This window comes from Panthera pardus, unplaced genomic scaffold (genome assembly GCF_024362965.1).
Source record: "Panthera pardus isolate Hobbes unplaced genomic scaffold, ASM2436296v1 HiC_scaffold_10, whole genome shotgun sequence".
Taxonomy (NCBI): Eukaryota; Metazoa; Chordata; class Mammalia; order Carnivora; family Felidae; genus Panthera; species Panthera pardus.
This window is the reverse complement of record NW_026526655.1, coordinates 6,329,021-6,471,314: the sequence shown is the minus strand read 5'-3', so window position 1 is coordinate 6,471,314 and position 142,294 is coordinate 6,329,021. Positions and strand designations below refer to the sequence as shown.

General features: G+C 48.3%; 3 protein-coding genes across 3 annotated transcripts in view; 2 read left to right on the top strand and 1 right to left on the bottom strand.

Moving 5' to 3' along the window:
* Window positions 1-9,812, bottom strand: part of HJURP (Holliday junction recognition protein) — a 16,225-nt gene extending 6,413 nt beyond the window's left edge. The window contains exons 1-7 of the mRNA XM_019445241.2: window positions 9,660-9,812; window positions 9,252-9,318; window positions 6,358-6,413; window positions 4,993-5,110; window positions 2,508-2,569; window positions 1,091-1,183; window positions 195-273 (exon numbers count right to left, since the gene is read on the bottom strand). Of these exons, the coding sequence (XP_019300786.2) occupies window positions 195-273; window positions 1,091-1,183; window positions 2,508-2,569; window positions 4,993-5,110; window positions 6,358-6,413; window positions 9,252-9,318; window positions 9,660-9,755 (571 nt within the window). The 5' untranslated portion in view covers window positions 9,756-9,812. The remainder of the gene's footprint in view (window positions 1-194; window positions 274-1,090; window positions 1,184-2,507; window positions 2,570-4,992; window positions 5,111-6,357; window positions 6,414-9,251; window positions 9,319-9,659) is intronic.
* A 34,564-nt stretch (window positions 9,813-44,376) lies between these two features.
* LOC128772529 (transient receptor potential cation channel subfamily M member 8-like) lies at window positions 44,377-83,427 on the top strand. Its single transcript, XM_053888558.1, has 10 exons — window positions 44,377-44,439; window positions 57,009-57,130; window positions 62,183-62,256; window positions 68,226-68,382; window positions 69,357-69,534; window positions 72,944-73,116; window positions 78,927-79,101; window positions 80,456-80,523; window positions 82,777-82,974; window positions 83,419-83,427. Exons 2-10 carry the CDS (start codon window positions 57,014-57,016, stop codon window positions 83,425-83,427), a joined length of 1,149 nt encoding a protein of 382 aa, XP_053744533.1. The 5' UTR covers window positions 44,377-44,439; window positions 57,009-57,013.
* TRPM8 (transient receptor potential cation channel subfamily M member 8) lies at window positions 80,460-139,420 on the top strand. The gene is made up of 19 exons (XM_019445498.2): window positions 80,460-80,523; window positions 82,777-82,974; window positions 87,699-87,801; window positions 88,896-89,014; window positions 93,428-93,718; window positions 95,727-95,822; window positions 96,653-96,782; window positions 98,569-98,714; window positions 101,427-101,539; window positions 101,950-102,166; window positions 107,929-108,020; window positions 109,457-109,598; window positions 110,655-110,826; window positions 111,961-112,138; window positions 122,542-122,732; window positions 127,567-127,666; window positions 128,762-128,795; window positions 133,218-133,310; window positions 136,894-139,420. Exons 3-18 carry the CDS (start codon window positions 87,744-87,746, stop codon window positions 133,266-133,268), a joined length of 2,130 nt encoding a protein of 709 aa, XP_019301043.2. The 5' UTR covers window positions 80,460-80,523; window positions 82,777-82,974; window positions 87,699-87,743; the 3' UTR covers window positions 133,269-133,310; window positions 136,894-139,420.
* The last annotated feature ends 2,874 nt before the right edge of the window (window positions 139,421-142,294 follow it).

The following is a 142,294-nucleotide window of genomic DNA, read 5'->3' as shown; positions in this document are numbered from 1 at the left end:
AACCAGCAGTTAGCGCGCTGGAGTCCCAGGGGAAACAAGCAGTTTGCCGACTACACCGGAGGCTTTCGCCTTTAGGTGCCGGTGTCTCTCACAGTTTATGTCAAGCACACGACAGGGTGCCCAGCGGTGGGGGCGCCGCGGCTCTGCCAACAGCGATCGGGAGGCGGTTCACGCAGTTTCTGTGTCGCACTTACCAGGGGCAGGCCCGGCAGGCGAGGCCAGGGGAGGGCTCAGTGTCACGCGTGCGTCCTCTCCACCTCCGTCACCAGTACACTGAAAACGAAGCCCGCGATGTGAACACGTGTCGACTCTGGGCGCCCTCAGACGCCCCCCGCCGCAGTGCCGAGCCCCGCGGGTCGGCGAGGTCGGCTGCTCCTCCCCGACGCCGCGGCCGCGGCCTCCGGCCATGGTGGGGGGAGGTGTCTTAGTAACCTCTGGGAGCTTGGCCCACGTGACCTCCAGGCTACCCCCCCCCCCCCCCCAGGATGCCCTCCTGCTGCTCCAGGTTAAAGGGAAAGGCCGTTCCCGGTACCCCCACCAAATCAACGGGCCTCAGACCCAGCGTCCTCGCCGGTCAGCAGCGCAGTAAGGAAACGTCTATGCTCCTGTTTGCTGCCTTTGAGATAAAGTAGTCAGTCATCCCACAACGAGTACCTCCTACTTATTTGACATAAAGATGTTTTCTTTATGGGAAGACGTGACAGAAACTAGGGTTGGCACCCTTGCTCTGTCGGTCACGCTCTGGGAGGCCCCGCGCACTCCACGGCAAGGTGACCGTGGACAGGGTGGAAGGGGGGAGAAGTGGGGCGGTGGGGGCAATCCCTTCCTCAGAGGGTGGGGCCCCTACGTTTCTGTGAGCACCCCCCCCCCAGAACAGTGGGCGACGGAGGGCGCACCCCACGGGTTTCCCTGATCGCCCCCACAAGGCGAGCATCCGTCTGCAAGCCTGGGAGAGAAACGGTTGGGAAGCAATTGCTCCAAAGGCTCCTTACAGGCTCCACGGAGAGCGAACAAAAACCTGATTAACCCACCTCGGTGTCACTAGGTTATGATTCAATTATCTGAAGACACGTCCTGGGAAACACATTACCTCTAAACACCCTTCATCCTGTAGCAATATATCCACTTGGGTCAAGTACTTCCTTCGTAACTCATTTTTCAAAGGGCTCCAGGGCTCTGCAGGCTGACACAAGAGAGAATCAGTGTTCTTAAGAGCTTTTGGGTCCGGATGAGCTCTCAGATTCTCGAGCTAGCTGGCAAGTTCATTAATTACACGTGGGTAAATGAAGCCCCTCGAAGTCATTTTTCACTCCTCGCTGTTAGCGGTGCAAAGTGGGCCCGCCCCTCTGAAAATCCACCTGACCCAGAAATCCAACTTTAGATAATTCATCCAGTGGCAACAATCCCAAAGTAAAAAGACAAAAAACCCCCCAAAAACACAAAAACCACCCTCATAAGCCTGTTGGGAGGTGTGTGATGGCATTGCTAGGAAACAATTCAAAACCATCTGAATATTCTTGGGTGAGTTCAGGACTCAACGATTAGCATTAGTCCCAATCAGTGTGCTCACAGGAAAGGACATTCAGCACTCTGGCTCAGGAGGCAGGCCCCCCATTCCCTTCCTGCCCACGCCCTGGGGACAGGGGGGTCTTGACCTTCACTCTCTGCACCTCAGTGGCTGCAGACCAGGGATAACACACACGCACACTGTTCAGGAAGTTCTTTACATCTGGGGGCACCTAGCCCTGCACCACCGCCCCCCCGTAATGCTCCAAAATGTACAGCCTTTCCCCCGGACCCCTGTCACTACCTTATTTAGACGCCACAAGTCACACATTGGGTGTTTGGGCAAATTCTTCACAAAAAGAGCAGTTTTCGAGAAAAGCCACACACAACAGCCATTCTAGCGTCTGACTCTGGGGCCAGGAAAGACCCCCCAGCAGACTGCGTTCTTTGTGTATTCCCGTGCATCCCACTGGAAGGAAGGGGAGATGAGACCCCGTCGGGGGAAGAGGAGACAGGTGGTTCCTGGGACCACGGGGGCACCCTGGGAGACACCGAACAATGGCCTGATCTCGCGACCTCGTGGACTAAATGGGCTTCCAAGGGCTGACCTGGAAATACTTCTTAGAAACACCTTCCTTATGACATTGTCTCTTCGGGCAAAGACCAACTTAGAGCCTAACTTTCAACACCGCGTGCTCGATCAAGGGTACTGGGCACACCGTGAACTGTGACGGTTCTGTCTGCACAGGGAACACCACCCGACATACATGTGAGTTCAGGAAATCCGGCTTGAACCGGGGGCAGTAAGGGCTGCCACGCACCAGATGGAAGGAGGCCCCTGCTGCCTTGAGGGATGTGAAGGGAGGACCAGAGACGGGAGGGGTGGTGTCAGCAAAGGGTGAGCCTCCCAAGAGGATTTCAAAAAAGACACCGGACATGAGGACACACACACGCACCCCAAGCCCTGGCTCGGTCCCTTCGTCACAAAGGGCAGGTCTTACTGTGAAGGCCCCAGCAACTACATCTTCCGGACACAAAGACGCATCATCACCGCTTTTTGAATCTAAAAGCAAAAAAAAAGGAAATCTCAATCAGAATTTTATTTATTAAAATATTTTTAAATTTTTATTTATTTTTGAGAGAGAGAGAGAGAGAGAGACAGAGTGTGAGTGGGGGGAGGGGCAGAGAGAGAGGGAGACACAGAACCCGGAGCAGGTTCCAGATTCTGAGCTGTTAGCACAGAGCCTGACACGGGGCTTGAACTCACGAACCGTGAGATCATGACCTGAGCTGAAGTCGGACGCTTAACCGACTAAACCCCCAGGCACCCCAAGAATTTTAAAGAAAGCTTGCGTTTTGCTCTCAAGAATAGTTTTTACACCCCTCGAGTATGTTCTAGGGCGCTCCCTTTAATAAGGACACAGCCATCTGTCGCTGTCCTGATTATCAGTAATGCAACAAGTGCATCAGAACAGGAACACGCCTCAGGGGATAGAGACCAGAGAAGCAGCTTTCTGTCACGTTGAGCGCCTTCGGTGGCTTCTGGTCCTCGGAGCTGGGTCGCTCTAGCCCAGCACCGTCCTAGTCTGTGATGGCAGAAAGTTCCCTGCCTGCCGCCTGGTATGGCAGCCACCGGCCACGTGTGGCTCGTGAGGCACATAAATAAAATTTTCCATTTGATTTAACCTTCAGTTCCTCTGACTCGCCACAGGAGGCGGAGCCACCACACTGGACAGTGCAGCTCTAGGATAAACATTTCTAGTTATTTTGAGCAGTCCAGAAACTCACGGACCTAAGGATCTGTGGGGCCAAAATCTCGATCAACACCAGTCAACAGATAACACCTGTGAATAAACACCTTCCTTAAGGTCCAATTCTACCCTGAATGACTGCCAGTTTTCCCCGTGGGACTCAACCCATTTTACAGACGACTAGAGCAGGCAAGGTGCCGGACGAGGGCTGGGGAGAGCGGACAGAGGCTGCAGGTCAGGGCCGGCAGGAGATGGGGGTTCAGGACCAGTTATAAACCTGTCTACCCAGCTGGCTAACTGCTACCAGGAGGAGAGCCGGTGTAGACAGCTTGGGTGAAAGTGGGGGGGTCTGTTCTGATGGCAGGTGTCAGCAGGGGTGGGGCTGGTACCGTGGGGGTGCGGTGGGGCACGGGGGCAGAGCCGCACAAGGGACGGTGGGAGGCAAAGGCACAGGAGGGGGACGTCTTGCGTATGAGGAGGGCAGGAGGGGCTGGGTGTCTGGCTCATTGAACAGGGAAGACGGTGGTAGGCCTTGAGCCAATAGGAATTCTGCTAGGTTGACCTTTCCAGTTTAGATTTGCCAAGTTTAGACAAAGTCTTCAAGAAGAGAGGCTGACAGGCAGTAAACACATGCAGACTGGGTCTGGGATGGGGGTTCCGCCAGAGTGAGGGGCTCAGACCAATCTCAAGAAAGGGCATCCAGTGGAGAGGGGAGTTAAGAGGGGCTGGGAAGGAAGAAAACCCAGCGGGCACAGGGCCACAGGCCAATTACAGGATTTCCAGAAGCTTCAAATGCCACCAACAGGGCAATGGGATAGAAGCCACAGGATGCCAGTGGGAGTCGCCAATGGGGGAGGCTGGGACCACGGACAGTTACGCCTTCCCGATGGAGCCCGGAGCCTGCACAGAACTGGCGGAAGAGAGGGTGGCAGTGGAGCAGAGCATCGGCTGTAAGTTTGTTCGAGAAGGGAAGTGACCCATGGCAGGTGGCTACAGAGGGACATGGGACCGGGAGAGCCGTGAACTCTTCCGTGTGCTTAAGGTGGAACCTGAGCACGTTCAAACAGATGCATCCAGGGCAGACAGAGACACCAGAGAGAGAAAGATGGTGATGACAGACTCCCCGGAAAACAGGCTGGGCTGGGGTTTGGGCAGCAAAACGTTCTGTAGAAGTCAGCAGTTCAGGGGCGCCTGGGGGGGCTCAGTCGGTTAAGCTTATGACTTCAGCTCAGGTCATGATCTCACAGTTTGGGAGTTTGAGCCCTGCGTCGGGCTCTGCGCTGACGGCTCGGAGCCTGGAGCCTGCTTCGGATTCTGTGTCTCCCTCTCTCTCTGCCCCTCCCCGACTTATGCTCTCTCTCTCTGTCTCCCAAAAACAAATAAAGGTAAAAAAGAAAAAAAGTCAGCAGTTCAAACACGGCCTGCACGGCAAATCTGGAGCTTCATTATATTTTTGACATTAATTTTTTTACAGAGGGGGCAATAAGTTAAAAACCGATGGGAGGGCGTATGTCCATTACTCAAGAACGCTTGAGCACTGTTTCTGTGTAAGCGCCACGGACGTAACAGCAAGACAGCTCCTTTGGGGAGTGCAGACAGTAGTGACAGGCACTTTAAGATGCTCCCACTTTTAAAAAAGCCTTGGAAAAAGTCATCGTGAGGAATCTGGGCTTTAAATGCCATCACAGGGACGCATGTCCCTCCCGACCACAATTCCTAGTGCAGGGACACTCACCCACTCCCAGGACTCGTGTGCTGGGCTCAGGAAGCGCCAGACCTCGGGCTTCGGCTTCTGTGGGGTCACCGCCGCTCCTGCTGTCTGGGGCATCCTCGAAAGTCTTCACTGGGGAGTCCTCGAAAGCACGGAAGTGGATAAAGACACGCTTGATTCAGTGAGAACACATTTCAAAGCCACCGTAACAAACCTACACTCCTTCCTTTAGCATATGAGAGAGCAGGGGTCTCATAGGCCTCTCTTCTGGTACAGTTTGTGAGTTTGAGTCCTGCATCGGGCTGTCGGTGCCGAGCCTGCTTTGGATCCTCTGTCCCAGCTCCTCTCTCCCTGTCCCTCCCCTCGTTCTCTCTCTCAAAAATTAAAGATTAAAAAATAATAAATAAATAAGTAAATAAGTGTGACTGAATTATACAATGGATGATGAAAAGAAATGATCACAGTGTATAGTGTGTAAAGAAGAAGGGGTAAAAATATGTGTATTATAGGTGGGAATTACATTATACTAAAATACCATCAGTGACTATAGGAGTCAGGTTGATTTTAATGGTTGTATATATTTCTAACATTTGTACAACCAAACATGTTATGGGTGTGATTCAAATAATCAGGAAGAAATTTTATTTCAGAACTGCTGTTCCTTGCTTTGGAACCCTAACCCTGACGTTTTCGTTCTGGGGTACAGGCTTCTGGGCTGGGAGGCAGTCGTTAAGGGAATTCTAGACATCCCTGCAAAAAAATGACGGTAGCAAGACTCCGTGGGTCTCCCAGGAGGCGGGCAGGCTGTATCGGCACCTCCCGTGAACATAACAGGCCGAGGTGCCCCAGCATCAGTGGATGCATCCGGGAGAAACCACACCGGCATTTTGGAAAACAGCTCCATGCGGAAAGAAGCGTGACCCTGTACCCTCTCCCTACTCTCTTCCCCTTGCAGAAGAGAAAGGAGGCATGTTTCTTTCCGCAAAGGAACTGGGTTGGGGCTTTTCTGTAAAGGACCCAACAAACTAAGCTCACAGATGCAGCTAAGGCTGGGGCAGGGGCAGGGGCAGGGGCAGCAGCAGGGGCAGCTTTCTCCCACTGGCCAGCCCTGCATGTGGGGCTGTTGTCAAGAACCCCTTGGCCTACAGCAGAGGAAACAGGGGCAGAAAAGGCTTAAACATCAACGTAGCTCCTCCTGCTACCTGACGAGCAACAGGAGAAAAACTTCTCAGCAAATCCTTAGAGGAAAAGGGGGGAGTTCAGGTGAGAAAGACCTAGAACAGAAGCCCCATGGCGACCTCGGTGCAGTCACAGCTAACCTACGCCTTTATTCACATCGATATTCCCGCACGGCAGCACATGGCAGCAATAAAAACGGACATTAAATACCTGGATTTGTCCTTTGTTTTTCTCCTTTACTAGTCCTCCACCCCAAATTCTCAATCCTTCAGAAAAGAAATGAGAGAAAAGTTACCGCTTAAACAATCCTGACCGCTGAATGTCTGTTCAGTCCGCATTCAGAGAAAACCAACGTGATGGGCCAGAGAAAGATGTCATCTACGGAAACCAAGCCGCGATCCTGACACCTGTTGTTCTCATCTTTGTGAGGCTGGAAGTCTTTTTTTTTTTAAATTAAGATTAGGGGCGCCTGGGTGGCTCAGTCGGTTGAGCGTCCAACTTCGGCTCAGGTCATGATCTCTTGGTCTGTAGGTTCGAGCCCCGCATCAGACTCTATGCTGACAGCTTGGAGCCTGGAGCCTGCTTCGGATTCTGTGTCTCGCTCTCCCTCTGCCCCTCCCCTGCTCACGCTCTGACTCTCTGTCTTTCAATAGTAAATAAACATTAAAAAAAAATTAAGATTAGACAGAAATCTGTCATTAATGGAAATCTCCTACCTAGGAGGCAGATTATCCAATTCCATCATTAAGCCCCAGAGTTAAGCAGAAACAAGGAACACACATGTGCCAAGTATCGTACTCAAAATATATTTATTGAGAGCAATCTATATACTATGTATAGACTGGAAGCACTTTCTGAGGGCAATATAGATGTCTAGAACAAAGCCTAAGCGCAGGGTAAACACGGAGATCAGGAGTCCTGCCACTTACTCGTTAGCAGAACCGGGGCAAGAATACTTAATCTCTCCCTAAACCTCCATTTGCCCCCAGGTAAATTCAAGTGGACAAGAAGGGATCCTTGGGTTGAGATGGTTGCCAACGAGGACACTAGCAAACGTTCACACACGGCGCTTACAATGCTCCAGGCTCTATTCTAAACACTTTCCAAGTACACCTCATTCAGTGTGTACAACTCACCTGTACAGAACTCCTACTTTCCAAGTTCACTGGCCAGACGGAGACACAGAGGCAAGGAGTGGGTCCAGCAACCAGCCCGGGCTTCTCAGCCATGTGGTGGAGCCAGGCTGGGAACCTAGGGGAGTGACTCTCTGTGCTCCTGGCCACTGTGCCCTGTGGCCTTTCTGGAACAGAGTGAGGCCGTGCAAATGTGCTCCGTCAGGTCAAGGCTTTGCCAATTTGGCTAAGTGACATGGGGCTGGTTCCTTTACGTTTCCCTGGGCTAAGTGACATGGGGCTGTTTCCTTTCTGCTGCATCCTCTGCTAGGAAACCATGATCCTAAGGACAGCACCTACCCCAAAGGGCTGTTGAGAATCAAAAACACAAGACTCTCAGAAGCAAAGGGCACACTTTAGCTATCCACACATGCGAACAACTATTCCTCCCCTCCTGTCCTCGTCATAATCGGTGTGGGAGTGTTAGCTCCGACCTATACCGTACGGCGTTGCCTTAAATCGGGAGTTTATGCTACAAGGGTGATCAGCTAACCCTAATCACGGTGGCGCTCCCCTGAGTACCTCTCCAGGCTGAGCAACAGGACAGAGGAACTGTACTATCAGCAGCCGGGAGCTCGTTAGACCTACTCAGTCTGCACCCAGCACCGATGCCAGAGGCCTCAGGGATCCGTTTTAACAGGCTGTTCTCATTAAACTGGAGTCAGAAGTGAGTTTCAGCAGTGAAGTTAGTGGTATTCTAGATATGTGGAGTGGCCAGACCATTCCTTGCGTAAACAGCGCATCAGAACATAGTGAATGAAGCCTGTTGATGGCACCCTGGGAACGATTCCTACCCAGCCCTGGGTCCTGCCTTCGGGTTAGATTTGTCATTGCCTGATGAGACCAGAGAGTAACAGAGGCCTGGAGCTGGACTATCTTAGCTTCTGTCTTCACGAACTTTTCACCCAAGGTGTGGCTGGGCCAGCTAAAAATGCAGAGAGCTCAAACTTTATTTAACTTCAGAAGCAGATCTTATGAAGCTTTTAGTGCCTGTCTGTCCAATGCAGAGCGGAACTGGATCTGAGATCTGCCTTCATTAGCAGGTCCTAATGAGTTGGTGACAAGACAGAGGGGGAGGAACTGACGTCACCCAGTGCAAACTTTCTTCACCCAGCTACCAAAGAGAATCCAGGAGATTTAAGTCAGCTTACAACATCAACCACTGAACAGAATGGCTCCTTCTCCTTATATTCAGGTCAAGTTCCAAGTACTCAGGATCTCAAGGAGGACAGCTAATACTCCAAGTCAAACAGGTCAAAAAGTAGTAAGAGTGATTACAAGAGCCGGGCCTTGTTCCAAGAGCTTCACAAGGAGCTCCTGTAACTTACAACATCCCCATCAAGTAATCTACTCGATCTTCCCATTTGACAGGTGAAGAAACAGAGACACAGCCTTGGCTGTTAAAGCAACCAGCCCACAGGGTGCCTCGGGTGGCTCAACTGGTTAAGTGTCCGACCTTGGCCCAGGTCATGATCTCTCGGCTTGTGAGTCTGAGCCCCGTGTCAGGCTCTGTGCTGATGGCTCAGAGCCTGGAGCCTGCTTGGGATTCTGTGTCTCCCCTCCCTCTCTGTCCCTCCCCCTGCTTGCACTCTGTCTCTCTCTCTCTCTCAAAAATAAACTTAGAAAAAAAAAAATTACAACCCCCCCCCCCCCCCCCAAACCAAAAAACATCCCAACCGGCCCAGACCGACAGGGTCAGACAGGGGTATTTTTAACCAGCGTGCGTCTATGGACCTGCAGAATTCTGTTTTTAATAGGTAATTTAAAAAACAAGTAATTTATAGGCTCAAGGGAACTGGGAATGTTTTAGTTCTTATTAGGCGGACAACATTTTCACAAGAGAGCAGGGATAGCATTTCAAACTCTGGGACGACACTATCCTGTTCACACTCTGAACTGTAAACATTCAGAAGTGGGGGGATGACTCCGTACCCTGGGGTGTCTCATAGGTCAGCGTGGACATCTGCACCAGCGGGGCATCCTCGAAGGGCTGGTTGTACTGCGGGAGAGAAAGGGGCATCCCCTCAGCTCCGAGGGCCGCGAGGAGGCCCTGACCCGACTGAGGAGGCGCCAGCACAAGGCTGGAAGTCTGCAGGCCCCCCCAAACCCGCCCGCCTCCCTCTCGCCCCCAAACCACCTCCCCTGTCTACCCCAGCGCCCCCAATCCCGCTGCCTCCTCTCCACCCCCTCTCCCCTCCCCTTCCCACCCCGCTCCCCCACCTTCGGCCCCGCGCTCGGCCGCCTCCACCCTTACCCCAGCCCCCAGCCCCGTTTTTCCCCTTCCCCATCGCGCCCGGCCTCCCCGACTCCGGCGGGCCGGTTGGGGGGCGGGGGGCCTACCTTTTCTATCAGCCGCTGCATGCGCGTCTGGAAGCGGCGGCGGCTGTCCCGGAGCTGCCACAGCAGCGCGTCCTCCCCCAGGGGCTCGCCCTCCATGGCAAGAAGAGACCCGCAACCGACTCCAGCGGCAAGACGTACCGCGGCCCCTTCGGCGCCTCGGTTCAAATAACGACTCCCGCCCCCTCTGCTTGCCCTTCCGGCTTGCTATTGGCTGGTGAGGAGAGGCCGGGCGCTGATTGGGCCTTTCAAACGCGTGGCGCATCTTACTCCCGGCCAATCCGCGGCCGAGCTTCTGCCCCCGCCCCACCCGAGCCCGGCCCGGCCGCGGGGAGGAGGCGGTGGCGGGGGCGGGAGGTGTCCGCCACCGCGCATGGCTTAGGGCGATGGCCCGGTGGAACCGGCTACGTTCCCGTTAATCGGCAGCGCCACTGGAGAACCCTGTGGAATTATGGGATTCCTCCGTTGTGCACCTGAGATGACTGGGTGACTTGCTGGGGGGCGGGGGTCTCGCGTCGGTGTGAGGACCGCTGTCACCCAGATGTTACCTGGCCAGTTTCCTCCCCTGGCCCCCCTCCGGGCCCGACGCAGTTACGACCCCGGGGCGGGGGAGGGAGGGTGCCCAAGAAAGACACCGCCAAATTACCAATGCAAAAGGAGGAGGAAAATGACCATACGTTTAGGAAGAAATGCCATAAATGTTATAGAATCCAGGAAAATAAAATATTTTTATTGGAGCACCCGAACACATAAAGCAAATATTAACAGACCTGAAGGGAGAAAGACACAGCAGTACAATAATAGAGGACTTTAATATTCCACTGACATCAATGCATATACCATCCAGACGCAAATCAATAAGGAAACATTGGCCTGCATGAAGTGTTAGATCAGATGGATTTGGATACATACAAACAAAACATTCCGTCCAAAAGCAACAATACACATTCTTCTCAAGTGCCCCTGGAACATTCTCTAGGACAGATGGTGTGTTAGGGCACAAAACAAGTCTTAATAAATTCAAGAAGATTGAAATCATCAAGCATCTTTTCTTAATCACTGAAACCAGTAATCGATCACATGAAGAACACTGGAATATTCATAACTTTGAGCACCATTAGGTCCCTTGGATGGACTCTTCACCTCCTCTCAGCCCGCACCCCAATCCTATCAGGCCATTGGGTAGAAATTACGGGAGAAGTAGGGGGTGAGAACGGTGGGCGCGTGGAGTGTAAGCGTCCAGGGAATATATCGTGAAGGGCACAGAGATGTGCTGCCTGGATCTGCCTTCAAGATGCCCGGGCTGCTGGAGGGCTGTCCACAGGTGCCTACAGCTGGCAGCCTCTTCAGGAATCGCCTCGGTTGCAGAGAGCCCCCTATCCATGGTGTGCAGCCCCAGGGTGGCCCAAATCCACTGAGAGCTCCAGGGGGGGAATATGAGGGCTGGGCCTCCATGTCAAGCGGAGGGCGGCCCTGATGATTCATTCCAGCTCCTGAGCTCTGCATGGGATCAGTGGAGGCAACGTGTCCCCTCTTGATTCGTCCCCGCCCTGCCACAGGTGTCAATGGTGAGGGCACCTCCTAACAAACACCCTGCACCCTAACTCGGTCTTCCAGTGTGATCTCTGGAGGACCTTGATGCAAGTGGCCACTGAATCTACACATTCAGTTTCTCGCTTTTCTGACTTTCACAACTAGGCTACGTTTTCTCCCTCTCCCTCCCTTGGGAGTGTTCAGAAATTTAACATGCTGTTCCCTCAACTCTATGTTTCCACGCAAGTTAGTTTCAAACATTTAACTTATCACATGCAGAGATTTGAGACCTCAAAATTGGGCTTTCCCAGAGCTTGGTGCCCACTCCTAGGAAACCACTCCCGGGTTCCAGGGCTACCTTCCCTCGCTTCACTGACTGTCCAAGGATCTGCCTCCGACCCAGGGGTTCCTGGACAGCTTCAGGGGAACAATTTCTCAATCTCAAGTTTATGTCTTTAACTGAAGTTCCTCAAACAGACTCACGTTGGCCAATCCTCTCTGACCCAGCCAAAGCCGATGCCTGACTCTTATCCTTCTGGCCACGTGGTCATCCAGTCCTCTCTGACTGAATTTTTCCCATCCTGTGGTCCAAAGTGGTGGCCCAACTAAGGAAGGAGCCCTGCAAGATGCTTCTGATTTGACACCATTCTGTACAAACAACCTGCCCCACTGTAGCAGCCTATACATGTGACCTCAGGACCCCAGAGCTGCTGTGCAAACTCCTTCCACAACACTCCCAAATAACAGGGAGGCGCGCAACCACTCCCAGATAACAGGGAGGATCGCAACGTCAGTCTGCAATTTCTCTGGCAGTGGAAGGGGAACAGCACCCAGGGTCTCACAGAGTTTCCATAGCGGCAGAGAGGAAGGCATGCTCAGCCCTGCAGCCCTATTTCCGCCTCTGGTTGCACCTACACAGCGCCCTCTGCTGGCCTTGACAGAATTTTCAACCCTGGAAGTGTTTAAAATTATGGGCATAGGACAGGGAAGGAAACAATCAACAAAGTTAAAAGGCAACTGACAGAATGGGAGAAGATATTTGCAAATGGCATATTGGATAAAGGGTTAGTATCCAAAATCTATAAAAAAACTTACCAAACTCAACACCCCAAGACCAAATAATCCTGTGGAGAAATGGGCAGAAAACATGAATAGACGCTTTTCCAAAGAAGCCATCCAGATGGCTAACAGACACATGAAAAGATGCTCAGCATCACTCAGCATCAGGGAAATACAAATCAAAATCACGATGAGATACCACCTCACACCCATCAGAATGGCTAACATTAACAACTCAGGAAACAACAGATGTTGGCGAGGATGCAGAGAAAGGGGAACACTTCTGCACTGTTGGTGGGAATGCAAACTGGTTTAGCCACTCTGGGAGACAGTATGGAAGTTCCTCAAAAACTTAAAAATAGAACTACCCTACGACCCAGCAATTACACGACTAGGTATTTATCCAAAGGATACAAAAATGCTGATTCAAAGGGGGCACATGCACCCCAATGTTGATTGCAGTGCTACAAACATTGACAATAGTCTATTTGACTATCGTCAAAGTATGGAAAGAGCCCAAATGTCCATCAACTGATGAGTGGCTAAAGAAGATATGGCATATACATACAATGGACTACTCCTCATTGATGAAATCATGCCATTTGCAACAATGTGGATGGAACTAGAGTGCATTATGCTAATCGAAAGAATCAGTCATAGAAAGACAAATATCATATGATCTCACTTACATGTGGAATTTAAGAAACACAGCAGAAAAACATAGGGGAAAGGAAGGAAAAATCAGATGAAAACAGAGAGGGAGGCAAACCATAAGAGACTCTTAACTATAGAGAACAAACTGAGGGTCACTTGAGGGGAGGTGGGTGGGGGATGGGCTACATGGGGAACGGGCATTAAGGAGGGCGCTTTTTGGGACGTGCACTGGGTGTCATATGTAAGAGATGAATCACTGGGTTCTACTCCTGAAACCAGGACCACACTGTCTGTTCACTAACTTGAATTTAAATAGACAAAATAAAATTATGGGCATAGGAAATAATTGTCACTGGAATTGTTTTATGACTGCTCTCATAAAATACGCCTAAATTTTATAAAATTTTTATATAATAGATGGGTGTTTATTCTGCAGCATTTCCATGGAATAATGTGTTGGAAAAGTGTGGAAATGTCACCACCATCTGTGGTTGGGGAGACACAACTTTGGCTGGTCCCAGAGTTGACATAGCCACTGCTATGTCATAGTGAAAACGTCTTTATGAGATGAATTATCAGCCACAGGCAGCAAAGCCCCATCCGTTAGGCTGCCAAGAAAAGGGGTCACTCCCTTCCATTGGTCTAGAGCTGATGGAAAGAGACTGTCATAGCTGACCATTTGGGTTTCCAAAAGGTGTCTGTCGAAGCTCACAAAAGGTGTTTATTCTTTGATTTAATGAGTCTACTTTTTGAAATCTGTTTTATTTTATTTATTACAATTTTTTAAAAGTTTATTTATTTTGAGAGCAAGTGAGCAGGGAAGGGGCAGAGAGGGGGAGAGAATCCCAGGCAGGCTCCACATTGTCAGCACGGAGCCCTATGTGGGGCTCAGACTAACGAACCGTGAGATCCTGACCCGAGCCGAAACCAAGAGTGGGACGCCTAATTGACCAAGCCACCCAGGCACCCCTGAAATCTCTTTTAAGTACTTAAGCCTGTTGGCAAAGATTTAGGTGTAGGACCTTTAATGAAGCACTGTTTACAAAGTCCAATACTAAAAGGGTGGTTGAATAAATGGCAATAAATATGCACTGTATTCCATTCACAACAATCTTGAGACACTGTATTCATTGCCATCTAAAACGTATATGATTTTTTAGTGTAAAAGGTTATAAGCCTGTATTATGTATCTGCCCTTAAAACATACATTGTATGTTTTTAAAATTTGACTATGTTTTGTATCAAAATGTTTCCCGTGTTATTTCTAGATGATGGTATTATGGGTTATTTTTAATATCAGTTTTCCTTAGCTGCATTTTCTAGACTGAACAGGTATCCTGCCATTGTGAGCAAACATCACTCATGTAATAGAAAACACAGTCATACGTTTTACCTTGGTGCTACAAAATTAAAGACCACTTAGGCAAATAAGACATGCATGGCTGCAAACATTCCCACATTCTGCTGTCATACATCTGGACAACATTTTATCAAAATGATACCTCACCTCCCAGCTTTTACCCAGAAGTGTTTTTGTTTTTTCCCCAGGAAAAGTAGGGCTCTAGCTCTCTTTGGTGATGGTCCCGTCTCAGCTTTGTGTGGTGGGAAATTGCTTTTTATTCTTCACCTTAGGCTTTTTGCAATGCAAGTAGACTTTTAGGGTCATGATTAATGTGTTTTAATGGACTATCCATTTTAAAAATCAATGAAAAGAATTTATATTAAAAATAGAAGGCAATTAGATTGATTTGGGTGACCTATTTTTAACCAACCCCATTTATGGATCTGCAAACTCTCAGGACATCTTTCTCTGAAGCATTCAAGGGTCAGGTCTTCTGTTATTACGTGTGAATAGTTTTGTTTTTTTGTTTTGTTTTTTTTTTTTTTAAAGATTAGCTCTGAGCTTATCTTTTTTTTTTTTATTTTTTTTTTATTTTTTTATTTTTGGGACAGAGAGAGACAGAGCATGAACGGGGGAGGGGCAGAGAGAGAGGGAGACACAGAATCAGAAACAGGCTCCAGGCTCCGAGCCATCAGCCCAGAGCCTGACGCGGGGCTCGAACTCACGGACCGCGAGATCGTGACCTGGCTGAAGTCGGACGCTTAACCGACTGCGCCACCCAGGCGCCCCACGTGTGAATAGTTTTAAAACAGGAGGCACCCGGTTACTTGATAATATGCTAGCTACTTAAAAAAGGACTACTTACCTTAGAAGTGTTCCAGGATTACCTCCCCCTTTCAGAGGCCTTTGCAATTCTGTCTTGGCCCCCATCAACTGCGGTGAGTTTGAAAGGAACAGAAGACACTGTTCTGTTTCTTTGCAAAGTTTCAGTGCATCCAGTCCTTACTTAAAATTAACCTTTACGTTCATTGCATGAACTCTTCTCACAACTCTCTTTATCTTTTTATATTCAACTACCCTCACCATTGCCTGTAAGGTTTTTTCTTGCAGGAGATAAGAACTCCTTCTGTGTCTCTCTCATTTATCACAATTATTCCTTAATGTTGTTATAAAGTGCAGAGAATGTAGGCTTTTTAGGAATTCTCTTTTGTTTTCTCCTCTTCTGAATTTTGAGGTCTTGCTTGTATCTCGGGTTTACTATTGCTGAGTGCGGTGTGTGTTTTAGAATTCTTTACAAATTTTCTTCTGTCATTTTGGAAGTATTTGACAGGAAAAGTAATAACTCCCATTTCAAAACCTACTCCTTTCTGTGGTTCATAAGCAGTGTTTATAGCACACATAGAATTTATTGTGAAAACGTTCATTTGCAGTCATTCCTCCGAAATTAATGATATAATTTGCTAGTAGTCAGAGGAGGAGAAATGACAGAAACCGATGTGTCCTTTATCTGGAACATTCCTTAGTTGTTTGCAGTGTCCTTGAGTCTGTTCATCCCTGAAGGAACTGTATGAACTCCTTATATCCTGAGGGTATCGATGCAAAAATGAACAAACCTTTTAGAATCGCTAAAAGTGAGACAGAGAGTTTTATTCGAGCTCGGGTTAGGACAGCTGCCCAGGAAACAGGCTCTTTGCGGGGAAGAACGTGCTCTGGAGGATGAATAGCTTTCACAGGATTATATACTTTTTGCATCTTGTAAAATCTCAAAAGATTATAGATTAACACATAGGCAGGACTCACGAGTTTCATCGTCAAGGAGTACGCCCCGGGGTAGGAGCATTGATCTGTATCCCGTGGACAAGACAATTTTCCTTCAGGCCGCTCATTCTCAAAGCAGATGCACAGACTTATGGCGGGCCATAAGTCAGGCTTTGGGTTTGAACAAAGTTTACATACAGACATGTCGACTTAGAAAGAATCTAAACTGACTTCCTTTGTCTACCAGGCCTTTAGAGAGATTTTTCTCTCATTGTTACTTGAAAAATTTTAGTCAGTTTTAGTTAGGTATAATTCATATCTACTGCCATTTATTGTTTTGGTGTAGGGTCTATCAGTTTTGACAAATGCAAAGTCACGTAGTAGCTCCCATGACCAAGATATGGAAGAGCTTCATCAATCCCCAAAACTCTCTTGTGTTTTTTGTTGTCAAACTCTTACCCACCCCCAGGCCCTGGCCACCGCCTTATCGTGAATAGATTTCAAGTGTAATTCTGCTATGGCTAGAATGCACACTTTGTATGATTTCTGTTCTTTTAAATTGGCTGAGGATTTTTTACGGTCCAAAATATGGTCAATCTTGGTGATTGTCAATCGTTGTATGTCAATGAAGTCAAGTTGTATGATTGTGTTAATCAAGTCTTCCATATCCTTACTGGTCTTCTGTCTACTTGTTTTATCAACTATGGAGCGGAGACTTTTGAATTTTTCGATTGTAATTGTGGATTTGTCAATTTCTTCATTCAGTTCTATCAGTTTTTGCTCAGTGTATTTCAAAACCCTGCTATTACCTACATTTAGGGCAGTTATGTCTTCTCAGTGAATTGATCGCTTTATCATTTTATAATGTCTTTCTTTATTTGTGGCACATTCTTGCCCTGAAGTCTAATTTGTGTGTTATTAATATAACCATTCCTTCTTGGTTTCGGTTAGTGTTTGAATGGCATAACCTTTTCCATTCATTTTCTTTTTATTTATGTCTTTATGTTAAAGATAGATTTCTTACAGACAGCCTATAGTAGGGTATTGCATTAAAAAAATTCAATCTCATATCTCTGCTTATTAGTTAGTCAGTTTAGATCATGTACATTTAGTGTAATTACTGATATAGTTGGAATGCAATCTACCTTCTTCCTGGTTGTTTTCTCTTGTCTCTTCATTTGTTCTCCTGTCCTCTAGCTCAGTTTATGTTTAGGTTAATTATTTTCTACAATTCCGTTTTACCTCCAGCTGTTGGCTTAACCATTTTTAAATGGTTGTCCTACAGTTTACAACATAATTTTTGATTTCTCACAGTCTACCTTCAAATAATATCGTATCACTTCAAATATAGCATAAGAGCTTTAAATCAGTGTATTTCCGATTCCCCCATCTTGTCCCCTGTGCTATGATTGTCATACATGTTATTTTTACACATTCTACACCCTGTAGTGCATGGTTTCTATTTTTGCTTTAGACAGTTAATTATTTTTTAGAGCAAATAAAAACATGAAATTATTATTATTTTATTTTATTTTATTTTATTTTATTTTATTTTATTTTATTAATTGTTTGAGAGAGGCAGAGAGAGAATCTTAAGCAGGCTCCACACCCAGCACAGAGCCTGACGCGGGGCTTGATCTCACGACTGCGAGATCATGACCTGAACCAAAATCAAGAGTTGGACGCTTTACCAACTGATCCACCCCCACACCCATGAAATTTTTTTGTATGCACTTTCATTTTTACCATTTCTGGAGATCTTCATTTTTTAAAATTCGTTATCATATTCCTTCTCCCTGAAGAATTTCCCTAACTTTTCTTATAGGATGTCTGCGGGCCATAACGTTTCTTGGCTTTAAAAAGTAACCTTTTTTTTGGGTCTGAAAAGCTCTGTATTTGGTCTTTCGTGTGAAAGATAATTTCGACGGGGTCTGCAGCCTAGTGTAGCAGTCGTGAGCGGGACTCTGGGCCAGCCTAGTTCAGAGCCTGCCTCTGCCTCCTAGTTGTGTGGCCTTGGGAAAATATTTACCCTGTTTGTGCCTCTGCCTTCCCATCTGTGGATAGGAAAAGCACCCTCCTCATGGGGCTGTGATGAAAATTAAATGCAACGGTGTTTTTAAAGTCTTCAGTTCCTGCTACATAGGGCATGGGCCTTAAGCATTTGTTGAGTAAGTTAACTCTTTAACAGCTGCTGAGGATGCCATTACATGCATATACCCGCCTTTATCTAATGGACTTACTACCACTGGGCAGATGGCTCTCATCTTGGATCTTGAACTATAAAAAAAAAACCCAAAAAACAAACAAACAAACAAACAAAAACCAGAGCTCTGCAATTCCTTGTACCCGCACGCGGCAGATAGAGAAGTGTGTGGAGGTGAGCAGCATTAATTCAGAGACAACGAACCAGTGAGCCAAAGGGTAATCATAGGTACTATTTGATAGACTGCGAAACTGCCTACTTTGGGGTCCACCCCTCAACAACTGACAAGAAAAGTCCCCCTCAACATCACATCTACTCTTATCGGAATCTTTGACCTTCGCTCCTCTCCTCTGCCTAATCTAGGTAAATTCTTGGCTCAGTTTAGTTTTCGTTATTGTGTTGAACATGTTTTTATAGGTTAAATGGCCACTGCTTTTTTTTTTTTTCTTTCTGAAAACAGTCCTTTTTTTGTCCTTTGTTCGCCACAGGCTCAGCCCAGGGGATCCTGGGCCTCGAGGCTGGTCCTGACTGAATGAGTCTTTGAAAGGGTCATGTAAGGGGAAAGGGAGTTGGATCCTGGGACAACCCACCTTTTAACAAATTGGCAATACCAATAACCCTATTAATTGAGCAGGTTGTGCTAAGCAGCTTACTTATATTGTATCTTGCAATCATCTTGTCAAAGGAGGGGACAACCCGTGATGAAGTCCCAACCCTGCAACTTGTAACTAAGGCCACCTTGGGTGATTGATCTGACCCTCAGTTCCGTCATCTGCAAAATGGGAATAGTGTTTACCCCACAGAGTTGTGGAAGTTTCATCAGACCAGCTCTGTAAGTGCAGCTGACCCAGTGCTTGATTTGAACAGTGATGGCTGCCAGGGAATGTAATTTGCAGGTGTGAGGCTAGAGAACAGGCAGAGAAGAGGGGTTACTTCTAAGTCTCATTGTGATGCCCTGAGAGGCAGTGACAGGAGCATGTAGTCGGAAAGGACTCTGGGTGGAGGCGCCATTTTCCAATTAGCATCTTAGAGCTCGTGGTTTTTCTAAGGCCCGAAAAGAACTACCAACTTATTTTAGAGAATAGCTCTTGGATCTAGCTTCCAAGTTTTAAAGAGCCAAATGGAAACCAAAGAAGTATTAATGCAAATATAAAGACAGAGATTTCTAAATGGCTCTGGAACAGGGGCTTAAGCTAAATTACTTTCCTTGTGTCTTTCTGGAGGCCGGCACTTTTGCAGTTTCCAGGTGTCTGCTCTGTGCTTGCTTTCTTGGCTTTTACAGGACACCTACCGTGTTGCTGATGGAGCCTAATGGACCACTTTGCCCTCGAAAGGCCTGACAATATCACAGTTCTTTGCCGCAGCCTCGAGTGGCCGTGAGCAGGCAATGTGGCCTTTCAGGCTGTGGCTTTCCTCCTTCCCGGAGCGTGAGGCTTTTATTAACTTTTCTGAAGGCTTTGAGACTATGGCAAGGAAATTTCTAAGTCATGGTGTTTCCTTGGGCTGCATTCCCTGGAGCAGCTCATCTGTTGGAAAGATGGGGTTCGGCTCCACTCCGTTTGTGGGGGATTATTACACCCATCTTGGTGTCTATTCGCTTTCTAATTGAATACAAGTCTCAGGAAGGAGAGAATGTCCATTTATGTCACAGAGAGAGTCATTTGATGTGAAACTCACATCCTGGAAGTTGGGCTCAGACATCCCACTGCCAGGAAGAATAGATAACAAGAGACCTGATCTCATTATTTGTAGAAACAGGTCAAAAAGGCAGGCATGACTTTGTCAGACAACCCGAAAAAGCCCTCATTGCTACTCACCTACATTGCCCTTACTTAGAATTCCTCTATATCAGGAAACCTAGATGACAATGTTTGGGAACACAGTTGTCACACAGCCACAGCTATCCATCATATTTACAGGGAAGCCCAAATAAATAAATGGTCTTCCCTTCTTTCTGCACATCGGAGGGGACAGAACCCAGAACAATGGACACTGCCACCACTAAATGATAACAGTGAAAGAATGATGACAATAAGTACACTTTTTTTTTTTTTTGGTGAAATCTTTTCTTTTTTTAATGTGAGATCTATCATTATAGAGGACTGCATAAAACACCCATGTACAGGTGGAAAGAGCATTCGTAGAGCGAACGCCACTGGAAACCCACAAGGATCAAGAAATGGTACGCCACCCCAGAAACTCCCTGTGTGCCCACTCCCACTGAGGTGACCTCTGGTCTGACTTTGTGATGACAGCACCCTCACTCTCCTGCAGTTTTGCAGAACGTGAGTGCATCCCCAAATTATTTATTATTTGGCCTGTCTCTGAACTAAAAATGTATGGTGTGGTTTCCTTTGTAATGTACTGCCATATCAGGTTGGGAGGAAGGCTTTAAGGTAGAGTCTAAGGCAGGAGGTGTATTTAGGGTACTTGGGATGGACCCCTGTGGGAAGGAGGGATAGAAATGGGAGTGGACAGAGGGAGAAGTCAGCCTCTCCCATGGTGGTTCCGGTGCTAGATGGTTCTTTGGGTTGCCCCTCGTTGGACCAAGATGGCCAAGCCCTTTAACAGCTGCAACCATCAGTTGTTGGATCTGGACCACCCAGTTAGAGCACCGTCTTGGGCAGGCACCTCTGCAGATGTGGCGAGTCCAGAAGAGACTGCTGCTGAAGGTGTCTGCACACCAAGCAGCTCGAGGGGCGGCTTTTCCACTGGCACCGGAGGACGGTGCAAAGGGTTATTCAACTTCCAAGAGCCACAAAAACATTTGAATTACTTTTAAAATCAGAAGAAAAAAATGGATATAGCCCAGCTTGGATTATATTGGTCTTTATACCAATGCAGTCATGAAAATACAAATTTTAACATATATGTATGCATTTTTTTTTTTTTAATGGAGGAAGAGATCCATGAATGGAGCATTACCCAGGGCTCGTGAGAGTCACTGTGCTGCCCTGTTCAGTCCTGGGTTGCAAAGGTCTGGGTGGCACAGCACAGCATCCCCTATAGTCCATGAGCATGGCATTTGCTTGTGGCACAAGATAATTCTTTTTTATGCTATTAAGAAATCTCTCCACTTCCCTATCCCCCAATTTTGCTAAACATTTTGATCTTTAATTTTACTGACCACCATTTTGGTATCTCTCAATCTGATGGTGTTGGTTTTCACCTTTGCCCACCTACTATTGTAAATTGCCTTCATTAATTTCCCAATGTTGAGTAATCCCAGAATAAACCCCAGTTGGTCAAAGAGCTTTGTTCCTTCTCCTGCTGCTGGACTTTATTTTCATCCATCATTGTAAGGAGTGGGATCCATAATTTTCTTTCTCTGTTTTGTCCTATTTAGGTTTTTGTTGTCTTATCAACTGCTTGTTGGCTTGAGTACATTGGGAAACTTTCCATCTCGTGTGTGTGTGTGTGTGTGTGTGTGTGTGTGTGTGATGAAAAGGTGTAAATAACATGGGGATTATTTGTTTAGCAAAACTGGCAAACATTCTGATAAAGCTCTGTGAGATTTGAGACATGTTTAGCATGCAATAAATGTCTCCTGCCTGATTCTTTTACGTTATAGGTCTACCTCGGCATTTCCCAAAAGGTGCTTCATGGAAAAGTTATTTTGCAGGATCTTAACACAAATATTTCCCTGGTTGAAAACTCTGGTTTAAGCTAGGTTAAACTAATTTCTTTACAAGATTCTCAGAGCATTTATATACTAGTTACATCTTGTAGAAGTGCTAACACATTTTATCACTTCTTAAAATTGTAAGACCCTCGTGTCCTGCAGAACACAATCTAAGGAATATTAAAATATGTTCATTTTTTGGTCTCTTCGCTAGAAATTTTAATTTTTACTCCTTGTTGTCAACAGGCCAACTTTTGCTTCACATTTCCATTATGCCACTTTAATTTTATTTGGTGAACTGGAAACCATATAGCAAAACTTATTAGAAGTATGTCAGAACTGGGGTGCCTGGGTGGCTCAGTCGGTTAAGCGTCCGACTTCAGCTCAGGTCACGATCTCACCGTCTGTGAGTTCGAGCCCCGCGTCGGGCTCTGGGCTGATGGCCCAGAGCCTGGAGCCTGCTTCCGGTTCTGTGTCTCCCTCTCTCTCTGCCCCTCCCCCGTTCATGCTCTGTCTCTCTCTGTCTCAAAAATAAATAAACGTTAAAAAAAAAATTAAAAAAAAAAAAAAAAGAAGTATGTCAGAACTAATCATACACAGATTCTTTATGATCTCCGTGAAAGTCTGAGGTAATTTTCCATGGATGAAGTGGTTTCTACACATAAAAATGGTAATACCCACTTTGGCTACTGAGTGATCAAATCTTCCTGGGTTCTTGGCCATGTTCTTGACCCGAGCTGTCCAGTGTGCTTACAGACAGCCATGTGGCTATTGGAATTAAAATTAATAAAATTAAATTAAAATTTCAGTGACTCAGTCACAGTAGTCACATTTCAAGCCCCCAGTAGCCAAAGGTGTCCTGGTCAGTGGCTACCATATTGGACCAAGCAGCTAGGGGCCAATAGATCATCATCAAGGTTTGTTGGACAGGCTGTTCCAGATAGTTGATCACGACAGATAACTGATGAGTCTGTGTTTTAAACCAGGACTCATAACTTAATTTGGAAGATTATCTACTAATGGTCTTATATTCTAACTAGTATTTTAGTCTCAATTAATGTCACTTTTCTGGAATAAACTCTCCAACTAGAAGCAGGCAGCATTATTTATCCAGTAAGGGAGGACGTGATTTCAATATCATAACAATGTTCGATGTGGACAGTTTCAGATTCAGTAAGGATTTGCTTTCTAAATTCCTTAAAGATTAATTTTATCTCCTTAGGAGACTGAGTGCTTACAGACAAGGACCACATCTTTGTGCCCATGGTATTAATCCCAGGGTTGTGCATGTAATGGAAATTTGTTACCTGAATGATTAATTTTCAAGATGATCGAGTTCACAAAGACAAGTCATTTCATTTGAGCCAGAGACAACCTCTCACAGCAGAACTTCAAAAAATACTTTAGCTGATGAGTGTTTTAATAGCATCTCTGTTAATGTGCATTAAATGGTCCAAGTCTGCATACACATTGGGTAAAGCCGATTGCTTTAGTGATAAAAATCCAGGGGTGCTTGGATGGCTCAGTCAGCCGAGTGTCCAACTCTTGATTTCAGCTCAGGTCATGATCCCGGGATTGTGGGATTGAGCCCTGTGTTGGGATCTATGCTGAGAGTGGAGCCTGCTTGGGATTCTCTCTCTGTCTCTCTCTCTCTCTCTCTCTCTCTGTCCCTCTCCTCTCCTCATGCTCTCTCTCTCTCAAATAAATAAATAAATAATCCAAAATCGTTATCATGGTTCATGAGACACTGTGTGATCTAGATCTGCCTATATATTGAGCCTAATCTCACAACCCTCTCTTCTCTTTCTAGAGTGCTCCAGCAATACTGACCTTCTTCTAGGTACTTGAATGTCTGGCTTCTCCCTCTGGTCCTGGTGGATGAGCTCAGCAACCCATTCTTCCAGAATGAAATGTGATTCTGGTGGGGCTGAGAATCATATGGCCTTACCTCCTCAGAGGTGAGGGTGTGACTTAGGATAGGCCAGCGAGATTCCTTTATAGAAGGATGCTGGGAGAGAAGCCTTCTTCCTTCTAGAGTTGCCGGCCCCAAAAGCTGTCTGTGGCTCACACGTGTGCAGGCTTCGCCCCCTGGCATCTAGGAGGCCGTGCGCGGTAGGGGAGAATGAAGGCATCACTCAGAGAAGCAAAGCTGAGGGGGGAAAGAAGTGGGTGAGGACAGAAGCCAAGCACAAAAATATATAAACAGTAAAAAGAAATGGAGACACTTGACCAAATTAAAAATTTAGAACTATACATCAAAAGATATAAAGTAAAGAAACAGAGTAGGGGAAAGGCATTTGCAACTAGAACAAAAGAATATGTACTAATACACTAATACACAGTATATTTATTCCAGATCAATATGAGTCAATCAACAAGACAGGAAACACAGTAGAAACATGGGGCAAAGATTTGAACATGCCCTTCTCAACAGCGGTACTCTCAGCGGCCAGTAAACATGGGACAAAGCACTCTGCATCATTAATAGGGAATATGAATTAAAGCCACAATAAGATACCATCATGCACTATTGGTCTGGTAAGAATTTAGAAGTCTGGTAATGAGGGGCGCCTGGGAGGCTCAGGTGGTTAAGTATCCGACTTCGGCTCAGGTCATGATCTCACGGTTTGTGGGTTCCAGCCCCGAGTCGGGCTCTGTGCTGACAGCTCACAGCCTGGAGCCTGCGTGGGATTCTGTGTCTCCCTCTCTCTCTGCCCCTCCCTCACTCATGCTCTGTCTCTGTCTCTCAAAAATAAATAAATATTAACTAAGTAAATAAATAAACTTAAAAAAAAGTCTGGTAATGATACCAAGTGTTGGCGAGGATATGGGGCACCTGGAATTTGAACGTCCTGCTGACAGGAATGTAAATCGGTTCTACTATGTTGGAAAGCACTTGGGCATGATCTACACATTTGCAACCAACCCTTCTATGCCTGAGGAGTATAGACCCCCCAAAAAGCTTATGTCCCCTTAGAGAAGGGGATATGTGTGGCAAGGAATACCTATGAGAATGTTAGTAACAGCCCCAAACTGGAATCAACCTGCGTTCATTTTCTAGGGCCGCCATAACAAGGGACCACAGGACAGGGTGGCTTAGACAACAGAGATTTATTTTTTCACAGTTCTGGAGGCTGGAAGTCTGAGTTCAAGGTGTTGGGAGGGTTATTTTCTTTGAGGCCTCTCTTCTTGGTTTAGAGGTGGCTGTTTTCTCCCTGACCTGTCTTCACACGGTCATCTCTGTGTGTGTCTGTGTCCCAACCTTCTCTTCCTATACAGGCACCAGTCATACTGGATCAGGCCCCGCCTTCTGAGGTGGTGGGGGTTAGGACGACAATGGATGGATGTGGTCAGGGGCAGGGAGTGGGGGACACCCAACTGGGATGGCCCACACCTGTGACTGATCACTGTGGCCATCTTGGCCCCATTTGAGTCAACTCCAGAGGACCCAGCGGTCAGCCAAGGCTGTCACTGGACCTGAGTTGCAGCTCAACCCTCTGTCCACACTTGCTTCTGCCCCCAACTTTCCCCTGCACACATATTCGTTCCAGGGGAAGTCTTCAGTGAATATTCTGTGTTCTAAACTCCATCCCAAAGTCTGCTTCCTGGGGAACCCAACGAGACAGTTGATTCCAAGGGAGGTTCTACAAAGAAGGTTGTAAATAGTTTCCTAAGGCTGCCCTGACAAATGATCACTCAAAACAGTAGTCTGGAGACTAGAACTCTAAATCAATGTGTCCGCAGGGTTGGCTCCTTCCCAAGGCTCCAAGGGAGAATCTGGCTGCTGCTGGCGATCTTTGGTGTTCTTGGCTTGTCGATGTTCGGCTTGGCTCCAGTCTCTGTCTCCTCTTCGTATCACCTTCTCCTCTGTCTTCCTGCCTCTTCTCTTACAAAAACACTTGTCATTGGATTTAGGGTCCCCTCTATTCCAGGATAATCTCATTTTGAGATCTTCGCCTTACAACTGCAAAGATCATTTTTTCCAATACAGTTACATTTACAGGTTCCAGGAGACATAGCTTTTTGAGGGACTATTGCTCAACGGGTGATAAGATGGGGTTTTGGAGTCTGTCCTGATGGGAGGCAGGTACCAGGTGGAGGTGTAATTGTTGCCACTTTCTCTAGTGGTGGATGGGGCTGGTGTTGGAAGGGACTGTGTTAGCTGGTGCGGTGTTTCAGGCAGTTGGGACAGGGGGAAAGTGGAAGTTCTTCAAAAGAATAGGATGCTTGTGATACGCTGGGCTGATGTTCTGGGCATAGATAACAAAACCGAGAGAAGAGGTCTCTTTGGTAGCATAGGAAGAGACTCATCTTCTGCAAAAGAGAGGCAGAGAGAGCGGAGGTCCCAGCCCAAGACTGAATGCTCAGTGGGGCTGAGCTCCGGGAAAGGTGAAATCCCCAAACAAGGCAGGTCTGCTGTGCCCAGGTCAAGGTCCTGGTTGGAAAAGAATGGGAATATCAGGCTGGTGTCTCCAGCAACAGGGCCCTCCCAGAACCTTTGGAAAGAGCTCACTGCTCCTTATGGGTGAGCACTCACTCCCTTGCATTTGGAGATGATGCAGCAGCTTCACCCTCCCCAGACAGCAGCACGTGCTCTCTCCTGCCAGCTCCGTGGCAATAACTTGGGACAAGTCAAAACAAAACCTGGCAGGGGCTGCACTGGGTCTGCCCCAGGCTGCAACCCCAAGGCAGCAAGTTCCAGAAGCAGCCAGGAGCCCACAGCAGTAACTATGACAAAATCACAGGGGTATTTCTGTGCAGATTAAGAAGATAAGGATGTATGTTAATAACATTGTATCTATACAGTCATAACTGTATCAGTATTAATATAAAGAGCTGTCCAATGTATCACGTGTAAAAAAGGAAAGAGTTTAAACACCGGGATAGAATAAACAAGATGATTTGCCGATGATGCGATTGTCCGCTGAGAAAATTTAAAAGAATAAACCAACTGACAAACATGTAGAATTAAGTAGGGATTTCATTAAGTGACCGAATTTTTTTCCCCTTGTCTCCCTCCCTTTCTAGGTAATGGAAATTACAAGACATATATAAATAAAATTCTCTAGTTTTCCCACATACCAACTACTAACTATAATATACAGTAGAAAAATAGAACAATTGGAATAGAAATAATAAGAAATATCTAGAGTCAACATGATTGTAACAGCAACATTTTTTGAAGGAGGCAAAAAATTTAAAAAAATAATTGAGAGATATACCATGTTCTTGAATGGCTAGACAAAATATGGTATAGTAGAAATGTTAATTCAGGATTAATGGATTAATTGGTCAATTAGATATTTAACTATGTAACTTTCTGTTTTTTTCCAAAATGGCTAAGTATAAAAAATTAGTCAAGTAATGACCTGAGCGGAAGTCAGCAACTTAACCGACTGAGCCACCCAGGCGCCCCGAACTTGTATTTTTCATTTGGCAATATATCATGGACATCTTTCCAGGTCAAATATATATACAACCACACCATCACAGCATTCACTTGGGATATACCAAGATTTACATGAACGGTTCCCTATTCTTGGACATTGTTGTCATTCTTTTCCGTTATTAAAAATGCTGCGAACATACCACATAGTTAATATGTTTATCATAATTCCAATAAATATTCTAACACTTTTATTTATAAAAGGGATAGAAAGTGCATCTGGAATTATAAATGTATAAGATTAGGCAGGAAATATGTGAAAGAGAAGGAACCATGTGGATTATTTGTCCTACAAGATATTAAAATACTTTCTACAGCCATAATGATTAGAATACGAATAGACTAGCCAAGTTTCAGAAACAAAGCAAAATAACCATTTAGAAAAAAGTAGAAGTTAGATTCTAATCTCTCACCATGAGCAAAAGATACATTTCAAAGTGAGTAAATATTTAAAAATTTTTTTAACGTTTATTCATTTTTTGATAGAGACAGAGCGTGAGTGAGGGAGGGGCAGAGAAAGAGGGAGACACAGAATCCGAAGCAGGCTCCAGGCTCCGAGCTGTCAGCACAGAGCCCGACGCGGGGCTTGAACTCACAGACTGTGAGATCATGACCTGAGCCGAAGTCGGATGCCCAACTAACTGAGCCACCCAGTCGCCCCAAGTTAAGTAAATATTTAAATGTAAAAGGTATCAGGACGAATTATAGGAAGTCATTAATATGATTGTGGGGCATGGAAAACTTTCTAAGCCTGGTACTGAAAGCCAAAACCATAAAGGAAATACCAGATAGATTTTACTTTAGTGAAGAAAATTAAGAACTTCTGTACACAAAACACTACATCTTTATGATGTAGAATAGTTTGACAGAAATAGGATGTGAGCCACAAGTATGAGCCACATATGTAACTGTAAGCTTTACTAGTAGATACATCGAGAAAGTGAAAAGCAGGTGACATTATTTCAATGACATATTTCATTTAATTCAATGTACCTAACATATTACCATTTCAACATGTAATCAATATTCAATTACTAATGGAATATATATTCTTTGTTTCCATGCTAAGTATTCAAAACCTGGTGTGTATTTTACACTAATAACACGTCTCAAGTAGGACCAGCCATATTTGAAGTCTCAAATGCCACACGTGACTACAGGTTGGTGTAATAGATAGTATAAATTAGGGGCGCCTGGGTGGCTCAGTCGGTTGAGCGTCGACTTCGGCTCAGGTCATGATCTCGTGGTTCGTGGGTTCGAGCCCCGCGTCAGGCTCTGTGCTGACAGCTCAGAGCCTGGAGCCTGCTTCGGATTCTGTGTCTCCCTCTCTCTCTGCCCCTCCCCTGCTCACACTCTGTCTCTCTCAAAAATAAATAAACATTAACAAAATAGAAAAATAATAAACTCTTAAAAAAAAAAAGATAGCACAAGTGTAGACTATTACAAATTAAGAGCCAGATGAAAACATGAAAAGGTAAAGTGTTTTCTTTGTGTGTGTATGAGTCAGTAACGATGTTTCCTAGGAAGTGGCAATTGTTAGCCTGATCCTAGGGCTGCTGTGACAAAGTGCCAGGCGGCTGGAACAACAGAAATGTATTGTCTCACAGATCTGGAGGTTAGAAAGGCCAAGGTCAAGGTGTCAGCAGCGTTGATTCCTTCTGGAGACTCTGAAGGAAAAACCGGTCCCATATTAAGGTCCTGGAAATGAGGACTTCAGCACATGAACCTGGTGGGGACAGGGCACAATTCAACCCATAACAGAAGGTTAAAGATGGGAATAAAGGCTTGGTTGTAGGAGCAACCACTTTCCTGACCTCGGCTAAGCCACCATTCCCATTTGGATTTTGCAATTGCCTTCCCACTGGTGATTATGCTCTTATCCTTGCCTTCCTACGGCCCGTTCTCCACAAGCAGCAGTTGTGAAGAACACAACTCAGGTCCTGTCCCTCCTCTGTTTGGAACCCTCTGTGCCTCCTGTCTTCCTTGGGGTAAGATCCCAAGTACGGACGGCATCCTCCAACGTCCTGTGTCATCTACTTCTCCATCCCTCTGCCCCTTGTCTGCTCTCGTCCGGGCACAGGGGCCCTCTTGCTGTCGCTTGAACGTCCCCTTCTGTCCGGATGCTCTCCCCCTGGGTGTCCGCTTGGCTCACTCCCTCACCTCATGGACTTCTCTGCTCAGGGGTCAGCTTCTCACCTGGTCACCCGATTAACATACCAACCGCCCCGCTGCTCTCGTTTGATTTTCCTTATAGTCCTTTGTCACCATCCCACAGATCATATGTTTGTTGGTTTTCTGTCATTCTTCCCCCTTGGAAAGGGAAGGAAGGGATTCTTCTGGCCCCTTGCTGTGTCCTTGGCATAAGGTAGACAGTAATATTTCTTAAAGAATGAATTAACCTATGAGGAATGTTAATTGCAATGCTATTTATAACATACATAAAGCGGAGACAGCTTATTGGTTCAAAAAAAGAGGAGGCATGGCTAAATATATTGTGGTGTTTCTAAAAATATTTAAGAGAGAGAGAGAGAGAGCATGAGTTGGGGAGGGGGCAGAGAGAAAGAATCCCAAGCAGGCTCTGTGCTGCGAACACTGGAGCCTGACTCAGGGCTCGAACTGTGAAATCATGACCTGAGATCAAGAGTCAGAAGCTCATCCGACTAAGCCACCCAGGTGCTCCTATTATGGTAGTTTCTAAAGTAGAGTAATATGTCTTAGAAATATATTTATCAGGGATGCCTGGGTGGCTCAGTTGGTTAAGTGCCCGACTTCGGCTCAGGTCATGATGTCACAGTTCATGGGTTCAAGCCCCACGTCGGGCTCTGTGCTGACAGCTTGGAGCCTGGAGCCTGCTTCGGATTCTGGGTCTCCCTCTCTCTCTGCCCCTCCCCTGCTCATGCTCTGTCTCTCTCTCTCTCAAAAAGAAATAAACATCAAAAAAATTAAAAAAAAGAAATATGTTTATCAGCATGAAAATATACTGAACTGTTAAAGTGGAAAATGCAGATTTTAAAACAGTATACCTCGAATGATCTACTTTTGGAACATACACCTGGTTACTAAAATCTGGACAAGTATCCAATGGCATGTGAATGTTTTTTTTTTTTTTTTCTGGTGTGGGGTTATTGGAGCTTTACATGTGTTTTCATGTACTGATCTTTTCTAATTTCTAATTACCTATGTGAATTTAAAAAATTTATCAACAGAAAAAAGAATACGGGAAAGTATGCAGCATATTTTAATTTTTTTAATGTTTATTTATTTCTGAGACAGAGAGAGACAGAGCATAAGTGGGGGAGGGGCAGAGAGAGAGGGAGACACAGAATCCGAAGCAGGTTCCAGGCTCCGAGCTGTCCGCACAGAGCCCGACGCGGGGCTCGAACTCACGGACTGTGAGATCATGACCTGAGCTGAAGTCGGCCGCTTAACCAACTGAGCCACCCAGGCGCCCCAGTATGCAGCATATTTTAAAGTGCTTTCCTGCAAGATTGGCTAAAAGGCAAGGATACTCAGTGATTAAAGTGAAAGTCAAAAGTCATCAGCCATGATGATGCCGTTACACCCGCTGGCAATGGCACACAAATAACAATGGCTGCATATACTACACATTACATAATATGTGACAGGTACTGTGCTAAGTGATTTCCCTCATTTAACTCAGGTGGGTGGGTGGGGTGTCTCAATCCTGCCTATGTTTCAGAATCACCTGGCGAATTTTTAATTTTTTTTTAAACATTTTTAAATGTTTGTTTATGGTGACAGAGAGACACACACACACACACACACACACACACACAGCACGAGTTGGGGAGGGCCAGAGAGAGAGGAGAAAGAGAGAATCCCAAGCAGGCTCCACACTGTCAGCACAGAGCCCGACGTGGGGCTCGAACTCACGAAACCGTGAGATCATGACCCGAGCGGAGATCAAGAGTCGGACGCTTAACCGACTGAGCCACCCAGGTATCCCATCTGTGGAATTTTTTAAATACCGGTATCTGGATGGTCAGGCTCTACCCCAGATATTCTGCTATAATTGGGCTGGCGTGGCCTGGGCATCAGTATTTTTAAAAACCCTCCCGATGGCTCTAATATGTAGTCCAGGTTGAGAACCACAGCCTTAACTCATTTCATATCTCACAACAACCCCCAAAGGAAGATTCAATTATTTTCTTCGCTTTATAAGTGAAGGAACTAAGGCGCAGAGAGATTATGCAACTTGCCTAAGGTCACACAGCTCGTCTGTGACGAATGTAGTTGGAACACAGGCAGCCTGGCTTTAACGCGACCCTCTTAAGCAAGCTCTGTATGGCCTCTATGCTCTGCTGAATACCCAGACACCTGGGTTTCATTTCATCCAGGCCAGCATGTAACCGAAATACGGGCACATAAAAAGACACGGTATATTCAAAAGTTCTTTGTAACTGATAAGGAACTATTTAATCACGAGAAATTATTATGCCTGGCGATACGATTTCCCATTTGAAATCTTATTCTTTTACTGAGTGGAATCCATGATTTGACCGAGGGATAGAAGGAATCTAAGCGTGTGAATCACACAGGAGAAAGGAATTCACATCCTGAGATTTGAAACTGATGAGGCACTTCTAAGCTTGTCAACAAGGAACAGTTTTCCCCTAGGTACGTCCAGGGTTGCTTTGTTGGCTGGGTTTTGGCGAAGTTCGTCAGTTCCACCACTTATGCCAAGCACCCTCTCTCTGACTTTTCTGGGCATGCCAGAATGCCTTGAGAATGCCAGAAGACATCGTCCCTGTCCTCACAGAAGTCACAACACTGTGTGGGGGGACAAATGTAGTGGCCGTTACGGTCACATGAAGCATGACTCAGGGGAGCTAAGGGTGGGAGCAGAGAGAGGTTCTTGAGACAGGAAATGCTGGAGTTGGGCCCTTCAAGGCTGAGTGTAGGCATTAGCCAGGCAGAGAAAGTGGGGAAGAAAATTCCCTGGTGAGAGAACAAGCCGACGTGCAAAACCCTGAGGAGATAACGCCTCAGGCCATGGTTGTTCAGCCATCGGGAGCATGAGACCAAAGGCAGTCGTGAAAAAAGGGGATGGGATGCCATGGCCAGCCAGCTCGCTGGTATTTAAACACAGCCAGAAGGTGGGTTGGAATTCAGTAGGTTGAGCCAGGCTGGCCAATAGTTTTCCCCATGAGTGGGTGCATGCAGTTGAGCCCGTCTTGGAGTGACAGCGTCTTCCCCACCCATGTTTACTGCCATCCCCTCTTCTTATCCCTGACACTCAGGAAGTTTCCTTTCTGTGTAGAGTAGGCACCATAGTTACCATTAAAAATTCAAGAACAGAAACGACCGCAAAGGTAAAAAGGGAATAAAACAGCTGTATGTTAAATACCGTCCCCTGGACTTGAGTTTCGAGTTCATGTTGCCCATGGGGGGTTGACCAGATGTCGTGAAGAAACCTGGGCCATGTCTGGTCTTCCAGTTGTGGGTGTGGCCAGGACATCCAATGAGCCATCTAATAGGGAATATATCTGAGCCAGGACAACGACTAAGATGCCCATTGTGTTGGACTGTCAAGGATCTTCTTAAGAATAGCCTCATTTTGGGGCGCCTGGGTGGCTTGGTCGGTTGAGTTTCTGACTTCGGCTCAGGTCATGATCTCACAGTCCGTGAGTTCGAGCCCCGTGTTGGGCTCTGTGCTGACAGCTCAGAGCCTGGAGCCTGTTTCAGATTCTGTGTCTCCCTCTCTCTCTGCCCCTCCCCTGTTCATGCTCTGTCTCTCTCTCTCTCAAAAATAAATAAACGTTAAAAAAAATTAAAAAAAAAAGAATAGCCTCATTTCTGTAATCAAGGAAGCTAATGGCCAAAAAAAAAAAAAAAAAAATTGTAAAAATTGCCACCATAACTTTAGAGGGTGGAGGGCAGGGGAAGTCACTTCATTGTAAGGATGAGGTTGATTTTGATCCCAGCAGCTTATTCTTTCTTTCCACACCAGCCACAGGAGAGAAAGAAAACCTTGAAGTGGAATCTATAATCTGTCCCTTCAAAGAACACATTAAAGCGCCCAGTCCTAAGTGGTTTTAAGCACACAGCATCACAGGACTTGATAAATAATTGATATAAATTAATGGCCAATGAAAGAAACATATCCGCACTGATCTATAATTACTGGAAGCAACCTCATATATTTTTCATAAACGTGTCGTTTCGTTGAAGTTTTTTTTTTTCTAAAATTCAGTGTATTCAGAATTTAGATTGTTTTCAATAAATGCTTTCAACTGCTTTCAAATGGCTGTGCTTCTCCGTCAAAATGGGCATCGGAGAAGCCTGTGTTTGGGCGCTCCTTTCTTACCTTCTGATTCTTCCTGACTCTCACCTGGGATACCCAAGAAGGAAATCGGGATGACCAGGGACACCTGTGGAACACTTCGGCTTCCTGCCACTCTGATCATGGCTCCCACCAAGCTCAGGGGGGATGTCTATTGCTTCAGAAGTTTGTGGAAGCAGGAGCCAAGTCCAGGGTTGGCACGACAGCAAGTTTCCAGTCCAACCGACTGACGGTTCCATTGCGTACGGCGTAGACGTATGATTCCACAGTGAGATGAATCTCCGAAGTGATGATTGAGATTTCAGCTTGGGTTCTGAATTAACTGCGCCAAAACGATCATCCAGACAAAACTACAACAACCCAAACCTGGTCCTGATCTGGAAACTGACTTTTGTTATTAAGAGCATGGTTTCCGGAGCTGGACAGATCGCAGTTTGCTTTCTGGCTCTGACACTTGTAGCTAAACACAAGCAAGGTACCTCCTATTTTTGAGCCCCGACTTCCTCATCGGTGAAATGGAATAATGACGCTTGCTCCCTGGGGTGGTTCAGAGACCAAATGGACTCGAATATCCAAAGCTTTTGCTACAATGACTAAAAGCTGGTATTTCACAGCCAATCAGGACAATTGAAATGGGTCATTTTGAGAAGACCTGTCTCCTAGCGTGCATGTGGAACATTAAATGTCATATGGAGGTCGCCGGGATAAGGATGTGGAGACTATGACCCAGGTGAATGAGACCCTCCGTTTGTATCCTAGTTTCTCGTAGATTCTGGCTAGTTGTTCATAGACCCTATTTTCTTTTCTTCCTGGTCGCATAACTAGACCATATTTGCAGCCCCTCTTGAAGGTAGCTGTGACCAAGGACTGGGTTCTGGTCAGTGCGATGTACTTACAAGCAGTATTTGTCACTTCTAGGCCCAGCCTCACAATTTCTCACTTCCCTTTTGTCTGCTTGAATTTCACAGATGACCTTACAGAGGACTTCAAGGCCCAGGGGATGCCAGAGCCACAGAATGGCAGAGTCTCGTTCTTGAACACCACGTGGGTAGCTGTCTGCTGAACACCCACACGCCACTTGGGCATGAGGAAGAAATGCATTTAAAAACTTTTTAAAAAAATATTTATTTATTTTTGAGAGAGGGACAGAGCACGAGTGGGGGAGGGACAGAGAGAGAGGGAGACACAGAATCCGAAGCAGGCTCCAGGCTCCAAGCTGTCAGCACAGAGCCCGACATGGGGCTCGAACTCATGAACCATGAGATCATGACCTGAGCTGAAGATCCAGGTGCCCCAGGAAGAAATAAATTTTTCAAATCTTTTTTTGGGGGAGGCGCTGGGTGGCTCAGCCAGTTGAGTGTCTGACTCTTGATTTTGGCTCAGGTCATGATCTTGTGGCTTTGTAGGTTTGAGCCCCACATCGGGCTCTGTGCTGACAACACAGAACCTGTGTGGGATTCTCTCTCCCTTTCTCTCTGCCCCCTCTGCTCTCTCTCTCTCTCTCAAAATAAGTAAATAAACTTTACAAAAAAGTTTAAGAAATAAACTTTTTTTTCATTCATCCTCAACGATGAATGGGTCAACGATTCAGTGGGACCCAATCCCCAAGTCCTGTAGACTCTTGATTGAGAAGGTCCTTTCCTTTTGTTGATTGGTAGATTGATGAGTATAAATCAGCATTTTTACGTGCTGCCTTTGGGCGAGGCACTGCTACTTGTTGAAGACAGATGAATCGGTGCTCAAAGATCGTTGGTTCAGCTACACTGAATTCTTAAGTTCCGTCTATGATACTGTCCAAACTCAACCATCTGCCAAGACCAGGCGGTGATGTCAATGTGTAGTCAGGCCGAGCAGACGCAGGAAACCAGAGATTGAGGGAATCAGCCCAAAGTGCCCAAGTGAAAGATCTTAAAATACTGTACTGGCCTAAGGAAAAATGTGTTTGGGTTGGGTTCAGCCCACCTGCTCCCCAGCTGGTGACTGCTGCTCTAAAACACCCCCAAAGATGGGCTTGTGATCTGTGCACCAGCCAATCATTGAATTGCAGCTGATGAGAACAGTAGTTGGTTAGGGTTGACACATGACTTCAGTCAGGCCAATCAGAAGCCTATAGATTCAATTCTGAGACTTCTGTTTGCGTGGTCTGGGGAGTGGACACTCCCCCCCCCCCCATGTTCTTTGCACAAGAGATGATGTAACCCTATCTGCATGGCCATCCTAGAATCATGAGTAGAAAAACATATCCGAGAACAAAGCCCAGATAGAGAAACATATAGACAGAGGCTGGATCCTGGTGATGTAATCTGAGCCCCTGACCAAGCTGATCCTTAAGACGGTATGACCCTGTAGGGGCGCCTGGGTGGCTCAGTCGGTTGAGTGTCCGACTTCGGCTCGGGTCATGATCTCGCGGTCTGCAGGTTCGAGCCATGTGTCGGGCTCTGTGCTGACAGCTCGGAGCCTGGAGCCTGCTTCAGAGTCTGTGTCTCCTTCTCTCTCTGCCCCTCCCCCACTTGTGCTCTATCTCTCTCTGTCTCTCAAAAATAAATAAATGTTAAAAAAAAAAAAGACAGTATGACCCTGTCACTTTGAGTTTCCTGAGCCAATAAATCCCACATTTACTTATACTAACTCAGGTTTGGGTTGGGTTTTCACTTATTTGCAGTAGAGAGTCAAACCTATATACCGATCCCTTTGAAAGATCTGGTGAGTCAAGTTTCTCCAAGTCTTTAATATGATAGATATGCCTCAGAGGGTGGAGAAAGACCTAGTAACTTTCAAGTCTGAGCATCAGTGGTTGGGCTCAGAGGTGATATTAGAAGGGCCAAGAGTCCCGACACACTGGTGAAAGAGAACGTACAGAATGAGGAGTGAAAAGGCAGAGAGAGACAGAGAGACAGAGAGACGGAGACAGACAGAGAGAAGGAAATGTCTTTCACAGGAAAAGAATCACGACGGGAAGAAAAGTCCTCGCATGCGTTTCTGTTCCATTTTGCAGCCTGAATAGCGTGGACTTGTTGTGAGTCCACAACGGATGACTTTCTGTGATTTGAGCCCAGAAACAGAGTTGTTTGCAAACAAGAGTCTCTCGATGAAGGAGACTTCTTATCTTCAAGTGAAGTCGAAAAGGAGCCCATGTTCTGCGGACGTGAAAACATAGGCAGGGGACCTACTGGACCTTAGTTTCTCTTTAGAGAAATGCCATTGGGAGGGACACTGGCGGTGTCCTGATGAATCAATCGACCACTATGTATGGGGCACCGGCTGTCCCAGGAGCCATGGGAGGCACAGGGATGGTGACGTTGTCACCCTCTCTAAACCTGAGATATAGCATCACACAGTCACTGATTTTCCATTTGTTCGTCATTTGTAAGAAAATGAACAAGAAGGCATTGATCATATTTGAGTCTGAATTATTTTATCTCATTCTAGGATCAAGAAAAGGTTAGTCAGGGGCCAAAAGTCAGGGGCCACCCACCAATTCACCCGTAGTTCCCGGGGCTCCATGTTAATGGACAGAGTTGTAACCTTCTTTGCGTGAAGACCGAAAATGGGTACACGGGGGCTGACCTCCATCCACAGCCTGCAATTGATCAAAGATGATGTATTCAAGGGGAAGTTCGAGGCTTTCTTCTACCGTGTTTCATGGTAAAGAAGCTAATGTAAGTAGTGGTCAACACAGTGATAAAAAACAAGACAGGGGATGTGACAGAGTGATGGGCCGTAGATCAGGGTGGGTTTCTCGAATGAGTGGATGGTTTCTGAATGCTTACTGTGTGCCAAGTGCCATTTCCCATGCCTTACATGTGTTAACAAAGCCTCACAACATACCTATGAGGAGGGTGTAATTATGATCTCCCTTTTACAAATGGGAAAACTGGGCACAGAGAAGTCAAGCAACTTGCCCAGGGTCACACAGGTACAATGATGGAGCTGGGGTTTGAACCCAGACAGTCCCCTTCTGGAGCGTGAGCTCTTAACCTCAGCTCTAGGCGTCCTCAAAGCAGCTGTGTGCTAGGAGACCTGGGGGAAGAGAGTTCTAGATGTGACAAGTGGAACACACCAAGGGCCTGAAGAGGGACAAGAGGTGGGATGCTGGGGGACAAGGTCGGGAGTTTGCTGCGGGCCACTGTATAGGCGTGGGATTTTCTCCTGGCTACAACGGGAAGCCGTGTGAAGTTCCCACAAGGGGACTGATAAGAGCTGACAGGTGCTTTGAGGAGATGGCTTTGGAAGACGGTGGAGAAAGGGTCGTGAGAGAACAAGTGGGAAGGGACAGGCCAGCTAGGCACCGTGCCGGCTTCCAGAAAAGAGACGGTGGTGGCCTGGGGGGGAGAAGGTAGCAGCAGCGACCAGAGGAACGGTTGGCTTTGGGGTACACCGAATCGGGGCTGGAGGCAGAACCCACAGGAGCTACTGATAGACTGGGTCTTGGGGGGAGAGAGAGCCAACGATGGCTCCGGGGGGGTGGGTGATGGTCACCAGCCGCCAGGGGGGAGGCGCAGGGTAGGGAGGGGTGGTGTGGACTCAAGTGCTCTGACTGGGGCGGGTCAGTCTGAGATGCTTCCTGGACACAGAAGTGGAGACATCAGGTGCGCTCCTTGGAAGTTCCTGAAAACGAAATTTAAGCCACATGCGTGTGGCTGAAGAGGGGAGCCGAACAGCCTTGACTTTCCTTTGAGTTTTGTTAGGGCCGGACTGCCTCTCTGTGCCTCCTACCTGAGTAGCTCTGCGTGTGTGTGTGTGTGTGTGTGTGTGTGCACCTATAGCACAGAACTTAAGCGAAAGGGCCCTGGACACAGACAGCCTGGATTTCCAACCTGCCTTTGCCACTTGCTAGTTCTATAACTTTGGGCAAACTACTTACCCTGTCTGCGCCTCACTTATACTACCCGTAAAATGGGGCACCTACCCGCAGATTTGTTGGGAGGTTCCGTGAATCGGCACGCGTACAGCACTCCGAACCGTGCTTGGTGCGGAACAGGCAGCCGGCAGAAGGCGGCTACTGTCACAGGTGGGTGTGGACACACGCACGTGACACGAGGAGTTTATGATTGTGCACTTGTTAAAAAGAGCGGGACCTTCCTGGGTGGATGGTCCAATACTTTCCTCTCTGAGCTATCATCAGTATAGAATGGGTGCAAGGAAGAGGCTAACAGCAAGCCCCTCCGTCCTCTCTGTGGGGGGTGCCTCACCCACACAGACCGGGATCCCGCCGTGATAGACTCCTGTTTCCTCATTACCTACCGCGATTTTTATGGGACCGAATTCTTCGGGTACAGCGTTCTGCCTTCAGCGTGTTTGAACTTGCAGCCCCCGCCCACCCCGGGACCTGGTCTGATGAATGGGGACGGGGCTTCGGGGGCCAGCGTGCTGTGGCGTCCCCCCCTCCCCTTAGGAAACGTCTTTCCCGTCACGTTACTTTGGGGGCAAAGGCTCAGTTGTCATCTGGGGTCTCTTGGCTATTTTGGTTTCTGGCATTTGAACCCTTTTCCACTCAGGGCCCATTTGGGGGAGGATAGTACTTCTGATAATCCTAATTGCCCACCGCTTTTCACGTTGTCTTTCCATTACACTCCATCACCTGTGGCCACCATGCCTTTAAGTAGCATTCAAGCGTCCTTCCCGTCTCGGGGTGGGTTTCTCGTCCCGTTTCTCGTCCCCCGGAGCGGGAGGTGAGATGGCTTGGCTAACCCAAGTGGGCCTGTTGTATCGCCCCTCGCAGTTGGCGACCACATCAAAGTGGTCAGAAATCACTCAGAACTCACTTTGTCTCCTCAAGCAAAGTTTCGGTAATTTGGATAAAAGGGCAGAAATGGGCTCTTAGTGCCTCGAGCTCTAAAATGGGATGGAGAGAGGTCAGATAGGCCAAGTTGACTCCTGTGTGAACGCAGCGTTGTCTCATTTTCTGTGACACTCAGGAGCTGAAGCTCACTCGGGCTGGAGTCAAGGTGAAAATAGTTCCTCAAAAGACTCCCCCCCCCCCCCACCTCATTGCCCTGTTTGCTTTGTCTGTTTGAATTGCAGATTTTTAAAAAAGTTCATTTATTTATTTTTAAGAGAGAGAGTGAGCAGGGGTGGGGCAGAGAGAGAGGGAGAATCTCAAGCAGACCCCTCCTGGCTGTCAGCACAGAGCCGGACATGGGGCTCGAACTCACGAACCGTGAGATCATGACCTGAGCCGAGATCAAGAGTCGCAGGTTGAACCGACTGAGCCACCCGGGCGCCCCTCCCTCTGTGTTCTTAAAAATTACGTTTCATTGTGGCAAAGCACACGTAGCATAAACGTTTGCCATCTCACCCGTTTTCAAGCGTGTGGCTCATTGGCACTGAGAGTGTGTGCATTGTGGTGGAGCCATGACCCCCAGCCATCCCCGGTCCATCCAGTTTCGAAGTTTTCTCCCGGTGCAGAAAATGGAAAAGCAAAGCTGAGAATCCGGGGCTCCAGATTGGGCAGGGAGCATGCTGACAGGCTTTGCTCGCCTTGTGGGGCAAAGAAGGGTCTGGAGGAAGATGCTTGGCCCCTGTCAGTAGTCACCTACGAACCCTGCTTTGAAGACACAGGTGCGGGAAAACCGCTCTGCTGCAGCCATGATTTTGCTCAGAGGAGCCACCTTCTGGCACTGAGAGGTAATGCAACGACCTAGCCTTTCTTAGGAAGTCTTTCAAAATTCCTCATGCGAGTGACATCATCTGACATCGGGCTTTCTCGGATCGACTTATTTCACTTAGCATAATAGCCTCCCGTTCCACCCACATTGTTGCAAATGGAAAGATTTCATTCTTTTTGATCGCTGGACTTTCTTTATCCATTCATCCGTCAACGGACATTTGGGCTGTTTCCGTACTTTGGCTATTGTTGATTGCGCCGCTGTAAACTTTGGGGTGCATGTGCTCCTTCGAATACAACAGATGAAATAGGGGAAGGGAAGGCAAAATAAGAGAAAAACCCAGAAGGAGGCAAGCCATAAGAGATTCTGAAATACAGAGAACAAACTGAGGGGAGGTTGGTTGCTGTAGGGGAGGTGGGTGGGGGGATGGGGTTAAATGGGGGGCTGGGCACTAAGGAGGGCACTTGTTGGGATGCGCGCTGGGTGTCATATGTAAGAGATGAATCACTGGGTTCTACTCCTAAGGCCAAGACTACACTGTATGTGAAGTAACTCGGATATAAATTTAAAAAAATAATAAATAAAATGTCTTAAAAAAAATCGGTAGAGGAATTTGGGCATTTTGTTAAGTCTTGGGGAAAATGGCAAATGTAGGTTTTACATCTGTGCCTCTCCCGCGTGCGTACCTATGTGTCTATGCCACCTCTGTCTCCATCCCAGTGTGTCCCCATGTGGAGACTTCTCTGTCTCCATTCCTCCAGGACATGAGATCATTTGCAGCAAGGATCCATTCACTTAAGACTTTCAAGATGTACTGAAAACACTTGACTAGAACTTGTTTAGGATCCTTAGGAGGATCCTTTGTTATGGATACAAGTTTGGAATTAGGGTGAAAATTGGGACAGAACAAAGAACCTGTTGGTTGAAGAATCAGACAGTGAAGGAGGAAAGCCCACACGCTCTTGACCCGCCTCACTCTGAAGGCGGGACAGGGCCACCGGGCTCCCAATGTTACAGGAAGAGCCCATTCCGTCACCCTGCATAGGGTGACTTGGCTGTGCTGAAGGGGGAGGTGGGGGGGTGCCACAGGCTCCCATGGGGCTTCTCTGCTCTTCCCTGGGCCACCCGTGGTGGTCCCCGCCATTCCCAGGGACGGGTCAACGACCCCCTTTACACCGGACCTCGGGGCTGTGCCAGGGCCGCTATAATAAATACCACAGGCTGGATGATTTTTCCTCATAGTCCTGGAGGCTGACTTTTCAAGATCAAGTTATCAGGTTTGGCTTCTTCCGAGGCCTCTCCTCTTGGCTTGCAGATGGCTGTCCTCTCCTTGTGTCCTCACGTGGTCTTCCCTCTGTGTGTGTCAGCCTCCCAATCTCATCTCCCTATAAGGACACCAGTCATATGGGGTCAGAGCCCACCCCAAAGACCTCATCTTAACTTGACCTCTGTCAGAAAGACCCTATTTCCAAATACAGTCACATTCTGAGGGATGGGGGTTCGGGAACCCACACTGGGCCCAGAACAGGGGCTGCGTCTAGCCTTCCGGGGGCAGAAGACATATGGCAGGTGCAGCTTCTAGGCCTGGGGTGTGGAACTGCCCTCTTCACTCTCAGAAGGCACCGGCTTTCCCTGGACCTCCCAGCGACCGCATCCCTGGAGACCCTCCTCCTTGCAGACCGACCCCTCCAGTCTGTGCCATGTTGACCTTCAGCGTAGGCCTGACTCTTGCTGTCACTGTTAAGGACCTACAGGGGGCCGCCCGTCCAATCAAATCCGAGCCCCCAGGCTTGTACTCAAAGCCCATCATGGTGTTACTCCTGGGTGCCATGACATCGCAGTGTGGATTCTCCCCAACACTGCCCTTCCGCCTCAGCCCCCGCCCCAGCCTCCATATCCTTTGGTCCTTCTCTCAAAGTATATTTTATTTTTATTTTTTATGGGAAAAAATGTTTTTTAATGTTTTATTTATTTTTGACAGAGAGAGAGAGACAGAGAGACAGAGAGAGACAAAGCATGAGCGGGGAAGGGGCAGACAGAGGGAGGCATAGAATCTGAAACAGGCTCCAGGCTCTGAGCTGTCAGCACAGAGCCCGACGCGGGGCTCGAACCCACAGACCGCGAGATCATGACCTGAGCCGGAGTCAGACGCCCAACCGACTGAGCCACCGAGGTGCCCCTCAAAGTATATTTTAAACCCAAGATGAAACTGTTCGCCCCAGTTTTGCAACCTATGCCAATCACTTGGCAACATGGATTTTGAGTCTTTCCCCGTAGATACGCTCCAATCAAGACGCTCATGGGCTCTATAATGTTTCACCTGCTGAACGGGCCATGCTCCACCCCGTTTGCCCACATCACGACCTTCCCCTCTGCTACCAGCTTCTTCTCTGCCAGCCTGTGACAGTTTCTGCATCACCTTCCGCCACACCTATCTGCACTTTGGACTTCAGTCTCTATAATTTTCTAGCTTTCTAGTCCTTTCTGATTCGTTTTCTGAGTTTCACACTAGATTGTAGATTCTGCCTTCTGGTTCCTTTATGTCTGAAAATACCTAGAAGAATCTGTGTAGACTGCAGGCTCAGGAAACAGAGGACGGGATCCAGGGGCTCTGTCTGTATGCATAGGTGTGTGGGGGTCAGGGAAGGGGATCGTAGGAGGGTGGGAGTTTTAGTCCTGGGATCCACATCAAGGGTGATTTTGCGAGTTCTCTGATTCTCTCTCTGTCTCTTGCTAGACCTCTTCTCATGCGGGTCCTCATTCAAATGCAGTATGGGTCATACCCAGTTTTCCACAGTCCCCACTCTTCCCTATTGCCTTGCCCTTGGTGTCTCCATTCATTTTCATGACCTGCTTGACCCTCAGAGTATTAGTTTGTGGTCCTATGTTGAGTTGTTTTGTTTCTCTTTGTCATAGGGGTTTTCTCCCTCTGAGTCAAATATGCTCTTTATAGCAGCTACTGCTTTTGTTGATGGCATCTTATCCCTCCTTTTAGATCGTGCTCGGATCCCTCTGCCTTGATGGAATTGCCCCTGACATTCCTTATGTTCAATCTCTAACACTTCTGCATTTGTTTGTACTATGTAATCAACTTTAAAATTATACTATCTTCTCACTTCTTGCCTGTAGCACATACTTCATATATAAATACGTCATAGCAAGAACAGGCAAGGCGCCTGGCTGGCTCGGTAGGGAGAGTGTGTGACTCTTGACCTCAGGGTTGTGAGTTCGAGCCCCGCATTGGGTGCGGAGATTACTTAAAAATAAAATCTCAGGGGCGCCTGGGTGGCTCAGTGGGTTGAGTGTCCAAATCTTGATTTTTGGCTCAGGTTGTGATCTCACAGTTCAGGGGATCGAGCTCTGAGTCGGGCTCCGCTCTGAAGGGATTCTCTGTCCTTCTCTCTCTCTGCCCCTCCCCTGCTTGCGTGGCACGGGCTCACTCCCTCAAAATAAGTAAATAAACATTTAAAAGAATCTTAAAAAAAAGAAGAAAGGAAGAACAGCCAACACTCCAGGAGCATTACCGATGACAAAACTATTGAAATGATGTTTGTGGTGCATCATTTCAATAAGACGGCTGATGGCCGCCCCCTGACGACGATTACTTTTCAGCCTTGCTGGTGGAGTGACTACCAAGGCCAAGTGTTAAGAAGGCGTAGGTGTTACTACAAGTGAATGAAGCTAGCCTTGCTGAGACGGCCTGCTACCCCTCGACACCCCAGCTAGCCCAGCGCTGAGTTGGTGTAGACAAAGTGAACAGACACTGCAAAAAAAAAAAAAAAAAAAAAAAAAAGTTTATTAAATGTCCTTTATGATTTTCTTCTAATCAATTAAAAGCTTTTCACCTATTCATTGATCTTGTCGTCACCTTCCATAATGAGCATTTCCGATTTCATTTGTGGTTTTTAAGATGTGCCATAAATGGTAGAAATTAAATGCTCGTGTGACTTAACACTGACATTGGAAGCCAAGAGAGAGAATGTTTGTGTTTCCTCTGTTAGCACTTAAAGTACCGTGTTCTCTAGTTATGCTCTGGCCACTCAGATGCGATCACTACATTGCTATCGTGGCTTTTCCAGTCTTCTCTTAGCTGCTTAAATTTTTTTGTTCCTCTCGTTCCAAGAGCCTCGGGGAGGAGGGCGGGGCTGAGAAAGCTCAGATTATAAAAGCGTCCTTCCTCTGCAAGAAAGGGGAGGCCAGCAGGATCCTTCCAGCGCAAGCAAATCCTGCCGGACAAAAATCCTACCTCAGCTGGTATGTTACCAACCTTTGCTTTTTTTTGTCTCTCCGTAAATGTCGCGATTGTTGTGACTCGTAGAATTGGCACGAATAGAGTGTGTTTGGGAAGGGCATCGTTTAGATTTTCTGGGAAGATGTGAAATCTGTGAAGATTTGGAAGGAACAGAAGACAAGACGGGAAATTTCTCAGGGAGCTGTGGGGATAAGCGTGATGGTGGTCCACGGATAAATACGGTACTCGTTTGGATGTATTTAGAAGTGTAGCCGTCTGCAGCAGGTTTCTGAATGATTTAAAATATAATTACAGTGTCCCCCCCCCCCCACCGATTGACAGAGTCAGAAATTTCCTCAAATGAGCTTTATTAAGAAATGCACTGGCATCTTAACTGTGCAGCTGACGGTCTAAAGCGATCCTATGTTCTCCAAACATGGGATGATCGGGGACGTCACCAAACAGTTTCTCCTTAAATCAAGACGATGAGGGAGCCTAAATTAGCATCAAGAAAGAACGTGTCCAAAGCGTCAACAGTCTTTGATGGAAGGAGAAAAGGATATTTGGCTGATTTTTACACACTGTGCTCGCTTACCTTTTGTCAGCTTCCGGAACACGCTCATGGCTTGTGTTCTTTAGAAGCAAAAGTGAAACACTGAGGGGTTGGATGAATAATTAAAGATTTCATTTCTATTCGGTTTTGAGCCCTTGACTGCCGGCGCTGACTTTCTCGGAGTTAAGATTCTTCAGCAGAATACAGACCCCCTCATGGTAGGGGGTTTTGGCTCCTCGGTGTCTCGAGATTGTAAAGCACTTTCTTTCAGGGTTGTGACTTTTGATTTATGGTTCTTTAAAATTTGGAACAAAGTTGGTATCACGCTGTATTCATCTTCTTTGTCTTGCCTAACAATTGATGTTATTCCTGGTACCCGTGAAGATGACAGGGCTCCAGGCATAGCGGGACCCCTGGTCTTTCCCCCTCATTCTAGGGGGCTCTCAGCAACTAGCACCTTCAAATTCATTTGCTGCCAGGACTCACCTCTCTCCTCTCTCCTCTCTGGGGCCGGAGACCCTGGGATCAATGATTTTAGGAGCTCCCCTGGGTTTTCACCATCCCCCCAGTTTTTACCCATCGATGCAAACTTCAAAAATGTGACTGACAAAACTACGGCCCCTCGGGAAAGCGGGATAATTCCCATGACAACATCGATCTCAGTCCTCCAGGGTGAAGCAGACAGGGGAGGCGAGGCGCACCTTAACCCCTGTGGGGTCACTGTAACTCTTGGGTAAACCTCCAGGGCTGGGGCGAGAACGGGAAGGGAGAAGATGTCTCCGCATGGTGTCATTTCTGTTTGAAGCTTCTGCAAGTATCACTCACCGTTATGAATAATTGATTCATTGAGGGAATGAAGGCAGTGGAGATGGTCGGGCTTCGGCACCGGCCCTTTGGAACATTCTTTCGGAGCACGAACGAGACAGTCCCTCTCATTTCGGGTGACATAAGGAAAACGTGCTCTCTGGTCTCCTTTACCACACAGAGACTTAGGTAACACATCCTGCTCGAAGAGCACCTCTCTCCCTGGTGGTGAGAGGCAGGGAAACCATAATTTTAAACACATGCCCAATGCTTTTCTTGCACCCGGATGATCGCGTAGCAGATTGAGTTTTGGTTTTGGTTTTGGTTTTGCAACGGGCTTGCAGGATGCAGGAGTATTCTGTTAGGAATGGGTGATTTCTAGATGATTCGGAATGAGCCGTGAAGGCCAGTAATGAAGAGAGCATTAGGCCAACCTCCTCCCCCTCGAGGTTTCTACTCCTCGATTCAAATTTTAACGGTGTATGAATGGAGTGTAAATGACAGTCTGTCTCTTCCCCAAGAGGTGGTAATGTGGCATCTATAACGTTCTGTGCCTTGGTTTCCTCATCCGTTTAAGTGGGGGAATAAGAATCATCTAACTCACAGGAGGACGGAGGGTTAAGAGCTCAGCATAGCGCCTGGCACATAACAGACCTTGCGTGAGACGCGGCCACTGTTTTCTCCTGGCACGAAGGGGCCGTTCACGGCTGATGGGGACGCGTCTCGTGTGTTTGCAGGACAAATTGCGTTGTCCATAAATTCAAGTTATGACCCACAGAAGAACACCGAGCCCAAATTGACACGATATGGTCTCTGAAGCACCCCAGTTACATGCTTGTGTTTTATAAAAATCCCGGGGTGCCCGGGGGGCTCAGTTGGTTGAGCGTCCGATTTCAGCTCAGGTCATGATCTCGCGGTTCGTGAGTTCGAGCCCCGCGTCGGGCCCTGTACTGACAGCTCGGAGCCTGGAGCCCGTTTCGGATTCTGTGTCTCCCTCTCTCTCTGCCCCCCCCCCCCCCGCCCCGCTTGTACTCTCTCTCTCTCTCTCTAAAAAGTAAATAAACATTAAAAATAAATAAATAAAAAGATCCAATGATAAGTTCTGAAGAGCTGGGATTGAAGCCAGAGACGAGAGGGTCATGGAGACTATTCGCAGTGTCCTGGGTGAGGTCGCTGATGCTGTAAATGGGGTCCCCTGACCAGGGGCCCCAGCGGCACCTGGGAACTTGTTAGAGACGCAGAGCCTGTGGGCCACCTCGGAGCTGACGAGCAGTTTCGGGGGCCCCGCAAGCTGAGTTTTCATGAGGCCCCCAGCCATTCAGTCTGTGCGGAGAACACGTGTTTCTGTGCGTGGGCAACTGGAGACACCGTGGGTCTTTGGCCGGGGACTGCTGTGGGGCCTGACGTGTGCGGGCGTCTATGCCTTCGCGATCCCACTGTGAAACTGTGAAACCGCCAATGGCATTTCAGAGTCCATTTGGGTCTTGATTCTTTACTCAGGCAACGTCCGTCCGCAATCTTTGAGTGTCAGGGCCATCGATAAAAATAATCGAGAGATTGCTAAGACTCTGAAAGCTGAGATCACGCACAGTCAAACGGGTAAGTCCTCCATCTGGCCAGCCTCTCAGGTGCCTGTACCCTGGGGCCCATCGCTCCGGGAACCGCTTTCCCTGAGCAACTTCCACGAGCGTTCAAGGCCTTAGAGGCAACAGGCCCCAGGCTGGTGCGTTGGGGGCGCCGGGTTCCGTCTGGGATGGCTCCCCCTGTGCGGCCCGGTGTTCCTTTTACACGGGAGTCCTTTCCCTTTCAAATCATTATTTGGAAATAATGGTGGATTCACAGGGAGTTGGAAAAATAGTGCCGAGGGGTCCCAAGTAGCCTTCGCCCCTTTTCCCCGATGGGGGGGGGGGGCGGGGCGCTATGCTCTAGCATCCAATCCAGGAAACGGACATCGGTATCACCCACAGACTGCACTCAGATTTCTCACTGAGATGTACTCCTCTGTGCGTGTGTCATTTTATTCAATTTTAGCAGGAGCACATTTGGGTAACCACCACCACCAGTCAGGTTCTGGAACTGTTTCACGGTCGCTAGAAGGAGCCCACTTTATCGTCCCACCCATCGGGCCCCACCCCCTCCCCTGACCCAGGAGCTCTTTGTACCCTGAAGGCTGTTGGCTCAGGGCATGGGGGGGGGGGGTTGATCTTGCTTGCACCTGACCATGCTCACCCCTTTGCTTAGGCCCCCAGCGAGATCAGGCTGCAGGCAGTTTCTAGCAGCCCCAGCAGGCTGGCTTTCCATGTGCTGGGTCAGCCCCGCACGTCTGGAGTCTCTCTCCTTTTACCCTCTGCTCGCGAATTGCTCTTTCCTTCCTTTGTACCCAGCAATCTTTCAGTAAGTCTCTTCCAAACTTTGCACACCTAGGACAAAATATACATTTAGACGGTGAGGCAAACAGGTTGTTCCCATGTCTTCTCCATTTATTATCTATTTATTTATTTATTATTTTTTTTAATGTTTATTTATTTTTGAGAGAGAGAGAGAGAGAGAGGCACAGAGAGAGGGAGACACAGATCCTGAAGCAGGCTCCAGGCTCCGAGCTGTCAGCACAGAGCCTGACGCAGGGCTCGAACTCTCAAACCGAGAGATCATGACCTGAGCCCAAGTCGGATGCTCAATGGACTGAGCCAGCCAGGCGCCTTTCCATTTATTATTTAGATTCTTCCCCCCACCCCGCCCCCTTCCAGAACCGGTTCAAGCCCTGTGGGTGGCTCCCTGTCCCCTGCTCTCTGGGTCCCGAGCGCACCTCTCTGGGGGGCTCACAGCTGAATTGGCTGAGGATGTAATTCCTAGATCACCATCTTTTCTCTCTAAAAAATACACATATGCTTCATCTTCCGGCTTATGGTGCCACCGAGGAGAAGTTTGATGCCAGGCTTACTTCCCTCCCTCTCGTACCTTATTTTTTTCTGCTCGTACAGTTTTGTGTTTATTCTTATCCTTGAATGATTTCACCAAGACACCTCTAAGCCAATTAATTTTGCCTGGCAGGAGACTCGGTGGAACTTCTTTTTTTTTAAAGTTTATTTATGTTGAGAGAAACAGAGAGAGCCAGCAGGGGAGGGGCAGAGAGAGAGAGAGAGAGAGAGAGAGGGAGAGAGAGAGAGAATCCCAAGCAGTCTCCACACTGTTTTAGCCTGGCTCGAACTCACGAACCATGAGATCGTGACCCGAGCCGAAATCGAGAGTCAGACACTTTGGGCACCTGGGTGGCTCAGTTGGTTAAGTGTCCAACGTGGGCTCAGGGCATGATATCTCACAGTTTGTGAGTTCAAGCCCCGTGTTGGGCTCTGTGCTGATAGCTTCGAGCCTGGAGCCTGGAGCCTGCTTCAGACTCTGCATCTACCTCTCTCTCTGCCCTTCCCCTGCTCGTGCTGTGTCTTTGTCTCTCAAAAATAAATAAACGTTAAAAAAAAAAGGGTCGGATGCTTAATTGACTGAACCACCCAGGCACCTCTTGGTGGGACTTTTTTGTACTAAAGACCCAATTCTTTCATTAGCCCAGGGAGGAAGATTTACCCTGTTGGCCTTTTGACTATGGTGCCTCCTCTACAGGGATCATTTTCTTCTTCTGAAAGGCGTGTTACTTTCAGGGCCCATCTATCCGTGTTCCCCGTGGCTCCACACGTGACGGCCACAGCAAGGGGTGGCGCGGTTGCCCCGAGGGGCTCCTGTCCGGGTTGGAGAGTTGATGGGGCAGAGCCTCGCGATGTCCTCAGCCTCAGCCTGTGCTGTTCCCACTCTGCCAGGGGTCACTGTGTAGGACACTGAGCTCGTGTCCACCAGACAGCTGAGCACGTTCTCCGGTTTGATGTTGGGTGCCACGATGGTGCCCGGGTTTGCCACCCCTGAGGAGGGTGCCAGTTTCGTGCACAAAGAGGACTGGAGGCAGTTCGGGAAGGCAATTCGCTGCTGGGTCGTGAGACTTCTTTTCTGAGCAAACCCTCTCCTTCTGTCTTGGTCACAACTGCCTTCATTACACCTTACGGGGACTGACTGGGGAGGCGACATGCTCCCTGGAGCCATTCACACCCAGGGCGGGCTGTAATCAGAACACAATAATAAAACACCAACAACAGGCTTCGCAGAGCTGCAAGAAAACCAAAACAACCAGACCTGAGTTTGCGTGTAAAAAGAGTTCACAAAGTAAACATTTTAGGCCACTAGCTAGCAGAAGTCAATAAAATATTAGCATTTAAGAATAAGGGGGAGGGGCGCCTGGGTGGCTCAATCCCTTAAGCCTCCAACTTAAGCTCAGGTCATGATCTCACCGTTGGGGAGTTCGAGCCCTGCTGTGCTGACAGCTCAGAGCCTGGAGCCTGCTTCAGGTTCTGTGTCTCCCTCTCTCTCTCCGCCTCTCCCCACCCCCCACCCCCCACCTCTCAAAAATAAATAAATAAATATAAAAAAAAATAGAAGAAGAGGGAAAAGCAAATAAATGCTGGGAAGAAAGAATAAAAATGAGGCTGCCCTCAGGGTTTTCTTTTACAAGATCAAAAGTCTAATAAGAACGGAACAGGTTCTACGGTGGGGGGAGAACGTTGTCAAATTCTTCACGTGCGAAAAGACATTCACATGAATAAAAAGTACCCCATGTACACCTCCTGTGAGTCGCTCCTCTCAAATCATCCCCAGGGACTTCCTGCCGATGCAGACAGATGAATCCAGGGTGGAGAAGTCCGGAATGAATGGACTCCCACCGGGACGCCAGTGATACATGGAGGGTTGAGTCTGAAAGAGGGTCGAAAACATAGACATAAAAAGTATTCTCATACATAAAAATATACAATCTAAAAAGAATAGCTTGACAATAACAAGCTGGGTCTAATTCCCGGATTACATGGACGGCCATGGGGCTGGGGGAAGTTGGGTGACGGTCATCCAGAGAGTAACCTGAAGGCAGCGGGCAGATGAACAAACCTGACCCGACACTGACTTAGTGCAGTGAGGGTCAGGTTTGCGGGGGCTCTGTCATTCTTTCCTAAAGCTACTCGGATTTCCTCCTTAGCATTGCTGCTCAATCAGATACCTTAGGGGGTCCCGCTTTGATTTTTCCCTGTACGGGACCCAAATAAAATTGAAGAGTCTTATGACTGGTCTCGCACAATATTTTATTCAAAAGATATGTAGGTCCAACATAGCAAGAGCATTGGAAATAAATGTGAATGAAAGGACACGGTGGCAGGCAGGCTTCTGAGATGGCTCCGAAGGACCCCTGTTTTTCGGTGTTTGTGTCCGGGTGTGGTCCCCTCCCCTGGAATGCGGCAGGACTCAGTGACTTGCTTCTCATGGTAGAATATGGCAAAGGTGATTTGGGATGTCACTCGCATGATGACATTACAAAAGCCAGTGACTTTGCCTTGTGGCAGATTCTATTACCTTATGGGCTGGCATGCTTTGACCAAGCAAGTTGCCGCATAGGAGGGCCCACAGAGCCAAAACTGAGGGTGGCCTCCAGCCACTGGCCAGTGAGGTCCTGACCCTAGGAACTCAACCCTGCTGACAACCACGTGCACTTGGAAGCAGGGCCTTCCCCCGTCCAGCCTTCAGATGAGACCCCAGCCTCTGCTTGTACCTCGACAGCAGAGAACCCACCTCAACCGTGCCTAGGTTCCCGACCTGCAGGAACCGTGAGATCAAAGTACGTGCTGTTTTTAGCAGTTATGTTCTGACATAATTTCCGACACGGCAATAGATAACTGAGAGGAATGGTTGAACTCAGAAAAAAGTCCAAAAGATGCTGTCTACCTGTCTCACGACGGCCTTACTCACGGCGGCATCCCTGTGCACCCGGCTCCCCTCATACACCCCTACCGTCTCTCCGGAGCCTCCCCCTCCCATTTTCCACATTTGTTCTCCTGTGACTGGCTCTGGGTCCTTTGGAATATAAATCTATTCAGCTTTTCTAGGCTTCTCTCCTTTTTTCACTCCCCATGAGCCCCAGGAGCTGAGTAGATGAAACAGGTTTCTCTCGTGGGCAAGGCAGGGGAGGAGGTCACGATGCTTAAGAATCAGTGGCGTTTCCTGCCACTTTGCTTTTCCTGTGACACCTTATTCATTCTTCTTTTGAAGTCCCTACACTCATGGTGGCAGTAAGGACAGAAGCACCGAAGCTAATGTCACCCAAGCACTGTGCTGAGCTGTTGTGGGCTCGTCCCGTGTAATGCTGACCATCCACAGGCCGAGGCTGCTTGAGCCTTGTGTCAAGCTTGGTTTTTCCTGACTCCAAGCCTTTGCTTTTGTTTTGTTTTGTTTTTCTACCACACAGTCTTCATCTCCCTGGAGGTTTGATTATTATTTCTTTTTAAGTTCATCTATTGATTGAGAGAGAAAGAGAGAGAGAGCGCACATGAGCCAGGGAGGGGCAGAGAGAGAGAACGAGACAGAGAATCCCAAGCAGGCACCACACTGTCAGTGCAGAGCCTGACGCCGGGCTCCAACTCACAAACCAGGAGATCATGACCGGAGCCGAAATCAAGAGTCGGACGCTTAACCGACTGAGCCACCAGGTGCCCTTCCCTAGAAGTTTGATTGTATAAACAGGCGTTTCTCGGCGTGTTGACTTGAATTCCTCTTGACGTTGAACTTTTCGTTATTAAAGACAAGTATTTCTCTTGGTTTGCCTGAACTTTTGACTTCCTGGCCTGTGGTATGATGTTTGAGCTTTCCTGATGTGTTTGCCAACCCCACGATTTTTGAGACGAATAGCACAGTGAATGGAGGGTCTGCGTTACAAGAAATCACCCCCTTCAAATATGGTTATTACACACTGTGGGGTGCCCTTGCTGTCATTTTACTGGTGGATTCTATTAGAGAAGTTCTATCCACATCACGGGCCGTCATTTTATTGACTTTGCTTTCCAACTCCTAGCCCAGAGTTCCATGAATTTAAAGAAATACACTCTGAGTTAAAGAGAAAATAAAGAGATGGTCCTAGACTTGAAACTCACACTTTTAAGCATCATACTCCAGCGCCCTCCAAATGGGTGGGAAGCCCGTGTCTCTGTCATGTGAACCCCAAATACTGCAGATCGGATCCCTGGAAAGAAGCAGTATCCGAGAGGCAGTTCTGGTGAGGCTTCAACACCATACACTTGGATGCCATGGTTGTATAACGTTTTCCGTTGCATTCTAGTTTCGGAGTGACGCAATCATATTTCCCAAGTTGTATGTGAAACTCCAACTCCCATTTGTTGGGGGTTGTCATGGATAAATCCATCACTTGTAACTTTCGGGGCATGGTAAACAATCGACAAACTTACTTTTCCTCAAGTTCAGTAGTGGCTCTCTCATCGATTCCGAGAGACTGAGGCTTCAGACATCCCCTGTCTGCCAGTGCCGTTGGGTGATGGGGAGCAGGTGTGCAGAGCAGACCAGAGCTCAGGAGCTGGATTCTAGCTGCTCTTCAACAGCAGAAACCTTTCCACAGAGGCCACCTTCTAGAACCTTCTAGGACCTTCTAGGACCTTGGAGGCGTGAATGGGGCGAAGGCAGTGCTGCTCCCACCGATGTGTGTGTGTGTGTGTGTGTGTGTGTGTGTGTGTGTGTGTGTGGCGTTCCTCAGCCCCTCTTAGCTGGGAGGGAGGCCCCCAGGACGCCCTTTGAAAACCACACTCTAGACTCGGCTGTTGAGTGAAGCCTTGAACACCCGGACATTGTCCCTATTTCATCTCCGCAGTAAGAGTCAGGCAGGCCACGTAGGACCAGGGTGCCGGGAGAGGAACACCAATCACTTCCTTATCCAGGAAGGGGTTCAGAAACTGTGACGCGAGGGGGAAGAAACAGCCAAAGTTTCTCATCCGTATTCATTATGTGATTGTTGACTTTCCTTTCCTTTGATCTTTGATTGGTTATTTATCTCCGATTGGTGATGTTAGTGGGGACCGCTTCGGCAGTCCTGCCTGCCCCACAAAGCCCTTCTTCTTCACGCCCTTATTCTTGCAGTTATCATACCTGCCCCCTGTCTGCTAGTTTTCTTCTGAGAGATTGAAACAGGCCCCAAGTCAGCCATCGCCCACCCTCCCTCCCGTTTGCTCCTCTGGAGGGGAGGTCCACACCGGTTGTCTCCACCGGTGTCTACATGCTCTCTCAACCCGCATCGCCGAAACTGCATTGTTATGGCCACTGCTTATCCTGTTTATTAAGTGTATTTTGAAGACGGCACAAGCAATGTATTTACTTTTGGTAAATATAAAAAGTAAAAAAAATAAAACGAATGACTATCCTACCCTCCCCCCACGTTAGCATATAGTGATTAGCATTTCGGTGTATTTACTCCCGGGTGCCTTCTACACACCATCTGTAAGGCATTTACATTCCCTACGGAGGCAGATGCCTTTCCTGCAGGTGCTGAGCCGCCTTCATAAGGAGGCCAGGAGGGTGAAGGACCCACTCAAGGTCTGCGGCCTGGTGGTTCATCCGAGAGCCGGTCCGTGAAGCTGTGTCTCTTAACCACCAGGATTCCTCGCCGCCTGCTTTCTTTCTTTCTTTCTTTCTTTCTTTCTTTCTTTCTTTCTTTCTTTCTTCCCCCCTATTTGGAACAAATCATAATAATTTCTCCATGTCATTAAATTATACCCCCTTAATGGCACCACCCTGTTACTTTTTTTGGGTGGAATGTTCTAGTAATGGAAATTTAGGTTGTTTCTGATCGCCCTATTAGAAAGAACTCCGCGATCAACAGCTTTTCAGTACAACTTTTTGTGTTTCTGACTCTCCCTTTTATCTAGGGTCTCCAAAGCTGGTTCCCTGGGGTGACAGTATTTAAATGCCTTGCTACTTTACTGCCAAGTTGCTTTGAAGGCGGTAAAAGGGTTTTCACCCCACCCAGTCGTCTGGAATTGTCTGTCTCATCACCATCCTCCCACCATCAAATATTATCATCTGAAAACACCTCCTTGTGGAGTTTTACTGTTATGGGCCTTTTATGGCTTTTATGAGAAAGGAAGATTAGTCTGTTTTCACGTTTTTTAGCAATTTGTGCTCCCTCTTTGATGGATTTGGATTTCAGCCCTTAGCCCATTTTTTCTACTGGGTTTTCTATTGTCCGGCCTGGTGATACGAGCCTATTTTCCTTAGCACCAGGGCATGGGCTGGGTTCTCCCTGGTGTGACTTTTCTTCCTTCCTCCCCCCTGGCTGTCAGCCTATCCAGTTCACTCCCCCTTTCCCAGGGTTCCTGGGTGTGGGGGCCTTGGATACCCTCCTTTCACTCTCCAGGCTCTCCCCCCGGGTGTCTCTTCTGCCCTTTCCCTGTGGCCCTCTGCCCTGTAGCCCCTTCTGCTAATGCCTGGCTCCTCTCTCCCCCACGCCCTAACCCCTGACCCCGTTCAGGATGATCACCCAGAGCACCTGTGACATAAGATGTCGTGAAGAAAGTCTAAACTCATAATCAATCGACTTGAGCATCAGCTCGCCTCAGAAGAGCAGGTGGAAACAAATATCTCATGTAGGCGTTGGACGTGCCAGGACAGGGCCGCCCCCTGCACATCTTACGTGACTTGCCTGTGTCTTGTTTGACTGAAATGTGATTAAAAAGCAAAAATACACCTTTTCCCATTGCAGCAAAAAAAAAAAAAAAAAAAAAGCAGTTTTTCATTGCGGGGCAAATGAAATCATTTCTTGACCATTGGTGCCCTACTTAGAAGCAATTTGCTGTATGGGGATCACAGTAAATACCTTGCAGGATTGATCTGTGGTTTTACGATAATGTATGTAAAGTACCAATTAATACTCCGAGCCTCTCTTTCAAATGTCTGGGGAGAGAAGTAAAAGAAACGCTCATTGTTTTAAACAGCCTGTACCAGCTGTTCTGAGTGGGTTTCAAAGAAGCTTCCAGTCTCTGTGGGGTGGGAGCCTTTTGAGGCTGCCTGGGAGGGGCCGTTGGGCCCGAGACAGCAGGAACACCGGCTGGGCGGTGGGTCCAGACCTTTCCACACCCAGGGAAGGCTGTGCGAAAGCAGGAGGAGGATTTAGGGGTCAGCAGGGGGTGTTATTTATTCGTTTAAATTTTTCGCTCAATACATATTTGTACAGATCACCTCTGTGTGCCTTGCCGGGTCCTGGGCATATAATGCTGAACAAGACAGATCTGGTCCAGGAGCCAAACAGATCATTAAACGAATCAGGGGTTCCGGCAGCTGGGTGGGGAGTAGGGTGCTACAGGAGTCACCGGGGCGTGCCTCTGCCTGGGGGTCACACGACACCTCCCCACAGAAGTGGTGCAGACGTGAGGCCCCGAGGTTGAGCAGACAGACAGACAGACAGACAGAGAGGGTCTGCAGAAGAAGGCTCCAGACAGCGGGTGGGGCCCCGGGGGCAGTTGTGGGCTCCTGGAGAGGCTAGCGACCGGGGAGGAGGTGGGACTTGCCCCTGGATGTGGTGTGGCCATCATGGGTGGCAGCTTCGTGCCAGAGGAGGACACTCAGGGAGGCGGGGAAGGATGACGCTTTCGTTCTAGAAATGTGTTTACTGTGTCTGCCAGACAACACAGGGAAGTGGAGGGAGTAGCCGTGGGTGTTTTTGTCTGCAACCTGGGCTCCGGGTCTGAGGGAGGCCCTGAAGGTCTGATGAAGGGGTTTGGGAGTAAGGAGAGCAGGGGCGGCCCCGGGATCCTCCCCAAGGCGGCTGAGGCTTCTCGGTCCCCTGGGCTGACAGCCTGCTCCCAGGCCCGAGAGGGAATTGCCAGGTATCCCTGGTCCCCAAGTGCCGGCCCCGAGTCCCAGAGCCACCTTAGACACACAGGCCCTTGGCCCCTGCTACCACGGGGAGGATCAAGGCCAGGATCCTTCTCAAAGTCTGGCCGCCTCCTCTGGCTGACACAAGCCATTGTTACCGTTTGTTCTTTATGGTTTTACTACAAAGCCCCTAACTTGGAAGCAGCCACTGCGAACCTCCCAAGTGTGGTGGTCTGTGATGCGGGGCCCCGCCTCAGAGAGCAGCATCCAGGGGGGCCCTGCCCCAGGTGGGAGGGGCCGTGAAGACAGGAAGTCAAGCAGGTGCCAGAGGGGTGAGGGGGGGATGAGGCCAGAAGAGCAGGGCGGGGGTGCAGTGACCGGTGGGGGACCTGGGGCAGAGCAAGGGGCCCTCTGCAAAAGGGCCTGTGACAGGCTTTCCGTGAAGTCCTTTTGCTGTTTGCGACTCAAGCTAACCCCCCCTCCCCGCCCTGTTCTCCACAGAAAAGATGTCCTTCGAGGGTGCCAGGCTCAGCATGAGGAACAGAAGGAACGGCCTGCTGGACAGTACCCGGACCCTGTACTCCAGCACGTCCCGCAGCACGGACGTGTCCTACAGCGAAAGCGTGAGTCCAGGCGGTGCTGGGCCCTCTGAAGGCGTCGTTTTGGTCGTTATGTTATTTGGGGACCCATACTCCTTCTTTGAAAAGACCCTACCTCAATGTATAGTACGTTGTTCTGTGGGTTATGTTTTGTCAAACATGGAAGCATTTTCTCTTTTGTGCTGTTTTTGCAGCATTTTATTTTATTTTATTAAAAAAATTTTTTTTTCAACATTTATTTATTTTTGAGAGACAGAGAGAGACAGAGCATAAGCAGGGGAAGGGCAGAGAGAGAGGGAGACACAGGATCCGAAGCGGGCTCCAGGCTCCGAGCTGTCAGCACAGAGCCCGACGCCGGGCTCGAACTCACGAACCGCGAGATCGTGACCCGAGCCGAAGTCGGACGCTCAACCGACTGAGCCACCCAGGTGCCCCAACGGCATCCTTATTTTATTTTATTTTTTAAATGTTTATTTATTTTTGCGAGAAAGAGAGAGAGAGAGAGAGCTTGCACAAGCGCCAGTCAGGAAGGGGCAGAGAGAGAAGGGGACAGAGGATCCCAAGCGGGCTCTCTGCTGACAGCCTTGAGCCTGAGTTGGGGCTCAAACTCACAAACGGTGACATCATGACCTGAGTCTAAGTCGGACGCTCAGCCGACTGAGCCACCCAGATGCCCCTCCAGCGTCCTTATTTGAAAGGTGGTAACCTTAATAAGTTGCGAAAAGATGCCTTTGTTAATGGACGCTCTTGACATTTACGATGCTGCCCTGTTAACCCTCGTTTCATTCTTGGTGTTTCTGCTTCCAATCCTGTGGGCTCGCCAGAAACGACTCTCGAATCTAAGTCCTTCCTTTCAAGTCCACGGCTGCATCTCTGTTCGGTTCTCATTTGTTCTTGCAACAGCTTCTAGCTGGTGTCCGGGGCACCCGTGTCTCCCATTCTAACCCCGCGTCCACGCTGTCCTGAGGTCATAGGGACTCGCCAGTCCTTGCTTCCTGGGACCAGCAGGGGCCCTTCTGCGCTGTCCCCGGTGCTCCTGCTGGGGCAGGTTCCACTGGCTTCGTGCCCACCCTCCGGGCAGATCGAATGTGCTCGCTGGTCCGGAAATAAAGACGACACTGCAGTCTGATACCAACGGTCCCCCTGGACTGGGATGTTGGGAGTCAGGATGGTGGCTTGCTGTGGGAAAGAGGACGGAAGAGGGATGGGGAAGGGTGCTCCGGTGCCGGGCCCATCAGTGTGCGGGTCTGACCGGTGGTTACACGGGGCTGGCTTTGTGAGCTACCAGGGAGCTCTGAACGAACAAACAAGGGGGCAAAAACACCCACCCCCCGGGCCCCCGCGTATTTAAGGCAGTGCTGGCTCTCAGGCACTCCTCCTGCACTTGTCCATCCCCGACACAGAGCCCCCCCACGTCCCCTACGTTTTGCCCCTGGCCTCACCTTAGCCCTGGCCCTGCAGAAACAAATGGTGGGCGAAGGCGAGGGGGCCTGTCCCCCGGCCTCAGGCAATGAGAGACCTCCGGGGAAGGCGGGGAAGGCCGTTACCCATCTCACTCTGGGTTTGGATGGGGCTTTGATGCCTCTGGGGGATGGACCAAGGCTGACGGTGGGACAAGGCCACTCCATGGCTCCCAAGGGATTTCTGGACGGCTTTTCTGGTCACACCTTCAGCAGCGCTGGCAGCCCCCTGGGTAGGACTTCTGAGACCACCCAAGGACGCCTCAGTTCTAGAAAGCCCTGTTTGCGCCCCTCAAGAGCACACACTTTTGGGGGCACTCAGGTGGCTCAGTCGGTTAAGCAGCCAACTTCGCTCAGTTTGAGCCCCTTGTTGGACTCTGTGCCGACAGCTCAGAGCCTGGAGCCTGCTTCGGATCCTGTGTCTTCCTCTCTCTCTCTCTGTCTCTCAAAAGTAAATAAACAAACATTAAAAAAAAAAAAAGGAACACACCCTTCTGCAAAGTGCATTTTTAGCAACAGAGGGAATTTTTAGCGACAGAGCCGTGTTCACACCACTGACCCTCCACGACCACTGATTTCGCTGGCTTCTACATCTGTTGAATCTTCTTTGTTTGTGGTTAAGCAGATTTAGAATTAGTTAAGAGGTTAGAAAATATTATCAGGGAGGAAGGGCATCAAAGCCTTTCAAAAATTATGCATTCAGATGAGGGTAGGAATCATCGTTGCTTTCCGTATTCTTAGTGTCTGTGGACAAGAATGTGTAAGTGTAAATTTCCAGCTTAAGGAAGAGTAATAAAATGAACACTCTTGTGCCGGCCACCAGCTTAGGGAACAGAGTATCACCAGGACTTTGGAGGGCCCCCACCTGCCTCCCATGTTGTCCCCTGTCTCCTGCCAGAGGTGACTGCAATCCTGAATTTTCTATGACCCATTCCTTCCTTCCTATATATATATATATATATATCCCTAAACAATGTATTATTTACTTTTATCTGTTGTTGACATATATGAAATTCTACAAGTATTCATGGGGAAACTTGTTTTTTTCTTCCTCATTATATTTTCGAGATTCATCTGTGTCGATTCCTTTCACTGCCGTCCAACAATCCATTGTGTTCATCCGGCCTACGGGGAACATTTGGGTTTCTGCGTTTTGCTATTAGGAGCAATGCCACGTGAACATTTTGGGGTGTGTGAGCTGGGGCTCCCTGGGAAACGTGCTTAGGGTGAAGCTGGGTGGGTGAAGGGTGGACACCTCTCCATCATGAGGTCTGGTTTAAGACCCGGGGTTTGTGGGATAACTTTCGTTCGAAGGGCCGGGAAGAGGAGGCGTGTGGTCCCTGTTTCTCTGATGTCTCAGAAGGAAGGGGGGCCGGGAGCAAGGGGCCGACTGCTGGGCGCACCGTGGACTTCATGCCAAGAGGCTGCCTGTCCCCCCCATGCGTGCGCAGCTGGTGGCCGCCCCGCTGTCTGGGATGAGGAGTCACGGCTGGCTTTGGTGCCAGCAGCCTGACTTGGGAAGCCAGACTTGCACCACCTTGTCTGAGAACTGCACCTGCCAGCACCCTGCCCCCTGCACCCAAACCTGAGGGTTTGGACTGCCGGCCCCACCTCCCCAGGGCAAGACAGCCCCCCCCGAAGGCTGACCACCGTGGCCAGGCATTCTCAGCCTGTGGGCTCACGTTTCATGGGACAGACCTACCTCTCTCTCCAACCCGGGGCGCTTTCTAGGGGCGTGATTTGCTGGCCACGGTAGACCATTTTCCAGAGTGGTCGCGCCAATGTGCTCACCCACCCCTAGGGGGCGCGAGGCCCCACTGCCTTCCCCTTCATCACTCTCCGCGTCAGTTGCCTTTTTGATTTTTCCAACCTGGTTCCCCGGGGAAGTGAGAAGTCACGGTGGTTTCGCTTCACGTTCGCCTCATTACCGATGCCGGTGAGCCTCTCTTCACACGTGCACGGGTTATCCGTGCGTCCTTTTTTATTCGCTCTGTGCTCACATCTTTTGCCATTTTCCCCGTAGGTTGTCTGTCCTGTTGTTCGTGATTTGAAGTCCTTTATATATAGTCTCTCTACCAGTTGGGTATGTTGCAATTCTGTCCTTCCACTTGAAGAGTGTAGTGGTTTCTTCTTTTTAAAATTTTAAAAATTATTTATTTATTTAATGTTTATTAAAAAACTTTTTTTTAATTTTATTTTTTATTTTTTAAAATTTACATCCAAATTAGGTGCAACAATGATTTCAGGAGTGGATTCCTTAGTGCCCCTCCCCCATTTAGCCCATCCCCCCCTCCCACAACCCCTCTTGTAACCCTCAGTTTGTTCTGCATATTTATGAGTCTCTTCTGCTTTGTCCCCCTCCCTGTTTTTATATTATTTTTGCTTCCCTTCCCTTAGGTTCGTCTGTTTTGCCTCTTAAAGTCCTCATAGGAGTGAAGTCATATGATATTTATCTTTCTCTGACTAATTTCACTTAGCATAATACCCTCCAGTTCCATCCACGTAGGTGCCAATGGCAAGATTTTGTTCTTTTTGATTGCCGAGTAATACTCCATTGTATCTATATTCCACATCTTCTTTATCCATTCATCCATCAGTGGACATTTGGGTTCTTTCCATCCTTTGGCTATTGTGGATAGTGCTGCTCTAAACATGGGGGTGCATGTGTCCCTTCGAAACAGCACACCTGTATCCCTTGGATAAATGCCTAGTAGTGCAATTGCTGGGTCGTAGGGTAGTTCTATTTTTATTTATTTATTTATTTTTTTTGAGGAACCTCCATACTGTTTTCCAGAGTGGCTGCACCAGCTTGCATTCCCATAAAAAAAAATTTTTTTTAATGTTTATTCTTGAGAGAGAGAGAGAGAGACAGAGTGTGAATGGGGAAGGGGCAGAAAGAGGCAGACAGTGAATCCAAAGTGCTGAGCCATCAGCACAGAGCCCGACGCAGGGCTCGGGCTCAGGAACCACGAGATCACGACCCGAGCCGAAGTCGGACGCTTCACCGACTGAGCCACCCACTGAGCCACCGACTGTGCCCCAGAAGTACAGTGTTTTCCAATGTATTTTTCATCTCTTTCCATATAGTTTGCTTTCCCATCTGAAGGGAAGCTTTGGGTGTATAAAAAATTGTGGTTGTTTCTCAGAATGAGGTTCCGGATATGCCTTACCACCTTGCCCATGGGGGAGAAAATACAAGCCCAGAAGGAATCTCTGAAATAGGTCTTCTTTAGAAAAGCAAGTGTAAGAGGACAGAGAATCTGCTTTGATACATTATTTATGGTAAACTATCAACAAATACATACATTCCCTCGGTAGTCCTAGAGACGGGAAAACATAATTTGTATGTGTATCATGACAGTTATTACAAGATAACTCCAAGTTGACTTTTAGAAAAATTCGCATTTATATAAAATTAAATTTATAAAATTTAAATGTATGCCTCTTTTAAAAACCGTCGTGTACTCTAAGAGCATGGATGGACGCTGGGTGCTATGAATACGTGGTAAATTCTTAAAGCCTTTGAAGTAGGTTTAGATCATCTTTCGTATTTCTTAATAACAGCAGTGTGTTCGAATAAATTAGTGATATGCTGTCCAACGTTCTTTCTCCAAAGGACTTGGTGAATTTTATTCAAGCAAATTTTAAGAAACGGGAATGTGTCTTCTTTACCAAAGATTCCAAAGCCACGTAAGTATCTATTTCCCCTCCGTTTTTGCTTCCGGGTTGGAAAATAAATTATTAACAACCATTACAACAAACAAACAAATGCTCACTAGTTCATTATTAAAGTTGTTTTCATCTTGCGATTCTCAGAAATGGTGCGCGAGCAGGAAGAATTTGGCAAGTAGCTCGGACTTGGTCCCTCGAGCGGGTCCCCAGGGTGGTAGCATTTCGTTTTGTATTTTTAGCTTTGGCAATAGTTGGTAGAGGCTCTAAGAGAGGCTGTCGCCCCCTTCGGTGTTCCCATGAGCCTGGGAGCCCACCTGAGTGGCCGCAGCAATGAAGGCTGTTGTGTTGTAGCTGTTGGCAGGTGACCCCGGGCACGAGCACACGTGGCCATCCGATCGACTCCTCCGTGAGGCTGTTGATGTAGGGCCTTCCCATCCAATCGGGGGTTCATCCGCTCCGAGTCTCGAGTGTTTTGTACCATCAAGGCTGGGTTTCCAAACACGGGGAGCAGCCCCCAGCGGCTCTGAATGCAGGAGGAGGTCCTCGATGAATGTTAGTTAATGAGGGAGGGAGTGAATGAGCGGACCCCTGATCTTTCCCATAGAAGATGTGCCCGGACCCAAAGAGACATTTTTCGTGCCGCCCACCTCTCATCCTGTCCCTCTGCCTTTCCTCTGTTGCCCGCTGCTGAGAGAAGAAAGAATCTAACTCTTCATTGGTTAGATAGTTGCTGCTGTCGTTTATAATTAAAGCACTGACCTTCTGCGGAACAGAATCAGCGAACTGAGGAAGGATGTAAGAACAAGTAAAAAGCAGGTTCGTTGGAACCAGCCCCGCATCCCACCTTGGCTCGGCTGCCTGCTCACCGCGTGACCTTGAGCCAATTATCCTTTTTTTCTGCACCGAGTTCTCTGATGCTAAAACGCTAGCAAAGAATTCCTCATGGGTTGTGGTAAGGATTCAATGCTGTGACGCATAAAGGATTCAATGCTGTGATGCCTCAGGGCATAAAAGGTTCTTCATAAATGTGTTTTCTTGCTTCGTGTGAGTGAGAAAAGGAACATCAGAAAAACTAAGAATCTCTGTTTTGCCACTGGTGAAAACATATTCCTCGTGAGTCATTTTGATGGGGTGTAAACCTCATGAGTCAGCTCTTTATTCCCTGAATGTTTCAATGAAAGATTTTGCTGTTAATATATTTGTTTGATGGGTAGAAAATACGATTTGGATTCATTCATTCACTCAACAAATATTTATTGGGAACCTGCTATATCGCAAGGACTTAACATACTTGATCGCTAATTCTACAACCCCCCCCCCCACCCCTTCAAGGTGGCTGCTATCATTTGACAGACAAGGCACATGAGCCCCGAGAGTTCAGTATTTTGCCCAAGGTCCTATGGCCAGTGGGAGATGGATGAAGGACTGAACCCAGGTTTTCTGATTCCTAGCTTGTGTGTTCTTTTTATCCCCTGCTCCCACCCTTTCTAAGAACGACACTGGCTCAGACAGACTGTATTCCTCAACAGTTTCTTAGGTGCAGAAGTCCAGTCTAATTGGCTTAAGTCAAAGGGATAGTAATGGGACCTTTCGGCTGAAAAGCACAGCCAGAGCCCGAGCTTAATAGCACCAAGACTCTGTCTCTTTTCCACCTGTCGTTTCTATTGTCCTCTGGGGGAGCAGCCTCTTAACAAATGGTGTCAAAACGATCACCATATGTCACAGGTTATCAGCTTACCATTTTGCCAGTGGGGGAAAGAGGGCCTCATTCTTAGCAATTCCACCAAAAATTCTGGACTGATGTCCATGGTTCCTTTTGCCCTGGCTTGGGCCATGTGCCCACCTCTAAACTCATCCCTGGGGCTGGGGAATGGGATGTGTTGATGGGCCAGGCTTGGGTATCGTGTCCACATGGACCCAGGGTGGAGAGGGATGGTTCTTCAAAGGAAGATCAGGGTGTTCCTACCAGCAGACCAGGAAATGGATGTCACACGGAGAAACCTGTAGTTGCCTACGTTAGAGTGCTTGGTGACAGCTTGAATCTTGCAGGAAACGAAGGGGAGCAGTCCCCACCTTCAGCAACACAAGCTGAAGACCAGAACGCCTCAGGGTATTCTGATTCCCTTCTCCTAAGGGCACAAGGTTGTAGACCGAGGTCAAGACCTTAGACTCTTTGAACTTCCCCATCTCTCCATAGATGGTGGGAATACTCTGTGTCATCCAAAGTACCCATCGGACAGGGAAATCAAATGAAGGGACTATTGATATTGATACCCTGAATTTGCTTGCTTCCCCCTCAAACTAACACAGGCTGTCCAAGTCTCCCCAGAGAATTCCTGGGGTTGCTCGTATGTGCTATGCCCAGACTAGTCAAGTCTCTCCACTTTCTTGACTAGTCACTGGAGAGTGAGCCCCAACCTTTGCACCCACTGCTGAGGACCCTCTGAAATGTTGCTGCCCCGCTTCCGGGTTGCCTCCTGGCACTTCCGAGACTGTGAGACCCCGATCTGGGTTTGTTCTCTTCAGTTCGCATTGCCTTGGCCATGCTGCATTCTAGGTAGAAGTAAGGAGAACTCTACCTTCTCTGTAGCTGCTCTGTGCAATGGAAATTTCCGCCACGATAGAAATGCCCTATTATCTGCACTGCCCAATGCGGTAGTCACTAGCCACAGGTGGCTATTGAGCATTTGAAATGTGGCTAGTACGGTCAAAGAATTGAATTTCTTTAGTTTTGATCTGAATTAATTTAAACATAAAATTACATCGCCGCGCATGGCTAATGGCTGCCTTATTGACCGAGTCGCTCTATAGGTTTCAGACTTGGTCCTAGAGGTAGAACTAGGGTCCTGATGTTCTCCCATCTGCCCCACACCCCCTCTCCGTCACCCCTATCCCTCCTGCAGGTATCTGTGCTCCTAATGCCTTTCTGGCCTCCTCTCCATTTGTAAACCAACTCATGCAAATTCCTGTGTAGAGGACTACCAGCCTGCAGACCATCAAAATGGAGCCAGACAACTCTCTCAGCCAAGGTCACCTGAGGCACACACCTCCCCATAGAAGGGAAAAGGGCTTAAGAGTCTGTCTTCAGCTGTAGCCAGGACAGGTGAGGCAGGGACTTCTCCCCACCCCCCCATCCTGCACTGACCTTCGGTGGGTGTGGACAGACCCCAACAGATAGCAAGATGGTAACAGCTAAAGGGAAAGGAGAGGAAGTCAACTTGGACCCTAGTGGGGAGGACTCTGAGACCACCGGGGGGCAGCCTTGACTCAGGAAGTGCCCTGGGACTTAGTAAGAAAAGCACCGAGGAAACCGGGGTCAATTCACTTTTTTTTTGGCCCGACTGCGTGATGCCCAGAGAACTGTTCCAAACTGTTCCAAGGCACCATTGCTGCGTGACTTTGGATCCAGGCTTTACTTCGATTTTTACAGCCCAAGAAAATACTGAAAGTCTGGCATATATTTTGAGCACAGATAATTTCCATCCTCTACCGTAAGGAAGACTTTCAGTTACAAGGAACTCACGCCAGCTTAACCTAAAAGGGTTGGTTTACCGTTGGAAACAGTCATGTCACCCCGAACCCAAGGAAAGGCTTGTCTCAATCCGACCGCGTGGATGGGGTTGAGGAACAGGGACAGCTTCGCTGGGGTCCACATCACATGCACACTCTCCAGCAGGGACCGCACTGAAGTATCACCATTAGGAGGTGGAGCAGCGTGGGAAGATTCCTGCTGGGATGCATCTGTTCCTCATTAGGGACGGTCTTTGTTGTGTGGCTTTGGCAGTTACCCTGGGCTCCCCGTAGTTCAGGAAGGTCTCCATTAGCAGAGTGACTCATTTCAGGTCACATGGTTGAGGCCAATTGCTTCCCGGTAGTAGGATCTTGGTCCCTATTAGAATCTGTCTGCTTCTGGAGCGATCGTAAAACCTCCTCCCCAAACTGGTTTCTGCTCCATCGAACTTTTAGAAGGTGTCACAGAAAAACAAGACCACTGTTGTCATTTTGTACAATTGAGATGGGATCTACTGCCACAGAGTGTTTTTAGAATTATTTCTACATTTTGCCATCTGTTAAATAAAGTCATCAGTGAGGAAGACCTTGATAATATTGCCCGTCCTCCTGTGACAGCCATGTGACAGTTGTGTATGCTTAAGCCCATCTTCCAGAAGGCAAAAAATACCTAGTTTACAAAAATCACTGAAGAATGATTAAGATACAAATGATTTACAGGAGACTAATCAATGTATCCATTTACTCATTTATTCCTTCATCGTTTGGAGGATATTTGCCGGATGCCCTTATGTGCCAAGAAAGAGAGTATAAAATAAACCCTAACAGGTTTTCTCAGGCTTGTATACCTTTATTTGACCCAGCCTGCCCAGGGAATCCTTGCTTCAGAGTCACTATGTATGGTTGCCCAGGTTGTGCACTGCACAAATGTGCTAGGCGTCACAGGCTCGTGTCTGCCAGAGGGGCATCTTTTCTAGCAGGTTGGTGATTAGGGTGACTGCATACTTTGAGACTTGGAACACTGATAGGACGATGGAGGCTCTGACCCTCCCAGGGCTTGAACAGCAGATATAAAGTGGCATTTTCCTGGGCAGATCGGGACATTTGGTCTCTCACTGGTGGTGGCTCTGTCTTGCTCCATTATCCCTTTCTTCCCCTCTCTGGAGAAGGAGAGCTCTGCCCCTCTGGCTTATTTCAGTGGCCAAACATGGGTCTCCCTTTGCCAGTCTCCAGCCTCTTGGGACAGAACTCTGTCCTGCTTCTCCACTGGTCGTGGCTCCTTTGAATTCCCAGCGCCCTCCCGAATCTTGTCCAAAGACTGATGGGAGAAAGAATAGGGGCAGCCCAGTGGGTGGGGCAGGAGAAGGGTGAGCGGTGCCTCACTGGGGAGCGTTGCTTTGGCCGCGTTGACATTTTTGTCGTGGTGGTCAGGCCGCCACATAGCCCCGGCTAGAGGAGCGAAGTAGTCATCGCATTTGTTTATAGATTTTATTTTAACTGCTTTTTTCTTCTTTTTCTGGTGTCACCACGTCTGCTATTCCTTGATTTGCTCTTATGGCCCCGCCACAGCCTGAAGGTCCCTCGACAGAGTGTGCGCCACTGTTTCCGACCCTCTCGAGCAAGGGGGGGAGAAGGACTGTGCTGGAGTAGAGGAGGGGTCCGCTTATTCTGTGCCGCCCCTCACAGCCAGGCTGGCTGTTCCCGAGAGGTCCCCCAGACGGGAGAGCAGGCTTCCCATCCCGTGATTCCCTGGGTGCAGTGAGCTCGACCCAGGCCTGACTCAGGGCGGACTTTCAATCCTTTACCTCTTACTGCCTATTTTTTTCATCCTCCTCCAACTTTGTATGGTCACACGTGTCACTGAGCAAACACGTACATGTTAGTTCCCTTGCACTTTTCATGGGAAGCAATAGTGTTCATGTGTTGCTCAGCTTGTCCTTGTCCAGCCCAAGTGTGGAAAGTCTCCCAAGCAGGTGACGTCCAGTGTAGACGGGATGGTCTCTCTAAACTCTGGGTCGCTTTGAGCCCCGGCCAGGGGCCCCCTGCCTCCCGGGAGAAGGGCTCACCTCACCTCGGAAAGTCTGGTGCTGCCTCAGAGGCCCGCCTCAGAGCTCCCGCGCGTTGTGAACCACGCAGGAAGGTCAGTCGTGGTCTTCAGACTTCCGAGGCTTAATCCTGTAATAACCTCATGGCTGTTTATGCAGAGACAACTCCCTGAGGGCACTCCTCTACCCTAGCTCGCGATCTGGAGCCCGCTTTTTGGTGGATGGATAGCAGACGACAGGACTAAGCCACCAAGATGGTTTGTAAACAGTCACCCGAGATGATGACTATAGTCTGGAAATGAGACTCGATGGTCAGATCTCTTTGTGCGTTTATTTAAGCTAATCTTGTGCGGTTTCCTCTAAAAACATGATGAACCCCGTCGAGGAGGCTTAACGAGATCTGTTCCTTCCTCTCGGTATCATTCCGCTCAGGGAAAACGTGTGTAAGTGTGGCTACGCCCAGAGCCAGCACGTGGAAGGCACCCAGATCAACCCAAATGAGAAATGGAATTACAAGAAACACACCAAGGAATTTCCAACGGACGCCTTTGGGGATATTCAGTTTGAGACTCTGGGGAAGAAAGGGAAGGTAAGAGACGGTTCTCTGCTTTAGCTGATTCATATACTAACACAACCAGGGAGGCACCTGGTAACCTTGTAACACAATCCTTGGAGGTACCTTGAATTGTCTAACAGTGTGGAGGCAGGAGGGGACGGGCAGTCAATCCCGAAACGATTGCAGGAAAAGATAAACCTTGTGAAAGTCAAAAAGCCGTGATCACATTATATGCGACTGGAAAACTCAGCGGGTGACCGGCTGTCCCTCAGAGGCCCTTCCCCAGGGCACACGGCAGGCGACCTCGGAACATCCACGTGGACCCCCCGCTGCTGCTGAAGGCCGGTGACCATTTTTGGGAGTTGTCTCGTTTAGTTTAGCGCGTGGCATTCTTGAGAAGACATATGGCCCCGAATAGGGTGCCCTGTCCCTCTACACACCCACATGTCAGGCTCTTACAGGGGTGTCACCGCAAGGTTTGAGGCCGGAAAGTGGTACCCTGGGTCTTCTGTGTCCATGGCAGTACCCTCCGTAGGCAGCCTGGAGCCTGGGTCTGGATGCCTCAACCCCCCTCCCCACCCCAGCCCCGTGGTCGCAGCCCCAGAAGGTGACCCACACTGCTGTCTCTCCCAGGGCCCCTGCTCCAGGATGGGTCACTGCCAGCTCTCGTGTGCGCACGGCTGGCTCCCCTGTGTCAGTCTTGGGCCGTGGTCTGCAGTCAGCCCTAGTGCTGGAAGATTCCCTAACATGTAAACCCCACGTGCTCTGCTTCAGACGCTTCACAGGCGCCCCACAGCTTGTGGGATAAATTCCCAGGTTCTCCAGCCGGCCCGGGGGGCCCTCGGTGGCGCCCCCATCCCCTAGGCACCCCCCCCCCCCGCCTCCCCGCCTAGTGCTTTTCTTACACTTCCCCGCGGGGCCCCCTTAGCTGCCTCGCCCCTCCCCACAGGAGCAGGTGGCTGTGGCGACAGGTGCGCTGACCCTGCCGCCTTCCCCCTTCCCCGCAGTATATCCGGTTGTCCTGCGACACGGACGCGGAGACCCTCTATGAGCTGCTGACCCAGCACTGGCACCTGAAAACGCCCAACCTTGTCATTTCCGTGACCGGAGGCGCCAAGAACTTCGCCTTGAAGCCGCGCATGCGCAAGATCTTCAGCCGCCTCATCTACATCGCGCAGTCGAAAGGTGCGGGGTCCCCGCGCGGGGACGGGGACAGCGCATCGTGGGGTTCCGCCCTGGGCTGGGCGACCGAACGAAATCCCCCAATGCAGTTCATGCACAGAACCTAGAGGCTCTAGCAGCACACGGTTAATCGCGATCTATTTAAAAGCGAGGTCCTCAAGTGAGTGGGCAGACAGGGTGCTCTGGCAGGTGGTGGGGGGCGGGGGGGGGGCGGGGGGGGGGGGGCGGGGGTCCCAAAGCAAACAGCGCCGAGGGGCCTCCCCGTGGGTGCTTTTGTTTCCTTGAGTCAGCTCAGGTTTTCATTGTGTTGTTTCTGCATGGAAAATTTTACCCAGAACACTCTGGCGCGTCAAACAGGAAAGTTTGATTTCTTTGCTCTTTAATTTTGAGACCAGCGATGCGCTTTTGGGACCAGTGGTTAAGGCCTGGCAGGTGGTGGGCGCCAGGAAAGTGTTTAATTGAGACCAGGACAAATAGCTGTGGCTTTGTTACGTGAAATATGCGGCTTTAGTACCTCCTTTCTTTGTCACTTTTTATTATGAAAAATTTCAAACCTACAGAAGAGTTGGAAGAATAACATAATGAATGTCTGTATATCCTTCCCCTAGAATGACCACTTGGTAACATTTTCTCACATTTTTCATATGGTTTTTCAAAAACAGTCACACCAGGGGCGCCTGGGTGGCTCGGTCGGTTAAGCTTCCGACTTGGGCTCAGGTCATGATCTCACGGTTCGTGGGTTCGAGCCCCGCGTCGGGCTCTGTGCCGACAGCTTAAGAGTCCGAAGCCTGCTTTGGATTGTGCGTCTCCCTCTCTGCTCCTCCCCTGCTAGTGCTCTGTCTCACTCTTTCTCTCAAGAATAAGCATTAAAAAGCCCCCCAAAACAGTCACATATTATTCTTAAAGAATCATTTGCGAGTACCTTGCAGGCATCACGACCTTTAGCCCCTACGTATGTCAGCACGAATCTCTCAAGAACAAGGGTGTTCTCTCCCGTAACCCGGTACAATTTTCAAACCTGAGGAAGCCAGCTGCCCAATACTGTTATCTAAAAAACAGTCCTTATTTTAATTAATTATTCCAATATTATCCTTTTCAGAAAAAAACCGAAAACACCTTTTTCCCCCCTCAGTGGACTCCATTGAATTTAGCTTTTCATGTCAAAGCAAACTGAAAGGCTTTTGTTCATCTGGGATTGTTATCTAGAGTTTCTTGGTCTTTCAGGACATTTTGAAGAACACAGACACATTGTTTTTACAGACTGTTCCGTCATTCGATTTGATGCTTCCTCATGATTAGGTTCAGTTTATCAAAGCCTAATATTTTAGGAACTTCTTTATTAAAACTGAGGGCTGATGGGAGGGGTGGGGGAGAGGGGAAAATGGGGGATGGGCATTGAGGGGGGCACTTGCTGGGATGAGCACTGGGTGTTGCAGGTAAGCCATGAATCATGGGAATCTACCCCCCAAACCAGGAGCATTCTGTATACGCTGTATGTTAGCCAACTTGACAATAAACTATATTAAAAAAAAATTAGTTAACTGGGAGAGCTAAGGACACATGCCTTCTTTTATTTTAGTTTTAAAAGTTTATTTATTTATTTTGAGAGAGAGAGAGAGAGAGAGAGTGAGAGCGAGCATGACCGGGGGAGGGGCAGAGAGAGAAAGAGCAGGGGAGGGGCAGAGAGAGAGAGAGAGAGAGAGAGAATCCCAAGCAGGCTCCATGTGTCCGTGCAGAGCCCAATGTGGGGCTCAAACACACAAACCAGGAGATCATGACCTGAGCCAAAGCCAAGAGTGGGATGCTTAACCCACTGAGCCACCCAGGCGCCCCCACACGTCTTGTTTTAGGTAAGAGTTTTTCTTTCAACATCAAGAGGAAACTGGGCCGTTGTCCTCATTTGTTCTCAATTTCCTGACCCCCCAGGGGGAGCTACAGTAGGTGTTTACTCTGGTACGAAACGGAGCAGGTCACTTTGCTTACTACTAAGTCCTGAACACACATCATTCATTCAGAATGCTTATTGAGAGCCTACTGTGTGTCAGGAATCGTTGTCGGTGCTGGGACTACAGCACCGAAATGGACAAAAGTCTCTGGCCTGAGAACATCCAGGGAGGTGAAGGGGTGGGGGGCCCGGGCTGCACGTGGACAGTCTCGTCCTCTGCGTTGGCCGCGTGGAGGCTGCTTCACTTGCCATTGCCTGGGTTGAAAGGGGGAGGTTGATGATGAAAATCTGTCTCGAGGAAGGAGATTGGGTGCCGAGGGTCTGGAGTTCACATCCTCTGAGAAATGGCTGCAGGAATCGGGTATGACAGTCCTAAGGACCATGCTGCATTTACCTAAAAATATGGGAAGGACTTTTATGTGAAAGGCGACTAAACTCGTTCCTTTTCGCGAAAGACAGTAGTACAATGAGAGAACGGAGACAGGGGCGCCTGGGTGGCTCAGTGGGTTAAGCGTCCGAATTTGGCTCCGTTCGTGATCTCACGGTTCGTGAGTTCGAGCCCCGTGTCAGGCTCTGTGTGGACAGCTCAGAGCCTGGATGGAGCCTGCCTCAGATTCTGTCTCCCTCTCTCTCTGCCCCTCCCCCGCTCGTGTTCTGTCTCTGTCGCTCTCTCTCTCAAAAATAAAAATAAACATTAAAAAAAGAGAGAGAATGGAGACAAATAGTGAACAAAGGGACCTTCTAACAACTGGGGGAAAAGTGAGCCTTCCATCACCAGAGCTAATCAAGAGATGCCAGTGCCCATCCTCAGGCTGGATTCCTTCATGGCTAGCACGTTAGACCGTGGTCACTTCCGACTTTAGGTTCGGTCATTGTGCCAAATAATATTTTATAAGTATTTTCTGCATTTCTTAAAAAACCAAAGCAGGACGAATGTGCAAAGCACTTGACATTGTGAAGATCACCAAATATAAACCGTAAAATACCAGTGTGCAAAGTTGTGTAATTATGAAGTAAAGCTAAATTGTCGGCCCTAGGCTCATAGCACTGGGGTAGGAGTCCGAGAGAAGAGAACTCTGCTTTCCATGGCGGCATTGCCTCACCTGCTCTCAGGCTCAGGCCCGGCATTTATTATCCGTAATAAGATTTACCTGAGAAGCTGGTTAAGGATGTAGATTCCCTCGGCCCCTCGCATTCCCCCCGGAGACGCTGATGCTTAGGATCTAGAGCAGTTCCCAGAATCTGTGTCTTTTTAAAAGCAGCATCTCCTAGAAACGCCTCCTGAGACCCTCTTTTCCTTCTTCTCCATACGGTCGGCCCTTGGCAAGGCCCATTATAAGGTGTGGCTGGCAGTGCTGGGCCCTGGTGCTCGCAGGGTGGAGGCTTCTTTGGGGGTGTGTGGCCACAGGACAAGAACGATACTCAGAGCCAGCTGAGCATTTATCTGCTCTCTTCCCTCGTTGACAGGTGCTTGGATTCTCACTGGAGGCACCCATTATGGCCTGATGAAGTACATCGGGGAGGTGGTGAGAGACAACACCATCAGCAGGAATTCAGAGGAGAACATCGTAGCCATTGGCATAGCGGCTTGGGGCATGGTCTCCAACAGGGACACCCTCCTCAGGAATTGTGACGCTGAGGTATGGAACAGGAGGAGGTCTGTGAGGTCACACCGTGGCCTGGGGCTCTGGCCTGCACACTGGGGCTCTGTGATGGAGCTAGCTTATGGGGAGGTTGGCCTTATAAGGAGCACCCTTGGGACTGACAATTAAAAACAAAGAGGACACGATCAAGGAATTCCTGAGAAGGAGTTACCAATGGATGCGTCTTGTTGATTAAAATTTCTGCCTGGCAATATCGTGTTAAAGTCAGGCTCTTTATTCTTTATAGCTATGACCTGAGTCTGTCCCAGGAGGGCTTAAGCTCTGGCCACCATACCCTTATTGCTTGGCTACATTCACAGGAATTGAAATCAATGCTGTGAACCCTGGTTAATTTGGGATTAAGAGGGCTGTGAATAGTTCTCCCCTCAGAGTTTCCTGAGGGCATATTTAGAGAGTAATACACATTTCACGTTCTAAATGCAAGGTAGACCTATGAGGTTTTGTATCAAGCATGGAATTTTGAAAACAGCATTTCTAGTGAGTTGAAAACCTCCTCAAGCAACAGGTGATGTCTGTCTAGAAGCTTTGGGCCAGATGTTCAGAAATCCCAGTTTAATCTCTACCTTCTCCCACTTGGGGCTCCTTAGAAATTTAGGTGGAGTTTTAGAATTACTCTGGTTCTTTTTATTTTTCTTTAAATGATATTACATCTGTATTTTTGAGGTGTAGAAGGGACCGAGAAAAGCGAGGAGCCATTCCGGAGAATCTTCCAGGAGGCAGCCTGGTGGGGTGGCTGGAGGATGGGCTTTGCACACAGAGTAGACTTTTTCTAGCTACAGAGTCTTGAGCGAGTTCTCTTTGAATTTTTATAATAATAACCTTGTATTATTTTATAATAATAACCTTGTATGGGACGGAATAATTGTGCAAAGTCAATGGTAGCTTTTATTTGTTATTGCTGGACACACAGCCAGGGAAGGCAAAATCATCTCACATCAAATGCCAACTTCAGGATGAGTGTCGCCTGGTAGAATTCTGAGGACAGTGGGCAGGCTGTGTGGGAAAGATCGCATTGTTTGTCTCTCAGCCATGTTTGTCCTGGGCATCAGCTTCGTGTTGGAGAATCACCACTGTCGTGGTGGATATATTCTATATATGAATTCAAAAAATCACAAGAGCAACCCCATAAAGTAGGTACTTTATGTACCAACTACCAATCCCCCTGGATTGGAACAACGACCACAAAAGACTTCAGTATTTCCCTCATGGCAGTTTATGAGGCCCATCCTCTATCAACAAGTAAAATGTGACATGAGTATGTAAAGATTAAACAGAGAGTTCCAATCACTTGGGAAGCAAGAAACAAACTAGCAACACCTTGCTAAATAACTATTGGGTCAAAAATGAGCTTTCAAAAAATATAATCGCAAGTCACTTAGAAAGCAGTGGAAATGAAAATATTATATGCAAGGACTAACAATATATGGCCAAAGCTGCCCTCAGAGTGAAATGCATAGTCCTATACCTTTATTAGCAAAAATAAAGAAAATAATTCAATGATATTAATAATAATCTTCACAACACTGAAGCTAACTCAACAAGGAGTTAAGTGCTACTGTTACCTTCTCATTATAGATGAGAAGATTAAGGCATAGAGAAAGTAAGAAATTTTCTTTTTTTTACATGGCTAGTAAGTGGCAGAAACATGGTTCACGGCCTTTTAACCACCATCGTGTTCAAATTAATGGGTTTGAAAAATGACACTCTAACACAACTTAAGAGGAGCAGGAAGAAAAAAAAATATTTGATCGGAACTAAATTAGAAAGGAAAAAAGAGGAAGAATAGAAATATTCTTTATTCCCTGAAATCATTTTAACAATTTAAGGAATAAATAAAACCGAGAATTCAAACATGATAACAAATATTGAGGAAAATTGTGTGGATGTAACATATAATTGTATGCCAAAAAATTTGAAAATCTCATGGGAATTTATATTTTTCTGTAAAACTATAATTTTCAAGACCCGTTTCAACAAGAAGAACTAGAAAATCTGACTAGATGAATTATCAGTGAACAAGCTTAAAGGGAAGTAAAAAGCTCCAAAATTGCTCTGGGCCAGATGGTTTCACCCAGAAAAAAATTTAAAACTCTATTATTGGTTAATTTCAAAGATGTTTATGGTCTCCAACACATACAAAAGTGTGAGATCCTTATACATTGCTGGAGAAAGAACAAATCGGTGCCCTTTCTGGAAAACCATTGCAAAGTATATATCAAGCATGTGAAAACTGTTCATACTCTACTTACAAATATCTCACTAGGAATTTAATATTTAGACAAACAGATGATTAAAATATTTCTGACAATATCAAGAATTGACAGAAACCTAAAGAGCTAGGAATCTCAATAGCAGAGGAATCTTCTGGTAGATTACTTTATAAACATGAAGGAAAATTGTGGAAAATAATACTTCCAAAGGTTTTCTGATGGTATGGAAAATATTTGCAGTTTTAAATAAAAAATTATGAAAGCTACGTAAATTAATCTGTGTGCCTAGGAAAGACAGAAGTTCCCTAAAGTCTTGATGGTGCTGACCACTGAGTTGTGGAATTAAGCATGATTTTAATTTTTCTTGTACTTTCCTGCATTTTCCATGTTTCCTACAGTGAGTGTGTATTATTTTTAAATACTCAAATTATAGCACTAGTTTGTATTCCTTTTATGTGTCTGTTAATGATAATCTCTGGTGATGCAACACATAGGATCTTGTGGTCGACTTCTTTGTTTCTTTTCTGTCTTCCCTGAAAAAGAGTGTTTGGTCTTTTGTGGAAGTTGTTTACAATAACTTTGTTGACCGGATCTTCCTTTGTGGTCTCTATTCGTGGCTTACAACCCCCCCCCCCCCCCTTCCTAATAGACGGGCTATACCAGGACCCGGACTTAGCTGGTCTGAAACAATACCACATTTCACAAACACTGAAGTTTTATATATTTCGAGGATCTCTTTTGGGCTTTTTCTCATTTTCCATCAGCTGTTTTTTCTTTTTTCTGGAGTCAGTGCTACACTTTCCAAAGTATTGTTGCAATACACATGTATGAAAAAAGAGCTCACGCCTCTCCTTATTCTTGGTATTTAAACTTTAAAATCCCTTTGTCAGGCGTGCCTGGGTGGCTCAGTTGGTTGAGTGTCTGACTTTGGCTCAGGTCGTGATCTCACGGCTCTCGTGAGTTCGAGCCCTGCATCGGGCTCTGTGCTGATAGCTCAGAGCCTGGAGCCTGCTTCGGATTCTGTGTCTCCCTCTCTCTCTGCCCCTAACCCACTCACATTCTGTCTCCGTCTCTCTCTAAAATAAATAAACATTAAAAAGTTTAAAAAAAGAATAAATAAAATCCCTTTGTCAAAGCACAACCACAAAGACAAACCACGAGGCAAAACAACACAATAAAATTTCATACTCACTGAGTGGGAATCATGTTAAAACCTATAATCTGATGCAGGAAAATTGAAATTGTTGTAATATCGAGTCTCCTTCCAATGACAGGATATCTCTCAGTTTCTGCAAGTCTGTGTCTTTGAGGAAAGTTTTACACTTTTCCTCATTAAGACCTACATATTTCTTCTTAATGTTATTTCTAGTGATTATGTATTTTTGTTATTATTGTGAATGAGGTCCTCATTCAGTGTAATTTTGGAGGCCGTTTTTTATATAAAAAGGGATTTATTTGTTGTTTTGAATCAAATGTTTTATGAATTCTTTTTTTTCAGTAGATTCTCTGAGTGTTCTATGTTTGCGACTATATTACTGATAAAAGTGTTACTTCTAAATGCAACTCTTCCATTTAATTATATCTTGCATTTTTTGCTTGTATTGATGCCTGGGCTAAAATGTCCAGTGTGATGTTAAATACCAATGATCATAGCAAGTATCCCAATGGGCATTCAAAATACCTGGTGTCATGTTGGTAGGAACGAGGCTAGTATTTTCACCAGTAAATAGGATTTGGTGAAAGCTTCAATATACATGTATTTTCAGAAAGTATCATAAGGCATCATCCTTTTATTTCCAGTTTATAACTTTTTTTTAACATTTATTTTTGAGAGACAGAGCGAGACAGGGCATGAGTGGGGAAGGGGCAGAGAGAGAGGGAGACAGAATCCGAAGCAGGCTCCAGGCTCTGAGCTGTCAGCACAGAGCCTGACGTGGGGCACGAACTCAAAGACCGCAAGATCATGACCTGAGCCGAAGTCAGTCACCCAACCAACTGAGCCACCCAGGTGCCCCTCCAGTTTATAATTTTTTAAATCCAGAGTGAATGTTGGGTACAAAGTGTCTTTTTGCATCTATTGGGTTGGAATTTTCCCCTTGAAGCCATAATCTAATGGACTTAATCTTAGAAACAATGCTAATTTTTCCTTAATAATCTTAACTGGGTTTAATCATCCAATGCTTTGTTAGGAGTTTGGTGTCCTTATTCATTAGAGAGTGTGGTCTTTGGCTTTTCCTTGTGTGATTCTTCCCTTGTTGAGGTTTGGGAATTAGTGTTATGTTCTGGAAGAATATAAATGGAACAGGAATGATTTGTTCCAGGAAAGTTTACAGGGCTCCCCTGTCAAGTGCCCAGAGCCCTGTCTTACAAATATTATCCCATTTGTCATTTCCAGGACTCTCCTGATTGGAGCTCCTGACTGGGCCAGGACCACTTTCAGAGGAGAGCTGTAATATTTGGATTTTGTTTTCATTCTTCTTTTGTTCTGATTGAATACATATGGCGTTACTAGGCAGTAACCTTCCTCTCCCTATTGAATCATCCCTTATAAACTTTGCTTATATTCTTGGAGTTCAGATTGAACATCTTTCTTTTTTTTTTTTTAAGAGACAAAGTGACGGAGAGCAAGAGAGAGAGAGAGAGCGAGAGTGCATGTGTGTGAGTAGAGGAGGGGCAGAGGGAGAGGGAGAGAGAATCCTAAGCAGGCTCCACGCCAGCTCAGAGCTTGACGTGGGTTTCCATCTCACAACCATGAGATCATGACCTGAGCTGAAATCAAGAGCTGGACGCTTAACTGACTGAGCCACCTGGGCGCCCCAAGATTGAACATCTTTTAATGCAACCCTAATACTCTAAGAACCAAACACCTTCGAATGGAACATGAAGGTCAGAAATTCCTTTCTTCATGCTACCCTAGCACTGGTTTATTGTATGGAATTAAGTGTTAACGACAAAATATCTCTTTAATTGCCTCGTTTTTTTGGCCTTGTAACTATGGGCTTCTAAAGAGCAAAGACTCCATCTTGTTCAATTTCTACTCCATAGACCCTGGCAAAGGTCTTGGCATGTGATAGATTCCAGACAAATATCTATGTGTGTATATCAATGTCTACCTGTATCCCCCCCCCCCCCACACACATATAAGTAGTGTATGTATGTGTGCATGTGTAGATACATACACACACTCACAGATTTCTGTGTGTGTATCTGGATACAAACACACACACACACAGAAGCACACACACACTTCCTGGAATGCCATCAGTTTCAATGAGTTTACACAAATGAGCACAGGTCAACGGAACAAGAACTAGATTGGAAATGTGATCCTTACACGGTCACTGGCCATTTATGTGGCAGCGAGTAAGTGACCCCGCCATTTTGAACCCTCATTTCTTCATGTTTAAAACGAAGCCCTGTTCCATAAGATCTCCAAGACCCTTCTGCATTTAGGACTCTGGGAGGAGACATCAGTATAGTTGAACCTGAAGGGTTAGCCTTAATATTGACATATACAAATGCTATCCTGCATCTTGGGCCACAAATCTCAAAGAGAAGTTTCTCTGTACTTTTCAGGGATATTTTTCAGCTCAGTACATAATGGATGACTTCAAGAGAGACCCTCTGTATATCCTGGACAACAATCACACCCATCTGTTACTCGTGGACAATGGCTGCCACGGACATCCTACGGTTGAGGCAAAACTGCGGAATCAGCTGGAGAAGTACATCTCTGAGCGCACTATTCAAGGTCAGGATTTAGAAAGTGGACTTTAAGGGAACAATGCAACAATGGAGCGAAAGCCTTTATTTGCCACGTAGAGTGGCAAATTCTCTCTGTCTTCCCACTGCTGAGATGCTGGCGTTGAGATGTGTCCTGTTATGGAACCAGAATACGTCATGATGTAGTAATAGACTCCGTAACAGGGACGCATTGGAGGTGTTCTCAACCTGTTTCCTTTTTCAGTGGGGCACACATGAAGGAAGGCATTTGTATTGGTAATACTCTTTCTGGAGAGAACACATAGTCATGTAAAGTTTTCACCCCTTCAAGAAAGCACAGGATTATGCAGATTAGCGAGAGTGTAATTATCTTAAGGATACACTTGAACCTGGCAAAACTAAATCATTCACAGACGTTAGCCTTTTAAATATCAGTAAGGAATTGCAATACGACCCATGTCATGCTGTTGCTGGCTTGGGCACAGAGACACATCCGTCATGGTCAGTGGGTAGGTAGTCAGTCTGAGATCTGTAGCCATCACCTCACACCCTGTGTTCAGTCTGAGGTCTGCGGCCATCACCTCACACCCTGTAGTCAGTCTGAGGTCTGCGGCCATCACCTCACACCCTGTAGTCAGTCTGAGGTCTGAGGCCATCACCTCACACCCTGTAGTCAGTCTGAGGTCTGAGGCCATCACCTCACACCCTATAGTCAGTCTGAGGTCTGTGGCCATCACCTCACACCCTGTAGTCAGTCCGAGGTCTGAGGCCATCACCTCACACCCTGTAGTCAGTCCGAGGTCTGAGGCCATCACCTCACACCCTGTAGTCAGTCTGAGGTCTGAGGCCATCATCTCACACCCTGTAGTCAGTCTGAGGTCTGAGGCCATCACCTCACACCCTGTAGTCAGTCCGAGATCTGTGGCCATCACCTCACACCCTGTAGTCAGTCTGAGGTCTGAGGCCATCACCTCACACCCTGTAGTCAGTCTGAGGTCTGCGGCCATCACCTCACACCCTGTATTCAGTCTGAGGTCTGTGGCCATCACCTCACACCCTGTAGTCAGTCCGAGGTCTGAGGCCATCACCTCACACCCTGTAGTCAGTCTGAGGTCTGCGGCCATCACCTCACACCCTGTAGTCAGTCTGAGGTCTGAGGCCATCACCTCACACCCTGTAGTCAGTCTGAGGTCTGAGGCCATCACCTCACACCCTGTAGTCAGTCTGAGGTCTGAGGCCATCACCTCACACCCTATAGTCAGTCTGAGGTATGCAGCCATCACCTCACACCCTGGGCTCATGGAGCAGAAGCTCCTGGTCTACCTCTTCTTGAAGTAGATGAGTGCTTCTAATGAGTACGTTTTACATTTCATGTCTTACAGATTCCAACTACGGTGGCAAGATCCCCATTGTGTGTTTTGCCCAAGGAGGTGGCAAAGAGACTTTGAAAGTGAGTCTTGGTTTGGTTTTCTAGAAGACTGATCAACAAGCGAACCCAGCAAATTTGCATTTTCAGGGCTTTGGGGCTTGTGTGGTCAATTTCTTTTACTACAGCAAGTAGGTAGTATTCTCTTAGCCACACAATGTTCTCTAATATTCCAGAGGAGGCTTTGGAAGAACATGAATAGCCTGTATACCTAATGTTGGCTTTGGCCATCAGCCCACCAAGGAGAAGGGTTGACATTAACTCCTAAGACAGATCATAAGCAGCATGTATGTTGGAAAACCATGGTTACCCCATGTGCGTGGAGATGGGCTGTGATCATAAACACAGGTTGCCCCCAGATCAGGATTCCCAGACCCACCAAAAACCCATCCACATGCTTCCTGGGCCTGCAAAGACTCCACCCACAAGAAGGAATCCCAAACCCTAAGTGACTGAGATCACAGAAACTTCCTGAACAATTCTACACTTCCAAGTTGAGCAATCAAGCAGGAATTCTGCTTCCCACCCCATCTGTGCAGACTTTGATCTTACTGAGAGCATCTTGCCGGCAGCCAGGTATCTGCTTGACTTTAGAATGTATCAGTGTTACCGCATTTTTGTTGGTGTCTCAAGGCAGGCACGTCGTGCTGAAGATTCCTAGTTTTAGGAATAGGACTTCACAAGAAAGTGATTTTCAACTCCTCTTTTTAATTAATTTCACATTGATTTGCCTGCCCCCTCATTTTCCAAACTATTCTGTGTAGATACTACGATTCTTTATCTTCCACTTCCCTCCCAGAGCCTCCTCCCGGAGTTACAAGTAATTCCTGGCCAAGTTGTTTGGAATCGTAACCTAGCACTTCTCTTTGTTTATGTAACAATGGCCTTCTCATTCATTCATTCATTCATTCATTCATGTGTATTTATTGAGCACCTGCTGTAAGATCTGCTACTGAGACCATTGGTAAATGAAAATTTTTCAGGGAAAGCCTTATCAGGGAAACAAACGATTCTCTTTCAATATGAAACTCTCAGTAGGTGACATACACTCGCTTTAAGAGCAGAAGAGGAAGAGAGGAAGAGAAAGTAATTGAAAGATGGTTATGTTTGTTATCTCTCTCTCAAATTTTAGATTTGAAATTCTGATTTCCAGAGGGCCACTACAGTTCCATGGCATTTTCCCCGAGCACCTGTGCAGCCAGTAACTGTGCCCAGAACAGGGGACAAGAGAGAGGAGGGACAGCTCCCTGTCTGATCACCCCACTCCGGCCCCAGCATGCGGATACCTGCCCGCAGGGCAGGTAGTGGGGTGCAGAGCTGGGAACACCCTGGTGTCTGCCCCAATGAGGCACCACACACTCCATGGGTGACGTGTTCTCCATGAAGGCATTCAGTGTCTCCTAAAGGTTGGGGACTCAAAGTTTCTTCTGGGCATATATATCACTTTATCTTGCCATCAAGTGAATTAAGACTCTGAAGAACGATTCCCCTCTGCCAGCCTCTGTGGAAATAAAAGTGTGGTGCATATTTATATAAGAAACAAATTTAATTTTATTCTCTTTTTGTAAAAGGGGCAAGGAAAATGATTTGGGAATTCTAAGGGAAATGGGTGTCAACATAATAGAAAATATGTAGCTGTTTGAAGGTATTTTCATACCTCGTGAGTATGAATATTTTTAACCTATGTCACATAAGCTGTCAGTGATAATATTGAATACCGTTTTAGAAGTTGTCATGCAAATCTATGATGTCAGGAGTTGAAATGATCAATTTTGTAGGTAGAGATATTTTAAAGCACTTATTATGGAGAACTTAAGCTCGTCACGTGTGTCCTTATTATGAGGTTTGGTATTAGCACAGGGTGTAATACACCTGGCCCATATTTCTCATTCATAAACAGTTGCAAACATTTGGTTTGCTTCTGATTGAAATAAAACCCCAAAGGAGGGGCGCCTGGGTGGCTTGGCCAATTAAGCGTCTGACTTTGGCTCAGGTCATGATCTCACAGTGTGTGGGTTGTAGCTCCACGTTGGGCTCTGGGCTGACAGCTCAGAGCCTGTAGCCTGCTTTGGATTCTGTGTCTCCTTCTCTCTCTACCCATCCATGCCTTGCGCTCTGTCTCTGTCTCTCAAAAAAAAAAAAAAAAAAAAACAGAAAAAACAGAGGAAAATGTGCAGAGACGTGTCAAGGTGTCTGGTTGACCACCTTGGTCCCGAGTGCGTTGTGTTGGCCATCAGTGTGTCTTTCTTCTGGCCGACTCTGTCTCCCCTCTCCCAGGCCATCAACACCTCCATCAAGAGTAAAATCCCCTGCGTGGTGGTGGAAGGCTCAGGGCAGATTGCGGACGTGATCGCGAGCCTGGTGGAGGTGGAGGATGTGCTGACGTCATCCGTGGTCAAGGAGAAGTTGGTGCGCTTCTTACCCCGCACGGTGTCCCGGCTGCCTGAGGAAGAGACCGAGAGTTGGATCAAATGGGTGAGCTTTAGGGGGACTTCCGGGTGCCGAGAAAAAGGCAGCTAAGTTCTTGGGGAGGGAGGAAGCCTTACGTGCCCGACTCCGCTAGAGCTGCATTATTTTATCTATTCTCAGTGACACTGAAGTGATACTCTGGCCCAAACCAGGTTTCTCGCTGGAAATTGAAGCTTGCGTAGGTTAGATGACTTCCAAGTCTCTGTACCTGGTAAGGGTAGCATATGGGGTTCAAAGTCAAGTCTGTTTGCAAAGCTGGTAATCCTTTTACGCCCTGACTTCACCACATGTTTAGCTTCCGAATTTTGTGTGTATCAGTGGAGGGGAGGCCAGAAATCCCAGGCAGTGATGTTTTAGAAATTCACCGGAGGAGTTGTTACTATGGAATGATTGCCTTTCTAAATTAATTGGCCTGTGATTCCATTCAGAATCTCTCGCCCTTCTTATCAGATCGTGTAAGAAACGTACTTACCGGAATATCTATTACACTTCTTATCGCTAAGCCTATAAAAGTATTTTAACATAATGCCATGCCTCCTCACTTTTCCGTCTGTTTCATGACTGCTGTTGACCGGAACTGGCTTCCATTTTCTTGATCGCTCAGTTCATGAGAAAGCTCATGTTAATATTAGTGGGTGAATTCACCTCAATTCATTCCAGAATGGCCTTCGATGTTTAGATAGTTTTAGGAGCACAGGCTACCACTTGGGAATTTATCCATAAAGGAAAAAAAAAACAGGCTATAGGCAATGAGCAGGTGATTTTAGTCATAGAGCCCATTTTGTCATGAGAGTTCAAGATTGGATTTAGTATAAAAAATATTCCTTAACTAGATTGGTATTTCAACAGTAGTTAGTTGTGAAAGCATCTCAAAATACCGAACACGGCAAACTGAAATCCTAGAATAGTGCAGATAATCTTGTTCATGGTAGCCTCTGCCATTATTAAAGGTAAGCATAGACGAACCAAAGCCTTGTAAATAATGAGAAAAATCAACCCAGGTTTCTAGGCTGCTTGGTACTCTGTGGTAAAGTAACACACAGTGGGACCCTACTGGTCTTCTTTAATTTCATATGAGTGGGCACTTAGCTGAAATAATCAGGAAGCAAGTCCTTTCTGTATTAAGTCTTATTACCTGAAATCCAGAACTGAAAAACACAGATGCATCTTCTTCCAGAGTCGGTGTTGGTGTGGAATGGCATCCTGACCCACAAATTCTTGTATGATATTCCTACTTGAATTATTGCCTTTCCCCGATTTTATTAAAAAGGTAAAGCTGGTGGTTTTCTATAAAAGTTTGTGCTGGGATTTTCTTGTATCTTGGCCCAAGTCCAGTTGAGAGACAGACACAAGAATCGGGTGGATAGACGTTAAATTTTATCAGCTTCATTGATGATGAAGGCAAGGTTGACAGATGTGGCTTGGGGTGCAGTCATAACGGGCTGTCTTGTGCTGAGCCCCGGAAAGAGACAGATGAGCCCACCTAGACGGAGGTGGCCCTGGATAGCTTCTGCGTCTCCCAGGCTAGGTGTGTGGCTGAGGGCAGACAAGAGCACGGGCACTCTGCCAGGAGCAGATCCCAGTGGAGACGCAGGAAAGGGCTGGCCAGGCAAGGCGAAAGTCACCAATCAGAGATGTCACTCTCTTAACCTGAGTAGGAGTAAGTGAAGGGGTAGAGAGTATCACAGGACCTAATTTGGATAGAGCTTGCTCTGCATAGAAATACACGGGTAAGGAAAAGGAGGCCTCCCTCCCCGAGTGGTTGTACATTTTTGATTGTCCACGTGTTGAAACCTAAATGGTCTGAGTCGATTCCAAACATATCAGCAGAGCAATCCCAGAGTATGCATATCAACGGCGACATTGTATGTTGAGCGCTGTACTCAAGGTGCTTTCCCTGGGTGGAAGGAAGAAATTCAGTGGTTGGGTCAAGGATACCCACAGAGGAAGGAATCGACAACTCTTAGCTTCCCACCAGCGATGGCCCTGGGTCCTCTCCAGTGACTTTCCTTCTATTCCTCATGCAACTTTCCTTCTGGAGTCCGAGCCACATCATGGCCAAAGAACAGAGGCCATCTAACAGGTCCCCCACTCTTGACAAAGGATTTTGATTTCTGCTTTAAGAAAATCTGTCACAGGAATTCTGAAACAGGCTAAAAATCAGACACATTTCACTTATCCTGTCTGGGATTCATACCTCATTCGTATTCATATCTAATACGCTAATGATCTATCATAGTTATAATCATGTCAGAAGACATCCGTCAATAATACAAAATTAGTCTGGCATTTTAATTATGCACTTATATAAAGTTTTGCAATTGGTACAGGTTTCCCAAAAGACCACGGAGTGGAATTATCGATTAATGAATGCATACATCCAGTCAGATATTAGTTGAGCAACCCCGCAGGCTAATTGGGGGTGACCTTACTGATCTTGTGGACAGCCAACCCCCAAATCTGCACTCATGGTTTCCTGACCTTTCCTGGAGACCCAGGGCACCTCTTCCCTACGATCATGCTTTCTCCTTCTACCAGTTCAACCAGAGTTATCCCCCTGTGCCCACTCCTCACCTTCTCGAGAAGTTGACTCTCCATAGTGTCCCAATCTATCAAGCAGTCTAGGTACCATTCATTCATTGATTTCAAACTCATCTACTCATTTATGCAGTTGATATTTATTGAATGTATACCAGGTGCCAGGTTCTGGAATAGGCACTTCAGGAAGAACAGGATACCCAGCAGGAAGAGCCCTCGTCCGCATGGAGAGAACAGAAATTGGAAAAAAGTTTAGGTTGAGTGATTACAGTGTATAAGGTTGAACTGAAATGGGTGTTCTTAAGAAAGGTTACGTGGATTTGTAAGGGCACGAGCCAAGGGAGCCTGGCCTGGTATGAAAGGGGAAGGCTTCTCAGAGGAGGTGATATGGAAGCTGTGATCTGAAGGTTAGGTAGTTAGCGGGGTGAGGACTGGGATTGGAACAGCTAAAACAGCATGTGCAAAGGTCCTGAGGTGCAGGGCAAACATGGCCTACCCCAAGGACCTACAATATGGCAGCGAGGGCGGAAGCTGGAAAGCTTACCAAGGACCAAGCCAGGCAGCTTCTTGAACACCGTTTCAAACTTTGGGCCTTGTTCAAGTGCGATGGGAAGTCCCCGAAAGGTCGAATTGTGATGGGTTGTGTGCAGGAAAGTGCACACTGGCTGCGGTGGGGGGACAGGACTGGAGGAGGTAAGAGGGAGGTGTCGGGGAGGGGCCCAGGTAAGATTCCCTGCAGCCGTCCCTGGGCCCTGTCAGTTTGCTCTGTGTCCATATTCACATATTCCTTCTTCCTTTTCCTTTTGAAAGAAAAGATGTCTCCCCCCCACTTGTGCCCCCAGAATCGTGGGACCTGGACCCCTCCCACCTGTGATTTCTAGCTGGACCTTTCCTTCTGAGGCAAGGACTGCCTGTGTGGCGAGAGGGCCCTTCCCTTCACCCCACCCCCTCCCGGCCTGTCCGTCGGGCTGCCCACCCTGGATGTGTCAGGCAGTTTTCCTTTATTTCCTGGTCACCCCTTGATCTGAGCCTCTGAACCCGCAGCACGGCCTTCCCAGGAGACCGCGGGCTGAACGGTCACCCCCTAACGTCCAAATCCAAGGCCCTGCCTGCCCCACAGCTTTCAACCTCCCGACCTGGCCCGAGACCCCCCTCCCCCGGTCCACGTGACGCTCTGCCGCTCCACATCGTCATTTCCAGACGTTGCTGGGCCCCCATCCCCAGCCCGGAGCTCAGTAAACCCAACCGGCTTCCTCCGCTGGGGGAGCTCTGCCTCATCAAGCTCCGGCCAAGCTCGCCAGCGCCTGAAGCCCTGGGATCGGGTTTTAACATAAAACATTACGGACAAATCACAAAGGATAACAGCAAATTCCTTCTCTCTTTCTCCAGTCACCAAGTCTTCTTGGCTGTTGTGCACATTGGACTTTAGCTTCCCGTGGGTGAAGGCCTTATGACCGTACTTGGTTTCTGCGGCTTAAAAAAAGTTTTTTTTAGGTTTATTTATTTATTTTGAGAGAGAGAGAGAGAGAGAGAGCAGGGGAGGGGCAGAGGGAGAGAGAGAGACAGAGAGCAGGGGAGGGGCAGAGAGAGAGAGAGAGAGAGAGAGAGAGCAGAGGAGGGGCAGAGAGAGAGAGAGAGAGAGAGAGAGAGAGAATCCCAAGCAGGTTCCATGCTGTCAGCACAGGGCCCGACATTGGGCTCCAACTCACGGACCGTGAGATCACGACCTGAGCAGAAATCAAGAGCTGGATGCTGAAGTGACTGAGCCGCCCAGGCGCCTTGGTTTCTGTGGCTTCTGTCACTCTTTCCTCATTTATTTGCTCATTCAACAATTGAGTGCCTACCGCGTGCCAGGCTTTGTGTGCACACACACACACACACACACACACACACACACACACTCACCCCTAGTCCCTTGAGTCTCAGCTCTTTGCTGGGGGCTGTTTCACACGTGTGCCCTTGTACAACCAGTGCTCTGTTCTCGTCGTGGTTAAGGGCTCATCATTCCAGTTCAGAGGTTGGACGCTACGGGTACAGACGCCCTACAGGGAGGGAAGGAGATTGGGAACGCCCTCTACGTGGTGTTTAAAAACAAAATGGAATAAAAGGGTCTTCACCAAAAGAGAGAAGCTTATGTGCTCCTTACGTCTGAAAGCAGTTGCCTGATGACAGTGCTCTTTAAATCTTGCCAGCTCAAAGAAATTCTCGAAAGTTCTCACCTGTTAACAGTTATTAAAATGGAAGAAGCTGGGGATGAAATTGTGAGCAACGCTATTTCCTACGCTTTGTACAAAGGTGAGTAAAAGTAGCTCCTCAAGTTTCAGCTTTGTGTTGCTTCCTGCGGCTTCTCATGGCCTGTGCTTATTTATTCAAACAGCTCTATTGAAATATAATCTTGCACTTAAGTTTGGTTATCATAGATCGGAAGCTAGACTAACTATTATTGGCCTGCTGCGTTAAATCTCCTTGGTTGAATGCATTTAATAGAACAAGAATGTTTATGTCGTTAAAATACCGGTCGAATATGATCCCAGCACTCTCCAAAGAGCTGTCTGTGACGGTGGGTTAAGATTTTCATCTGGGTCTCAGGAGTTGATAGAAGCTGAGGGGCTTTCTCCTAGGGCTCCCCGTGTACTCAGATGCACACACACTTCACACACATGAGAAAATTTGCATCCAGTTTCAGGAATTTACACACCTCCTGAAGCTTATGGATGAACCTGTTTTAAAATTCTCATCCGTGATCTTTGCCATCTTAGAATTCCATCGAGGTGGTATTACCCACAGTAAAGCAATCGTTGGCAAAGACCATGTAGAGTTGAGCCAGCTGAGTAAGAGATGTGAGGTATGCAGAGTAGGGTAAGGCACTAGGAAGTGTGATTTAAGCATTAACCATTTATTAGCATTATTCTTGCTGTGTTTGCCAGAAAATTGGCTGTTTCAGTGTATTTATTAACATGGGATTATATTTGTAGAGATACATAGATACAGAATATATTAGCTCTGGAAAAGACAATGAGAACATTGTTATACTACGGCTCATTATTTCATAGATTTAGATATAATTTAAGTCAGACAGGGTCCTTGAAATGTAACATTTATGGAGTCTGAATCTGTGGAAAACATCAGCATAGCATACACTGTTAGGATATGAAATGGAGAGATATTAACGTTTGAACTGATCTTCATTATATACTTTAGGACATACAGAATATGGACAAGAGTGAATACCATAGAGAATGTGGCTAAGAAATGACAATTCTGAGTGTCAGATTCTAAGAGAACATGCTTTAGAATCTCCTTTATAAATGGCTCTGATCACTGGCTGCGTGGCCAATTCTGACTCTCTTTTTTCTGGGGCGTCGATTTCCTTCCCTGTCCTCCTACAGCCTTTAGCACCAATGAACAAGATAAGGATAACTGGAACGGGCAGCTGAAGCTTCTTCTGGAATGGAACCAGCTGGACCTAGCCAGTGATGAGATTTTCACCAATGACCGCCGATGGGAGGTAACAGAAGCCCTTCCGGGTTATCCCCGTGTCAGGTCAGGCCAATTCAGACAAGGTCTTCAATACCAAATCTCATAAAGCACTGTTCCACTTCGGTGCCAACCTTTACTTCCCTCATCTGTGGTTTTGGACAACCCCGTTGACTTAGTAGCATGGTTGTCGAGAGATAGTAAAAACAGAAGCACCTACTGTAGGAAAGAATCAAACCACTACCGCCATTCAGAGTTTCCAGCCTGCGGTCACGATGCGAGATGTGCTTCTCCAGTTGGGTGCGGTGGGACAGACACCGTCCTAGGCGCAGACCGGGAGACGTACAGGGACACTATGTGCAAGATGATTGGAAGGGGTTTATCAGAAGGAGCTCGACTAAAAATCGAGAAAACAGTACTCATTTTGCACCGTGTCCCAACTGCCCAGCCAGTCTCTGGTAAGAGACTTGTCAGCAGTGAGATGCGTATGGGAAAAATAGAACAGCTTGTTTGAAGACCCGCAGTGAATGTCTTGGGAGCGAGGGACTCCGGACTCCCAGCCAGACAAGCACCTCCAATATGGAAGTGGTATGTCTGTTAAAAACTGTATTTTTTTTTCCCCCCAGTGGACTGATTCTTCTCACTGGTAATTTGATCAGAGTTGTAGGACTGCGTTTTTTTTTTAGCAGTGTCCTCTGGTGTCCTACTCAAGTTAAATCAGCCTTAGGAGCTCTGTTTGGTAGACCCAAGTCCCCCTTGGGTCTGCAAGGCCATGTGCTACTTTGCTTTTGGCTCCTCTGGATTAACCTAAGTCATCAGTTGGTGGGCAGTGAGAATTCACTGAATCGTATACGCGTATGCGTGGCGGGGAAGGTTCGTGTATTTCTTACCGTCCATCGTGCGCAGTCAGGCTCAGAAAACGTTTTTAAGGCGTTGTTGTATAATCGAAGACAAAGACTTGATCTATATTATATTAACACGTTATCAGGTTTCATAATGTGATGCAAATGAAGTAATGGCTTATGGGTTTTTAAATTATTCATTCCTTCGGCACATGTTCACTTGTGTTTGGTCTTTGCAGCATAATGAGCCCTAGTGCATGATGCAAGGCTTTAATAAGTTGAGAGAAGGTAGAATTATAAGCAGATCTAGTTAGGTGATTTGTAAACTAATCCCTGTGTGTGAAATGTTCTATTTGTGTAAGGTCAGACGGTGCAAATAAACATAAACTTAGGCATATAGCGGACGGTACGTTCAATTTTATGGACTCACTAAAGATAGTTAAGGGTGAAGGGCATAATGGTTACGAGAATGGACCCTAGAGGCAGCCCAGCTGTGTGGCTTAACTCCGCAAATCGCTTGACCTCTCTGTGCCTCAGTTTCCCCACAGGTGGTGCGTTGGCGTCAGCTGATGCTGACTTGGAAGAACTGACCGCTAAAGTTTTAGACATTTTGTGTCATTTGTGTCACTTGTTAAGTACAGTCATTATTAAAAATTGCATAAACTCAGAATTAAATGTTTTTTAATTAAAAACAGGCAGTAAGGGGCGCCTGGGTGGCTCCGTCGGTTGGGCGTCCAACTTCGGCTCAGGTCATGATCGCGTGGTTCGTGGGTTCGAGCCCCGCATCGGGCTCTGTGCTGATGGCTCAGAGCCCGGAGCCTGCTTCGGATTCCGTGTCTCCCTCTCTCTCCGCCCCTCCCCTGCTCATGCTCTGCCTCTCTCTGTCTCTCAAAAATGAATAAATGTTAAAAAAAAAACTTTAAAGAAAACCCAAAGGCAATAAGTAATCAAGACTCATCACTTGAGCATTATTTGACTGCATTTCTACCACCTGTGCTCTGGAGGTTGATCACATCTGCCGTCTCCTCATGCTGGAAATTCGAGACAGTGATGTGCCTCTTCTCCTCTGCTCCCAATTCTGCGTTCAGTGAGACCACACTGGTGCCTGGAAATCGGGCACAGTGGGAGCACTGACACCACAGGAATTGAAAACGACCACAAATGAGCGCCTGCTTCCCCCACAGAGATGCGATTGGCAGACATTTATCAGCACAGCACCCGCCACTCATCCGTCAACGGAGGTGATAATGATAGCGTCTACCTCATTGGATTCTTACAGCAATGAAATCGGATGATGGTTCTGAAGCACTTAGAACAGTGGCACGTATTAAACACTACATAAGAATCTGTTTAAAAATAAACAAAAGCCTTTGGCATAATGGTAATGTTGGTGTAACCTTTTACAGCGCACAAAGCAGTCTCGTGGTGTTTGTTTATTTGTCCCTCACACCAACCCATCGCAGGGACGATCTCATTTTGCTGGTTAATAATCCAGGCCTCCGTGGGTACCACAGGATCAAGAGTTACTGATGGGGTTTGGAGGGGCTGCTCTGCCCTCAAGTCTCTGAAAAGACATATATATATTTTTAAAATTTTTTCAATGCTTATTTATTTTCGAGAGACCAAGAAAGAGAGAGAGAGAGAGAGAGAGAGAGAGAGAGAGAGAATGAGCCAGCCAGGGAGGGGCAGAGAGAGGAGGACATAGAATCCGAAACAGGGCCCACGTTCTGAGCTGTCAGCACAGAGCCTGACGCAGGGCTCGAACCCACAAACCATGAGATCATGACCTGAGCTGAAGTTGGACGTTTAACCGACTGAGCCACCCACACGCCCCTGTAAAGATCTTGACCTGTGTTAGCTGGTTTCATCCCTGCAAACACCTATTGTACAGAAGAGTGAACTGAGGCTCGGAGACACGGCCTTGTTCTAGGTGACCCATCTAGGTAATGGTAGAGACAGGATTTGGAAACAAAGACGTGTCTGACTGCAAAGCTTTTCTCTTTCCTCGTATTCCAGTGGTTCTCAAAGTGTGGTCCCCGGACCAGTGGCAGCGTGGGCATAACCTGGGGACTCGGTAGTTAGCAACACAGATTGTCAGGCTCCATGTCGACTTGCTAAAGCAGAAATTCTAAGATGGTCTCTAGCCACCTGTGTTTCCAGAAGGTGACTCTGACTGAAGTCTGGGGACCCTGTCCTATCAAGCGTGTGACCGAGGGAAAGGCAATGATTAGAAGGATATGGGAAGTGCTGGGCAAAGGAACACGTGCCTTGGGGACAGAGGAGAAGGTGTAGCTGTCTCGTGCTGGCCCGGGGCAGGCCTCCCTTCCCCTTCTTATCCCACCTGGAGCCACAGTGTGGGGACTCAGGGGCCACTTGGCAGGTGTGTCTCCAGGCAACGTGTGATCCCCGGAGGCCCAACATGAGACAGAAACAGAAACGGTTAATGCCGCCCTTGGCAGAGGATATTCCCCCAAACTGGGGTCAGAAAAGCATCATGAGGGAAGTGGGCTGGGCAGACAGTAATGAGGAGTGGCCGGGACGTTGGGGACTGGAGTCTCCGGGTCCCCGGGAGCAGCTGTCACTTGGCTCTGGCTGATGGTTCTCCGTGTTGTCAGACTTTCTGGTTTTCACTTCTAAATCTGGATTTTAGTGCTGGAAATGTGTGGATATGTTTTTTTTTTTTTTTAATATTTACTTATTTATTTTGAGAGAGAGAGAGAGAGAGAGAGACAGCAGGAGTGGAGGAGGGGCAATGAGAGAGGGAGAGAGAGAGAGAATCCCAAGCAGCCTCCACACTATCCACACTATCAGTGCAGCACCCGATGCGGGGCTTGAGCCCAGAAACCGTGAGATCATGACCCGAGCCAAAGTCAGATGCTCAGCCGACTCAGCCACCCAAGCACCCCGGAAGTGTGTGGGTTTTTAAGAGCCTTCTAAACTGAAACGTTGGCAATCACATTGTAGGATCTATTCTGGAGGACAGGCGGGACATATCCGGGAGCTACAGTGGCCTGTCATCCACTGGTTTGGGTCTGACGTAAACATGAATTATCTTTAATAAGATTCTCCCTAAGCTCCCATGGGATAGGTTTATCACCGGGCCCAGAGAGTGGGGGTAAAGGTAAATAATGACCAGGTATACTTGTCAAGTGTCCCACAGCCATTGGCCTGGTCATGTGTGGTTTGCTGGGCAACGGGAGGGTTCCAAGGTGCCGGTGGTTGGCTCACAATCAGCGTGTAGTGTAGACTTCAGAGAAACGGTGTGAGCCACACTGCCTCAGAGGACTTCTGCCGTGCCAGGCACCGCGATAAATTCCTGACCGACACCGTCCTCTCTACTCCGCCATAGCAAGAGGCCGAACCACCTGCACACCCACATCCAAGCCCAAGATTCCACCTCGTCGCTTCCCCGTCTGTTTGGGCTATAATCCAATGTTGTATTAGAGCTGAAAAGATAACACGTATTCCCCCAAACAGGATTAAACACAAGCTGAAGGTACTATTACTTGGTGGCTGGAAATGCGATGTGGTTGAGAAAGAAAACGCTTCGTGTTTCCCTCAGTGGCCTCGGGGTCTGAGTCCTTGCTCTGCTTTCTCCGTAGTCTGCTGACCTTCAAGAGGTCATGTTTACGGCTCTCATAAAGGACAGACCCAAGTTCGTCCGCCTCTTCCTGGAGAACGGTTTGAACTTGCGGAAGTTTCTCACCAACGACGTCCTCACCGAGCTCTTCTCCAACCACTTCAGCACCCTTGTGTATCGGAACCTGCAGATTGCCAAGAATTCCTATAATGACGCCCTCCTCACGTTTGTCTGGAAACTGGTAGCTAACTTCCGAAGAGGCTTCCGGAAGGAAGACAGAAACAGCAGGGACGAGATAGACGTAGAGCTTCACGTACGTACCAGGGCGGTTGTCCGCTTTTGCGTCTTTCTTCGAAAAATCTCTCCACCTCCCCCTCTCCCACGTCTCCCCTTGCCGCCATAAAGTAGCTAACATGTTGGCGTGGTTAATTTTTGCTACTGCCTTTCCTTAAGATCATGAGTCTACCTGCTGGGTCTTGCTGTAAGCTCTGTGCTATATTTCAAATTACTGTCGCAGTTTTTCTTAACTGCAAAGCTCGGTGTGGCACACACACTGTCTGAAGGCGTCTAACAAGGAAGAGGGAAAAGTGAATGGCCCCTGTTCATGTCTCAGCCTCTTGGGCATGATGGATTGCCCATGTGAGGGACTGCCAGGTTTTCGTGTGTAGACAGAAGAGGCAGTGATTATTTCCAAAGGGATAATCCAGGTTTTCATCTGGGAGGCTGTTGTCGATGCACCTGAATTCTCTCAGGCCTCTCTCTTCTTGACCACAGGCAGGCTCTGTTTCCAACTGTATGCTCTTTGCCATAGGTTTGCTTGGGGCCCCGTGACTGCCAGCGGTTGGTGTATAAATATCCCAGCTCCCTCCCCATTTGGAGGAGCTAATTCTTTTTTTTTTTTTTTAATGTTTATTTATTTTTATTTTGAGAGGGACAGAGAGAGCACAGGAGGGGCAAAGAGACAGAGAAAGAGGGAGAGAGAGTCCCAAGCAAGCTTCAAGCTGTCAGCGAAGAGACTCGTGTGGGGCTCAATCTCATGTACTGTGAGATCATGACCCGAGCTGAAATCGAGTCAGATGCTTCACCGACTGAGCTGCCAGGCACCCCTGGAGGAGCTAATTCTGAGTCATGTGTTCTACACTGGCTGCCAGGACTCCCTAGTGGTAGTAATCTCTAGTTACCTACAGTGACAACTTGTTGATAACACACCCTTCTCATTCGTTCTTTCTTTTCCGATCTTATGCCTCACTCTCCTATGGGTTTCCCTGGGATCACTTCTCAGATTGACTACTCGTCTCAAATTCTTGATTGCTTCTGGGGAAACTCAAACGAAGTCATTATCTCCTATAATTCTATGAATTTTGTATGTATATACATGTGCATTGCAAAAATCTCAATGAGCTAGGTGTTTGAAGGAATCAGAAGTGTTCAGAAAGCTTGTTTGGGGGGCCTGGATGGCTCAGTCGGTTAAATGTCCGACTCTTGGTTTTGCTCAGGTCGCAATCTCATGGTTTCATGAGTTCAAGCCCCGAGTCGGGTTCTGTGCTGGCAGCCTGGAACCTGCGTGGGATTCTCTCTCTCTCTCTCTCTCTCTCTCTCTCTCTCTCTCTCTCTCCTTCTCTCTCTTCCCCTGCCCCACTCATGCTCTCAAAATAAATAAATACACTTAAAAACATTTAAAAAAAAGAAAGAAAGCTTCTTTTTGACACTATTTATGTTAAAACCCTCTGCGATATCCGTAATCCTGCCTGAAGCATTTTGGATCTTGGTTAAACCTGTAGGGAAGTTATAGATAGATAGTTATTTTCCATCTGAAAAGTTTCCATTGAGAGATCTGGAATTCTGGAGAGGAGCTGGTGAATGTGTTAGGAATTGGAAGTTTGAATAACACTCCAAAGACAGAAGCGTGGTTTTACGTCATAATAATGGAACTTAAACTGTGGGAAAGTTAGACTTTAGTTTGAGCGACTCTTGATGAGAAACGGATTTCTGTGACGAGAAGGAATGCTTCAGGCTGTCAGAAGCTGTTCGGTTTTTACATTGCTGTCAGACATACTCCTGCCCTTTGTGCTTTTCTGTCTAGTCATACTCCGTCTTTGATGATAGGTAAGAGACTGTCAGATCGTCCTACCCGGTGAGTCGCCGTGATGAAAATCGCACCTCTGTGCTGTTATACTGGATTCATATACTAACATACAGAGCCCTCCAAACATGGGGTGCTCCCCTGGGGCATCCTGGTACCTGCTTCCATTCTTACGCCAGCGTATCTACTAAAGGGATCTCCCATTTGTGTGCTGACCACATGTTCTACCTCCTCCCAGGACGTGTCTCCTATAACTCGACACCCCCTGCAAGCACTCTTCATCTGGGCCATTCTTCAGAACAAGAAGGAACTTTCCAAGGTCATTTGGGAGCAGGTAAATGTCTAGGCCCCCTGCCAGATTTACTCCAAATGCATGCTTTGCTGTGGTCGTTCTGACCTCGAAACTCACACACCTACTCTGAAACGTCACCAACACGATGGAATGTCTCACATCAGGTGAACATGGTTGTGCCTCTGTTTCCGTGGCGACGGAGGGGTGTTTGGGAGGGGAGGTACCTTCCTGGAAGGTAGCTGTGCTGGGTGGGCAACCCAGGAGGCTCTCGCTTCTCCCATGTGCACAGGTGCGGGATTGTTTTCCAAGTGGATGCAGTTTTTAAGTTTAGTTTTTAAAACTAATTTCTGCCTTTATGGCATCAGGGATAGGAAGGAGGGCTTGTGTAAATTCTGCTTTGGGAAGCTTGCTGAGATTTGTCCTTGTGGTTTAGCACATAACGGTTTGTGTTCAGTTGCGGAGAAGAGACGTTCTCCGTTACTGGAGCACGAAGATGGATGTTGAGTGCAGAGTGTTAACTCTGCAAGTCTTACTAACCCCATCGTCAGCTCTCCCGCATTCTCAGTCCCCTCTTCCCTTTCAGCTGCTACACGCAGCGTGGCGGCCGGGCCGTTGGGCCTCAGGCCGTCAGTTTCTCTTGGCATTTAGCTTGATATTTTCTTTTTAGATGCCAATTCCACATTCAAGACTGGGAGTGCCTTCAGGGTCGACAGTGTTTTGTGTATATTGCAAATTTGACTTTGAATCACCATGAACCGTTCAGATTTTGCATTTCCTGCTCTTGCCATGAGTTTGTCCTTGTCTGACGTTAATGTTGACTTGGCCACTTGAAGGGATAAGGAACTAACTAACATTACCCGCCCCTCTGAAAGACCAGGGGCTGCACTCTGGCAGCCCTGGGAGCCAGCAAGCTTCTGAAGACTCTGGCCAAGGTGAAGAATGACATCAATGCGGCAGGGGAGTCCGAGGAGCTGGCCAATGAGTACGAGACCCGCGCAGTTGGTGAGTCTCCGGGAGCGGGGCACCATGGCGGGCGACCGTGTGGCAGGAGGCACGCACGTGCCTGTAGCACCCACAGGTGGCAGAGGTCAACGGCATGTCCAGGCTCCCTTATCTGGCCCGATTTAGGGGCTGCAGACCACACAGTCAGGGGTGTGCATGCTGTGGCCGAAGCCATGGTCCTTTTGGCCCTGGAACTTATTGACTTGTCCAAGGATGGATGCAGGAAATGTGGGCTGTCTCGTCCCACAACCGCCAGGGCCGCGCCCAGGCCAAGTCTAAGAAACTCAGCACCGCAGGGAATTGGGGGGCAGGGGAGGAGTCTTTTTGGATGCTGTCGAGACACTGTGACAGATCTGAGATTTTATATTCGACTTGCAGGTTATCAAGTTAGCCTGCCTGCAACCTACAGATAAGACCCCAAACCCCTGGGTCAGGGACACAGATGGTTTATTGCTAATGGTCAAGGCAGCAGCCAGACCAGAATCTTGGGTCGGTTCCTCGTGCCTTCATTCCCCTGGAGTGACATGATTACGGGCTGCTGTTGCCTATGGTGCAGCTCCCCAAAGTTTAGGAGAGTTGGGGCTTCTACTGGGGCTGCGGGTGACCTTCCCATGCTCCCCTCCAGGGCGCGACTGTTCATTACCTGGAACAGAGAGGCATTGCTAAGCATTGCCCTTCTGGAATGCCTGTCTTCTGTCTGCTGTTCGGTCATTCTTGAACAAAGCAGTGCTTTTTGCTGAGAAGATCCAGATTAGGGCACCTGGGGGCTCAGTCGGTTAAGTGTCCGACTTCGGCTCAGGTCAGGATCTCACAGTCCATGAGTTCAAGCCCTGCGTCGGGCTCTGTGCTGACAGCTTGGAGCCTGGAGCCTGCTTTGGATTCTGTGTCTCCCTCTCTCCCTGCCCCTTCCCAGCTCACGTCTGTCTCTCTCTCTCAAAAATAAAAAACGTTAAAAAAAAAAAAAAGAAGGTCCAGACCATGCAGGAACGTGAGCGACCCAGAACAATTGCCTCCCACCGACAGACAGTTTGGACCTGCTTGGTTTTTTTTCCCGTTTCACTTGAGGGTTTTCAGTTGGCCATGTGGCCCGTCGCAAAACGCACACGTTTGTCCGTTGTCTTAGGTAACGAACAGACTCTCGTGACTTTGGCTTCTCTGTGTTGGCCGAAGGGTGTCCGATGCTTTCTTTGAATACATTAAAATTGCGAGGAGAGTCTGTTTATTTCCAATAGACTTCAGAGAAGGGATCCTAGGGTTTTGACTTTTGAAAAATTCCCCGCGCGGATTTATTCCCTGGGTTCTCTGGTTGGGTCTCCACGTGTAAGCACGGCTTTGATGCAGTAGGTCAGTGTTTCTTCCACTTTCTCATGGTTTTTGTCATGGTCGTCGTGGTTTCGCACGGGGGCCCTGTCTGCGAAGAGCCGTCACCAAGGAGGCCCAGGAGGTAAACGGGATGGGGGCGTAGGTGAAGAGGAGGCAGAGGGTCCGCAGCCCCTCTGCTGAGCCCCACCCAAGGCCGGGGGGCTGCCTGCTCAGCGCCGCTAGGTTCAGGGGGCGCGTGCGGACACCTGCCGCGTCAAGGGCGGCGCTGGGCCTGGTGTGCCTCGAGAGCCCCCCTGTTGGGTGGGAGACGACGCGGTGCCTTGCGCTGGCGTTCCGGAAGCCTGCTGGGAACCAGGCTCCGCGCAAAGTCAAGGCTGGGGTGTGGGGGGCGGGGCGGGAGCTGTGTGCGCCTCCGCCGGCCCCGCGCGCAGCCTCGGTCCCTCTGGCGACACTGTCCCCGCAGAGCTGTTCACGGAGTGCTACAGCAGCGACGAGGACCTGGCCGAGCAGCTGCTGGTGTACTCCTGTGAAGCCTGGGGCGGCAGCAACTGCCTGGAGCTGGCGGTGGAGGCGACGGACCAGCACTTCATCGCCCAGCCTGGCGTCCAGGTAAACGGCGCGCCGTCGCCCAAGGTCGCCGCCGCCGGAGGTGGGCCTTTTCCGCCAGGTGCTGTCCGCGCACGGCGTTAAAACAAAACCGTCGCCTCCCATGGAGAAGCCGGAGCAGGGAAAGTTGAGCTCCAGGAGGTGGCAGCACATAGACGCGGGTAGAGACCCCTGCTTCCAGAGACAGCGCAGGAGAGAGAACGTTCTTTGACTTTCCGCCAAGCGCGCGGGGGCGCTGCACCGTAACGGAGGGCTGGGTCCCCAGATCCCGCGCCTGGGTCTCCACCCACCGGATCCCTAATTATGTGCGTGGTGATGGGTCAAAGCACGCGAGCCCTCTGAGCCTCAGTTTCCTCCTCTGTAAAGGAAGGTTGCCGTGAGGGTTGGGGAGGCGGGATGTGACAGGTGCCGGCCCTTTATTTCGGCGGATGCTGTCATAGCTCTTGGTAGGAGCGGCACTTAGAGGAACCAGCTCGAACTGGGTGAGGCCTAACTAGAGGTTTTCCGCACCGACTTCCACCGGCCGTTTGCACTTGGCATCTCCGGTCGCCGAGGGGAGGTTTTCCCCCCACCCACAATCCCAGTTGGAGGGGCCCGGGTGTGAAGCGGCGGGCAGGGGAGACGAGGGCGGGCTCACCCTTACGTGTCATACACATGATGCGCGTGACCACGTTTTGCCTTCACAGCACGTGCGGAGGTGGAGGTCATCCCATTCTGCTGATAGGGATGCAACAGCTCAGAAAAGGTTCTGGAACATTCTCCCGGTTGCACGGCCAGGAAGTAGCAGAGCTGAGGCTTGAATCCGTGTTGATTGTCCGTCAGGTGGACTTTCCGTTACACGGTGCAACCGATCATTAGCAAAGTTAGCAAAGCGTTTGTGGGAAAAAACAACCCAAAACCCGTTCGCGGCTACAGCTAAGCCAGGGTAAATGGCGACAGTCATCGGTGACCAGGAAGGCACAAAGAAAGAGTCTTGCTATTGCTGTTTTAGGGTCTGCACCATAAGAGGGGGAGAGTGAGGCCCGCCCTGGGGGCAGGATGGCCTGGAGGCGGGGCTGGATGCCGAGGTGGGGCCACGCTCAGCTCACCGCGCCTTTGACCTCAGGCTTTGACCTTGCTGGTGCCCCCAGAGCTTTGGGCCTGGGGGAGGCTGCCTCTTGCTCTTGTTCCAAGTTTTCCAGTCCCAGGGGTTTCAACCAGAGGCCGATCCATTAATGTTCGCGAGAAATCTTGCTGCCAGACACGTGGGCCCAGGGAGCTGGCTTCCTGTGTGCAGGCTGCTGCCTGGGGTCCGAATTTGCTGGTGGCCGTGGAGGCTGAGCTAGGGAAGAGCCTCCCGTGACTGGGGACCTAGCGGTGCCGCTGGATGTGCTCGTCCCCTCGGCAGGAATACGAGGGTGCGGAGGGCTGGACAGGTATGACCTGTCTTTGTCCGGCTCCCTGAGGGAGAGGCCCCAAAGCAAGGACTTAAATGCAAGTAGTTCGTTCTGGCGGTGAACCCAGGAAGTGCACGGGGTGGTGGGGACGGTGAGAGGGGCGAGGGAAGGAGGCAGACACAGGTACGCTAAGGAGCACGCTGTCGCCTTGATCAACAGAGCTCAACCCTGCGGGGACTTGTGGGGGCCGCAGGGAGCCTGCCCTGGCGTGGCCCGTGTGGGCACAGGCCAGCTGGTGTTTGCCCACCGGCTGCAGGCCGTCCTCTGCTGCGGCTGCCCCTCCTGGGCCGGGCACGCTCCTGGCTGCAGCCGCCCGGCAGAGCATGGCGGGCTCCCCGGGGGAAGCGGCTTCTCCGAGATGGAAGGTCTGGCGGGGCACACAGGCCCTGAGCCTCCCAGCCAGCGCCAATCCCCTCCTGACTAACAAAGTCCTTTTTTGAAGCTGTGTGTTCCTTTGATGAGGACCGGTCTACACTCGCCCTTTTGTGTTGATGTGGGGTGTGGCTCCCAGAGGCGACCTGAGGTTTCTCATTGCCACGTTCTTGGGGGGCCCCCGTCCCACCTCTCAGGGGTTGGCACAGTCTGGGAGAAGCTTATCCATGCATTAGGACTCTGAGTGATGCTGCGATGCCCACTGTCTCCCCCTTCCTGTCACCTGTCCGCCTCCGGACATAACCCCGGGGGTCCTGCAGGTGGCGCTGGATGGGTGTGTGAATTTGCAATCAGGGGGAAGGAAGGTGCTAGAAGGACACATGTTTAAACTTTCTTAAGAATTAGAAGTGGTTAAAAATCATGGCTTTAGGGAATCTGGACTCACACAACTTCTATTTTAAAGTTCCCAGAACCTTGGGGCGCCTGGGTGGCTCAGTCAGTTAAGTTTCCGGCTTCGGCTCAGATCATGATCTCCCAGTTCGTGGGTTCGAGCCCCACGTCGGGCTCTGTGCTGACCGCTTGGAGCCTGGAACCTGCTTCAGATTCTGTCTCCCTCTCTTCTGCCCCTCCCCCGCTCACGGTCTGTGTCTCTCTATCTCTCTCAAAAATAAATAAGCGTTAAAGTTCACAGAACCCAAGTCAGGAAAGGGTTGACAATCAAACAGACTCGTGAATCATTTTATCGAAGCCCCTCAGAGTTCAGGTAACTAATATAAAAGGATAGGACCTTGATTTGGAGAGTTATTTCTTTTGAAGGGGTGTGAGGGTTGGGAAGAAGGGTTACAAACCATCCTGCATTTCGCTGCATTAATAAGGACTCGTGTCCTTTGTCTCTGTCTCCTTGTAGAATTTTCTTTCCAAGCAGTGGTATGGAGAGATCTCCCGAGACACCAAGAATTGGAAGATTATCCTGTGTTTGTTTATTATACCCTTGGTTGGCTGTGGCTTTGTATCATTTAGGTATGAAACTGAGACATATGATGACAGGTGAGAGAGACAGAGAGAGAGAGAGAGGGAGAGAGAGGGTGTGTGTGTGTGTGTGTGTGTGTGTGTGTGTGCATGTATCCTTAGGTAAATCCTTAGGTAAAGGATTATAAAGCCTGGAATGTATGATGGGACTGTAGGCAGCATGCCCTACACAGTAGGACTGGGAATCTTCTCTGGCTTTTCCCGGGTTTGATCCAAAAAGTTGGAGATAGAGTTACATCTTCAGTATCCAAGGCAGAATTCGGATTTGTTAATCCTGAAATGCCAAGGGCTGAGTGTTGGCGGGGTCGATCTGGCTCCCCTTCCCCTGGCCGTGGGTCTGAGGCCCCCGCAGGCCGCGATGCTTCGGACGGTGATGGCGGTGCTCTTACCTCTTGGTCCAGGAAGAAGCCCATCGACAAGCACAAGAAGATTCTGTGGTACTACGTGGCGTTCTTCACCTCCCCCTTTGTGGTCTTTGCCTGGAACGTGGTCTTCTACATCGCCTTCCTCCTGCTGTTCGCCTACGTGCTGCTCATGGATTTTCACTCGGTGCCACACTCCCCCGAGCTGGTCCTCTACGCCCTGGTCTTTGTCCTGTTCTGCGATGAAGTAAGACAGGTAGGACCGTCCCCACGTGGGGCACCTCCTCCTTTGCTCAGTAGGTGCTGTCTTCCCACAGCCAGCGAGGAGCAGAAGTTGCTTCCGAGGTTCCAAAGTCATGGTTTTCCTAAAGTAAATGGGGCCTTTTCAATACCTCAGCCCTCCAGTGAGACTTCTTAGCACCAAGCTCGCTCCTTGCTGATTAATGTTAATTGATGGAAATGAATTACTCAGGATTGGGAATGTGTTCAAAGAGAAGATTGACCTTGGACGGCAAACCCACGCCTGCCATTACCGTCATCAAGGGAGGCAGGGGAGATGGGGGGACTTTCAAGCTAAGAGCATCTTAATGCCCAGCGTGTCAGAGTGACAGTGGTAGAAAGTCATAGAAGTCCCTGTGGGGTTCAGGGAGTGCGTGTGAATTATTCATGGTGCTTTTCTGCAGTGTCTTTGGGATCTGCGTCTTGTGGCATCCTTTCCCCACCACTCAATCCAAAGCTTTAGCCCATGCCTGGCACATAGCAGGTGCCCCCTTGGTAACTGTTGGACAGATGAGCGTTGACGGCAGGGGTGATGCTGTCCCTAAACCGTTATGAGAAGTCCCGGGAAACCCTTTCAGACTTAGTGATGATCTGAGAGCAGTGCTGTTGCTGTCACTTCTGTCGCCCCCTTTCTGAGCCCAGACCCAACATCATACCCATTCAGTAAGCATGGCCTCGGTGTTTATGTGTACGCGATGCTACGGCAGGTGCCACAAGAGATTTGGAGGGCCATAGAGCGCCGTCCTTGACCTCACAGTGCCGCTGCCTGGTCCGGCAATCCCAAAGTGGTTTCACCCATCATGCCAAGTCTGATAGACTTTTTTTGTGGCTTCTAGGAGCCCTCGACTGAGGATGATTTGAGTCTGTTTCTGTTCTCAGCCGGCGAGTGTCTTGATCGGTTCTCAATGTCTGCTGTGGGCCGGGGGGAGGGAGGGAGTCTTTGCGCCAGGGCCCTGCGTCTGCCCTCCCCGGCCCCGTAGGTGCAGGTGGGGGATGGAGATAGGGGACAGGTGGGGGTTAGAGCAACATGAACGACCCACATGGGTGTCGCGGGTGGGAAGATATCAGGCTTTCTGTCTACCGGCAACTGTTCCCCAGGTCAGGGTCCTGCTGACGCACAGAGGATTCTGACTTCACGTCGGCCTCTTGAGGGCCCCACCTACTGGCTCATGAGGTCACAGCCCCATCGAGGTACATGGGGGTTGGGACGTCAAAGTATGAATTTTGGGGGGTGCGATTCACCCCATAACCCCTCTGTAAAGGCTCTTTCTCCCAGCTGTCTTTTACTTGCTGGCTTTGACTTACTATGTGTCTGCAGCCAGGGGGTGAAAATGTCCTGCTCTGGAGAAGCAAAGACAGAAGGAGGTTCCACATTTAAGGCAGGAAGGGGCCCAGGCCGATGTGAGGAAGTAAGGGAACAGCACCGTTTTTACTGGGAACCTCCTGAGGCCGTTGTAGGTGCTGAGCTGGCTCTCCACATGGGGTCACGTGTGTTCCCTTCTCCTAGCCTGGTGTGGCTGGGCTCTGGGGTCGTGCCTTCCTCCTTTTCCTCCACTCCCGGGTGTGGTTTCTCAGCTCCTCATACATATGCTGCTGTTGTCCAGAAGCGAGTGGCATGAAAATGACCCCATGCAGAGATTTGCTTCGTATTCATATGTGACCCAGAGGGGCTTAGCTCAAGGGATGACATTGATGTATATCTGGCAAGTGAATGTATATTTTTTTAAAAAAACTTCTAACGTTTATTTATTTTTGAGACAGAGAGAGACAGAGCATGAGCGGGGGAGGGGCAGAGAGGGGGAGACACAGAATCGGAAGCAGGCTCCAGGCTCTGAGCTGTCAGCACAGAGCCCGACGCAGGGCTTGAACTCACGGACCGTGAGATCAAGACCTGAGCCGAAGTCGGATGCCAAACCGACTGAGCCACCCAGGCACCTCTGTTTTGTTTTTTTTTTTAATTAAAAAAATTTTTTTTAGTTTATATATTTATTTTGAAAGAGAGGGAGAAAGAGAGAGAGAGAGAGTGCATGCACAGCGTGTGCACACAAGCAGGGGAGGGGCAGAGAGAGAAGGAGAGACAGAATCCCAAGCAGGCTCCACGCCCGATGCGGGGCTTGAACTCATGAACTGTGAGATCGTGACCTGAGCTGAGATCAAGAGTCGGACGCTTCACCGACTGAGCCACCCAGGCGCCCCGAGAGTGTATGTTTTTTAAGAGGTGAGTTGGCGAGGCAGGGTTTTCCTCATTCAGTCCCACGGCGGTGCTCTGGCTGGGAGCAAGCGGGGGCCGCGACGGTGGCTCATGAGGCCAGAGCGAGGGAGACTTGGGAAGCCCGGGATCAAGGGGCTCGAGGGTGTCCTTTGGAGCAGAGGGTGCTACCGGTGGCTGCTTCTCGGAATGTTCTTTTCTCGCTCATTCCTGCTCCCAGGCATTTCTTCACTAGTCTCGGGGCTGACCCTGCCTCCCTCATGGTGTGAAGGCACAGACGCTGCAGCCATTGTCTGGTTCCTCCAGGCATCTAGAGAAGTCGTGGGCGCGGAGACAGGACTTACTCTGGGTTGCGTGAGAGGGTGGGGCTTGGCCCGGCAGCTGGAAGACTCAGGGAGACACGTCTTGGCGTAAGCTAAACACTTCATTCGTGCCTTCTGCCTTTCAGTAAGTGTTTACTGAACACCTACCAGATGCCAGGCACTGTTCTAGACACTGGAGATACAGCAACGGACCAAGCACGCAAATCTCTCTGTTCTTACGGAGCTTTTTACCGGTTAGAGAGGATCGGCGGGGGTCGTTTCTGGGAGTTTCCGAGGAGAGAACAGCACTGCCCAGAGTCTTACATTTACTGGAATGTTGGCCTAGAGGGTTGCAGCTGTGAAATTAGAAGTCCTTAGGTCACAAATATCTCCATCCAAAGTTGTATGGACGTTTAACGACGAAGTCATTTATTCGAAGGAGGCTCAGGACAAGTGCATTTTGCTTGGAGAAGGACCCTGGGCAGGTGTAGTGTGACGTGTTCCCTGGGAGAGACCCAGAGTAGACAGAGTGGGGGGCAGGAGCCTCGGGAAGCGAAGTGGGCTGCGGAGAAGCACTTCCCAGTCATCCCGGGGGCCTGCCGGGAGGAGGTGATGCCCACAGCTCTGACCCAGTCCCGCTATCCTGTGTACGTTTATAATGGGTGATGTTTGATACGGAGGGTGATGATGTGGGCGTCCAGCTTTGGGCAAATATTTCCTCTTTTTCCTCTTTTTTTTTTTAATGTTTTTATTTATTTTTGAGACAGAGAGACACAGAGCACGAGCAGGGGAGGGGCAGAGAGAGGGAGACACAGAATCTGAAGCAGGCTCCAGGCTCTGAGCTGTCAGCACAGAGCCCGACGCGGGGCTCGAACTCACAGACTGAGATCGTGACCTGAGCCGAAGTCGGACACTTAACCGACTGAGCCACCCAGGCGCCCCTCTTCTTTTCCTCTTAAACATCACTTTGGAACGGACCGCTTTCATTCATCGATCCTGTGTGGGTTAAGGCGATGGTATGGGAGTGCCTCGGGCTGAGGGTTGAGAGCGGCGGAGGGATGAAAGGGTTCAAGTCCGTCTCTGCCCCCAGACAGCTGACCCTGAGGTCTGTGAGCCAGACTGCGGAGCATGGCCTCCGGGTTTCTCATCGTTCAAGGAATCCGACACTGGGGGTCGCTGTTTCTCTTCTGCCTGCAGACTCGTGCGGCTGGAATCCTCAGTTTGGTTTCCTCCGGGAATCTGCTTTGCTATCCTGGCACTGTCTTAATGAACCGAATTCACCCTCGTTAGGAAAAACCCGGAACCAGACAGGATGTTACCTGTTTCAGGTTGTGTCTGGGTATCCCAAAGTGCACTCTCCTTATGTCTCCTTCCCCGGGGGCGGCTGTAATAGGCTAAACTGACATTTTCAACCAAGGCAGTCCGTATGTACAAGCGTCCACTGATCAAATTGTGGATCTTTATGCAACACGAGATGAGTTCCATCATCCCTTCAGTGTTAAGGTGCAGTGAATCCCCAAATCCTGAAAGATATGCTGGAATATGGTTCTGGTATTTGGTGAGTATAGCCCCTGTCTGTCATTCCACCCAGAAAAGAGGCCTCTGTTCGTTAACCCCCCCTCCCCCCCCAAAAAAACCCCGCTTTCTTACCACAACAGTGCCTCCAAGCCCCAGCCAGGCTCGATCTATTCAGGGTTTCTCCCCCGGCTCAGGCCAGGATTCTGAGAGGCCGAGCTGGACTGGGTCTACCTGGTTGCCGTGTTCCTATCTGCCTCCAGGATCAGGGTTTTAAAGGGGGAGCAGGTGGCTGGGGCCTGTCCCAACCGCTCTCATCTTACAGACGGTTCTTGGCGGGTAATCGGTGAGACTGGGGCCGCCCACATGGACGGTGAGGGATGCTGATGCGGTTTCTGGGCCCGCGTGTTCAGCCATCCCACAGAGGAACGTGGTCGAACCGGGGCTGGGAGATTTTATTTCCCTGGTGCTTGATTTCGTAGTGAAATTGAAAAGTGCCATGTACCTTTGAGGACGCGTCCTTGCCGATGTTTTCCTGCGTCGCTCAAGTAAGTCTGGTGGTTTCCTTATCTGAGCTCACTTGGGCTTGGTGTCACCAGCCCTCCAGCCCTTACCACATTTCATTTTAAACATGTCCAATGACTGCCTTTCCCCGGGGCCAGTGGATTCCTTGAGAATCAGCGTCGCACCTAATCCGACATGCTGTGTGCCAGGAGCCTGGCACGGGCATTTGGAATCCTGTGGGCTCTCGGTAAACATGTTTGAAATTAGAGGGACGGACGGGAGGGTCAGGTGACTACCCTGGAGTCCCCCAGACCCAGCAGACAGATCACCAAGGGGCTGTCCTTCTACTGGATCGTCTTTTCCCTCTTTATCTCCTGACAAGTTTTCTTCTGACAAATCATACCCAATACCCACAAGTCATGATGAAAGGGTCCCTGAGACACACTGTTCCTGTCAGTCATTTCTGCGACTACACCTGTCCTCACAGGTGCCGCATAGAACACCTGTGTGCAAAGTAAAAAAGAAAATTCCTGGGGCGCCTGGGTGGCTCGGTCGGTTAGGCATCTGATGTCGGCTCAGGTCATGATCTCACAGTTCGTGATTTCGACCCCGCATCGGACTCTGCTGACAACTCAGAACGTGGAGCCTGCTTCAGATTCTGTGTCTCCCCCTCTTCCTGCCCCTCCCATGCTCGTGCTCTGTCTCTCTCCATCTCTCAATAATAAACGTTAAAATAATAAAAGAAAAAAAATTCCTTTTATCAAGATGTTTTATTGCCACGTGCCAAAAAGTATTTACAACAAATACGCAAATCTATGATGACAACAGTCGTCAGTTGTGCAGTGCACAACTTATACCACTGTACTGGGCAGCTTGGGTGTTCCACATTTGTCCACGCAGGTTGTGCTCACTGTCTTCCGGTTCATCTTTAAAGAACGGCGATGGTGCATGAGTCCTTTTTCTGACTTTGTCAGCAACACATGAGTAACGGAACAGCAAGTGTGCAACCTACTTTCCAATCCCCCCAGAATATCACGGGGCATGTGGCAGGGCACATGGGACATGTGGCTCAAAAAGGATGTGGGGAAAAATGTGTGAACGTTAAAAAAAAACCTGGAAGCAGTCGATGTTTCCCTGCTGCTGATGCGCTCTCTCTCTCTCTCTCTCTCTCTCTCTCTCTCTCTCTCTCTGTCCCTTTCTGCGCTGCAGTGGTACATGAATGGGGTGAACTATTTCACTGACCTGTGGAATGTCATGGATACGCTCGGGCTTTTTTACTTCATAGCAGGAATTGTGTTTCGGTAAGTTGGCCTCACCCCCTTTCCCAGTTTCAGGTGTTTTTTGGATTTTCTTGAGTGAAGAGGTGAAGAAAAGATCTTTTCTGCTTCAAGCCCAAGATCAACCTGACTCCCCTTCCCCTCCATCTCGAGATTACTGCAAACGCCACCGTCTGAGCCTCTTAGAGACCCAGCGTGGTCGGCATGGAGTTACGTCTCCTCTCTTCTCCCTCCTGGTGATCTGTAATCGAAAAGTTCCTCACAGTTTTTCTCTCTGTGCTCGCAGAATTCTGGGGAGGGGGATGATTAGAGACGGAGGAAGCAGAGGATGATGAGCAGGTGAAATGTTGTGTAACGTGTTCCTTTCGGACCACGTAATCTTCTAAGATGTACCTAACTGCCGCGTGAATGCTGGCTATGGAGCCCGCCCTCCCAGAGTCAGAGCGGATGATTAGAAAAACCCATCTAGCATCACCGTTGAAGGCAAAAAGCAATGTGCACGCCACGTGAAAGGGAAGTTGAGGTACACCCAGACCATGGCGCACATCGCCCGTGCCCGCACCCCTCCGGGCCTGCCTTCCCCGAGTAGCCTCAAGGTAAAGCTCGTGGTCGTATTCGAGCTGTGCACACGGCATCCCTTGCAGAGAAGCCTGACTCTTTGGACGAACGCCTACCCGTTGCTCACTCCGCAGTCTCAAGTGAGTGAGAGCCCCGTTTCCCACTCCGATACCTTTCCTTTCTGCTGGGGCTCAGCGTTTGAATCACGGTGGGTTGGACGTGATTTCTAGAGAATTCCAGGCGGCGAGAACACATGGCTCCCAATTAACACATTCGCAGGTGGTCAGTGAGTCAAATGATCTGGTGCAAATGAGGTGAGGTCTCATGAGGGGAAACCTGGCAGAACCTAGTCCCAAGTGGCTGGTCTGGGCTGGGGACCGGGATCATCATGGTGGCAGAGGGAGCCAGGAAGTTAGCGATAATGCGACGGCGTTCTTGCAGTGGGTAGAGTTTGAGGAGGACGCGGCAAAAACCTCTGCAAGCCTTGTGTGCCCTGTCGTTGCTCCACCGGGGGCCACGAGGGCAGAAGACCAGGGCATTCGGTCCTCAGTGACTGACACGTGTTGTCCTTGGTCTGCTGCCACTCACTCTCGGCACCCTGACCCTGTTTCTTCGTGTTCGGTCAGTTTTAAAAACAGGGGCGCCTGGGTGGCTCAGTCGGTTGGGCGTCCGACTTCAGCTCAGGTCACCATCTCGCGGTCCGTGAGTTCGAGCCCCGCGTCAGGCTCTGGGCTGATGGCTCAGAGCCCGGAGCCTGCTTCCGATTCTGTGTCTCCCTCTCTCTCTGCCCCTCCCCCGTTCATGCTCTCTCTCTGTCTCAAAAATAAATAATCAGTTTTAAAAACAAAAGTTTGAACTCTTTTGTCAAAGTCTCACGGGCCCTGCTTCCCTTCCTTCCGTAGGCTCCACTCTTCGAATAAAACCTCTTTGTATTCCGGACGGGTGATCTTTTGCCTGGATTATATCATATTCACTCTAAGGTTGATCCACATTTTCACCGTAAGCAGAAATTTAGGACCCAAGATTATCATGTTGCAGAGAATGGTAAGAATGGAGGGTGTTTGTGGTTCGCATTCTGCTTGCTAGACGCCTCCAGTTGTCTGTAGAGGGGCTTGGTCCCCAGGCAGGTCACAGTTGGCAAGGTTTGCTGTCTCCGACGTGCTTTCATCAGGGGCCTCCCCCGGTTTAAAATTTAACAGGTGGCTGGTAAGAGCAAGTGGCTAATTAAATGTGTTGCCAGTGAAGCGATCTGTCCAGATGTCAGTCTTTACCAGCTGTTTTCATTTGAGTCTGGACAACTCAGAGAAGAGGCAGGAGTGCGACGTTTATACCCATCTTACGGATGCGGACCGCAGAGGTTAATGTTCGTCTGGAAGCGTGCAGGGGGCTAGAAGCACAGCGATGATCAGAGCTTCGATTCTGTAGCCACGTAGTATAGATGTAGGACGAGCCCCACCAGCCCCCTTGCACAGGGACGTCCAACAGAAAGATAATTATCCACTGACGATGCGGGTTTCCTAAGCTTGTTTTCCAGATGACCCAAACCTCCCGTGCTTCTGTCTGTAAGTCGGATGGGCGTTTGGATTAGCTCATCTGGAGGTTGCTTTCCAACGCTGAGGTCCTCTGAGTTTGCGGTTTTAATTCAAAGCATATCTGAGGCACCATGTCACCATGAAGTCATGCTGTGTGTGCAAAAAGTCAAAAAAGAAATTAAACCGTGCGTTCTTGTCTAATAAAGACAGCTTTTAATTTTTCTTAAAAAAAAAAAAAAAGAATACCGAGGACGCGATGTAGGGGTTTAAAGAAAGGGAGCCTGATGAGGAGTAGAGGTACAGGTGCTCCAGAATTAGGCCCCTCTTTCGCTCTCGAGCTGGGCTCTCTCATCCAGGAGGTTTCTGTGGCTGAGCTGGTTGGGAGACCTAAAGCCAAAATACATCCGTTGGTTTTAATTCCGGAAAAGAGTCGTCCCAAGACCCAAAGGTGGCAAATTAGGGGGAACGCAGGGTGACTGGAACTTCGACCCTTCCCTGTGGTCAGCTGAGCAGACGAGCCACCCGCGGGGCACGGTCCTGACTCTGTTCTCTTGTCCTCCCTTGACAGCTGATTGACGTGTTCTTCTTCCTGTTCCTGTTTGCGGTGTGGATGGTGGCCTTTGGCGTGGCCAGGCAAGGGATCCTCAGGCAAAACGAGCATCGTTGGAGGTGGATATTCCGCTCGGTCATCTACGAGCCCTACCTGGCCATGTTCGGCCAAGTGCCCAGCGACGTGGACGGTGAGCCTGACCCGGCCCGGGTGGGGACAGCCGGGGGTAGGGGGGTTGCTTCCGGAGCCGGCCTCCAGGGCTCCCTGCTCTGATCCACAGCTGGCGTTGAGTCAACACCAGGGAGTGGACGCTGACCCTCACGACCTTTTCTTTGAGCAGGACTTTACGCCCGCCTTGCAGACGTGTTCAGCAGTGTAGTCTGCGACGTTTCGACTTCTCAAAAAATAGCGTTTCTTGTGTTTTCCACAGCGACGTGGCAGTTGACAGCAACAAGCCTCGCTAGTTTAGGAACAGGTGTTGTGAGCTGTACTCTCTTGTATAACTGGGAGCCCATTTATTTCAAAAGGAGCAATATTGAAATTTTTGCACTGGCGGTTGGAATTTAAACATCCAGCTGTGGCCCACGGTCAGCTCTCTTTTGGAGGCAGGTTAGTGGCAGCACGGATGACACGGATGTGCCCACACCCAGCTTACGTAAGGAAGGAGTGGGGCATGTGCAGGCCAGCGTGTGTTTTGAACGAGCTGTCGAAAGCATCTTTGTGAGGCCGACGACAGCCCGGGCTTGTCGTGTTCGGTCCTGCCACGACACAGTGATCCCGATGTTCCCCTGCCCTGTTGGTCACATTTCTCAGCTCCCTGGTGTTTTCTCGATTAGCCCTGTGGCCTCGGGCAGCCCTGGCCTCTTCTGCTGCGGCCTTTTCCAAGACTTTAGCTCTTTTCCTGTGCGTGATGGAAAGGCACCTTGCTATCGTTAACTTCCCTTCTGCACACTGTGCTCACCGTTATTCATCAGGGAGTACGTTTCATCCTTGTGGCTTTAGACCCACTGCACCCCAGTAGCGGTAGTCCTTTGTGAGGACTGGGACTTTTTCCAAGGCCCCCCCATCTGGGCTCTGCCACTCAGTTGTGCAAATCCTATCCTTGACCCCTCCTGTGACCTCATCCCTCACCTCCAATCCATCGGCTAGTGTTGTTGATTAGGTATTAAATGTCCACGAAACCCACATGCTTTTTATCATCGCCATCCCCCCCCAGGCCATCCTCATTGGGTTGTCCTGTGTCCCCCACCCCCTCACCCCAGGTGCCGTGGCACTGCCTCTTCCAGAGGGTCCTCACGTTGCCTCTTGGTTTCTACATCCGCAGGTACCACGTACGACTTTGCCCACTGCACCTTCACTGGCAATGAGTCGAAGCCGCTGTGTGTGGAGCTGGACGAGCACAATCTGCCTCGGTTCCCCGAGTGGATCACCATCCCCCTCGTGTGTATCTACATGCTGTCTACCAACATCCTGCTGGTCAACCTGCTCGTCGCCATGTTCGGGTACGGGCTCATTCGCGTCCAGTCTGAGCACGTGCTCGGTCGTGACTTTCCCGGGTGTTCACGGTACCAGGCGGGGCCGGAGGCACCGGGGGCGAGATCTTAGAAGTCCACCTGCGAGGGAGTTAGGTGAGAGCTTAGGGCATAGGGGACGGGAGGGGGTGCGGCCTTCGAGGGACTATATTGACAACACAGCGAGTGAGTCCCTGTGAGCTGTGCTGCCAGTTTCTATGACACCAAAGACACGTACCTGTAACGCCCTCCAGCACATCCAGACTCTGTACGTCTAGCGTCCACGTAGCCATCTTCCCGGGTGCCACGATGTGGACGTGATACCGATGCAGTGGGGTTCAGCTCCTCTCCGATGTCTTTATTTTCTAGGGATTTGGTGGCTTGGATTCTAGGGTTTAAAGGACTCAGCCTCTAGTTAGTGGCTGCTTTAACAATTTTCAGTTTAAATACAAATCGTAAGAGCAGAGTCAGGAGAGTGACTTTCTTTTGGGGCTCATGTCTCATGAGGTGAAGAGAGAATGCGATGGTGACTCTAAAATATTTTCATTGCCTTTGGCAGTTCTCCCTAATACTTGCAGAAAATCGTGATCTTCATTTCCCTTCATCTTTCTTAAGAGGGTTTCACCGGGTTTCTGTGGTAGTTTCAGTGCGAGCTACTTAGTTGTATGTTGTTGTTTTAAGGCAGGTAGTCATTTTTTTAAAGTTTATTTATTCTGAGAGAGAAAGAGAGAGAGGAGGAGAGAGAGAGAGGAGAGAGAAAGGGAGAGAGAGAATCCCAAGCAGGCGCCACACTATCATTGTGGATCCCTATGTGGGGCTCAAACTCACGAATCTGTGAGGTCACGATCTGAGCTGAAATCAAAAGTCAGACACTTAACCAACTGAGCCACCCAGGTGCCCCAAGGTAGGTAGTCATTTTGGGTATGTGATCCCAGCACAGACAGACAGAAAATTTAGCAATAGTGTATCGTTGTTAAACGTTGGGGTGGAAGAGAAACACCTTGTCGGAGTCAGAAACCCAGCAACGACGAAAGGCAAGGTAAACACCGTTGGTTTCGTACGGCACGTGTTGAAGGTAAAGGAAAGCTCAGGTGAAGTCACATGATAAGTGGTAGCTTGGAGGAAACGGTGGCATGAGAGGAACGAAGACTTTTTAATTCCCGATGTAGAAAGAGCGTCTGCAGGTGGATGGCAGAAAGATGATGCAATAGGAAATTGGCAGAGGAACGGCAATTCAGAGAAGGAAACACGAAAAGGGCCTCCGTCTTGTCGATGGGAAAGGCCAGAAAAGCCAACGAGATGCTGGCTTAGGACCCATCAGATCTACAGAAATTTCAAAAAGCCTCTTGTGTTGGGGGTGATGCTGAGAAATGGACATCGCTGCTGGCAATGTGAATTGCCTCTCAGTCTCTGGAAAGTGATATGAAAAGAATTATTAAAAGAAAACACACACAAATCTTTGAGGCAGCTCTCTCGCATCTGGGACTCTATCCTAAGGACATATATACAAGGATGCTTGTTGGATCATTGTTTGATGCCTGTTGGCTGGGGGGATGGCCGAAGAAAGCTTGTCACAGATGACAGAGTATCGCGCAGGTTTTAAAAAAGATAGATCTCTTTTTATGGACTTGAAAGAATGATATTTTGTTAAATGTAGAAAGCAAATTGCAGACTAGTTCTTATGGTGTAATCTCATTTTCTTGCAGTAAAAACCAAGAAATTAAAAGAATTAGTACAATTAATTTAAAAAAAACAAATGTATGGGGTGCCTGGGTGGCTCAGTTGGTAAAGCATCCGACTTTGTCGGCTAGGGTCATGATCTCGCGGTTCCTGAGCTCGAGCTCCACGTCAGGCTCTGTGCTGACAGCTCGGAGCCTGGAGGCTGCTTCGGATTCTGTGTCTCCCTCTCTCTCTCTGCCCCTCCCCAGCTCCCACTCTCTCTCTCTCAAAAATAAATAAACATGTAAGAAAAAAAATACAGGTATGTATTTCACTTGTTACAGTAATCGCATAAAGCTTCTATAATGTAGAGAAAAAATAAGAAAAAGACAACTGTTGCATAGAGCCCTGGGCTCCCAAGAGACACAAGGATTGTGGCCTCCTTTTGCACAGGGGTGGGTGGGGCCACATGCCTCTGGACTTGTCACCCATCTAGCAGGCTGAGCAGTGAGTGGCCATCTGGTCTACCCGAGTACAAAGACGTCCTCCCTCGGTCCCACCTCTACACTGTGGCTGCAGTAATGTTTCTAAAATGTCACTGCTCTACTTAAAATTCTGGGAGGATGTCGGTATTTCCCCATGGCTTTTGAGGTAAATTTCAGGTTCTTCAGCTTTTTCCAAGGCTGTGCATGACCTGGCTTTTGAGCAACAGTCAGACATCTCACGGTCTGTCCCTGGGGAGCACCTGGGTGTCTGTCCTGAAACAGGGTGGTAACCTACGACATCTGACGCTTTGCAAGTGCTGTTCCTTCTGTCGGGATTACTTACTCCATCTTGCCTGTCTCTTGCCCCGATCCTGCTCGCCTTTTAAGGAGCTGAGCATCATCCTCTGCCCGAGTGGTCCCTGATGCCCTCCCCACTTTGTGTAGAGACTCCCCGCACCCCCCCACACAATGACAACCTTCTGTCCTTCTGGACCGTAAGCTCTAGAGGATGGAGACGGGTCAGGCTCAGCACCTGGACCTTTGCGGGTTGGATGAATGAGAACAGGGCCCTTCCTGTGTTTAGTTCATTATTCAGTTACACCTTGGGAGCTTGGCTGCCAGGTCTTTAGATTTCCTGAGATGTGTCATTGGTGGGTCACAGACCAGCGGGGGCTGTAGCACATAGATGTATAATGTCTGTTCTGTGCCTGGGGGGGCCACGGAGATCATGTGGTTGTTGTGTCCACGTGGACCTAGGGAGAGAATGTGCAACCCTCTCCGTCACCACCCCAACGGATGGCCAGGCAGGGAAGGACTCGGGAGTCAAGAGGCTACACAGGGTCATGCTGCCTGAGGTCCCAGTCTGAGCTGCAGAGAGAGTGGCAGCTGCTGGGTGATTATGTGTCCACATGAAAACCAGGGAGGGAGGACACGCCCTTACAACCTTTACACCGATCACGGGACAGGCCGTGTGAAAACTGGCCACCATGCAGTTTCCCCAGAAATTAACCAAAGGGGCTGATAGCTCCCAAAGCCGTGACATCTGAGTTGCACTAATTCGGTAAATCTCAGAGAGGCACAGAGTAGAATATGACTTAGATCTGCCCTGGGTCTGTGTGCTGTGAAGGGAGGACCTTGCCACATTTCTAATCCATTATCCGCATTATAATGATGAACTGATAGAATCCGGAGCCTGGAGGGACTGGAGCCCAGCGTGTCATTTTCAGGTTGAGGAAGTGAATGCCTGGCCATGGGTCTGGCCACACGGCCGTCCAGCTTACCTGTGTCCATTCAGGTCTTGAATGCAATCCTCCTCCCCGAGACACCCAACCATGGCATGGTACTCTACTGTTGCCCTATTCAGCGCTTAGGTGTGACAACTTAGGGGCATCCCTCCCCTTGGGGGGGTCTCCTAGAATAGTCCTTGGTGAGGGGTGCCTGGATGGCTCAGTTGGTTGAGCGTCCGACTCTTGACCTAGGCTCGGGTCATGATCTCATGGTTCGTGAGTTTGAGCCCCGCCTCTGTCAGCATGGAGCCTTCTTGGAATTCTCTCTCTCTCTGTCTCTTTCTCTGTCTGTCTCTCTCTCTCTCTCTGCCCCTTCCCCCTTACTCGCGCGCTCTCTCTCTCTCTCTCAAATTAAATAAACAAACGTAAAAAATTAAAAATAAAAGAGAAAAGAGAATAGTCCCGGGTTAAACCAGAGACCTTTTCTTTGTTGATGCCTGTCTGGGAACTTGTGAGTAACAGGAGCCACCCTCCCGCCACCCTTGGGCGGAATCTTCGGAACACTGTTTCTGACGGCCGTGGGAGCTGTTCTGGGCTCTGTGGGCCAGTGGCCGCCAGGTGGTGACCCCTGTCTCGCATCACATGCAAGCATTCATGTGAAAGCTTAACCGTACACAACGGCAACCTTATGAACTGTAATGTAAAGGAGCACTTGGGAATTTTAAAGCAGCATTCGAGCGCTCTCTAGATGGCATTCAACGGGAGAGGTAATGGATGTAAACCTCTGTGATTATTCTGCATTAAAATTATTGATCACGGGCCCTGTGCAGCTCATCAGAGCATGAAGTGAACTTACAGTCAGTAGATGACTCTGGGTCATCTTGACACGCAGCCGTGATGCTCACGGGCACCGTCCTGGAGATATTCCACCCTTTGCCTTTTTTTCCCAAAGGGGATCCGTCAAACATGTCCTCATCTAGGAGTATTTCTGTAACCAAAATATGTTTCCATCTTAGGAGGAATATGCGTTCATTACAATATGCAGAAAAGTAGAAAAAAAGAAAATAATCACCAGGACCAACTAGAGGTTTGGGTGACACTTCGGCTGGCTAGGGGGCGCTGTTGAAAGGGGTGAGAAGAAGAAAAGAGCAGATAATGTGGTCTTAAGAATAGCTCGTGTTTACTGATTCTCTTCTGGTGCGGCCGTGCAGGTGCCTGTCATTGACCATTTTGGTGGAGGTGTGGCTTTCTTATCACTTTGCAGATGAGGAGTTGGAGGCAGAGAGAAGTTAAGTCTGTGCTGTTAAAGGAGTTGAGGGGCACATAGACATATTCATATAGTATGATATGGTACAATGTGCGATATAATGCAATACATAACATAAGGTAGTATAACGATATTATGTAATATAACATATTATAATAGAATATTATATAAGAAGTACTAAAAAGGCTGTTTTCAGAGACTGGAGATCAGGGCAGCGTTATTAGGTGTGACAGAACATTGGAGGTGGGGCCAGGGTCAGTGGCACTGAGCAGAGGTAACATTCACTCAGGGGACCCCTTACTGGGGGGAGCCCATAGCCTGACTCAAGGCGGTGGGTGGGGGGCGAAGCAGGGGAGATAAAGCTAGTCTGGGGAGAATCAGCCACTGAAGGGGGTGGAAAGGGAGGCAGCGGCCAGGTTGTGGGGTGTCTTTTATGCCACGTTAAAGAAGTAGGACATTTTCTCGTAGATGAAGGAGCATCTGCTGGGTCTTGATGCAGGGCACAGGGCACAGTCTTAGTCGTGTGATTCTGAGAGCAAACCACTAAACCGAGTTTGCACTTCCAAAATCAGTGTAGTGAGGGGCGCCTGGGTGGCTCAGTTGGTTGAGCGTCTGACTCTTGATGTCGGGTCAGGTCCTGGTCCTAGGGTTGTGGGGTCGAGCCCCGTGTTGGGCTCTGTACTGAGTGTGGAGTCTGCTTGGGATTCTCTTTCCCTCTCTCTCCCTCTGCTTGTATCCCCTGCTCATTCTCTCTCTCTCTGAAAAAAAAAAAATCAGCGTAGTGAAATGGTTGGCTGTCTCTTACTGTTGACTTTGAACCTGTTTTTTTGATCTTGTGGAATGAGAGGGGAACAGAGATGTGCAGGAGGGGTCTGGGGGGAGGCAGCAGAAGTCAGGGTCGCCAAGGCCACCGGGCAGGTCTGGCCGGATATTGCTGGCATGTCTGGGAAGAAGTAACAGATGGAAAGCGTGTGAAATCTGCGAAAAGCTCAGAGGAGGTGTTTCCTGATTGAGATCTAGCTGGCAAGTTTCTCGTCTTTCAGTTCATTCTAAAATTCTGCCATTGTTTTAGCGTCTTCTTTTTCTTCGTGATTTTTTTTGGCAGACTTGCTGTTCTGGTCTGTTGATCAGTCTATTTTGGTTTTTACTACCAAATGGCTTTAATTACTGACTTAAAAAAATGATTTGAGCATCTGTTGTGCAAGTCCCCCTCCTTATTCTCATTCAAAACTTTTCCTGGGTTTTCTTGTACATTTAATAACAGGGAGGCGCCTAAGGCTCATCTTCCAAAACTCTTTATTCTTTCCCCTTCAAAAAAGAAAAACCCTTGTGAATTTTATTGTGATGATGTGAACTTGACAGAATCATTCAGGGGATGCTGAAAAAAAAAAATGGTATCTTACCATCCAGAAAAAAATGGTGTGATTCTCTACTTTTTCAAAGATACGTGGTTTCCTGGTGACGATTAACAGTTTTACTCTATGGATCTGGAAGATTTTTGGTTACCTTTTCTCCTAGCCGTTTGTGATTGTGAACAAGACATTGTTTCCTATTTTTTTTTTTCAGTAAGTAATTTTTGACATGTAGGAAGGCTGTTACAGATTTGCTTATTTATTTTGGAATGAGTCTCCTTACTGAATTCTTTTATTCTCTCTCTCCTTTTTTAAATTGTGCCATGGAAGGTTCCTCCTGTTTCTTATTTATTAAACTCCTTTCTTTTCCTCCTACTTCTTTTTTAGTTTTTCTAATCGGAAATGGATGTTGACTTTGCCAGAAGACTTTCTAGCAGCTAGGGAAATGGCATGTTTCCTTTTGATCTGCGATGTATTAGGAAAATGATATATTATATAAATGATCTTGATATTTAGTCGTCCTCTGTTCCTTGGTCATGGTCATGGCATATTATCCTGTTAACGTGCTGCTGGATCTCATTTACGTTCAAGGTTATCTGAATCCTAAACATTTGTTATCTCTTGGTAACGTTTTCAGTGTCAGCAAATCTCTGAAACTTTGTGTCCCTGTGAGGTTCCTGCCTCCTCAGTCCTGCTCCACAGAAGGCACTTGGGTGGTCTTAGGGGACCGAACTCAGTCATCACTGCAGATCTCCCACCAGCTGGGTAGCGGAGGGCACATGATACCCGTGGAGTCGTAGGGTCAAAGGGAACATCGTGGACTTCCTCTCCAGGAAGGCTCTGGATGGTCAGCGGCCGACAGGGAGATGCCCAGAACCTGGGTGGGAGAGACGGTGTCTGAGTTGCTCTGGACATTTGCCGAGGGGGGTGGTGCTCACGTATTGGCACCACGGTCCTGCCTCTCCTTTTACAGAGGTGGAACGCAGTGCCTAAAGAATATAAAAATTATTTTAACAAAGCAGTTTGAAGCGGTGCTCAATTATCGATCGGCCTTCCCTGGGGAACGCTCATGTCTCTCTCTTTGGCTGAGTCCGGAACTCATCTGCGGGGGGAGGGGTGGAGAAGTTTAGAAGCTCCTGCCGTGTGGGGAAGGTGGGCCTCAGTATAAATAAGCCCCAGCATGGCCAACCCCAGAAATGTGTTATTTATGCAAAGTGGCTTTTGGGTATTCAAGTCCGGTAATCAGCTGGCTCGCTGTCGCCCCCTGGGATGCAGATAAGGGTTTGTACTGTTTGCCCAGGAGGATGATACCAATGGAGACCTTAGTTTATGGGCATGGGCCCAAATCCATTCTAGACCAGGGACTGGCGACTTTTCCTGTGAGGGCCAGCTAGGGTCTTGGCTTTGGCCCAGTGCTAAGCACCCACCCCCACCTTTCTGCTCGGCAAAGACCATTCTAATGTGGCGATCCCTGCAGAACAGTGGGGGTGGGGGGTGGATTTGGCCCCCTGGTCACAGCTGGCCAATCCCTTCTCTAGATGACCCGGAAGACATGGGATGTTCTTGCAGCTTCTGAGCGACTAGTTAAGAAGCCAAGATGCAAATCGTTTCCCACTGGGACTCTTCTTGGCCCGAGTGCGGTGCTGAGCTCCCGAGGAAGGGAGAGAGGTCCACCTGCCGGAGAGGCCGGCTCCCCCAGCTCGAAAGCATCCGACACGTCCCTCCCTTCCACAGGAGTGGTTGATTCCTTCCGGGCGGAACCTCAGAGAACAACATCTGATGCGTTAAAATGGATGCTGTGGCTTTTGCCTGTTTGACTAGTTACGTCAGCATTTTGAGACCCTCCAGTGACAGTGATTTGGATGGTGGCATTTGTTCTGTCACAACGTAACAGACGGACCTCTGGCAAGTTCTCAGCCTGGACTTCATTAATCCGGGGTGTGCCCGCCACCCTCCCCTCTTTCAGTGCAGGGGCCTACGGTGCCGTTTGAAGAGCCAGGGGGGACCCGCGAGGACAGATAAAGATGTTGGTGGTGGCCTCAGAGCAGCCTGACCTACATCCGGAAGAAACTGCAAGCTAGCTGCCGAATTCACTCTGCTCTGGTCTCATACAGCACAGTCTTGTTTTCCACCTAAAAAAAAAATCTGCATAGAATGGACACAATTGACATGAGAATCAGCCAAGCGACCGTCTTATGTGCCTCGTGTAGGAGTTTATGTGTTATAGATGTTCAAGGAGCATGAATTCCCTTCCTGCAAAGACGGCTGGTTCCCTGGGGCTGGGCTTATTACAGGTGCTGAAGGGGCACCTGCCGCTGACACCAGTCCTGCACGGAATCCAGGACCCGGGGTGTCCCGTTCATCAGCAGGCTCCAGCACGAGCAAAGCCAAGCTTTTGTAACCAAAGCCATAGCTGTGTAGGTTAGTGTTTTGCCCGTGTGTGTGATCGTTTCTTAGCTAAAGATATTTAAGCCTTAGATCGTAGCGTGCCACGGGGCAAGAATGAGGTCTCACAACAGACAGACCCGGGTCCCCTGCCTGGTCACCTCATCCAGGCCTGGCCTGCGAAGTGTTTAGCCAGAATTGGGAGAATTGAATGCAACCCCAGTCAGAATTTGCTTATAGATTTCAAAGACTGATTGCTGCTTCTTTGGCTCTCGGGGCAGCAGGGGTGGGGGGAGGTGGTGGTTATTTGATATCAGCAATACAAGTATCTGCGATGGTTGAACTTCCCAAATGGTAAAACGCTTCATCGTTTTCTTTAATTAAGTAGTCCAACCAAATCCTTCGGAGACACAGCATAGCTCAGAACCTTTCCTGCTTTACTCTGGGAGGTGGTATTATGTGGTAATGAGGCAGACAGACGCTGGGCAGGACCGCGGGGCCCAAGGCCTGGCCTTACCATTTCCGAGTTGGGAAATTCAGACAAGATTCCTATGCCTGCTATACCTCAGTTCTCTGATCCGTCCGTCGTAGACGAAAGTAGGACTCTTATCCCATGGAGAGCTGTTTGCAGATGACGTCGTTAGTAGAAGTAGGCTGCTTCGAGCAGCGTCTGGTGCACAGCGTTAGCTGTGTTATGGTTGGTTTGATCTGTAACTGATAAATCGGTGGCACAATGAGACATTCTTCTGGCCAGTGGCTGTTTTTTCTAATTACGTGAATAATTCATGCCCATTGCGTAATGCTTAGGAAGGGAACAAAAGAGAATAGAGTACATTCACGATGTGGGCTGGAGATCACCACTGTGAGTGGCAGATTTATTTCTCCCTGTGAGTTGTGACTCACGTAGTAAGATGGTGTGGTAAGTGTGAGTTTGAGCCTAATTATTTCATGTGTTATAAGCCTTTCCCCAAAGTATAAAAATTACTAGTAATCATTCGTTTGAACGGCCACGTAATGCAGTCCTATTGATTAACCATGATGGCTGATTCGTTTTCTTAGTGTTGAGCATTTCTGTTGTCCCGTTCTATTGAGGTGGGAGGTTGGGGAAGCTGGTTTTTTCAGGGTGTGGAAAACGGCCATGCGTGTATATCCTTTGATATATTTTCTTTTCTCAGTACCTCCATAGTCTTAGGTTAAATTTCCAGAAATCAAGTCATTGGATCAAAGGGATGAACATTTCTTTTTTAATGTTTATTTTGTTTTTGAGAGAGAGGGAGACAGAGCGTGAGCAGGGGAGGGGCAGAGAGAGAGGGAGACACGGAATCCGAAGCGGGCTCCAGGCTCTGAGCTGTCAACACAAAGCCCGACGTGGGACTTGAACTCATGGACCGTGAGATCATGACCTGAGCCAAAGTTGGCGGCTTAACCGACTAAGCTGCTTAGGTGCCCCTAAGGGATGGTTGAACTTCCCAATTGGTAAAATGCTTCATCGTTTTCTTCAATTAAGTTGTCCAACCAAATCCTTTGGAGATAGAGCATCCCCTAAGGGATGAACATTTCTAAGGCCCTTGATAAATATGAACAAACTTCCTTCCCAGACTGTTTACAATTAAACTCCCGTTAGCAACATATGAGGAGCAAATTGTTCCTAAGAGAGTCGATACCTTCGCCTCTTTGTGACTAACGCAATAACAGACCGACGACCGAAGGGAATCCTTGAAAGGTCTTGAAGTAAAAAGCTTTTTAAAAGTTCCCTGGACAGTATTTTTTGTGCGCTAAAACCCCAAGCCCCAGACCCCAAAGCCGTAGACACAGTTCTGGCCCAGCCCCAACTGAAGAGTGCCCGACGCTGAGCTGTCCTGGCCCCGGTCTCGGCACGGATTCTCCTCCCCTGCCTGGACTTAAGCTATCATTTAAGCTATATCGCAGTCATGCCTCGTTATCAATGCCACCGTGTTTGGCAATCAAATGAGGAGGCGCGTGGCAGGCTGAGGCTTGACCTTGTCTCCCCTCCTACCAGCTACACCGTGGGCACCGTCCAGGAGAACAACGACCAGGTCTGGAAGTTCCAGAGATACTTCCTGGTGCAAGAGTACTGCAACCGTCTGAACATCCCCTTCCCCTTCGTGGTCTTTGCCTACTTCTACATGGTGGTGAAGAAGTGTTTCCAGTGCTGCTGTAAGAGGAAAAACACGGAGCCTTCTCCTTGCTGTGAGTCATTGTCCGTTCCGTGCCCGGGGACAGGAGCAGTGATCGGTCGTGGGGGACGCGCGCCAGGTCCGCGCGGGGCAGCGGGAAGGGGCTTCGTCATAGTCACGGCCTCGCTCCCATGCGTATGTCCGTAGAGACAGGGAATTACCCGAGGGAGAGAGTAGGTTAAGGGAGCGTTGCAGATCTGTGGGCTGGTCTCATTCTGGGGGGATAACTTTCGGGTGAGCATCATAATCGTGCAAATAGTAGGTTGAACAAGCGTGACGTGGAGACGCGACTTCGGTCTTGCTTCCGTTAGATGTCGACTCTGGTAGACGTTAGCCCTGCCCCAGCAGAGCTCCTGACTTTCCTGGTCGCTCTTTGCGAAATCGAAAATCTTATCATTACTTCACTGCACGTGCGGTCTGGTCTGTTCACCCGCCCATTGATGGCCATGCAGGCGGGAGGCTCCCCTTTTTGCTGTACCCCCTCTCAGCTGGTAGAGCTGGAAGGAAGTGTGGGCCGCTGGCTTCTGCCTCTCTCTTCGCCCCTTCTCTCCCACCCGCCAGCTGCCGTCACGGACCCTCTGTGGGCTGGAGCACTGGGAGGGAGGAGGGGAAAGAAGCAGAAAGTCTTTTCTGGAAACAGTGGTCCTGCTCTAGGCCGGCTCCGTGCTCTGTGACCTGGCGTGTGTGCACAACTGACCCTTTATTGTGTGGGCACCTGGTGGGTCCTTCAGCTGTTCCCTGGCTGGCCCCTCGACTCCCAGGGCTTGCCGGTACTTTCTCCAGCGCTGCGTCCCCTTAACCTCTAGTCCACACCACGCAGACTCTCCCTGATGGGGACCCACTTCCTTCGGGAAGGCGGGGACGCCCACAGCTCTCCTTTTCCCGTGGCTACCCACCTCCTTAGCCCCGATAAGGGGTAAGGAGCAGGAGGGCCCCCACTGGGCTCCCTCTCCTTCCCCCACCGCTGTGGGAGCCAGAATCTATCATCAGGGAATTCTCAGTCACCCTGGGGGACACCCTCCCCCGGTACAGCTCTCTTCCCTGCACTAGGCTAGGTTTTCTTAACACTTGATCCTGGGGCCACGGACCCAGACAGATCTACCTAGCTTGCAGACACGTTTCGACCAAATTAAGCAGGAAAGGAGGGAGAGGCTTATTTTTATTCATTTGGGTGTTTGGGCACAGAGAAAAAGATAGAAAGGGCACCGCCAGCCCATTCATTTTGCCTTCTGACCTCAGATTTAAGCCAGGGGAATCTGGCTCTGGGGGAGGCCTGCAGGCTGACCTCTTCATCACGCACGGCACCAGGGCTCGTGTGTTTCGGGGCCGTGAGAGGCTTTATATTTCTTTTATTTCTTTTTTAAGTTTATTTATTTATTTTGAGAGAGCACAGGCAGGGGAAGGCAGAGAGATGAGGAGAGAGAGAATCCCAAGCAGGCTTCACGCTGTCAGCGCAGAGCCTGACGTGGGACTCGAACTCACGAACCGTGAGATCCCGACTGGAGCTGAAATCAAGAGTCAGACACTTAACCGACTGGGCCACCCAGGCATCCCGTAAATTTCTTTTAAAAATCATCAGGAAAAGCACGAACTTTTCGGTCACAAACTTTAAGTCAAGGAAAGCAAAGCACGAAAAGGGATACACCCTATCGCGCATAGAGAAGAAACGGTGTAAAAACAGTCCTGTTGCTCAAAGTCTTCCTTCCTTCACAAATACTAACTCTGTTCTGGGGGTACCAGTTGCGAACAGAAGCATGTGAGGGCTGGGCTGCTTGGCCCATAGTTTTACCTACATGGTTCCAGAGAAAGAACCGTGGATAAAAATTTCGGGGAGGAAGATTTTGAGTTGGTAAAAGTTTAAGACAGTGTCCAACAAATCACATTATCAGTAAATGAAATGAATAGCTGTGTGAGGTCGTGAATCCCCATCACTGGTTGGATTCCGGCTGGGGCTGGGCAGGTGGATTTGGAATGAAGATCCACTCTCCACACGTACCCTGTGCTCTGTCCAAGATCAGTGGAACCAGAAAATCCAGTGTATCACTAAGGGCAAATCAGTCTTCTGAATTCGGATGGGTTCGACGACACAATGCATTCTGTTCCCCCAAAACTTAGTCAAGAAGTAAGCGCGCTAAGAACATAAAAATGGGAGCAAAACCCCCAATTTGGCCATCAAATGGGCAGGACTTCAGCTTCAGGAGGCAAACAGGTCAGAAATGAGCTATGTGAATCCGCACCTGTTTCCTTGGGAGAATGATGCTCTTACAACCATTTGAGAAAAAGATGACATCCTCTCTCCCCATATAGTTCTTAGTCTCAGGGAGGAATAAAGAAATAGAGGGAATAGGGGGGCACAGCGGGACAGGTCCTTCTCCATGCCGGGCAGAGTGATGGCGGGAGAGGGCGAGCCGAGGGCCCCGTTTACTCGCTGGAGACTTCTGGACGCCCTGCTCGCCATTCATTCATTTGTCGCTGCTTGGAGATCATGGATTCCAGAAACCGCAGAACTCGGTGGTTGCCAGAGCCTCTCATGCTAATTCGTTTCCCAAATTCACCTTGCACTTGCCTCCAAGTCACCGGGACGTCATGGGATTTAAGCTCAAAACTGTCCTTTGGAGAAAAATGCCAAGATTTTTCAAACAACTTTTCAGATAAGGTAGAATCCAACCTTCCATTAAAAATTTTTTTTAATGTTTATTTTTAGAGAGAGAGAGAGAGAGAGAGAGAGAGAAGAAGTGGGGGAGGGGGAGAGAGAGAGGGAGACACAGAATCCGAAGCGGGCTCCAGGCTCTGAGCTGTCAGCACAGAGCCCCACGCGGGGCTCGAACTCACAGACCGTGAGATCATGACCTGAGCCGAAGTCGGACGCTCAGCCGACTGAGCCCCCCCAGGCGTCCCCCAGGCTTCCATTTTTGCTGCTTTTTGGTGACATCATAAAGTAACAGTGACGAAGTATGCCGCCCCTTCCCAGTAATTGCACTGTTAGAAAATATATTGCTTTCCATGAGAAAAAACCAATCCATATTCCTTATGGAACATTTGAAAAATACAGAAAAACGTAAATAAGAAAGAACAAGAACACACGTAAGCCACCACTCAGAGATAGATATTGTTAACATAATGGTATCTATTCTATTAGTTTCGTGTGGGTGGATGATAATTAGGTTGTTCTGTACAGACACATCCATAACCTAAGTTGTTCATTTAGTTAATAATACATGCACATTTTCCATACACATAAATATCAACCTGTACGACAGTTTTGAACTGTAGACTCTCCCGGCCTATGGATGCGCCACATTCAACGTCACCAGTCCCTCGCTGTTACACACGTAGAGGGTTTCGGTGCTTTCCGTGTCCTACGGCATGACGATAAATAGCTATATGCCTTCATTTTTTTAGCGTACTGCTGATTTTTTTCCCCTTGGAGTTATTTATAGGAGAGAAATTTCTGGATAAAGGGTACTTACAGATTTAAATCTTTTGATATTGTCTGCCACCCTCCTCCACCTTCTCCATCATGTGCTGCAGCTGTAACAATTTACAGATCTTTTTCCCCAACTTACGGGACACCTGTTCATCTACATCTTTGCCCACACAGGCCATAGTTATTACTGTAGACCTTGCTAATTTTCCACGTTGGGTGGTGAAAGCGCCATGCCATCATCTCAACGGCATTATTTCGACTGCTAAACAACTTGCCATTTTGTCTTGGTCACTGTCGTTCGTGACCGTCGCTCATTTGTCACTGTCACTCTTTGGCCATCTGTGTCCAGGAGTGTGTGTTGTTCCTTTCCGTGTTGGTTGTTCAGTGCTCTCACTGGGTTTCTACATGCATCGCGGTTTGAGCAGAAGACATTGGCAACCACTTTGCTAGGAAAAATCCAATGGAAAAAAATCCAGTTAGGAATTATTTTCTATAAACCGGCATTTGCTATATAGGATTTGCTGAAATCCGCGACTTGCCTATTGGCTCTGCTTTTGATTCCCGATTAATTCTTTTTAAATCCAGGAAGATCTTACACTTTGAAGGCAATTTAAAAATAAAACTAGATTTTTTTTTTTTTCCGCAAGTGGACGCCTTCCTGAACCTAGGTGCTTTTTTCCCCCCACGAGTTCGTACGGAGGATTGCTGTCCGTTGTGCCATTACCTGAAACGCAGGCGCCTTGTTGATCTGTGATTTTGTTTGCTTGCCTTCTGAGAGGCCCAGGTACTGTAAGAAATTGAACTGAGAATCTTGCTGGAACATGCCCCAGGCCAGTTTTACAGCAGGCCCTGCCTTAGATGAAAGGAAAAGGACTGAGTGGAAGAATTTTCCTTGAGGTCCACACCCAGACTGCGTATTATTTTACAAGGGTAGGAATGATGTCCGGGCTTTATTGTCCTCTCTTCCAAAGTCCCTACGCCCCTTGTAGGTTGAGAGAGTAGCGATCCATCCGTAATTATCCAACCGACTGGCTGACATAGCCTTTTTATGTCATCAAAATGAGAGAGGAGCACACATAAAACGTGAGGACAGAATTCATTGGTGAAATGATTTTACTAAGTCACAAAAACACCCAGACAGGCTTTTGATTGATTTCTGTTTAGAATAAAGATTGCATTCCTATTTCACTCAGACAGCTCCAATTCTGCATTGTTACCAAGAAATTCATTAGCATTCCATCGCTTTGCGGCTGTTACTAGCAAGTAACGTCACTCACATCAGCCTGTGCGGGACGAATCTAAATCTTCCGGGTCCAGGGTATCACCAAATGACGAGCAGGTGTTGATTTAGGAGGTAAGGGGCAGAAGAAACAGTGTGATGTTTTTTTTTTTTTTTTTTTTTTTGGTCTCATTATTCAAGGTTTCAAAAACGAAGACAACGAGACTCTGGCCTGGGAGGGTGTCATGAAAGAAAATTACCTCGTCAAGATCAACACGAAAGCCAATGACACCTCAGAGGAGTATGTCAGTCGTTCGCTTCTGCTTTGCACGGCCACCCCCCCCTTGCGTACATTAAGTTTGTAGAACATAAGTAGCTTCTTTGAGTAAGCTCTGGGAAGAGAATTTACGGCAGAAAGAAAAAGCACCAAAAAGGTATTACCTGGGCAATTGAAGATGAGAAACACGTGAGTGTGTATCAGCCTTTCCAGAAGGGCAGGACCACCCACTTGCCATCCCGATTGCCCTCCGAGGCCCCGGGGAGGGAAGAGGTACTTGGAGGCTGTAGGGCGGGGCCTTGGAACCAGGTGACAAGAGCGCAGGTCGCTCTGCCATGGCTGCAGAGGTGGATTCCGGGAAGACCCACCCACCCATCGAGGGCAATTGGCATCGTTTCACAGGTGACGCACACCTGTCTCTGTGATGAAGAACTGGAACGGGGGACCATTTGGTGGGTCCGTTACGGGCTGTCCTTGAGAAGTCCTGAAGCTCAGTTATGAGTTGCATGGAGTCATTGTAAACATGCCATAGAATGAAATACGTCACAGCTACATCCGTAGACGGTCCCCAAGTAAAGGGCATGCAGGGCCTCTAGGAGCGGTGCCCTTCTCATTATGCGGGTTAACGTGGCTAACGGTCCGATGATGTCACTCTTCCTGAGAGCTCCAAACATGGCTCAAAATTCACTCTAACGAAGAAAGAGTAAATAGAAACACAACCAATCCCTTTGCCGAGTTCAACCCAGCTATTACGTGGGATGGATGGCATGCTCTTTCTCTGAGTGACAAGGCAGATGCCCTAAGGTCTTCTCCGCTCCTGGTCTCCGAGATCTTGATTCTGGAACGGGGGGGGGGGGGGGGGGGGGGGACCTTACAGGTCAGATTCCACAACTCTGCCAGTGGAGATAGCATGTGTATGCTGTACCTCTGACGGGGGTGAGTGTGGGATCCCGCTTCGTGTGGGTGTCGGCGAGAGGACGTAGCTGACACGGATTTAGCTGAAAATGAAAACGATCGGCGTTTTGTTCTTTAAAAGACTGTAAAATGGAGTCTAATAGCCTTTTCTCTCCCCCCTACCCTTCTCTTGTTCTCTCTGTCTCTCTTTTAACTTCTTTGAAGAATGAGGCATCGGTTTAGACAGCTGGATACAAAGGTATAGTTCTGATGATAGTTTGGGAAACATTATTTTTTTTAAAATCTGTGTTGTCTTTGATCTTTCAGCGGGAGGCCAGCGGTTGTGGTCTGAAAACAAAAGAAGTCAATTATTAAAAAAAAAGAGAAAAAGACAGAAGTGACCCTGTTCCGTGTTTGTTCAGCGTGCAGGGTCTGGGGGCTGGAGCGGAGTGACTTCTCAGATAGCCCCCTGTGTGCTAAAGTCCTATTTCCCGACCTTTGGACTGTCTCCTGTGTCTGTCTGACCCAGGGCCCCCTCTGCGCTTTCTCTCAGCTGCGAAAGCAGGTGTAAGATGCCTGCAGTTCCAGAAACACCAGCGAGGCTCAGAAGAGTGATTTGGGAGGCTGTGAGCCTCTGTGCTCGTCCTCGATGCTGCTCTAATTTGTTAGCTATTTAATTTGAAGGGCATTGCGAATGCACGAATACACACGTGAGCATTAGGCGTGGGGAGAGTGTGCCCACGTCCGCCCTGAGCTGGGTGGCCGGAAATTGTGACTTAGGATTAGCAGACATTACAACCGATTCATAGGTACCGGATCCCTGGTAGGCTCTGTGGGGGAAATGATACGTGGTGTTTTATCACGGTATTTTGAGAACGGCATCCTGGATGACGGCAATCACATTCTGCCCCAGGGCCATGCCGTGTGGTGGCTAGACGGTACCCCATCGAGTAAGGCAGACTCTCCAGCACCCTGCCTGGACCGCTAGGGTCTCAATGAATGTTTATTGAGTGAAGAAATGACCGAAAGCTACCCCGTCGTAGAGCTCTTACATGAGAAGTTATCCAATTCAAATTTTGGGGGTTATTTATGTGTTATTTACCACCAGAATTCTTTTTTTTTAAAGTTTATTAAATTTGAGAGAAAAAGAGAGAGAGACAGAGAGCACCTGAGCAGGGAAGGGATAGAGAGAGAGGGAGAGAGAGAATCCCAAGCAGGCTCCACGCTGTCAGTGCAGAACCCAGCACGGGGCTCAATCTCACGAACCGTGGGATCATGACCTGAGCCGAAATCAAGAGCCAGGTGCTTAACTGACTGGGCCACCCGGGCGCCCCTGATGCGAGGCAGGTCACCTGCCTGACAGGTCCTGTCTGGACGGTGTGTCTGTGTCTGGTCCCCCAGAGTAGCTCTTGTCTTCCTTCGGAATCTTCGTCTTCCCTTTCTCTGGAACTGCCAGCTGTGAACATTGGAGTCGACTACTCCGGATGATGGTCTGTTTTGTGCCGACAATCAAATGCTTCCATCACAATTTGCTTTAGTTACCTACTGCTGTGTAACAAACACCCCCCCACCCTTCAGTGGCTCCCAGCAGCCATTTTGTTTGGCTCTTGTTTTTTTGTGGGTCAAGAGTCTGGGAGCTCATCAGCCGGGCGGTTCCGCTTCCTGTGGGCTCGGCTGGATTTATCGGGCTGGATTCAGTGGGTGGCAAGGCCAGGATTTGGCACCCCTATGCTCCTCCACGTGGCTTCTCTCCCACGTGTGACGTCTGATCCCTGTGGCTTGGGCTTGTCGCCGCATGGTGGTCTTGGGGCTGTCCCCCTTCGTCCACAGTTGCTGGCTTCCAAGAGCGAGGAAGCAAAGACTGGCAGTGCCCTGGAAGGCTAGGCCTCCACCTGGCATGATGTCATTTCCACCATTGTCTATTGATCAAAGCGGTCAAGGCTGGCCCAGATTCCGTGACCCACCTCTTGAGGTGAGAGTGGCACTTGCGTGGGGGCCAAAAGGAACTGGTGGTGGCCTCCATCTTTGGGGACACGCTATCACACGATGGTATATTTTGTTACAGCTGCTCTCCTTCTGAAGTTGTGTTGTTTTTGTTAATGGAGGGGCTGGGAAGACTCCTGTTTTCTTGGACTTGAGGGCTGTGCGTGGATGATCGTGCGAAGATGTGTACCAGGATTATAATCAATGGGGAGGGAAGAGAAAAGTGCTGGACATTTTTTTAAGGTTTATTTTGAGAGAGAGACATGGTCAGCAGGGGAGGGGCGGAGAGAGAAGGAGAGCGAGAGAATCCCCAGCAGCTTCCACACTGTTAGCATGGAGCCCGACGCTGGGCTCGGACTCACGAACCACGAGATCGTGACCTGAGCCGAAACCGAGAGTCGGATGCTTAACCAACTGAGCCACCCAGGTGCCCTGCTGGATATTTTTTAAAGACCACAGACAATTTAGGGAATTTTAAGACAATACATGAAAGGAGCAGCAGGGGATAGTATTCTAAGATTGAGGATTTATATTAGACATATAATGTGTAATAAATAGTATACATATCCGTAAATGATATATTCACTTTTCTACCTCATGTATTTTTATATTTAAATATGTCGTCTGCTGCTTCTGTGCCTAGGTCACACAGCACATAATATTGAAGGAGCCCCTGCTACGTGCCAGGCTTGGGGCTAAGTGCCATCAAAGCAGATGTGGCCCCCAAATGTCACGACTGGATCCTTTGTGGGGCGGGCTGGTCGTAGGAGCCGAGGTGTGCGGGATGCGATGGCGACAATGATTTTCATGCAGTATCTGGCATGCATCCCACAGGCCGCCCGTGTCTGCGTCAGCGGGGGGCAGGGTCAGCAGCTGTGAAGGTCCCAAGTTCAGAGAAGCACGGAGGGTTCCGGGCAGCTAACGAGGCACGGCTCTGAGTGGGAGGAAGCGGGGGGGTGGCCGGGCCGCCCTGTGTGGGAACCTGCCTCTTTCCAGTTGGATTTTCTTCCTGGGCAGGGGAAGCCTCAGCGTGAGAAGGACGTACCTGGCGGACGCTTTCAAAGACCAATCTGAGCCCTCGGGGTGGCCACAAAGAGCAGCTTGGACAGTCTGGTTTGGGAATAGAGGCGGCTGGGCCTTGTCTGGGTGTTGTGTGTGTGGAGAAGGCAGGCTGTTTTTGGTTGTCGTGTTGTTTCCCTCGTGGCTTCCCCTGGGGTGGCTTTGGAGGGAGAGAGGGGCAGGGGCAGAGCCTCGGGTCTCCTGGTCACCACCAGGCCTGGGTCAGAGGTCATCGGGAGAGCCAGGGGACCGGACAGGCTGACCTGTCTCCCGCGGGCCAGGCTGCTTGGGGACCGAGGTCTCCTGACGACCGAGGGCCTGGCGGTGACACTGTCGGTGGGGACGGTGGGCCTGAGCCGCGGGGTTGTGCGAGGTGGGGGCTGAGGAAGTCTCTTGGAACTGAAAGCATAGCTGAAGGCCGTCCGCCCCCTGGTGCAGGCCTCAGAGAAGAGCTTGAGGGTCCGTCCACTTCACGCCCCTGGCCGGGGAGCTCAGCCCCTTTGCCGGCTCCTACCAGAAGCCCACCGACACCATGAGTTTTGTAGGTTTGGGGAGAATTTGGGTGGGTCCCAGGGAGCCCTCAAACTGCACAGGATTCCACTACCTCTCTCCGCCCTTCTCTTCCTGCTCCCCTCTCCCCTCCCCTTTCTCTTCCCTCTTGGATCCTGTGCCCTCCTCTTCTGAGCAACAAAAGAATCTTCTCCTTTCCAACCACGGAGAACTTTGGGGATCATCCCTTATTCCTTGAGCCAGCTCTGGGAATCTGGCATCCGCTTCGAACAGCTTATTAAAGCCCTTCCACTATCCCCCAGTATGCAAGCTTTTATCGAGTGCACTGATGTGGCATGTAATTTAGAACAAGCTTCGTTCGGGGAGCCCGGGTGGCTCAATCGGGTAAGCCTCCGACTTCGGCTCAGGTCATGATCTCACAGTTCAGGAGTTCGAGCCCCGCGTCGGGCTCTGTGCTGACAGCTCGGCCCCTGGAGCCTGTTTCAGATTCCGTGTCTCCCTTTCTCTCTGCCCCTCCCCTGCTCGTTCTCTGTCTCTCTCTCAAAAATAAATAAACATTTTAAAAAATATTTTGAAAAAAGAACAAGCTTCCTTCGTCTGGTGCAGTAAGTTTGCGAAAGATGCATGTATTGAAAGTAATTTTATTTTGCCTTTTACTTAAATTGTTTTACAATTTATGCTTTTTTGGTGGGAGTGGACACTTTATTTGCAAAAACTTGATTCGTTAGTATTATATCACATCATTTTTATTAGTATTATGCTTCTGTCAGAGTGAAACTTTGTTAGTATCTTATAATTTTATTAGTGTTCATCGCACATGACATTATTATCTCTACACATCGTTTCCCTGTGTTGTTAAAACCTATCATTTCGACGTGGGAACCATTTTTGACTTACCTTTGAGAAAAGCTCCCACTAATCGTGCTAACGAGTATTGGCTAGTGACACGATTTTGGAAAGTAAGCAGTGGACAGGGTCCATATCACACGCTACTCGCTCTGTTCTAAGATGTGCCATACTTTCTATTTGGTATATACATCTGTTTCATGGAAAAGTCATAATTTAAAATTGAAAGTTGGAAAATTCATCTTAAGACCAGCTTGACTTTTTTTTTTCCTCCCCTTTCAAGATTAATGATCTCAAGGGTCTTCTGAAAGAGATTGCTAATAAAATCAAATAGAACTTCATGGACTCTAATGGAGAAAAATCTAATTACAGCAAGGTAAGTCATTTTAATGGGTTATATTTTTGTTCTGAAAATTTACATATTTTAAGGCTAATTTAAAATCGTGATTTTTTTTTATGCTAAGTGAAATAAGTCAGAAAAGACAGATATCATATGTTTTTGCTCATATGTGGAATTTGAGAAACTTAACAGAAGACCATGGGGAAAGGGAAGGGGGAAAATAGTTTCAGACCGAGAAGGAGGCAAACCATGAGATTCTTTTTTTTTTTTTTTTTTTTTACATTTATTTATTTTTGAGAGACAGAGACAGAGCGTGAGCAGGGGAGGGGGAGAGAGAGAGAGAGAGACAGAATCCGAGGCAGGCTCCAGGCTCCGAGCTGTCATCACAGAGTCCGACGTGGGGCTCGATCCCACGAACCGTGAGATCATGAGCTGAGCCGGAGTCGGACGCTTCACCGACTGAGCCACCCAGGCGCCCCCAAACCATGAGATTCTTAAATACACAGAACAGACTGAGGGTGGATGGGGGTGGGGTGGGGGAGAGGGGGAAACGGGGGATGGGCACTGAGGAGAGCACTTGTTGGGATGAGCCCTGGGTGTTGTATAGAAGTGATGAATCATGGGAATCTACTCCGGAAGCCAAGAACACACTTTACACACCGTATGTTAGCCAATTTGACAATAAATTATACTTAAGAAATAAATAAATAAAATAAAATCATGATATTTTTTTCGGTTCTTTTATTTTCCTGTGTCATCAGATTTGAAAATGATGCACTGTTACCAAAATTCAAACAACGTAGGGATATAGGAAGGAAGAAGCAGAAGCTTGGATTCACATTACTTTTCCATCAGCGATGCTCTGCCACAGAGGTTAGCACTGGCAGCAATAGGGTGCAAATGTCCTTTTGAATCTTGGAAAGTTACTTACAAACCATGTAGCTCTTTTGGCATTCATCGAATCAAGGTCCCACTGTCCAAGACGTGGCATTTTTCCTTGCTACTTAATTCTCTTTTATGGATATTTTTATGGATCAGTGCCTAAAACGTGTACCTTATTCTCATGATACACTATACACTATACATGTTTATTGCTGTGGGATAGACAAATGTATGTTGGTCATGTTTTTCCTACCAACAAATGTTTTAGTGAGCCATTCAAGGCTTTTCAGCCATAGCTCAGTTGCACGGTAAAAATGTGATTCAGGGAACTGGCAGTTGAACCCAAGGCTTTGCTCCGTGATCTTACCGTTTGCTTTAATATTGTGTTTCCATGACCTGTCCACCTTCTGAACCTAAGTGTTAAAATGTTAACGTGTAGATATAGGAAAAAACAGCAGTGGGGATTCCATTTGACTAGAATTTGTTGAGAAAGTGAATTGCAAGGAATGGAAACGCAGTTAAGGTTTCCTGACTCCCTCTCCCTCTTTCCTTCCTCCCTTCCTCCCTTCCTTCCTTCCTTCCTTCCTTCCTTCCTTCCTTCCCTCCTTCCTTCCTTTTCCCTCCCTTCCCTTACTGTTTACTGAGTGCCCATGAACTTCTCAGAGACGTCCTGTGTCAGGATCTGTGCTGAGGCTCAGACACTGATTACAGGCTGTGCATTAAACACTTACACTGTAGAATTTCTCATTGCGGATTGATCGTGTTACAGGGGAAATTGTGTTGCGTTAGGCTCCTTTCAATATTTCTGGTCACTCCATACTTTCCCTTGGGTTCTGACAATTATGGATCGTATATGGAGGACTTTGTTAGAGCAAGACGGCTGTGTGTCGTATTCAATCGGAAAGGCATAGAGCCTTAACAGCATAAAGCCTGCTTCTCTCTCTACCTCTCTGTCTCTGTCCTCCCCTGCTCATTCTCTCTCCCTCTCTCTCTCAAAATAAATAAACATTAAAAGAAGAAAGAAAGAAGCTAAGAAGAGGAGTATATGAGAAAACAGAAATCCTATAAATTCATCACCACTGGTATCTTTAGAAACAATGAATTTGGCGTGCCCAATTTTTTTGTATATTTTTTTTCTTTTCAATATAAGACCCGTTTTCTTTTCTTTCGTTTCTTTTCTTTTTTCTTTTCTTTTCTGTTGTCTATCTGGCACATCCTTTTGAAGTTCACTGAAAATGTAATTTTATAGGCAACCATCTACATGCTGCTAAAGCATTATTCTTTTTTCTTTTAATTTTTTTTAATGTTTATTTATTTTTGAGAGAGACAGAGACAGAATGTGAGTGGGTTAGGGGCAGAGAGAGAGGGAGACACAGAAGCAGAAGCAGGCTCCGGGCTCTGAGCTGTCAGCACAGAGCCCGACGCGGGGCTCGAACTCACGAGCTGTGAGATTATGACCTGAGCCGAAGTCAGACGCTCAATCGACTGAGCCACCTAGGCGCCCCTAAAGCATTATTCTTGTAGTGTCTCTCTATACTTCTCTCTCTGGAGGGATGGCGGTAATCTTTTTGGGGGGAAGGAAAAGGAAAGAAAATGCAGCTGCAGGTGGGAGTGAACTGGCTTTGGTAGGGGCAGGTCTTCACCAACTGGCCCGTCTAGGCTCTCCATCCCCAAGTTGATCCAGTAACTTGGAATAAAATCAACAGATGGTTGTACAGCTATTTTCCTTTCTCGCACACTAAGGTTGGAAGGAATTAAGAACTGGGGACAGCGCAAAGCCATTCGTTTTCTCAGACCTTTACACTTAGAGTGGACCTGAGGACCCGAGGGTTGAGGTTTGGGAAAGGCAGTCACCGGAAATGGTTTGATCCCTACACAATAATCCATTGATCCTTGCCCTTGCTACACTGAAATTCTAGGTCAGTGAAAGAATGTGACGTTCCCTTGGATATCATGACAAAACTTTATTTCAATAAGTTGCTGCAGTTTTTAACTTTATTTTCCACTCACCCTTTTATTTTTAAAAATTATTTATTTATTAGCGAGAATAGAGAAATCTTTTAGAGAATATATATATATATATTTTTAATGTTTACTTTTGAGAGAGAGACAGAGTGTGAGCAGGGGAGGGGAAGAGAGAGAAGGAGACACAGAATCCGAAGCAGGCTCCATGGTGTCAGCACAGAGCCCAACGCGGGGGCTCGAACTTACCTAATGCAAGACTGTGACCTGAGCCGAAGTCGGATGCTTAACCGACCGAGCCACTCAGGGCCCCAGAGTGAGAGAATCTTAAGCAGGCTTCACGCCCAGTGTGGAACTCGACGCGGGGCTCAATCCTGTGACTCTGGGATCCCGACCTGAGCCCAAATCAAGAGTCAGACGCTCAACCGACTTGAGCCACCTAGATGCTCCTTCAATTCATCCTTTTATTAGTGGAAAACCACCCAGTGAATAAAGCACTCAGAACCATTCTGGGTCTTAACCTGGGCTGAGCTGAACCTCTGTCACTCACCTGTGGTCATTGTGTCCTCATGGCAAACTGGTCAGAACTCACACCTTTAAGAGAAAAAAAAGAAAGTGGTCTGGTAGCCAATTCAGTACCAAAAGAAAATCCATGTTTGGAAGTGTATTTGGACCCATGACCAGTACGTTACCAGTGAATTTAGAAGCAAATCGTCTCCTGAGAACGGAAGTGGGAAATCCATTCCTAAAACGGTGCTCTTTCTCTGTTTCACAGGTGATCTCAGTAATCTACGTGGGAAAAATTCAAGTGCTGATGAACAGTTTTGTTACTGAGGACTCAGTAAGAACTGTTCAGGCCTGGGGTACCGAGTAAATGGCTTTAATCACCCCAGTGTGCTCAAATCTGAGAAATGGACGTGTGGTTGGTCTTACACAGGAAGATGGGCACTAAGGAAGAGCTTCCCCTCAAGGCTGCCCGGTTACTTCCTGAGTCTCGGTCCCGCGGACTTGCTGTGTGATCAGTGTATGATCCTGAACCCCCCATCTTCCTTCGATTTCCCTACTTCTGACCCCTGCGCGTTGCAGAAAGTCTCTCCCAGGAAGAAGAACCCGGTCGTGCGTTCCCTCCTGGACGGTTGGTTTGTTAAACTCAACTGATCCCCGGCTATTTTCCTTTTGGGAATATGTGACTAATTAGTCGGCATGTCGTTAAAAAGTCTCCCCAGTCAGGGCAGATTCTAAAACCTGCCAGGACAAGAGGGGCCCGCTCTGCTCAGGAAAGACCGTTCTCACTTCTCATTATGCTTTTTATCTCTCAGCGGAGGTGATGTAGCAACGTCTTACCCTCTTACCCTCACCAGGAGCCCCCCATTCTTAACGGTGTGAATAATCACCCAAAAATGGGACCTTAAGAGGTACCCCTGATTTTGTTTTCAGTGGAGGCTCCTTTCTCCTCTTTCTTCTTTTCCCGGTAAAGATAATTCATGGATGTTGTAGAAAATTCAGACTACATAGACAAGTAGAGAGACTATAAATACTCCTGTTAGTGATTCAAGATAATCACTGCTAACATTTTAGGAGGCGTTTCCAAATCTGTTTTCCTCTATGCATGTTTTATCTATCTTTTAAAATTGCACATGATGTCATCATACTACATATACGATTTTGTATAAGCTGTTTCACTGAGTATTTTATCAAGGATGTTTTGTTATGTTCCTGGTCTTCTAACACATTATGTGAATAATGGCATAATATACAACCTCCAGTGATTTCCGTAATGCTGGTCGTTGAAGGCTGTTTCCAACTGGTCAGTGGGACAAGCATCTTGGCGTATGAATCTTTTCCTGCACTTGGGAAATTTTCCCGTGGCTGGATCCCCAGGAGCGTGTATTTATGATCAAACCATTTACGAGGCTTTTTTCATAATTGTATAGCAAATAGGAGTTATTAACATTCGTCTAAGTTGCAAGATACATGAACTTAGAACTCTTTAACATAAGATATTATATTTAACCCTTGGTTTAGGCAGAAACCGACATCCTTCTATGAATATCGCAGGTAGTAGAGTTATCGGTATAGAATTGGGGAGATGATCTTATCAGACACTTCTCGTTCCAGCTTTCTCTGCAAGAGGTGGTGTCTTTGCCCAAAAGATGTGCTCAAAGAACATAAGGCACTTGAAATGTCCAGAATTAGTTTTCTCCGCTTTGAATACACTATAAACTCAATGGCTGCAGAAGGAAATCGTAGAAGGAAACTATTAAAAGATCATCTAATTAGAAAAACTACAAAAGCACGAACCCCCCCCCCCCCAAAAGTGTTTTATCATTTTGTCTGGGCGTTAGTTAAAATGATTACTCACAACATTCAGAATGCTGGCAAGGAACGAATATATGGGAATGACTATATTATTTTTTATTTTTATTTATTATACACTCTTATTTTTTACTTAAACTTTATTGATGGCTTAAAGGGGAATCCCCTTCAAAAGGGTTGATGGGTTCATGGTTTTGGATGCTAAAAGTAGATGGGAAATTTATGTGGCAAAAACTGCCAATGAGTGGAATTTTCAAAAATTTCTCTGTTTGTGGGAGAACGTTACTTTTGTTTCACTACGGCAACTGGAATATCTGCCTTTTCTGAAGCCACCAAGAAGAGATTTATGTCCTCTCTGTGCTGGCGGGAAAAAATAAAGTGTGTGGCACATTGGATATATACCACTGTGCGGGGAGAAACAGTCTTGGCCTCTTACCCTCATTCGAGTAGTAATTTGAATAAAATCAGGAAATCACACTGCAAACCTCTCATAAGACCAAATTTAGCATAACTATCGGTGGACCCGCTAAAATGCATTTGGCCACAGATTCCTATGTCCGTTGCCCATGTTTTTATTAGTTTGAGAGAGACGTCTACATGCCCATCAGTATCAGCAGCACAAGAACGTCTCTGATTGGCGCTCGTGACAGAGAACCTGGACAGATACTCAAAATCCACTGGTGTTAGAGAAGGACTGGCTGAGTGTTTTCAGCTCGGCTTGTCTGTTAGCTGGTTTTGCACGGCCACTCTACGTGAGTTTTGCATATTCAAAGTCGTTACGTTAGGTGTAGCTCTAACACGTTAAGGTGTAGGAAATAGCACAGGTACGGAACGTGCATCTAATCTGAGCTGCTGTCCTGTGCCCCACTGCTGGTAATGGGCAACTTGGTTTAAATGAGCGTGTAAATGAATTAAATAACCAGGAAGAACTGTCATGTGTTGCTCTGGTCATTTTATCGACGGTGAGAATAAAATGAAATTACTTAGTTGTGTGTGTTTTTTTTTTTTTTTGAGAAAGCAGTAAGGATTTTTATTGTCGACACAAAGAAGAGACACGAGTGTAACAAGACACAAATAAGTGAATGATCCTGATCATTTTAGACTCCAGGGCCTCTCTGTGGAAAGGTCAGCTCAGCTCCTTAGGTAGACACAACACTATGCAGAACAAAACAAAACAAAAAACCAGGGGAATTTGAGACAGTGCGTAAGACAATGACCAAACATGCACATGGTGAGAAGAGAAATAAAACGGTGGCTTTTCTAGTTCTTTCCTTACTGAGTTATAGGCAGTAAAAGCTTGGTTTGCAAGCATAGTTCATTCTGGAAACATGCTCGTCATCCAAATCGCTTGTATATCAAAGCGAATTTCAAGAACCATTGGCTCAGTTGTGATCATGTGACATTCGGTGTCCCATACTACTCGCATCGAAGACCATTCACTTGTTTATCAGGTTAAGATTTATTAGAAATGTTTGCTCGTCTTGTGGAACAGTCACAGAACAAGCTACTCGCCATCCAAGGTTTTACTGTATTTATAAAAACACACGGCCCTTTGCGTGTGGGGTGATGATTTCGTATAGGAAATTTTAAAATCCTTCCACCTCCTGGGAAAAAAAGTTTTACGCCTGGCCTGAACAAGAAAGTCAAAATAGGGTGACACTAGCTTCACATGAAACTCGACAATGGTCTTTACTTTTAAAAAGTTTCATGTCCATTTATCTATACCAAACCAGTAGACCGAATTTTCTCCCCTGGGAAGTTTTCAGCCGAACTGGAGTTAAATTATTCTCGCTTTAAGAGGGCAAAAAAAGGATATTCAAGACAAATGTCTGTTCTGTGACGCCTAAATGGAAACATCCCTCCGATAGCAGGGGCCGAAGAGGTGCTCCAGTAGGAAGGGGCTGCGGGGTGAAGTGACCCGTTAGGCCTCCCAAAATGCAAGGACACTCCAGATTCAGCACAGGAAGAGGGGTCCCTGCCAAGTCTGGCTGTTGACTGTACCCAGGTCTCAAACGGATCTCAGGTCCCCCAACCGGCAGGGCTGGAGCACGCAGAAGATCCTGGTCAAGTCAGCCGGAGTCTAAACTGGTCCGTGAACACCTCTACTCCATGCCTTGTCCGTGCTCCTGTTGATAGAGGTAAGGAAACGGAGAAGCCCCAGTTCTGGAACAACACAAACGTCGCTTACCTAGTGGGGGAAGTTCTTGCCTACGGTAAATAAGACAAAAATGGGTAATGAGGTCCCCATATATCACTGCTAGGATTATGTAGGTTAACTGTAAACGAAACAGTACAAGATGGCTTCTTCCACCGAAGGACAAGCTTTGTACTGACGCTTCTCGAAAACCAATTATGTCTCCAGCCCTAGCCTTGGTTTAAGAAGTTTAAAAAAAGAATGAACAACCTTTCCATGTCAGAGCCAAGGTAAAAGGGGAGCTGGGCACGAGATAACCCTCTATCCAGAGCCTCTGGAGTACAAAGAGCTCTAGATGCCAGTGAGTGTGATGCATTCAAGTCATAGGGTTTGAGATTATGGGTCCGTGGTGGTGGTTTCTTCCCTTCGGTCACTGGGATGTCCATCTTGGGGGCTTGACGGTGTCTGAATCTCTGGCCACGTGGGTGGTCTGGACACAGGTCAGTTGCATTGGAGAAGGCTTCAAATCCCTTAGTTTATTTTTTTATTATTTAAAAAAAATTTTAATGTTTATTTTTGAGAGAGAGAGAGAGAGAGAGGCAGACAGAGCATGAGCAGGGGAGGGGCAGAGAGAGAGGGAGAGACAGAATCCGAGCAGGCTCCAGGCTCTGAGAGAGCACAGAGACCGACGTGGGGCTCAAACCCACGAACTGTGAGATCATGACCTGAGCCGAAGTCAGCAGCTTAACCGACTGAGCCACCCAGGCGCCCCTCAAATCCCTTAGTTTAGGCAGATTTGTTTCTACAGGGATTTCGTTCTACTGAGCTGACTTCTCTAAGAAGTCCCCCATATATCACCACCCCTCAGACATGCCTAGTTATTTCTGAGGTTAGGGACATCCCCTGTGGGCTCACAACAGGTTCTCAAGGTTTATCTTGGGGGCCAAATGGATGTCCATCGTCCACAACCCCACGTGATAATGGAGCCTCAGCCCCGCCTGGGACATGCTTTCCTGGATGAAGGCAGGATCCTCTTGCTCCAAAGCCAGCACATTTTTCCAGGGAGAATTGAGGGAGTGTGTGTCCCCCTACCCCTCTCAGCTTCTTCTGGGTCAAGTAGGGACTGAGCTGTTGGTTGCCATGGAGACAGCCTCTGCCCGCAGCCTGTGTCTCAAAAATAAAACGCTCCAAAGTCCGGCCCTCGGCTGAGCTGGAGCTGATTCAGAGACAAACGCTCCAGCGGCCTCCTTCCCTTCCCACCTGGGCCTTTATTCTCCTGAAGATGGAAATCTCTGGGGGAAAATCAACCTTCGGTGGCCTGCCCCATTCATCGATCAGACCAGAGTGCCCCAAAGCCCCCCCCAGCTCGATCCTGTTCAGCCTTGTGTTCAGAATTCAGAATAGCTGTTCAGAAACGTGCGCTCTGCTCTGATCAACACGTTTTATCGCATCAGTTTGCAAAAATCAGTCTCTTCCCGCTACGGGACTCTTGTTTGACCAGGAGAAGCCGCCCTCGCTCCCTTACACGTACAATGCGTTTCCATTAACTGTCCGCTGTGAGCCCTTCCTGGGTAATAAGACTGGTTCAGAGTAGACGACAGCGATGGGAGGCCCCTGCCCTCCACCGTCTTACCATCTCCCAGAGGAGACGGGATGGATTTAAGAAACGGAACTAACACCACGATGCAGTCTGCCCCGTGCGAGGACGGGTGCAGGAGCGGTGGGA

Bases quoted from the DNA above. Each gene is read 5' to 3' on its own strand.
- LOC128772529 (XM_053888558.1), top strand. From the start codon at position 57,014: ATGTCCTTCGAGGGTGCCAGGCTCAGCATGAGGAACAGAAGGAACGGC. The intron at 68,383-69,356 runs GTAAGAGACGGT...CCTTCCCCGCAG, and splicing joins CTCTGGGGAAGAAAGGGAAG to TATATCCGGTTGTCCTGCGA. The intron at 73,117-78,926 runs GTATGGAACAGG...TGTACTTTTCAG, and splicing joins TCAGGAATTGTGACGCTGAG to GGATATTTTTCAGCTCAGTA.
- TRPM8 (XM_019445498.2), top strand. From the start codon at position 87,744: ATGGAAGAAGCTGGGGATGAAATTGTGAGCAACGCTATTTCCTACGCT. The intron at 89,015-93,427 runs GTAACAGAAGCC...CTTTCTCCGTAG, and splicing joins CCAATGACCGCCGATGGGAG to TCTGCTGACCTTCAAGAGGT. The intron at 102,167-107,928 runs GTAGGACCGTCC...TCTGCGCTGCAG, and splicing joins TCTGCGATGAAGTAAGACAG to TGGTACATGAATGGGGTGAA.